The sequence below is a fragment of the Orcinus orca genome, chromosome X (genome assembly GCF_937001465.1).
Source record: "Orcinus orca chromosome X, mOrcOrc1.1, whole genome shotgun sequence".
NCBI classification, from domain to species: Eukaryota; Metazoa; Chordata; class Mammalia; order Artiodactyla; family Delphinidae; genus Orcinus; species Orcinus orca.
The window spans coordinates 115313812-115457990 of NC_064580.1; the positions used below are offsets into that span (position 1 = coordinate 115313812).

General features: G+C 43.7%; 1 protein-coding gene across 1 annotated transcript; it reads right to left on the reverse strand.

The window, feature by feature from the left end:
- Nucleotides 1-7401: 7401 nt before the first annotated feature.
- GPC4 (glypican 4) lies at nt 7402-116524 on the reverse strand. Its single transcript, XM_004285473.3, has 9 exons — nt 115792-116524; nt 44282-44440; nt 29692-30083; nt 17061-17226; nt 11766-11896; nt 11526-11672; nt 10797-10933; nt 9960-10135; nt 7402-9858 (listed from the first exon to the last, which is right to left on the reverse strand). Exons 1-9 carry the CDS (start codon nt 115949-115951, stop codon nt 9656-9658), a joined length of 1671 nt encoding a protein of 556 aa, XP_004285521.1. The 5' UTR covers nt 115952-116524; the 3' UTR covers nt 7402-9655.
- Nucleotides 116525-144179: the final 27655 nt, after the last annotated feature.

The following is a 144179-nucleotide window of genomic DNA, read 5'->3' on the forward strand; positions in this document are numbered from 1 at the left end:
TCGGCAGAAAACGCTTTCTAATATTTAGAGCTCCCTAGAGATAACATGGCTTGTTAAGTGGTGAGATCCCTGCCACTGGAGGTGTTCAAGCAGTGTTTGGGCAACCACTTGGCAGGACTACTGTAGAGGACAACCAATCACTAAAGATTCAAGATTGACCTGGATGTCCTTGAAGAGACCGTGGGAATTGAGTTGAGCTGGTATGTCCAGAAGGTGATGAATTTCTTTCTTTGTAGCTCTACATTCTGGAATCCCTGAAGCTCAATGAAGCTGTCTATCCCCGCCAAAGTTGCTGATGCCTAATGCACTTCCCCACCCCAGATGCAGCAAGAGTGCCCTATAGGCCTACTGGTGTTGCCCTCTGGTAGTGCACAGGTGTAGTCAACCCAGTTGTTCACCTACCCAATAGATGTTCCTCCCTTCTTCCTTGCCGATCATCCCCTAATTTATTCAGGGTAGTGTTCATCCCCCTCCCTGTAGCCACGTCTTTCAGGTAAAACTGGCCTCCGACCAGGGCATGAATCTCGGTTAGCCTTCATACTCAACAGCTCAGGGCATGTGAGCTGATTCTAGGCAATGAGAGGTGAGGGGATGTCTGCTGGACGAGGGTATTAGCTCTTCAAAGGAGACTTGAGAATAAAAAAAGAGTCTCATTGCTACCAGCAGGAAGTTGCGTGTGAAGATGTATTATTACTACAACTGTGACAGCTATCTTTTTTTTTTCAGCTTTATTGAAGTTTTACAACCATCTTTCAACCATGAGCAAAGCTATCCAACATGCTGAAGTTGGCAAAGTTGAAAGATGGAAAGGCTCTGGATCCTTCATAATGACGTTGAGACGCAACCATCCCTGGAGCTTCCCTACATCGCGGCGTCTTGTTATGTGAGATGATAAATCCCTTGTTGTTTAAATCATTTTGAGTTGGATTTATCCTAACTTGTAGCCACGAGCGTCTTAACTAATACCACAATCTTCGATCGGATCTCGTCCTCTCAATGTCTTATAGAGATGTGGCGAAACCACTCTTTTAATCCATGTGGTCTGGGCCAGAAGATTACAGGAAAGACAGACAAGGGGATTACTCAGAATCACCCGTTCACTCCAATAATGGTCTTCCAAGACCACTTTGGATTCTTTGGGGAGATACAGATGGGAATTTGATCCTGGGAAACACTTCTGCATAGCTTTCTCCTTTCTCCCTGGCAACTCTGGAATCAGAGGAGCCGGTGCAGCTTCCTTATGTGACCCGGAGAGAAAAACCTTTCTTTACAAAGCAGATGGCAACTCCCCAGGAACTCAGAGTCTGGCGGGAAATGTGGGAGAATGGTGGAGAGAGGTGGGGTGGGGATGGGTGGTCAAGAGGCTGAAGAGGTGCTCTCCTGAGTGTCCTGCTTGCCTGCCTCCTGGGTAAAAGGCTTAGTGTGTGGAATTCTCCTCTAGGGGCTCTGGTAGAGAAGAGTAGAAAGAGGTGTATTTTAGGGATGGAGAACAGTGAAAGGTCAGGGTGGAGGGGTAAAGGGACCCTTTGGAGCTTCTCCTGTTTTGAACCCTCAAATCAGAATATGTCATCATTAGAGAGTTAGAATATTTTCTTGCCAGCAAGAAGCAGGTTTCACACTCCCATCTGCTCATTTTCTAGAAAACCTCACTCTTTGATGTAAATGCAGCTTTCCTGCTATCACTCGGCAATAGTCGGTGTCCAGGCTAGCTCCATTCTAAATGTGGACAGTTCCCAGACCGCAGAGAGGGCGCCAAGAGGGCAGATGGGGCCACGATATTAGAGTCCCTGCAGCTGGAGCTCCTTCCTGTCCAGGCCCCAACCTGTTTCCCAGCTCCTGAAGTCTAAAAGAGAAAAGCCCAGCAAGAAGTCAAGCTTTGCAGTTTTCAAACTGTGATCACCCAAGGGGCAAAACGACATAAGCCACCTGGGACGGCAGGAGGCAAGCAGGCAGGGATTCTCCTTAACCCGATGGTTATTTGGCCCGTTCATCCCTCAAGCTGGCCGTCTAATGCTTGCAGAGGTTTCCCCACTCCCTTGCAATCCCGAGGTCCCTGCAGGACGGTGTCTGGGGAACCAGACTCCAAGGATCCTTCTCTGTGTTTCTCTGCAGAGCCAGGAGGCCAGAGCAGAAGGGTGTGGCCTAAGATGCCTTGGAGCTCTGGAGGGCCTGTGTGGGCAGAGGCATGCAGGTGAGCTGGAAGCAGTGCCCAAAGAAATGGAGATGTGTGCGTGTGCATGGCTGGCATGCAAGGGTGTGATGGGCTGGGAGGCCAGGAGGAGCGCTTTTAATGTGTCTGACTGCATTCTGAGTCTGGACGTCCAAAAAGTACTCCTTGGGTGGAACTGGGTTGTCTTCACCAGTAAGTTCCAAGTCAAGATCGTCTGGGAGAGGCTAGAGTGTACGGGGCTATGAAGGGAGCTGAGCCTTTAGGCTGTAGAGTAGTGTTGAGCACGTTGTCAAGCCCAAGGACGACCCCATACTTAGTTCATCTTCTTTATACACCCTGGGCATCAGGTCAAAACCTATTCAATTATTTGCGTTAGCTTGTGCCCCCCTTGAATTTTCAATTCCCTTGCCTGGCTTTTGAGAGCTTCGTATTGACCCCCCGCCCCCGCTTCCCTAGTCCCATACTAGCAAACGCATCGCCTCTGCGTTTTACGCACATTTCCTTTCTGCCGCCTCACTACGCATACCTATCACACTACCATCCCCAGACCAGTTAGTCCCACGTCCCCGTTTCTCCCCAGTGGCTTCCTGACGATGAGGACCCCATCTGACTTACATGCTCCTCCCTCGTCCTCCCATCCTCCCGTGCAGAAACCAAGGCCAGACGTGTCATAGATCAGATTACTGCCCCAAATCCCATGTGATGTTGGAGGCCCACGTATCCAGAGCCATTAGAGACCTCTGCTCACCAATAGCTGGCCTCTCTAGGTAGTTCATCTTTGGAGTCTGTTTCAATATGACAAGGACGTGCAAATTCGTTTGCTTGTACATTTCTCCAAATGGGAACTTAGCAGACAAATCACACAATGTGAGGCACAAAAGGATCCAGCCAGCCCTGACTTGTGTGGAGGCCAGTGGCCCAAGGGGCAAGTTGCAGAACACCAGTCCCTCACAGCAACCTCGGACGCTGCCTTCCTCCCCCATACCGCTCTGATCCACCTCTTGGATCCAGGGATTTCTTTCATCATCAGCGTACAGCATCTCTGGTTTATCCAGTTACATAACTCACTACTCATTGAGTAAGGGAAGAAACCCTCTTTGTTCAAAATGGACCATTTACACATTCTAAGAAGGCAGTTGGCTAAACTTTAGTTATAGAAATTCACCCTTCCCACAACTCCCGATTCTAGAGGTGTGATTCTCCTCAGACTAGTGAGGCCAACACTTGCCTTTCATTTGGAGGCATAGTCCTCAGTCCCTGCCGATCTTAAATTACGTCTCTCTGGACCTTGTAACAAGGTCTGAATACCTCTAGTCAAGGACCTTGCAAATTTTTCTAGCACATACTGTCTGATGGGCATGCTAGGACATATGTTCAGGAAACAACCAACAAAAGCTCCAGGGTTCTCTCCCCTCTGCCCCCTTGTCCAAGGCAGGAAATGGCAAGTCAAACTCTCTTGACCCTAAAGCACACATTTTGTCTTCAGATGTTGTCCTTTCTAAGATGAACTGAGACCAGCCCAGCAGGAGGAACCTATTGTTACACTCCCCAGGCTAGAGCAGCTCCTGTTATCTCGGATCTTTGTGTCCAATCTGATCCAGGTGTAACTTTCAAGGTGGAATCTTGTCAAGGGCTCTTTAAGAAGCCCAGATACTATTCACTGGGCCCCATTTATCCCATCTGTCCTCACAAAGCTCCGGCTGATTAAGCAGGTGTGAATGTTCCCAATGTAAACCATGGTATTCTTCTCAACAGATCAAGGCAGCTGTCCGGGCACCCCCAGAGCCCATTCACACAGGGTCACGTGAGGCTGTCCTGCAGAGGACAGACAGGTTCACTTGACTTAATCCCAGTTCTTCAAGAACCAGCAAGTAGAGACCACATGGTCCCTTGCACTATCATCCGAGCTCTTTCTGTTTTGAAATCGGGCCCAGCAAAGAGCCACTGCCACTGCGGTTAGAAAACCTCGGCATCATCAAGATTTGTCTCCAGGTGGTCCTGGACTCCTTGCCCTGAACTCGGGTCAGCCAAGTCAACCAGTGTCTGCCATGACCCTTACCCTGGCCCTTCCACAGGACCAGGACAGCTCTACGTGCAGCAAGCCTGACAAGCCCCGTCCCCCTTCCTGATGATTCAGGGAGGTGGAATAAGGGGAAGAGGGTAATCAGAGGAAAAATACCACTTGAGATAAACAGGCTTTTGTGGCAGACCAACCTCGGTTCCAGACCTGGTTCTTGCATTTCTTACCTGTCACCCCTTGGACAAGTTACCCAGCTTCTTCCAGTCATTTGACACATCTGCAAAATGGAGGGATTTCTACTCTGCCGGATCGTGTGAGATCATTGCCGTGGCCCAGCTTTTGTGCCAGGCACACAGGTTCATCCCACCTCGCTGCTCAGTCGAGAGGTTACAGGTGAATTTACGGCAAGGAACTACTTTCCCTTTTACAGTAAACAAGCCCAAATAACTGTTCCTTGCTGCTGCCAGAGCTCGTTCCAAAGTACTCAGAACTCCAACAGAATAACAACAATTTTTCCTTACACTTGAGAGACATGAGAGCAGGGGCACTAAAGACCTTGAAAGGCAAATGTAGTGAAAGAGGATTGAGATCCTACTGCATGTTCAGAAAATCACCCACTGACCATGATTATTTCTTTCTGGCCAACCTGGCACCAACTGCCCATGCCGTGAGCCACCAAGAACAGTGGGTTACAGGCAGCTTGAGGCTGTCAATGGTGATGCAGAAATGCAAATCCCAGGCAGTGGTAAATCTAAGAAGTTCTATCTGGAATGCATTTTACATGTGCATGTGTGTATATATTTTTTTCTTGGCAGGAGACTTACCTTCCAAATTATGTTTCCCTTAGGCTATTATTAAAATAGTGTGCATTTCCCAAACACACACCACTACCAGCAGGGCAGCCCATAAGTGACTGGGATAGTCTAACTGGGTAGAGTCTAACTGGGATTAAGTGTTTGAAAATACACAAATACACCTCTGTGTGTAGATATGATTGTGTGTATACACACACAAACACACAGGACTTCCAACTCTGTCTGCTAAGAAACACAAGTGCAGAGAACTTTGATCAAAGTCCGTAAGACCTTTAGAAAAGCATGTTGGGTCAACACACATGTGCTGTTTTTTCAATTCTTTAACCACACCTGTCACCTTTCATCAGCTTTAACCTGACAGGATTGACACATGAAAACCTTATTCTTTACAATGATCCCGTATTATTTTTTCAGAATTCCCAACATTTAAATGTCAAAAGTAGAGTAAAATGGGCATTTAATTCCGCACATGGACACTCATGCTGAGAAATGGATTTCTGTAGTTTTTACTGATTAATTCCGAATTTAGAAATCACTTCAAACATTGATGAGTAAAACTTTAATCTTACATGAAAACTGAATGTGGACATTTGCATATCCTAATGATTCCTCTACCGCCGGACGGATAAATCACGCAGTAACCCAGACGATCTAGTTACACATTTTCCTAACACTCTCACCTCCATCCTGTGTGGCAGCTGATGGTGCTTCCAGGCATTTGGGCGTGAGGAAACATTAAGAGTACTTCATTCTATTAAATATGAGTCGATTCCAGAGCACATTTCATTTCTGAACCATTTCCAAGCATTGAGAGTGGTATTAATGTGCTGTGTTCTAAGAGGATCTTCCCAATCGCTTTTGCCAATGTCTTCTTCACTGGTGATGATATGGAAATAAAGCGCCAAAAATGAAGCTTAATGAACCACAGGCAGCATCCTAATTGTGCACTCCAGAATGATAGCACTACAACGCCCAACTGCTCCTCGTCAATTCCATGTTTGTTTCTTGAAAAATAACCTAAATTAATCTGGGCCAAAATGCAGTAAAAATCCCAACTGTGGTAGCATGGAGAAGCCATGCCTTTAGAACAGGAATCCATTATCTTTAAGGACCCCTCTTCCTCCTCTCAATACTTTTTAAAGTTAATCTAAAAAATATGAGATGATTGGGTATAATATGCTACCTTTCATGTAAAGAGGCAAAAAAGAAAAATCTATTCATATTTGCTTCTATTTGTATAAAGGAACTTCAATTAATAAGTTTATCTAATGTGTGGGAGGTAACTGGGCAGATGGATGCAGGAACAGGACAGAAACTTGCGCTTTGCACCTTTATAGTACGTGTTTTGGTTTTTAAACCCTGTCTATATATTACCTACGTAAAAACTAAATTAGACAAATAAATATTATATGGCATTTGCCTTACTGATGGACTCAAAACTCCTATGTTACCAGGTTATCTTTCAGGTATTTTGCACATATATAAAAAGGATTTTTACAAGAAAATAATAAGGAGTTTAAAAGTGGAAACTGAACTTTTAAAGTATAATGTATCACGGAATGCCGAATTATATTTTTCCCACTAAGCTTTAAGTTGGAAGAAACTTCTCAGTGCTTTTTTATTTCAAAAAAGAAAGTTGTATTTGGTAGTCTGGTATTTGCTTGAGAGTGAGTGCACACACACACGCACACACACACACACACACACACACACACAGAGGCTTCCTGTAGTAGTTATTAACATACTACCTTTTAGCTATGCAAATGGACATAGTCTGCCAACACAAAAGGGCAAGTAGAATTTTGTGTAGCACCATCTATACCTATTTTTATTCTGGTTCTGTCATCACATATGATACATTTTACTTCAAAAATTTAACTGTTAATTTTCGTAAAAAATTACCCGCAAACTGTTAGGTTTCTAACACTCAGGAACTAAAGTTCAAAAATTTAAGTCAATTGTTTGTATGGTTTTATCAAAATCATAGGTGCTAATTACTGACTTTTTGAAATAAAGTACAAATCTAAGTGTCGTAAAATGTTGTTTCTTAAGGTACAGATGAGAAATGACTTTGTAAAGCACGAACCCTTCACGTGCTATTAACTGAGGCTTTGGAAAAGTAAGGTCTCCTCACAAAGCTTTTTTCCTACCTCATATGCTAAACTCTTAGGTTTTAAAATATTCAACTTGCCTTTATTCCTGTTTTGGGGAGGGTGTGGGGGTGTGAGCCTGCCAGCTGGTTAGAAGCCAAGAGTTATCCAGTCAGACCTGAGTGGAAAAGTCTAGGATTTGTTTATTTCATATTCAAGTTCAAAAGCAAGAGACAATTTAAATAACAACAGAGTAACAGGAAAAAAAATGCAAAGAAAGAAAACAAATCAGTTAGACTCCAGAAGAACCTTCAAGAATATTTAATTCGGAAAATGTTATTGGTTTCGAGAACTTGACTGAAAGAAAACAGCTGGGCAGAGTTCAAGGTTTTAAATTAAAAAACAATCTAACAAAGTCTATGGGGATAACTCTTTGAGCCACATTTTGGAGACCAGATTCATTTCTACCAAGTAAAAATAATAGCAGTCTAAGCTAAAAAGGAAATTCCTCACAACTGAGGTAGTTACTAAGTATCAGCACATTTTCCAAGTTCTCACAAGGCAGCTTAGCTATTTACAATCAATTTTTCCTCATACATAAATGGAGCGCCTTTTCAATTTTATGTCTTCTGTGATTTGTTTAAAAAATAAAAGAACAAAACACTTATACACACCAGCCAGAATATGCCTATTTTATTAACATCATGCTTTAATAAATAACTGGCTACTTCTAATAAAATTAAGCCTCTGTTGACAACAGCCCCCAATATTCCATTTTGTCCATTCTACAGAATTTGGTGTAAAAAGTTGAAGGAAATGTAGACCCTGAGCTATCAAGTAATTATGTTTCAATATAAAAATAGAGAATTACTCTTACAACTGAAGATTAAACAATAACACAAACAACCTCTCTGTGGGTTTCAGCTTCCGTGGAATTGGTTGGGATCTTAATGGCTGTCTAAAGCAGGAAGAGACTTGCAGAGCGTGATTCTTTCTGAAGACTTCTGGGAACTCTTTTTAACGTGGTTTTGTTACGTTCTCATAGTTTTATGGGCTGTCATTTGGTAAGGACTCAAGGAAAGAAAGGGCGCCAAAGGGGCCAAGGCAGTGCTTACTTACTCTTTGGCCTGGGACAAGAGATAATGGCCTTTGCCCGTTCACCTGAGCGGCTAAAGGTCATCACTAAGATGTGGTCTTCTCAGCTCTACCTACTCCGACTCCTTCCCCGCCCCCCGCCAAATCCTGACAACACATGAAAAACAATCTGGACGTTCAGATCTCCCCAAGTGGGCTGCTTGCCTGATAGGGTAGCACACAGCTGTGAACCATGCATGGCAAGACCCTTGCCTTTCCGATCAGACGGGGCTGGGAGAGAAAAAGACTCAAATAAGACACCTTAAATCTCTTTTAAAAAAAAAAAACAACCCTGGGATCCAAAAACAAACACAAATACACCTGCTCGGACGAAAACTTTGCTTGAGTGTTGATAGTTACTCCCTGAGCCCAGGCTGTACCCCAGTTCTGGCTAGCCCCCAGACAGCTCCCTCTGTATGACCGGGGTTGAAATCTGCAACAAGAAGGACCAAATGAGATTGTTGGGATATCAATTCAAGGAGGGTCAAGTGTGGACACGAAGACCAGCAAACGGTGGGCGTGCTCACTTGCCTGGATAAAAAAACCAAACCAAACCAAACCCACCCCCAAACTAAGTGTGAACAGGTGATAACTACGATACCCTGCATGCCTTATATCTTTCGAGGGAGAATGCAACAGGAATCTTCTAGATGGACTACACTTTAAGTATAAGCGGCTTCAAGAAATGGACCTGTGATCTTAGTTTATACAATCCAACTCAACCAAAATGGGTAGTCTGCAGTCTCTTCCAGTCACCAGCTATAAATGAAGTATAACCTTCTTCTTGTATTGATGTTTGAATACAACCTGACAAGTGACTCAGAAGCCCCCTTGCGCCTTCACATTCTGTCCTAACTTAATAAACATTTTTAAAATGACCTCCTCTTCTCTCCAGATAAGGCAACTAAAAACAACAGGGATAAATGGCAATTTTACTGCTTGTTGGGCTTTTTCTTTTAATAAGGTAACATGATAAATAAAACCTGCTTCTGTACAGCTATTTAATATTTCAGAGATACGTACATGTTACATGCCAAGAAAGGACCCTGGTTTTCTTGTAAGAAACAAGGTGAGACCGTATTGAAGAAGAAAAAAAAAAAACCCACAAACAAACATAACAAAAACAAAAGAAAACAAACAAACAGAGTGATAAAAATCACAAATGCACAACTAACTACAGTTCTGTACCTACACTGTTAGCCACATTTAACATGATTCTGAGGAATCAGGACCGACCTTACGTACAAATCCCCTTTTCCCGCAAAACTGAATGAAAAAACAAAGTCAGCATCTTTTAAACCAGTGGCCACATAGTAAAAACTGTACATTGTTGTCCATTCATTTAAAAAGCAAAGTCACTAGGATGGTATAAAAGTGATAACCGGTGCCTTTTTGATGATGAACACTTCTTCTCTAAGGTTGAGAATTATCTCCATTCTCCCTGCATAACCAGGGACAAGATGCAGAAGACAGTGAGGAGGTAGGGCTGGGCCCCAGTGGGGACCCCAGCGCTGCTGGCTTTATCGCTGACGCTCTTCCCAGAGTGGTCAGTTGCGTTATACTCAAACTCCGAAGGGCACTGCTGATACTCACATCCGCTTCCACTTCCTTCTCCACTGCTCTCATCACCTATTTTTGAAAAAAAAAAAACAATGGAATAGAGATTTCACTCTGCTGCTTCTCATCACAAGGTATATAACAATTTGTCCTTTAGAAGCACAAATGCTTACTGATATCAAAGAAGTCCACATCATTCCCATTATAAGCATTCTTCATTTTACTGGTCATAACTCGAAGAGCCATGATTTGACGAAGGATCAGTATGTCCGGTTTGCTGGTGTCAACCTGGACCTCCGGATTATTGCCCTGGTTGGCTAATCCGTTTCCTGTCACTGCAAACAGGTACCTGCAATGAGGAATGACCCCATTCACATGATCAGTAAAACAAAAAGTTACAGAAGACAGTCAAAGATTCCTGCCTAGGTTCTAGCATTTTCCACGGAGTGCAATGAAATGCAAGTGCTTGCCTTTCGAATAACTTGAATCTCTCCTTTTCCTGGGTATACATTATGTTTCTCCAATCTGACTGTGACCTTTTTGAAAACTACCCATTTCGTGGAGGTTGGTGGGTCAGAGTGAAGTGGGTACTTGTCTAACTTACTGAGTATGTAGGGGAGGGACACAGAGCATCGTCAAGTAAGAGAATGAGACCCTTGGAGAACTGGTACTTTATGAGGCCAGGCAGTCGAGCACAGGACCACAGGTATAAAACATTAAAAATAATGACACTATTAAAACCGCTCAATCCCTCATTGCAGCTGTAACACCAGCTTATAACCACTGTCACAAACCTTTGACCCAGAACTCTTTGCAAGTAGCTGGGGGCCTTCCTGACACTTCTACAGCAGAGCCAATTCCTAAGAATGTCTAGAAGCCTTCCATGTTGTTGCCACCTACTTGTGAAATGCTTCATGCTGCCTCGACTAAACAACTGAGCAAACCTTCTCTGAAAGGTCTCCGGGCATCCAGGAAGGGAGAGATTGCACACCCGTTCGATGGAGGCTAACCTGCTTTTGCCTTTTCCATTCCAGCAGTCATCCTCATTGCCGTTTCCTGCAGCCATCCTCTCATCGTTGCAGACGTTACTAGGAAGAGAGGACCAGAACTTCTTGGCCTGCTTCAGTTTCTCCTTGACATCAGTAACCTCATTAAGAGAGAGAGAAAAAGAGACCTCTGTAAAACCCCAAAACCACCTACACATGTGCCCTTTTCATCACTGTAAAGTGTCTTCAGAGTCTCTCCGTAGTCAGAGGAGAAAAATGCAGATCACACCGATATGTAAAATGTATAAAATCACCCAAAGGATTAACAGGTGAAATAGAAGCTCTGTGAAAACAATGTTGCCTAGTGCCTAGATCCACCGTCCATTCTCGCTCTCCATTAGAACCGCCATCTGAGGCCCACCGGGTCTCACACCCCGGAGATACACTGATACGACACAGTCTCTTCTCGCGGGCTTTTATAACTCAGGATCCAACCTATGTGTTACCCACACTGTGAAACAAAAGGCAGGTGTTCAGATATGCCTCGGCACACCCCATTTGTTAGCCTACGGATGAAATTTCTGAGCTAGGGAATCAAAGAGGCAGATTCACTGACATCCCTGTGCAAAGTTGCTGGAAAACTTTCACTTGAAAAGACCCAACAGTTGGAAGCGTCCCAAATAAAGATGCATTTGGAGCAAATGTTTTCAGTTCTTTGTCATTAAACACGGCCATTCCTGCCAAAGTGCTCACCAGTCGGTCCAAACTAGTGCCAGCTGCTGTGGTTGGGCGCTCCTCGGGGTGAAAGGGTCTGAAGCGGGCACTGAAGGCACTTTCAGAGATGGAACGGGAAATCCGACCAGCTGGGAGAGGCTTAGGGGGTCCACATCCCTGGAAAACCTGTATTGGCATAAGTGTGGTCACGTGATGGAAGTGACATCGCAGGCTGGAGCGGGCCCCGTCCTCTCCTCTCCAGGACCCGGCCTTCCTTACCTTCTGAGACACCTGCACGCTGTTCTCCTGCATGTTCATAATAGCATCCGAAATCTTCACATCGATGGGATCCATGACCGATTCAATGTTGAAAGGACCCTCTAACCTCTCGGCCACCATCAGCATAGCATCTAACATGAGGTTTGGGGCAGAACAATACAGCATACAAAGGAAATCATTAGCTTGGCCTTGAGTGATCAGTCTGATTACTTTACTGTCTTTGATTCCCTTGGGTGGGGTGGGGGGGGGTGCTGGGGGGGAGGGGGAGGCATGATCATCATTAATTCATGCTTTTAGATCTATTTCTATGACACAGAACTTCATTCAGTCAGTATGTACCACTAGCTCTCTAGAGTGTGAAGTGACCAGACGAAGGCTTTATTCCACAGCAAGGAAACCCAATCGGGAACCTTCTAACACACTGATTATTCATCCCTCCATGTGTCAGTGGCTGTCGTTGTACGGCTCTGAGCTAGCTCCCAGCTGACAAACCTAAGGCTGGAAGCAGAATAACATTCCCGTTCTCCCAGAGACCTCCACGGATCTTCTCATTGCATGTTCCATTTACAAGAGTCAAAAACATAAATCAGTTCGAATCCTGGCATATCAATTCTTTTCTTTCATTTTTTAAATGAAACCCTTTCAGATCCTTGAGTGCGCAGTTAGAAAATACAAATGAAAGTGCTCCTAGGAACTCTAATGACCTTTCAAATAATGACATTTTGAGAAATGCAATTTTTGTATTAAGATAAACTTCCCATTTCAAATACAAGGGCCTTGAGTTATTTTAAAGCAAAAACATGTACCTTTTTTTTTTGTTTTGTTTTGTGGTACGTGGGCCTCTCCCGTTGCGGAGCACAGGCTCCGGACGCGCAGGCTCAGCGGCCATGGCTCATGGGCCCAGCCTCTCCGTGGCATGTGGGATCCTCCCGGACCGGGGCACGAACCCGCGTCCCCTGCATCGGCAGGCGGACTCTCAACCACTGCGCCACCAGGGAAGCCCTGTACCTCTTTTTATTCAAATGAAAAGACAACCCAAGACAGGGCACAAAATCCATGTGTTCACAATACGAGTCTTCACTAATTACTCTGGAAATCACTTTTTCATTTTGGAGGAGTCTAGAATTTTTTAGGACACATTGAATCTCTTAAATGAAAAGCACTGTATGGGTTTTCTTGTCATCCATGGTTCTTGGGATTATGCGATTTAGTATTTTTCCCTGATACTTATTGTGTAAAATTAGAAGAAATTGGAAAGGTAATCTCCAAATGAGAAAAAGGATGCCTCATTCATGACACGCAGTGAACTTTTAAACTTGTTCTTTCCCCTTAAAGGAGAGTTAGGCTCACATTCTCCACAGCCTTCAGGTAGTCCAAGGACAGCTGCCAGAAAGAAGGGCGAGTTTCTAGAAGATGGTGTGTCTCTCTCAAAGCGCAGGCCACAGCTGAACTTCTACCCGAGCTCGCTGATGGAAAGGAGTTCTGGCATCAGCAGATCAGTGAACCCAAATCTGGTCAGCGACCTTTCACCTTCCCCCGAGAACAAATGCAACCCAACATTTTAAAGCACGGGCTCATTTCTTTCAACTACAGTTCCGATGTCACAAACCACGAATAGATGTCCGTGCAATGCAATATTTTTGAACGTCATAACAAATGAAGTTTCAGGTTGCATTGTGGCAAGCGCCAATAAACTGACACTTCCAACCTCTAAGGAAAGGCTGCCAGCATGAATATACCATTGTGCTCCAGGAGAGGAAAAATGCGTTTGATGTGCTAGCAAAAGGGGACTTTTGTAAACAAGTGGCGCACAACCTAAACGTGTTCATCACTGTCGAAGCATCAGGGCTGCCACGTCCAGAGAGCACATGCCTTCAGAGCCGAGAAGGAGTTGCTGGCTCCAGAGAAAAATATTATGAAGGGACAGACCATAAACATCTCAAACACAGAGGTTTCAACAGGAAGGAAACGGCGCACCTCATCACTACTTATTCCCCTAGTGGCAAGGAAAGGCCAGATCGTGAACGTGTTCACGTGTTTGTGAAAGGGAACATAAACCCCAATTCTTCTGGCTGTTTGGTGTCTTTGTCAACTCCAGGCCTGCCGGCTGTGCACAAGGCCCTGGGAAGGGAGAGGGGCCGGGCCCTTGTCGCGCCGCTGCCATGGCGTTGCGTGTCCCCGAGACTGAAGAATGCGAGTGAGGCTGTGGTCCGCCTGGAGGCTGCAACCCGGGAGCCAAAGCCGCCCCTCAGCCCCAGGGCAAGTCCTGCCTGGCTATCCACGGGGCGCCTCCATAGAAGCGGACGGCCCTGATGAGAAGCCCCAAGAGGAGTCCCACGATGGCTGGTCCGGTGTTGTTGCTTCTGATGGATCTAGGCTGCAGGTCTCCCTTTGCGGGGTATCTGACCGGCTCCTGCCTCTTGCCAGGAACTGGCTGACGTCCCAGCCGGCAATCCCGACCCCCTCATACTAAATTCCCAGTGGCAGCAAACATGGGACGTTCATAAGGGTGGCTAGGAGCCAGATGAATGTTACCACGACGGCAGTATGCGACGGACAGCAAGTTGCACCTACCCGTAATTTATGATTTCCCAGAAACTGACTTTCGTGGTGGTGGTGGTGGTGGGAGTATTTTTCAAAAAGAAGGTTTCCTGTAACCAACCTCTTACGAAGCCAAGTCCAAGGTGTTTTGACTATTCGGATCCACCTTGATAAAGCTGGACGACAGTTTAATAGGTACAGTTCAAGAGAGGGACACGAGGGCTCGGCAGCAAGAAGGCAGAGTTGGAAAACTCATCCTTAGTCTCTTCAAAGGGTCTAGTCCAACTGCAGGAGTTTAGTGCTCAGGACACGCCCCCCGCCACCCGGGCAACAAAGCAGCCCCTTCTCACTAGGGAAAGCGATTCCTCTTGCACTGTGCCGCCTATAATCAGAAACCCAATCTTCAGCCTCGCGACCCGACTGGATGAACAAAAGGCAGTTTCCCGACTTAACCCCAACATCTGATGTAAAGAAGTGGGGAAAAAATCCCTTGCCCATTCATTAACTGCAGTCATTTTAAGGGGGGGGGGGGAAATTCCTTGCAAAGAAAAAAAAAAAGAACTTATGGTAAAGGTATGTAAATTGGGACTGAATTCTATAACCACAGAGCAAATTAAACCCTTGTGAAAATCCACGAAAAAGCACTGGAGATTAACAATGTCTATTACTCCTGGCCTTTTATATCAGCTTATTAGAAATAAATAATAAAACACCCATTAAAAATGAAGCTTAGATATAATTATATTCCTCCTCCCTCCAGAAAGCATCACTTAAAATTAACTGAAGAAGATTGATTCTGAAATCCTACCAATTTCCACTTGGGTTGAATTTTTGTTCCATCAAAGATAACAAATGTAATTTGTAAAACACACAGCGAGAATAGTGGCAGCAAGGGAAGTCCTCCTTGATTTTGAGTACCTGGTTGAAGACGTTAATTAAGCAAGCTAGAGTATGGTTTTAATACGGACCTGCAGACTCTTGGAAAAAATATGTAGAAGAATTTGTATTTTAAGACGAGTTTCTGAGTTATAGTTTCTGTCAGACACATTAGAAGAACAGAATAGTGTACCTCATTCCTGATGTGTCTGTAGAAAAGTTACCCAAACTAGATCATTGTCACCAGACACTGTTGCTACTGTATAGCAAACGCTACAGCTCTGCCCAGAGAGCTAGTGCATTAGATGTTACAGGGGAAAGCGAAAAGGCAAACCATCTTGTTGTTTAAAAATGAATTTAGCAAAAGTGAGCTGCAAACTTGACATTTGGGGTGGCGGTGAGAGTGGGATTAAAAAAGAGAGGAAGAAAGAACTTTTCAACTTTAGATCTAGAAATGCCATGGGCTTTTATTTCCATGGGAAATATTTTCCAGCAACAATTTCTCCCATGGCTTCTTTCTGGGCATGATGGGCCATTTGTGCGTGTGTGTGTTGACTGGTCTTATGCCTTCCCTTTCATGGGATTCGGCTTTTCTGTGTGTGGAAGATTTTTTCAGGTCTTCTAGCTTTGAGCTATTTAGGCTACAATTGTGCCGAAGCGTTTGATATTCACATCTTTTTTTTTCCCTTGTGTCAGTGTTCTCAAGAATCTGTTGGAGCCAATTTATTGATGCACTTTCAGAGTTAATATGGTAATCAGCTCTCATGCAGACTAAACAGCATTCCCCGGCTCCAATCCCCGCATTCCCCTCCCCCAAAAAACCCTCAGCAAATTGCGTACATGTTCCCATGATGTGGACAAGTAAGTGAAAAATAGGTGCTTACAAAGACACTCAAATTCTACAATTACGTAAATGTGGCTGGGTATGGGAGAAAAACCTGAGTTTGTTTTGGGGTGCTGATAGTATGTGGGTGAAGCCCCACCACCACTAGCAGCTTCAACAACTGCGACTAACATTCCGGGATTCCCATATGCATTAAGCAGGCATCGAGGGAGTCGATGACTGGATATTTCAATCATCCATAATTTGTCCCTTCCCACATAATTAACATTCTTAGAAACAGGCCACTTTACTTCCATTGGTGTCTGGGTTCCCAGTAATGGTTTTCTAAGTTTGAGGTGTAGATGAGAACACTGACCTCTAAAATTATCAGGACAAAAGTCCTTCCATTCTCACCAGAGCAGTCTGTGATTGTTAAATCTCTACAGAAACATAACCCTTACATTTCCACAATCAGATTGCACCTGATACAAATACCCAATGGGTATCTGGCCGTTTGCAGAAGATTTGGTTGCAATGTAACAGATATAACATTTGAAAAGCCGCTTTCACAGCTCAGTGATGGCTGTACTCCAGCATTTACATGCATACCAGCCTATGATGCAGAACTAAAACTGACCTTTAGGGGGAAAATGTCAAAAAATCACTTTCTTGTTATTAAAAGTTGGTATTCGCTGCGTCTAATGTCTGTCTAATGTCTTCGGAAATGCCACCATTAGTTCAAGGGAACATTTACCTGTAGAGTGGTGTGAACTTTGAGTACAGTTAGAACTCTGGCAAACACTACATAACGAACAGAAATTTCATCGCTGACAATTAAAACATTCCTTAGGGAATTCCCTGGCGGTCCGGTGGTTAGGACTCTGTGCTTTCATTGCCAGGGCCTGCGTTCAATCCCTGGTCGGGGAACTAAGATCCCGCAAGCCACGTGGCGTGGCCAAAAACAAAATTTTTTTAATTAAAAAATAAATAAAACATTCCTTGTGGCAGAAGCTTAGCAATCAATAGCAACAGAAATACATTAATCGCCTGCTCACCTATGAAATTGTTCCACTCGAAATCAAGATCCCCTTGGTTGGCCAAACAACCTCTCATGATGTTGGAGCAGTAGTTGTAACAGGGTTTCACAGTCACGAGACCTTGGCAGTGGGAGCAGTAGATCATCTTCAACAGGGCATGGGTACACTGGGCTGTGGGGTTTACCTAATTGGGAGAAGAAAAAGACAACGGTGGGGCAAAGATAGACACAGCAATTGCAAGTCTATCAAGTTGACTTTGAAGGCTTGGCCATGAACTTCCCTTAAGAATGAGTCGTGATGGGTCACATTTAGCAGGCCTGGCTTGCTTCTTGAAGAGCAAAATTAGATAAAGAAAAGGGGTATGCTGGGAAGAAGGTGGAGGTAGGGATGAACACTGAATTACCTTAAACAACAAAGTTGCATATCACACACAGACTCAACTACTCGCACTCATTTTAAACGGCTCAACGATTTCAAAGTCCTTTTACGAATAAATTTCCAGGATCACCGTAAGACGCAGTAGTAGAGGTGGTCTTTACCTGCCCGCCATCCATGGCCAGCTGTGGCCTCTCCCATCACCGTGTTTGCCTTCCCAGACTGGAACTCAAGCACATCTTCTCTTCAGACACATCGACTACAAGACTGCCCTTTCACACGTAAGCCCCCAGTCGTTTAGAAGGGTACCTCGTGTGTACTCCCTTCTGTGCCAATAGCTGCACAGAAGACAAAATTAATGTATCCTACAGGGAAGAATGTGAATAAATTTGAACCTGGGGTTCTGTGAAGGCCGTCCAAGGCTTGGGGGCAGTATAGCATAGAGTGCTCAGGGAACACTTGATGAAGAGGTGGGACTTCAGTTAAATTCTGAAGAAGGGGTTGGATTTATTTATTTATTTTTAAAATTTTTATTGAAGTAGAGTTGGTTTACAATGTTGTGTTTAATTTCTGCTGTACAGCAAAGTGACTCATATTTATATTCTTTTTCCTATTCTTTTCCATTATGATTTATCACAGGACATTGACTATAGTTCCCTGTGCTGCACAATAGGATCCTATTGCTTATCCATCCTACATATAATAGTTTGCATCCACTAATCAGAAGGGGTTGGATTTCAATGATCAAATGAAGGGAGAACATCGCAGTTAGGAAGAATGAAATGAACAAAAGCATACATGGTACTGAGCAGACCGTGGAATCTTAGAACGGGGTTGAGGAATTATGGGAAATAAGGTTGGCTGAGTACAGGAAGGGCTGTGTATGTGACCGGACAGTAAAGGGGATTGAAAACCAGGCAGAAATCAAGACACCATATGGCAGGACACAGGGAGCTACTGAAAGTTCATGAGCAAAGGAAGAGGCAAGGATGAAGGTGGCACCAAAGACGGATTGGGCTAGGCGTCCTCTATAGAGAAATGAGACTTGGTTTCATCTTTCTTCAATTGTTTGGCCTTTCAATTGCACTTCTATAGGGTGCAATTGTCTTGGGCATAGAAGAGCCGATCCCATCCTGTCACTCATTTCCATCAATGCTTAGAAAGGATCATGGCCAGGATCACAAGCTGGCAGCTCCCCAAGAGTTCCTGTGTTGTCATTCTCTCTGCGCCACCCTCCCCTTTTGGAGTCAATATCAGAGGATTAGTGCATTCCTCTCTATCAGTACCAACCAGCTCTGCAAACAGAGACTTCTGAAAGCAGATACCACCGCAGGGAACAGATGCTGGGATGCAGGGCAGTCCAGCAGTGCACTTCACCTGCTCTGGAGCGTAACTTTGGATACCACTTATCAACAGTAGCCTTAGGGACAGGAATGGGAGATTAGCACCATCAGAAGAAAAACTTCACACTGTTAGGCTCCTATCTGATGTACACACACACACCCTCTTATCTCAAACAGAACTCTAGCCTAAAAGGGGGAGGTACATCCAACAGGACGGTAGTTGTATACACCGAAGTCAGGGTTCCCTGCGAACAATTAGGACTTTTCCACAGTTTTAACCAGTGCCAAATGTTTTCCTAGGCAGTAAATTAGTCCTTTTAACTATGTATTAACGTACAGTAAAATCTTGGCTAAACAATGCCCTGGAGGAATAGCCAATCTGGATAGCTAGGTTTCCTGGACAGCAACAAGAGCATGCCTTTAAAGTCACAGAGAGTTAGGACTTTGATACTTTCCCACCCCCTCACTGGACAGAGGAACAAACAGGCCTGGAGAGAGGAGGTGGCCAGACATTCATAGAAGTTGGAAGGGGCCCTAGAGATCACGGAGTACAGCTCTCACATTTGAGGGATGAGAAGACCAAAGCCAAAGAGAATAACTGACTTGTGGGCAGCCACCTCACTGCATATGACTCCAGCACTGCACCTTAGCCAACACTGAAACGATTTCCCACATATATCATGTGTCCCTGCCTCTTTAAACTGAATTTATGAAACTCGAATCTTAAGCATCGGTAGTTTTCTGCTTTATCTTAAAAAAAGCAGAGGTTCCACATTGGTGAGATTGCCAAAAATGGCTGGATTCTGGAGAGGTAAAGAGTTATTATGAAAATGCCTGTGAAAACCAGGTTAGCGCATGGCATTTTTTTATTATGATGCTTATCAGGAAACAATGACTCGTGCGAGAAAACAATGTAAAAAGTTAACATGTCAACAAGCAGTTACTGAGCACCTACTATGTGCCAGGGATTATTCTGGAATGCATTTGTGATTAGGTAGCAAGGCAAGTAGGAATTTCTAGACTATGGGACCTGTCCTAGAAAACACAAAGAAATTTCCAAATGGTGTAGACCTTTTGGAAATAAGCAAAAATTTTAAGCTCCACAATTGTGCTCGAGAAACACTTTTGGCCAAAGAAGTCCTTTCCCTTTCTTTCTCTTTTTTAACTCTACGATGGGGTTCACTACATCCTTGGTTCAACTGTAAGTCAAATCATTTATGCAGTAGGCCTTACAGGAGTATCCTAAAATAGGTTGCTGGAGCCTCAAGTTTTAAAAGAGAGACCAAACCAAATGACACAGTAGAGTTTTATTAAAGGAAGATCATGAAGCTGGGTTTGGCGGAGTTTTTCCATTTCATTCTTTGGCTAAGTACGGGCTCATGTTCTGCACATGATTTGTTGTGTAACTACTAAAAATGATCACAAGGAACTCAGCAATAACATGCTATGGAAACACTAAATAATACCAGAACCGGGGAAGTTATAAGAAAACTGGGATGAGAAAGGACATATGAAATACCAAAGTTAGAGAAAATCTGTCTTTCGTCTCACAACCACTGATCAGACTACCATGCAGTGTTTTTTACATGAAGGGAATTCAGAACCTGGGAAATAAACCCCTTGTGTGGGATAAAGTAGAAAGACAAAGGCTTTTAAAACAGTCATGAGAACTAAAGAAATAGAGGTCCCCTGCAATGCTCACTCCCCCAGAAGAAGTGATGAGACTACCCCCCAGGTCTTGGGTCCCCATTCTCACTGACCTGACCAAGTTCAGGATGGTGAACACAGAGTACTAAGGCCCAGCTCTCCTTTCTGACTCTGGACTACCCCAGTGGGCAAACAAAATGGCTGTCTCTCTTTTGGAATCGTCTATGGCCTCTCGGTAAAGAGCAATGTAGGTTGGTCAACAAGCCAAAGGAATACTATTGCACTGGGAAGAAAAAGCCTAATAGTATACAGTACTTCAATTTAAATTCTCCTGTGGAGTTTCTGGTAAAATCTAGCATCTCCTTGATCCAGTGATGGCTCTCGCCGTCATGTCATGATATACCAGGCCCTCAAGGGTACTCCATTACAAGCTCTCAACGGTCTCTCCACCATGCCAGGGGCAAACCTTTCACCCGAAAGCAGATATAATAGTAGACGAAGTCATACTGTGTTCTGGGGATTTAATAATTTTGAATATAAATTCAACTTCACTCACATTCTACTCCCTTGTAACACTCAAAATCAATCACTTCTCTCAAGTCCCCAAATAACTTAGTTACTGAAATAATTTATACCAGAAGACCCAAGACTCAGTGGTAGATCATGCCACATGGGGATTAACAAAATGGGCAACCATATTCTAAGATCTTGCTTTAATCCTCACTTACGTACTGATTCTCTATGGCATGCCGTGCCACTTAAAATGATCAATCTGATTATTCCTTTGGGTCACAGGTCTTGACTAATGTTTGATATGTTTTCCTTTTATTTAGAAGGGTCTGTTGAGCCCAGATGTGACTTCCAGAATCCTTGGGGCTGGGGGAGGAGTCGGGTAGGGGTTAATTATGGTTGCTTTTATAAAAGTCAGATTTTTCGGACCCCACTTAGCAATTCAAAAGTTATTTCTCAAAATGATATTTAGAAAAAACAAGAAAAGGAAAACTGTACACACTTCCCTTCCTCCTTTGAACCACTGACATAAAGAATGGGTTAATGGTCTCAGACAGAAAATGCTTACTCAGATTCTATGGTTTCATGATCATGAAGGTCATGATGTTAATACTGAAGAGAAAAATATTCTGTTCGATGTCAGAATTAATTTTCTACTGATAGCTTTTATTGGACTTTATTGCTTTATATGATATGGAGTACTTACTATGTGCCAGGCTCCGTTCTAAGTACTTTATATGTATTAAATCATTTAAGCTTCAAAATAATCATAGGAGATGAGTAGTATTATTTTGTTTCACAGATGAGGAAACAGAGGCCTAAAGAGATTAAGGGACAAACACAACATCTTCCAGTAGATGGCCAAGATTTGAAATAGGGCAGTTTTGTCCTAGAGCAGGTACACTCAATTTCCTTGATGTATATCTTTTGAGTGCCAGACTATCGGAACCTTACGGGCAGCACATGGGGCTGGTCCTCCTGCATAGCTCGCAGATCTAACATAGGGTATCCACACACAGTGAATACCTCAGCTCTGGGGTTGGATATTTTCTAGTGAGAATTTGCAGGTTTCAAATTTATTGACCAAATGAATCAGTTTTTATGTTGATGGGCAAGTTAGGATGCAACTGTTCTACATGGAACGATATCTGACTGGACAACTATGGATGAGATGACAGATTTTTAAATAATTTTTAATAATAATTTTAATAATTTTTAATAATGACTTATGCACTCAGTAGCCACAACTACTGAGCCTGTGTGCCACAAGTACTGAAACCCATGCTACAGGGATGAGAAAAAAAATATTCACCAGAGGTAGACACAAAGAACTCAAAAGCTCAAGTAAACACTGCTGGACACGAAGAGAAAAGAGGTTACTGGAACAAAACAGGAAACTATATATTTTGCCAAAGCTTTAACAGTTTGAAAAACTTGCAGCTAAATGTAGCAGAGATGATCAATTTCTACTAGAACGTGGCATATTATTTATATAAGGGAAAAGTTTTGACATTAATTACAGAAGAATGAGATGGCTTGATTTGTTTACTTTGGGGGACCAGTATGATAGAAAGGGAACATCGTCTGGACTCGATATTCCTTTATTAACTCAAATCAAAATCAATCTGAGTTATTGAGCATAATGACAATACATTAATAGTCAACTTCCAAGCCTTATGAAATCCTTCAAGACTGACTAAGGTGTTTCTAAATGGCAAGGTAACAAAGAAGTTAGATCTTAGGAGCTAGTCTATGTTTCATGGTAAAAGTCAGTGGAGGGGGAGGGGTCCTCATTTCCTTTTTAACTTATTAAGACTCTTTTAAAAATACTCATTCCTGCGTTCCTCAGGGTATACATTTAACGTGACATCTGCACTCCATTTCTGCTATAAAATGCCTTTGCAGAAAAGTCCTTTTCTCTGCAAAGACTCTCCTAATATAGATTGGGACTTTCTACCAAATAACCTGCATTTTCCAAACACCACATTAAAAACTACTGCAAGCCGCCTGAAAAAAGAGAAATCCTGGAACAGACCTCTTCACACAGCCTGGATCTCATTTCAGTAATTCAGAATGAGCCTTCAGCCACATTACACAGTGATGGCAGTCAACATGCGGCACTCAAGTTACAAACACATTTCCTTCTAGTTTCTTCCAGTTCCTAACATACATTCACTACAACATTTTTCCCCTGCACTGCCAATAGTACCAAACAAACAGAAAGGGTCTAGATTTTTGTCTGTTCTTGGTAACATAAGCACCCAACAAAAATAACAGGAAATCGTTCCCCAAATTATGGTCAAAGAAAGAGATAGGGGGACTATCAAAGAAAGAGATAGGGGACTTCCCTGGTGGTGCAGTGGTTAAGAATCCACCTGCCAATGCAGGGGACACAGGTTCGATCCCTGGTCTGGGAAGATCCCACATGCCTCAGAGCAACTAAGCCCGTGCACCACAACTACTGAGGCTGTGCTCTAGAGCCTGTGAGCCACAGCTACTGAGCCTGTGTGCCACAACTACTGAAACCCATGCGCCTAGAGCCCGTGCTCTTCAACAAGAGAGGCCACCGCTCGCCGCAACCGGAGAAAGCCTGCGCACAGCAATGAAGACGCAACACAGCCAGAAATAAAGAAAATTTTAAAAAGAAAAAAAAAAGAAAAAGATAGGGAACCCAAACATGCTGTGAGATGTGAAGGGTTTATTCAACAACTTCCCAACTCGGTTTGATTTCAATACACAAACGTGCTAAGAAAGAAGGTGGAGATTCTCCTATGTCCCTGATAATAGGATTTTAAACACATAACAAAAGATATAAAATAAGCTAGGATTCATTCAGGAATATTTGGAGCCACACTGTAGCTGAAACTGCATAAATGCTTGAAAATAAGTCTTGTGTTTTAAATTAGACTCAGTTATGATAAGTTGAAGCATCATTGTATCCGCCCCCTTGTAGAGGGCTCTATTATTGTTTTGAGAGTATTCAGTCCTTGACATTTCCCACAGCCCTACCTTCCCCATGTCTCCACCCCTGTATGTATTATAGTGTATAGAATATATATATATACATATATATATATATATATATATATATATCCCACCTTTCTCTTTGCAATTCTAGTCTTTAAGGTTGTGTGTGAAAAAGAATATTAAATGTTGAATACATATCTACACTTAAAAGCTTTTTGTATTGCTCATTTTTAAAAATAGACATAATGATTTGGGGAAATGGTAAGCTAATTTGTGTAGTACTCTTGTAGGTGTCGGGGCATTGCGAATAGACAACAATGAAGGGGGATCAATGGAAATCGTTTTCAAGGCAGGACAGTCATTTAGACATCACAAGGCTAAGGCACCGATTTCTAATTACAGTCCCCGGAGTTTGGGGTTGGGGTATAGACACAGCCCCATTATGTCAGTGTTAATTGAAACCATGAGAATGCAACTCTCTTTGGCATAGGAGCTATTAATTTTCACGGTGCATGTAACCACTTGTGCATTTTTGAAAGACCACAACAGACTTCACCCTTCCAGGCAAAACTGCTGCTGCTAGCAGGTAAATAAGAAATGTATCATGAACCATGACAAGTAAAGATGGAATAAGTAATACAAAGATGTGTAGCACCAGGGTATTCGTGAACCATCTGTTCCTAATTAAAGGGACTTTTCTGAAGTTTGAATTGCAAAGCTCAATGGAGTAAGCTGAAATCACTGGATGTCTGCGCCCAGAAAAACTGAAGCAAGGCAAGCATACTTCAAGTAAGAAGCGAGTTTCTCCTGAAGTCAGTTAAGCTTGCTGGTGCTAATAGCCTTTAAAAGGTTTAGTGATAATCAAATCATTGCTCAGCAAATAACAGCAACCCTTTTGTTGCAAAAGTAAACTGGAGAAGCAGGGCATCTGCTCATGAAAAGAAAGTGTGAACATCTCTGAGTTAAGTATGCATAACTAGTCCCAAGACCACAATGGTTTTCCTAGTTGACTTTAAAGCCTTCTTTGTAGATGAAGTGGGTGAGGTTCTCCACCCTGAAGGGTCTTTTTCAGGCCCAAGGTAATTAATTCTACTGGACACCAAAAGAAGGAATGTATTTCTTGGGCTGCTCCAGTTCCACCTGTCAACTACATTTGGACAACAGTTCCTACATGAAAAAACATTGCTTGGGTCCCCACACTGTTAGAGCTTACTAATTTTTCTCAATCAAATGTAGATTATTTTCAACATGTTCAATTTGAAATATGCTTTTCATAGCCAGATCATTTACTGTCTTCCCCATACCACTATATCTTAAATTAAAATCTCTGTTGAGCTGGTACTCATACTCCAAAAACGAATGTAATGAATATTTTTTCAAATGTGCAAGTATTCCTTTCCAGCCTTCTAAAAAGAAACATTACCCTGATGATAGATTTTTACATAATTTGTGCTTTGGCATCTTTAGAAACTGATTTGGTGCTTGAGTGTCTTATTATTATGTAATTTAGATATAACTCAACCTAGTGGAAGGGTTTGATTTCAAGTCAGTCCTTAAGTCAAGAAGATGCTCAGTGGTAAAGCAAAACATTATTTTTTAAAGTTATCAATTACAAACACAACATTTAAAATAGTCATATTTCTCCAAAAAAGATATACAGATGGCCAATAGGCACATGAAAAGATGCTCAACATCACTAATTATTAGAGAAATGCAAATCAAAACTACAATGAGGCATCACCTCACACAAGTCAGAATGGTCATCATTAGAAAGTCTACAAATAAAAAATGCTGGAGGGGGTGTGGAGAAAAGGGAACCCTCCTACACTGTTGGTGGGAATGTAAATTAGTGCAGCCACTATGGAAAACAGTATGGAGGTTCGTCAAAAAAAAAAAAAACAACCTAAAAATAGTTACCATATGATCCAAAAATCTCACTCCTGGGCATATATCCAGAAAAACATTCTAATTCAAAAAGATACAGGCACCCCAATGTTCATAGCAGCACTATTTACAATAGCCGGGACATGGAAGCAACCTAAATGTCCATCAACAGACAAATGGCTTAAGAACATGTGGTACGTATATACAATGGAACACTACACAGCCATAAAAAGAGAATGAAATAATGCCATTTAGAGCAACATGGATGGACCTAGAGATTATCATATTAAGTCAAGTATGTCAGACAGAGAAAGACAAATACCATATGATAGCACTTTTATATGTAATCTAAAAGATGACACAAATGAACTTATTTACAAAGCAGAAACAGACTCACAGACATAGAAAACAAAATTATGGTTACCAAAGGGGAACGGGGTGGGGGAGGGATAAATTAGGGGTTTGGGATTAAAAGATACACACTACTATATGTAATATAGATAAATAACAAGGTCCTACTGTAGAGCACAGGGAACTATATTCAAATCCTGTGATAAACCATAATGGAAAAGAATATGAAAAACTGTGTGTGTGGGTGTGTGTAACGAGAAACTGTACACGAGAAACTAACACAACATTGTAAATCAGCTATAATAAAAAAATTTAAGTCATAACAGTATTTTCCACTAAACAATTGGCAAGTAATGTTTTACTGAAAGTAAATTGAGCCCTACAGCTTGTATTCATTGTATTCTCATATAACGATGCAAACAACTCTTAGGCAGACATGAGAATACAATGAATATAGAATAGGGATCAATTCTCCAAAAATTTAGGGTCATATTTGGAAATTAACTTTCTCAAACAACTTGACAAAACTAAGGTACACAGAAATTTCTTTCTTGCTTTAAAAAAATTCATACCAGGGCTTCCCTGGTGACGCAGTGGTTGAGAGTCCGCCTGCCGATGCAGGGGACACGGGTTTGTGCCCCGGTCCGCGAAGATCCCACATGCCGCGGAGCGGCTGGGCCCGTGAGCCATGGCCACTGAGCCTGCGCATCCGGAGCCTGTGCTCCGCAACGGGAGAGGCCACAACAGTGAGAGGCCCACGTACCGCAAAAAAAAAAAAAAAAAAAAAATTCATACCAAAAGCAACATTGGAAATTGTGATTATTTCCTTATGGGTCACATACTCTTTATTGCACAGGTAAGTAAGGGTGAACAGTCAATCTTATTGATTTCCCACCAATCTTATTGGTGGTGAACCAATCTTATTGGTTCTCAGTTAATTCTGGGAACCATGTCAAGAAGAATGCGATACTGGGAAGCCTCGAGTGTTTATTTACCCTGGGAGGTGGCATAACGTGGACTAGACTTCTAGCCCTCAATCTTTTAACCTGCTTCCTTGGTTCGACCACCACCTTCCCCCTCAAGTTAGGGGTTCTGGAATCTCAGTTCTCTATAAAGGGGCCCCAACGGGGCTAAGGGAGGCTAACACCGTGGCAGGCTTGTGTCAGCCTGGTCCTTTTTCCCAGGAATCAACTCAGAGGGGGGATGGTTAATGTAAAGAAACCACTTTCAGACACTTGCAAAGCATGTTCTAGTCCTTGCTTTTCTCTTTGGCACACACATGCACACGCACATAGACGTTCAAAACCACACGGCACGCATGGACTCCCCTGGTGGCGCAGCAGTTAAGAATCCGCCTGCCAATGCAGGGGACGTGGGTTTGATCCCTGGTCCGGGAAGATCCCACATGCCACGGAGCAACGAAGCCCGTGCACCACAACTACTGAGCCTGCACTCTACAGCCTGCGAGCCACAACTGCTGAACCAGTGCGCCGCAACTACTGAAGCCTGTGCACCTAGAGCTTGTGCTCCGCAACAAAGAAGCCACCGCAATGAGAAGCCCGTGCACTGCAACGAACAGTAGCCCCCGCTCGCCGCAACTAGAGAAAGCCCGCGCGCATTAGCGAAGTCCCAATGCAGCTCCCCCGCCCCCGCCACCAAAAAAAGAAAAAGCAGCACCTTTCTGCCTATTCAGCTTAGGATAAATGCGAGGAATTGCTGAAGGAGGGCAGATGTGTTAGGGGAACTACAATGTGATTAACTTTGATCTGGATTAACTGTGCATTGTTTAGGGACTCTGACACGAGCATCTCCAAGATTAATAATGGTTGCAGAGGTGGGGGCAGCAGTTCAGGATTCCGACTATTCCTTTAATTATACCCATCACCTCCCTACTTGCTCCCACCCACCCCTCATATGCCCCAACAATTTTTTTTTGTTTTATTTTTTTGCAATTTATGATGAAAATATCAGGAGGAAAAGGAGTGAACAAAAACGTACTGTAATGAATTGTTTCCTGATGGCTTATGGCTGGGAAATGGGAACACACACACACAACTGTAATAATGGAATGCAACCAACAAACTAATACTAACATCTCCCAGTGAGACAGCCAATAAGCACCTAATTTTTAAAATACACAATTCTTTATCTTCACTCTGGTAAATGTAAGATTCCTCGCTAGGGGGACCATGAATCCTGGTCTGCCCATGTTATCTGGGCATAATTGTTTTTAAGCACCTCCTGGTTTGGACAATAAATTATATGGCTACTCTAAATCTGAATGAACTCTCTAAGAAGCCACTGGATTTATATTTTACTGTTAGCATCACTGTCTAGTTTGTATTTTGACCAGTCCTCCAGTCCTCAAAACAACCAAATGGGCTAAAATTTGGCTTTTCCTTTGAGGGCCTAAAGGTAACAGCACTGAGATCAGTCCTGCAAAGATAACTTTGCTCCAGAATATTCTATTTCTTCACTGGCGTTGAGTCACAGAGGGGAGAGGTGCAAAGGCCTTCAAAAGGTTTTCAAATTTCATCTTTTTTGGGGGGTGGGGGGAGTGAAGGGGCCATAGAATCTTTTCCCCCTTGAAATCATGTTCAAAACCCTACTACATACAACTGAGGAAAGCAAAGCTTCCCTGGTGCAGCCAGGAGAGAAAGGCACAGATGCAGAGTCTCGTCCACTAGAAGAACCCTGTGTCTCCCTTATCTCTCCTCAAGGAGGCCCTGGAGGTACCTCCTTAGCTGGCTCCAAAGAACAGTCTGAAAAATACTGGTCTGGTCCAATTCCTCTAATTTACAAATGAGGAAAATGTGGCTCATTTCATTTGCTTTCTCCTGCTAGTACAATTCCATTCTCTTTCCTGGTAATTCTATAAACAAAGCCATTAAGTCAAGAGCAGGTGGTCCACATTAATGGTCATAGAAAGGTCTGTCTTCTAAAGGGCTCTGAGTATACCTTATAACAAGGAAACGTATAGTAATGGATGTGAAATTCTTTTCTAGACTGTAACTAGCAGGCTCAAACATAGTCACTCAAAACAACCAAATGTGGAGTCTATCTGTGTATGTTTCTTTCTCTGAAGGAGAAGCAGAATAAGAGCTGAAAAGAATATGGAGGTATTAAATCCATTTTTTCAAAGTTTTTTTGGGCTTCACAGCATGTGGGATCTTAGTTCCAGGACCAGGAATCAAACCCTTACCCCCTGCAGTGGAAGCATAGAGTCTTAACCACTGGATGGCCAGGGTAGTCCCTAAATCCATTTTTAAAATTAAGGTTCCAAAGTGAACACGTATCCTGCTTCTAAGAATAGTTACCAAAGAAACCACAGGAAAGAATGATGTTGATACGTGAAGATGTTCATCGCTGTATTGTTTATAGCCACATGATGCACATGTATCAGGACGAAGTGTAGGAGAGAAGAGGGGAGAGAAGATGAGAAAAGAACAGAAGAAAAAGACGATTGCTATTGAGACGATGGAATTCTACTGACTTATTTTTCCACATCTCCCAAACTTTCTTTTAATGTGAAACAAAAGAAAACAATAACACAGAATGCAAACGGCGCTTACCACCAAGACTTTGCTCACTACATCTCTTGCAACTGCTAAGCCCTGAGCAAAAGTGCGGGCTGCTACAAATGCACGAGTGACCTGGAGCTTCAGTTTCCGAGGGACATCTCCAAAGGGCTTCAGCTGCTCCGTGTACTTGCTCACGCACTCCAGATAGTCGTCTGTGAAGTGGTACTGGGAGTTCACTAGGCGGAACATCCGCTCCAGGAGGCGGGCCCAGAAGTCATTCAGCATTTCTTCCAGGTTCACATTTCCTGCCACATAGTAGCGCTTCAACTCTTCGAAGAGATCTTTAAATAGCTCGGAATTTTGCATGTACAAGTGACCATATGTCTTCACAAACATGTCATTCAGGGATTTCTCCGCATTTTCAAGTAGTTCTTTGAAGAATTCTAAAAACAAAACCAAAAAAGAAAGGAAAAAAGAAAGAGTTCTCAGTAATTCAATAACAGAGTGCCTGCTTTTCAGGTAAATCTGAAAACTGGAAAAAAAATCCTGAAATTAAATTGGAAAACATGCTTGTATATAAGGTGGATTTCTTTGGGGGGATTTGGCATCTCTGATCGTTTGTCAATGAAAGGAAACCTGTGTCACAAAGTCACGTGTGTCTATGTCTAAGAGGGAAAAAACTTTAAACGGACAACTTCTCAGGACTCCCTCCCTCCCTCCTTTTTCTTATTTAGTCACAAGGTAAATAAAGAACTGGATAAAAATGGATACATAAAGTCTAAAACATGAGGTTTCCTAGAACTTTTTACTATAAGAATCTAAACCAGGGCTTCCCTAGTGGCGCAGTGGTTGAGAGTCCGCCTGCCGATGCAGGGGACACGGGTTCGTGCCCCGGTCCGGGAAGATCCCACGTGCCGCGGAGCGGCTGGGTCCGTGAGCCATGGCCGCTGAGCCTGCGCATCCGGAGCCTGTGCTCCGCAGCGGGAGAGGCCACAACGGTGAGAGGCCCCCGTACAGAAAAAAAAAAAAAAAAAGAATCTAAACCAAAGTGGATAATGCCTCCTCATTGTAACCTGACACCAGGACAGGTGTTTTCAAGACATGCTGTTTACTTAGACATGATTATTTTTTCCTTTTCTCCTCCTTATATCTACATGTCATATAAGAAAACTGCCTGGGAAATGCTTGAGGCCAAGAAACAGAATGAAACAGCACACATAAGCAGGAAAAGAGCTTCTCAGGTGTTCCCTGTGACACTAGTATAAACTGGGATATCCAAGGTGACCTCGGGTTGCTAAAGGATTCATACAGTAAAACCATGAGATTAAGATAACATGGAAAAATAACTGGGAAAAAAAAGAATACCTGTGTTTTTTGGGTTTTTTTCAGATTTACTTTTTGGGCACCGCATACCCACACAGCCTAAATGTTAAAGACTTTAATCTCTTAAATACAAATGTCAAATTAATTTCTCCTGAAGCTTTTCTCAGGGAGTTCCCTGAAGAGAGGAGCTAACAGTCTATCTGCAACATTAATCATTCTTAAAGACTCTATGTCTGGTATAACAATAAACACCTCATGGTATCAAGTTTATAAGCAGGAAATGTAATAAATACCAAAGTAAAATATAAGGACCACATCAAGAAAGAAGCTGCCTCCAAGTGAACATGGAACAGAAAGGAAAAGAAGACAACTCCTTCAAAGCCAGAACATTAAGTGATCTTCTCAAAATGCAATAGCGCTACAAAACCATTCTCTACCGTTTGCCTTTTATTTCCTGGGTTTTCTTCAGCGAGAGAAAGGGAAATCCCCATTACAACTGCACAGCCTGGCATTTTTACCAAAGTTCTCTCCCTGGAAGGAGGCCAGAAAGTACATAAGGAGCTAGGGGAATGATAATGAAAAGAGTTACTCAAATCAGGTAGCCGGGAAGGCCTCCGATTCTCTCCAAACCCCAAGTGGTTCTCAAGTGCGCTTCCATGGGCACACACCATCACCACTGGGACACAAGTTCTTGGACCCCACCTTAAACCTACTGGATCAGAAACTCTGGAGGGTGGGACCCAGCCATCTGGCACTCTGCTATACCCCAAACTTTGAGAAGCAAGACTCTAGCCAATGAAACTTCTCCCATTTTGCCTCTCACTAGCAATCAGCACCAACCTGGCAACTGTGCTGAACGTGGAGCATTCAGGGTAAGGGTAATGTTTTAATTGGAGGAAAATATATTTCCAATAAATTGGGTTTAAAATTTTGTTGCATTCTTGGGTGTCATTTCTTAAAGAGGTTTTGGGGATGAATTTTCTTGTGTGGAAGTATCTCTCAACTAAGAGTCGAGATGCAGGCAGCACTTTTCTAGACTTCAAAGTTGTGGAATCTTAGGGCGAGAAAAGACCTTAAATGTCATCTGGTCCACTTCCCGTACCGTCCTTGAATCACTAGCGTCCTTGCCAAGTGGTGCTGGCTTTCACATACTGGAAAAATAAAGCCTGGTTATTGAGATCAGCATGGAAGCCTTGTGTCAATCCAGTGCTACTAATATTTCACCATCCAAAAGAGCACATTCCAAAGGCAACCATAGGTCCTTCCTTAGATTGGATTTTTACTATATTGCTCATAAAATTGGCACACATCATTTAGTGTAGAAACAGGATGTTGAGAATTATTTGACTTGTGCTTTCATGACTCATTAAATAAGTAATTCTGAATACTCACTTGCATTTCTAATGAATGCTGGTTTTAAGGGTTGGGGCAGAGTGGCATGTCGAGCTCAGTTTTAACTGAAAAACACTATGAAATGTCACTATTTTTTTAGGCTTAAAAGTGTTCCAGGTCAAAGAAACGCTAAGACACTGAACATTTTATGGAAAAAATAAAACATTCTTAGAGATCCTCATTCAGGTCAACAGCCTATGGGTCGGTGTAGTTATATATAATACAGCTACTTCAAAGTACAAGAGCAATGATCCAACGAAGAACAGGACTGATTCTAACCCAGCATGCCCTCTGTCCAATACCACAATGGACATTACTTTATTTCCTGGGACTCAAATTCTGCTAGGAAGGTTGTGTGTGTGTGTGTGTGTGTGTGCGTGTGATGTTAGCTTATATTTTCAGAGTTTAGTTTGGTGCTGTATACATATTAAACTCTAATTCATTTAATCATTCAGAAAATTGATTTCCTTTCCTTCACATTTTAAAAGATTCTTTAGTGTGGCCGTATAAGTTGCAAATATAATTCCACTGAGTGGATTATATATAGAAATTCTACAAAACTGATATAAGGAGTTAAAATCTGCTAATTTGATCTCTCCAAATAGCTATGTAATTTGACAACTATGTACTAAGTGGTTGGTATGGGCTCAAATCAAAGCACACAGCTTTGCCATGCATCTTAACCTTCCTGCCCAAAGAGACTGTAATGAAAATTTCTAGAAAGATGAATTTTCTCCATCCAATTCACCTTTACTATACCTGCCACGTTCCACGCATGGTTTCATGGAGGCACCAGAGACTTTTAAACTATCTATAAAATCCTTAATCTTTCATTTCATACAGCAAAGTTTTTTTTTTAATATTCATCTATTTCACCTGCAAAGTCAACAGAACAAAAGTCAAGCGAACCAAAAGACCCAAACTCATTTCTCCTTAGACGTGTCCTTACTGGTCCTGGTAAATGGGACTATTCTACCTATGCTTTTTGTCTCAAAGAGATCTTTTAAGGATGGCAGACATAATTTAAATTCTAAAATCCATACCAATTAGGTACAATATCAAAGCGTAATAATTTGCTGTAAGAAAAAAGGGGGAAAAAACTTTTACATCTATTTCTCCTATCAAACTAGCCGCTCTCATATGTTCTTGTAGATTCCTTAACCTCCCCACCTCCCCACCTTTCTTCCCACATTTCCTTCTACAATGGGGGATAGAACACAAATTAGACATTCAGGACCTGGTCCCCAGCCACCAAGAGCAACTTCATTCATCGCTGCAAAGCTCATCTCCACTTTCCCCCCCATTATTTAGAACTCAGAATCAGATCTTAAATGCTGAAGAAAAACTGTGCAGGTCTGAGACAACGAGCAATCATCCCATTGTAAACATTATGCCTGAAGCCAATTATAAGACACTTGGTGGCTAAGAGAGAACCAGCCAGGACCAGTGTAAACCAGAGTTCCACCAGGATCAGAAGCTGACTTGACTGGAATTCAGATCTCCCTTGCAGCAAATGCTTGTATTCATGAAAAATGCTGCTCAGAGAGTCTGAAAGGAGAGTGAGAGAGGAGACAGTTTATAAGCATTTTAAATATGGTGTCTGTGAGCAGGGTTTATTTCTCCTTCAATTTTCAGTTTGGGGGCTTAAGGATTTATGTTCCAAGGATGAAGCAACTGCTACGCCTAGGGCTCATGAATGACCACAACATAGGAATGGAAATAAACACTTTAATGTGCTAGGATCTAAAGCAGTACGACACAGTAGGAAAAGCATGGGCCCTCTCATTTATGAGCTGTGTGACCTTGACGGGACAGAAGATCTAAACTCTCTGAGCCTCTGTTGCTGCTTCTTCCATAAAATGGGGCTATTACTGCTCACCTCATATGGATAATGGCTAGCACACCATAGCTGCTCAGTGAGTGGACACTATTCATAATATGTGAAGTAATGTTACTGTCACCTTCAGAGTTTCTTTATATCTACAATTATTGAAAAAGAAAAAAAACCTTTCAAGGCTGGTTTTTATCTTTCTTGGCAGAGTCAAATATTAGCCATCTGGGGGGAATAGAAATTAAGCCAAAGCTGCTGGAGAATGGTTAAGAAGACCCAAGGCCTTATAAAACTGGGAACAATTCAGCCAAAGGAAATGCTTAATGGCTCTAGCTTCCAATTCTGTGAAACATCCCAGACACCTACGAGGGTGGAGCAACTCCTGAGGGAAAAACGCGGGATGAAGAGATCCAGGGAAGAGATTTTACATGATATTACAACACAGAGTATCATGCACAGCACGCGTATATACAAAAAGATCGAGGCAAAGAATCAGGGAAAGGAAAACGGAGAATTAAGCGGCAGGTCAATGCCCCACCCTCCCCATGTATATTTCATCTGCATCGTACCAGAAGCACCTCAATGCAACGGTTGAGCTAGGAGACTGGGAGATTGGGAGTGTTTTCCGGCTCTAACATCTGATTATTCTTAATGTCAGTAGTACCAATTTAACATGGGAAAAACTACTAGAGAGAAAAGGCAAAACCTTTCCATATAAAAGTTTTCTATGTAAATATCCTGTCTTTTACAAAAAGAAGAACATCACGTACTTCTGGAACTTCTATCCCCCCGCCACTTGTCTTGCATCAAATAAACATTCAAAATTCTTGAAACAGGTCAAAAGACCCTCAGTTCTGCTATTAAATGCCATTAGCTACTCCTTTATAAACAATCGATTGGCTATTGATTAATGTGCTAGGATGCATTCTAGAATTAACCTGTGATCTGAAGAGACTGAAAGCCCTTTCTATTCAATCCATTTGCTTGGTGCTATAAATTACCCCCTTGTATTTATATTACTAGGAAGCTGCCTTTTACATATAAGGATTAATTTCCTCTTTAATGTAAAGGCTGTATTTCACAGCCCTGGTGTGGCGTGCAAACAGTAAGTTACCACATCCACAAAATTCCTAAGAAAGAAGTCTCCTGGTACATGCTACAAATCATACTTCTCACACTGTTAAGAAAACTCAGAGTTATAGCCATCCATTCTTTCACCCAAGATCGAGTACTTGATGAAGAACAGCTAACATAAGCACCTACAAATGGAAGGGGGGAAAAAAGGAAATTAAGCAAGCATTCTACTGACTGAAACCAAAGACTATCTCCTCCTCTGTCTTGCTTTTTTGGTCAAGTCTGTGTTAAGTTTCTAACAGGCACTTTCCTCAGGAGTGCCTGCTAGGGAGGGCACGGTGTACTAAAAGCAGGGGTACTTGACTAACAATCAACAGCTGTAGCTCAACAATGGTCTTCTCCTAGGAGGAGAAGGCCATTGCCAGCTGAGGCCCTTATTAGGGGCTGTTAGCATATGAAAGGGGGCTGGAGGACCCTGCCACTGTAGGAGCAGCCCTTTCTTCCCAAGGTTACTTTTAGTAGTTAATGCATTTTGAATGCTAATTCTCTCTCCGGGCTAACTTGGCCAGGGACACACAGTCAGTACGGTAAGGTCCCTTCCCCTGGACCACATTCCATTTCTAGCAATGGTACTCCCAGCACCAGCTAGCCAAGTCTCTAGCACAGCCGGATTCCTTCTCACTGAGAAGGGCCCATGAGGGCATGTTTAAGAAAGCTCTGAGGGGACTTTCCTGGTGGTCCAGTGGTTCAGACTCCACGCTTCCACCTCAGGGGGCATGGGTTCTATCCCTAATCTGGGAACTAAGATCCCATATGCTGCGTGGTCAGCCAAAAAAACAGAAGAAGAAGAAAAGAATGCTCCAAGGCTGAAGCAGTGTTCCAAGTGCTCCATATACTAACCTCCACGTGGACCTATTATATGACCTCATACACAAACCTCATAATACAGTCTATCTGCTCATGATCTAATATCAAGAGAAAACTCAGGACGCGAAATAGCACAATCGGCGATGATTCCGATTTGTATGTATGTATATACGTTGTCTAACTGACCAAAGAAAGACGAGGTGCGTACAGTGGTGTTGGATGGGTGTTAGGGAATCGGCGTGGTTTTTTTCAATGTTTCTCAATTTAGTTCACCCCAATTTTGCAGCGACACAATAGGAAAAGTAATCTAATAGGAAAAGTAATCTATCTCATGCTTTCAAAAATGACTTATTTCCCTTTATTCTATTCATCCGACTTAAATGCTGGAGCCTTCGACACATTTTTTTCTGCTTCTTCCAAACTGTCTACAGTGAGCACTGTAATACTGAAAAAAGAAACCCAAACATGGCAAAACACCACCAAAGCAGTTTCCATTTTTCGTTTAAAAATGCCGTTTTTTTCCTATAAAGTATTCCTTTCAAATTGCAGCAATTTGAAAAATATGGCAAGGTATGAAGAAAACAAAAATTCCCATAATCCCACCATTAAGAGAACAACAATGGTTTATTGAATTTCTTTCCTGCTTTTTCTATGAATGAAGGTATGTATTGTCACATGGTTGAGGTCATCCTGTATTTATACCCTGTTCTCATGGAACACTGTATGGTTAGCAGTTCCGATGAGATTAAAAAGCCTTCAGAAACATCAGTTTTAACAACTGCATACTATGACACCATACGAACAGATCATAATGTAATCATTATGGGACATTTAGGATAATTTCCTATTTTTCATTATTACAAGTAATACTGTGATGAACATTCTTGTACATAAATCTGTACGCAGATCTTTCTTTCCCTGAGATCAAAACCTAGAAGTACAGTTACTGAGTCAAAGGGTATGAATAAAGCTATTGGAAACCTCTGATAACACTGCCAAACTGACCTCCAGAAAAGGTATGCCCATGTAGCATTCCCTGCTCCAGTCTTCTCTATTGTGAAGAGCTTCAGATTCTTGAGGGAATGGGGGGAGGGGGAGGGGGAGGGGGAGGGGAGGGAGAGAAAGAGAGAGAGAGAGAGAGACCACGTGCTTTGCGCGCAATAGAGATGGGCCAGGACAATGAACAAGAAAGGCCTGACTGGCTTGGGAATTCTCTCAGTCAGAGTCACTGCTAGATCAAATAAGCCCTTTTCTTTGCTGGGACAGACAGACGCATGGAAAAAGGGTGAGCAGAGATGATCAACAAGGCTCTCAACTCCCAGGCTCAAAGTACAATGAACCAAAAAATAGATAAAAGCAATTCGGCTGAAGCTCTTCTGTGTATTTATTTACTCGCCTCCAAACAGATCGGCTGCTTCTTGCTGACACCACGCCTTCTTTAAGAAGCCACAGCTAATAGCAGAGGCCCAAAGAGAGTGTGCTCAGGGCTCCCTGGAAGCTGCGCAAGCATTTTCAATGAGACGGCCAATGCTAGAGCCACAACTGGCCACACCTGAGATAACAACTCAAAACGCAGAAAACCTTTGTCAACACAGAAAAGTGTGTGTTTTATCTGAGCTCTTGATTTGATTCCAGTAAGCTGGCAGCGGCCCCTTCTCATCGCGTTTCACAGAGATTATCAAAGAATTAGCAAAATTACCCAGTGTTTTAGTCTCTTTTGCATGGAAAGAAAAAAAAAAAGAAGGAAAATAGAATTGTAAAGCACAGAGTAGCAGTGCTTTCCAACCAAATCAAACACCCATAGTATGATCTGGAAGGAACACTGCGTTTGCAGGAAGGTCAGAGGCCTCATGTCTTTTTCTGTACTTTCGTGGCTACGCATCCTGATTGCCGCACTGTAGCAGAGGTTTAAAAAAGCAACAGATTTTAAAAAGACATCTTAATGAATGAAATCTGACGTAAGGATTAAAAAACAACTGTATGTTGTATGTACGTCACACATTTCTATGACACATTTATCTTGAGGATGTCGAAGACTTAAACTAAAGACCCGGGAGGTCTGTACGAAGTCAGTATGGCCGTGCAAAGGACAATAAGAAAACCGTGCAGTTGAAAAATACTTGCAGTCAGGGGTCAGGAAAATTCCAAAAACTTCAGCTTAGCCAAAAGCCATGAAGCTTAGTTGGCTATATTGGTCTTTCATGGGCATGGGAATTCAAATGCCTTCAACTTGCTGCGTCTCCGACACTGCTGAGCCTACTGGCCTAATGAGGTAATGGCCAGGATGAACCATGGAAAACTTTTAGTCACTGATTAAAACAGAAATTTGGCTCAATATGAAGAGTGGCCACCCTTTCCCCTAAGCTCTCCAGCCCCCTTGTTTTCTATCATTTCACAAAGGCAGGACATGAAGCACTCTTCAGATAGATGGGACAATTATTTCTTTTATGTGCGTTTTAAGCTAATTCAGAACATTTCTACTATTATTCGAGTTAACAAGCTTCAGGCTCATGGGAGGGTTTTCAAAGACCCAGTGAAAGTAGCGGAGGGTTAAGAAATGATAGGAGGAAAATAGAGGGGACCATGCAGACGCCTAATTAACATCTTGTAAGACCTTTCACTGAAGCAGCTGGTCTAGTCACATGTTGAGAAGATTCACAGAATTTGTAGAATTGAAAGGGTCTTTAGAGAGCATCCAGCTCAACCCCTTGATTTTATGGATGGGAAAACTGAGACCAGTTAATTGCCCCAGGTCACAGTGGGTTCACAGCAGAAACAGGCTGACAACCGGGAGGGCTCTGCCTCCTGGGCAAAGTTGCTACATTTGCTCCTACAATGGCAAATGAAAGTAGTATTCCCAATGCGCTAGCATCAGACAACGTCACTATTTTCTGAAAATTTCTTTTACACCATGCAAAAACACCTAGCAAATAATTTGATTCGGGGAGTTTGCAAGCAATAATCTATCTTTGTAGTTGTTAACATCATTTTTACTATGTAATTCTGAAATATATTTAACATGGCAGCTCTAATCTTAATCTATTTGGGTTGTTTGATTTCGCTCTGATTCTTTGAAAAACAACTAGTCTCTCACAAAATGCGACATTTGGGGGCGGGTTTTTATGTTGTGGTCCCCAAACACGGATTATGCCGCACTTCTATTATTTCTATTCCTTTTGCCAAGCAATTCTTTCAAAGTCCCCTGAACGGAGGATCTGATTAGCATATTCATGAGACAACCGATTCAGCTATGTTAATTAGCAGTTCTACTTCAAAAAAAAGAAAAATTCCCAAAACTGGCCAACAGGGGGAGCAGCTAGCTCTGTCATTAAAGTTTTCTGACTCTATGTCTCTAGCCCAGGATAGTCGATTTCTGATATTGAATATTCTAAGTCAAAGATTAGATGAAGAAGATTAACGTGTAAGAAAATAAAGAGGTGAGTCCTTAAACTCAGAGGCGCAGGTTTAAAATATGGGAAATCTGAGAACTGGGAGGGGGGGAGGTGCTGCCTAAGGAAGTTCTTCTGTACTTCAGCCAGGTCTGCAAACACACACACGTGCACAGAGTTTACAACTTCAAAACTGGTTTATACACTGTATAGTCTCTTTAGAGGTACAAACAATAGAAAATTACATGTGTAGAACAAAAAAGGACCTTAGAGATAAGTGGACTGACTCCAAAATGCCAACGCTAGCGCTCACACTGACCAGAGCTCATGGAGGCAGAATGATAATGGGATGCTTTCTGGTAAAAGAAGGCTAATTCCCTAAAAGCCTCGAAACCTTATTTTTATTTGAAAGTTTATTTAAAAAAAAAAAAAAAAACCTTGTTCCTGCCTTAGAAAGAAGTGGTATCTCATAAACATGACTGAAGTTTTGATGACAGATGAAGTTGCCTGAGCTCAGGATCACCACTTCAACGTTATACCGTAGGGCCTCCCTGGTGACGCAGTGGTTGAGAGTCCGCCTGCCGATGCAGGGGACACGGGTTCGTGCCCCGGTCTGGGGAGATCCCATATGCCGCGGAGCGGCTGGGCCCGGGAGCCATGGCCGCTGAGCCTGCGCGTCCGGAGCCTGTGCTCCGCAACGGGAGAGGCCACAGTGGTGAGAGGCCCGCGTACCGCAAAAAAAAAAAAAAAGTTATACTGTAAGCTTGGAGATGGCAAAAGATGCTCCTCTGAAGTACTTTGACCTCCTATGTTCCCACGTGTCCTTTGCTATTTCCTCAGTACTTATCCCCAGCCTTCCTTATGCCACCTTGCTGCCCCATTTTGGTTCTCCAGTCGCCATCTTGTTACTCTGCCAAACTTCCTCCCTTCCGTTCACATCAGTAACCCAGGGTTTGACTTTTATAAAAACTTAGACAATTCTTTCACCAAAGCACTCTACTCTTGAATTTCTAAGAGTCACCATAGCCCCTACACAATTTCACTCAACATCGTCTTTAGGCCTTGTGGACTATTGGCAGGTCATAATTGCCAACCTTAGAAATGGACTTGAGGGTATGGGGAGGGGGAAGGGTAAGCTGTGACAAAGCGAGAGAGGCATGGACATATATACACTACCAAATGTAAAATAGATAGCTCGTGGGAAGCAGCCGCATAGCACAGGGAGATCAGCTCCGTGCTTTGTGACCGCCTGGAGGGGTGGGATAGGGAGGGTGGGAGGGAGGGAGACGCAAGAGGGAAGAGATATAGGAACATATGTATATGTATAACTGATTCGCTTTGTTGTAAAGCAGAAACTAACACACCATTGTGAAGCGATTATACTCCAATAAAGATGTAAAAAAAAATCAATCAATAAATGCAGCACCCACTTGAGGATTACGGTTTGCTGGATACCAATCAACTGAGATTTCACCATATAAAAGCAGTTAATTGTCTCAGAAAGCCTAGCTTGGAGGAAATATGCAAAGTATCCCAGCTCTGTTCTGATCTCCAGGCCAAACACATTGAGGCTACAACTCCTTCAAAAAAATTTAAATCTATGCTCCCTACCTTTATTGTCTGTGCCATAGTCTAATTTGAAGTCAGAAGAAACAAACTGGGGTTTCATCATCATTTTTCATGGGCAGTTTTGAAACTGATAAAGAAACAGCGTTAAACACATTTATTGGAGGTGAAGGCTGGTAGGGAAGGGCAAGAGAAACTTTTTCTGTCCTTTTTTTTCCTCCCTCTCTCGGTACGCGGGCCTCTCACTGTTGTGGCCTCTCCCGTTGCAGAGCACAGGCTCCGGACGCGCAGGCTCAGCGGCCATGGCTCACGGGCCCAGCCACTCCGCGGCATGTGGGATCTTCCCGGACCGGGGCACGAACCCGTGTCCCCTGCATCGGCAGGCAGACTCTCAACCACTGCGCCACCAGGGAAGCCCCCCCCGTTTTTTAATTTTATTTTTTGGCTGCACTGGGTCTTCTTTGCTGCACGCGGGCTTTCTCTAGTTGTGGCGATTGGGGGCTACTCTTGGTTGTGGTGTGCGGGCTTCTCATTGCAGTGGCTTCTCTTGCAGCGGAGCACGGGCTCTAGGCGCACGGGCTTCAGTAGCTGTGGCGCACGGGCTCAGTTGCTCCGCAGCATGTGCGATCTTCCCGGACCAGGGCTCGAACCCGTGTCCCCCTGCATTGGCAGGCAGGTTCTTAAGCACTGCAACAACAGGGAAGCCCCTTTCTGTCCTTTTTTAAAAAAACATGTTAATACTTACTGATAAAATTTCTCTGTGTGGCTTTTTAAAAAGTACACACTGGAATCACATGAGTAATGCTATAAAACCATGGGGAGTGAGAAGGGGAAAGAATAGTGAAACTACCAGGCCCACTGGGAAGAGAAATCACTAAATGTCTGTGCACTCCACACCTGGAGGAGACACGTCTAAGAAGAAATGGGGTGATTTGGAGGCAGTGACCTTGGAAGTTGGAAACTGCCTCATCTCCACTGTATCTTGCTACTGACACGCTAGCCATTTCTAAAGAGCAGGAATTTTCCCTTCTAAGTCCCATTATTAAACCCCCAAGTGGTAAATTTTTAAATATCAGCATCTCAAGTTTTCAAAGATGACTGTCTGATTATCTCTCTAAGTTTTCTCCTCAAAGGAAAAAGAATTGCTTCAGTTACTGTCTTGAATGAGAAACGCCATAGTCAAGAGAATACCATTCTTTTCAATAATCATACTGATAACTTAGTGACCAAGAGACAGAGGTGGTCTAAGATGTCTTTTGCCAATAACACTCATCTTCATGTGGTGTTAACATACTTAACAGCCTGTGCATTGGGGATTATAGAATAATAAACAGGATATATGGATACATAAATTATTTCCATCCATCCAGGGAAAGGAGATAAAGACTAAACACAACTCCACATACAAAGCATTGGGGGAAATGGGCACAATAAATGGTACACTACCTGGAAAATTTTAGTTCAACTACATTACAAATTAAATATGCTTTTGTCGGGGCTACCCTGGTGGCACAGTGGTTAAGAATCCGCCTGCCAATGCAGGGGACACGGGTTCGATCCCTGGTCCGGGAAGATCCCACATGCCGCGGAGCAACTAAGCCCGCATGCCACAACTACTGAGCCTGCACTCTAGAGCCCGCGAGCCACAACTACTGAGCCCACGTGCCACAACTACTGAAGCCCGTGCGCCTAGAGCCCATGTTCCACAACAAGAGAAGCCACTGCAAGAAGCCCGTGCACAGCAACAAAGAGTAGGTAGCCTCCTCTCGCCGCAAGCAGAGAAAAGCCCGCGCGCAGCAACGAAGACCCAACGCAGCCAAAAATAAAATAATAAAAATAAATAAATTTATAAAAAACATATATATATAAATATGCTTTTGTCGTCCAGCCTGGGAACCGACTAACACTTATTAAATCAGTTATCAGTTTCAAATAACGAATCTCAAAGGCAACATTTGAAATACAACCTGTTCTTTAGCTGGGAGCTGCCTTATCAGCTAGATCAAATCTAATTTAATCCCACTTCTCACCATGGTAATGAGTCCTTTGCAGAAATGCTCAAAGACATTTCACGTCTCAAAAATTTGCCTTGTACTTCTTCACCACAGAATGTCAGGAAAAGCATGCTTCAAAGGTACTATGTAATTAGAATGGCCTTTACAACAGGTACAAAGGAAATCATTCCTATTAAAATTAAATCTACTTCATAACGACCTGCAAACTGAGTGAACAGCACCAGAGAAAGGAATCCTGAGGTCTTTGGACCCCATACTTTCATTTTGAAAGTCTGTCATCTATTATATTGCTTCAGATACGATTGAAGTGCCTCTCTTCTGGCTCAGATTGTCTATTTCTTCACTCTGAAAAGAAAGTGTGCATGTGAAAATCTGTGTTTGGCACAGGGGACTGAAATAGGTTTTCTTGTGGCTCTAACGTGGATTGACCAAAGCTTCAGCTAAAATGAGGCCAGGAATGGTGCTGAACTTAATGAAGACTGGAGCCCAGGAGCTACCTCTGGGTCACTGCCGCGTGGTCACTGCTGCACGAGCATTAATCCTGTGTTCTACAGGGCTTCTAGGAATTCTAGTTGGCTTTGAGGGATCCATTTTGAAATTTAATTTGAAGTCCAGCATCTGCAGAATCTCTGTGGTTATTTTGACTAAGTTTTCAGATGCCTGCTTTTTATTAGGAAGATTTTTCTTTAGTGACTTGTGTCAACAACACTATTGTGTGTTCACCCAAGAAAATAAATGAAAGCATTTAAATTAAACTACTTTAATCTCTTTTTTGGCTCCTTGTGACCATATTTCCATAATGGCTACCATACCGTACAGATTCTAGTGTATCTGGAAGGATTCTACAATAAAGCTGTAAGGCTAACTTGCCCCTGGGGTCCAGCCAGGAGAGCCTCTTGGGAGAAAACTTGAACACTGAGAGAAGAAAGGCACTTGGGAAAAGCAACTGTACGAACTTCACTGGCAGCTCGTAGATCTGACTTGACTAAAAGGTGTAAGATGAATTCAAGGGAGTTCCCTGGCGGTCCAGTGGTTAGGACTCAGCGCTTTCACTGCTGTGGCCCAGGTTCAATCTCTGGTCAGGGAACTAAGATCCTGCTAGCCGCATGGCAAAAAGAAAAAAAAAGAATTCAAGAACAAAGCAAATATCTACACTTAACGTAGACCAAAGTTCCAATACATACCATCAAACTTCTTGTAACGGGACGCAAAGACAGCTTGCAAATGATTGCACTGCTCACTGACCACGCTTTTGAAATCATCCTTACTTTGCAGGCTGTACTTCTCCTCCATCTCTTGGGAGCAGCAGGTATAACCCTGGGGACAAATCTTCAAATGATCACCTGGAAGATAAAAGGTAGGACAATCAATCTCCATCATCATTCATCAAGTCCAAAACGGAAGAGTCTGATTTAGGTGCACACGCTTGGCTTCATTTCTCTCCGTGATGTTCCTGCAAAGGCCCGGGCATTACGCGTTATCTAAAAAGTTTCATTATACTGAAAATATTGATTTCCCTCTCGGAAAAATAAGATAACGAAGCCATCTCCAAAAGGCAAAAGAACTTTCCAATCAGGAAGATTGTTATACAGGAAACATCGGTGTGGCCAGTAAGGAGAGTGTCATTCAATATGAACGGAAGGCTCGCATGAACTCCTCGAGATTCTATGCTTCCTACTGTGCAAGTCATGCCAATGAGACAGTTGTTCTAGCTTTGAGAGTTTACACCGCAAGAGAGGGTACCGCTAATGAAGAATGATTTGTAAAATACGTGACGACAACCAAAAGCTGAGCAAATAGATAAGCAATTGATGTGGCGAACAAAGCGAAGGGCTGAGTGCATTTCAGCCAAGAGGAAGGAACGGAGTGCACGCTGGGATTCGAGTCGATGGTAAGTCACAAAGGGGGACGTTAAATGATTCTTGGTTTTAAGATTTTCTTGTCCAGCATCTTCTGTACAGATGTTAGACACTATAACATTGACCTTTGTTATCGTGTGCGGTGTAGCCACTTGTCCAAATACAGATGAATGGCTTCCAGTAAATGTCGCCTTTAGGTAGCCCTAAGGGCCAAGAAAATGTCAAGGACATGCAGACCATCTGCCTCCCCTACACCAACGGCATTCTGTTTGTGGTTTGGACCTGAGAGTTTGGAGAGCTTCTGCCCTGTTCCTCCTCTGTCAAAGACCAAAAATTGGGCTTTGAACAGACCACGCCTCTCCCTCATAATGACCAAGAGATACGGCGTCACTCAAAACTAACCCCACCAGGTACTATCACGTTAGTCACACCAATACAATACCAATTCACCTTCACTGTTCCTTCTATCATTGCAGTTCATGTTCCATGACAGACAAAAGGGGTCTGAAAAGACCTAAGGTCTCAGGAACTCAGGAAGGCGTATACCGAAGACATATGAACCTATCAATGGTAAGCGTGTATAATAAATCAAGGGAGGAGGAATGAAGAGCAAAATCTTTTTAACAACACTAATCATGGACATGGACTGGGCCAGGAGCCGACGGCCATCGCTGCTTCTTGGCTGTGGGCGCTTACAGGAAATAAGCCTTCACTTCGGACAGATACCAAAGTAGTTTTGCGGAGGGGGTGGATTTCAAATAACATGGTGTTGGCAATTTATTTGACGAACACTAGTACCGTCAACTGCACAGATGCAAATAATTACATAATCAGATATATTCCTGATCGTTCTTCCTTCCTGGCAATTCAAAAGTAGGGAGAGTGTTATTGCCAGACAAAAATGGATACGTAGCATTAAAGGACTTTTAAAGAAGGGGAGAAGGGAAACATTCTTCAAATAACTTCCTCATCCAGAAACTGCTCAATGCTTCATTTGGCATTTTTGAAACCCTTGGTCAACCGATAATTCTAACAAAGGCGGTGGGGCTGGGGGGAGGCACAGGGAAGAATGTGAAGGAGTTTAGAGCTGTGAGGTTGCCGAACACCTTAGATCTCATTAGTGGAAGAAGCTTAGTTTTCTGGAAACACCTTGTTACAACCAAAACCAGAACTTCCTCTTGACTGGATTAACACGTTCACAACAGGCCTTTGGTACTGGGACACCTAATGAACAAAGAGATATCCAGGTGTCTCCTGGTTTCAGGGTTGAGGATCTCCCCAAACACAATCTTAATACATAAAGTAATACAAAGGACCCCCAACTAGTACAGTACTTGACATAGCTGTATTAAAGAGTCCATATCACTCTCACACACCACGAAGAAAATTAACTGAAATGCTCACAATGAGAACTTAGGACATACAGAACTAGGTACATGAATTATAATAAGAGAGCAGCTACTTTTTTAAGATTTTCACAGGCTAAAATTAATCACAGGCTGGTTTTCAAGCCCCTGCAAAGATTCGATTGTGGTAATGCACTGAATTTCCAAGGCAAAACAGTTCAGAGTCTGGAAGCGAATCTATATTCACCTAATCTTAACATGGTTCACACATACAATAAACGAAAGGGTCATTCGTTGGATCTTATCAAAATAGGCATCTATGACCAAGGAAAAAAGCACCCTTCTTTGCACCTCCAATGCACATACGCACAGACACACACACAGAACCTAAAGCCAGAAAATTCGAAGAGACAAAAGGAAAGAATACTTTTCTACATATAAGAAGGTGCTAGATGTTGAGAGTTTAAAATTTGGGCACTGAACAAACACCCTTCAAAAATGGGTCACAGCAATTAAAGTTTTACTGGTGACCGACTGAACTAGCCAGCAGCTAAACAAAAGGCCCGTGCACTCCACCCACCACCTACCCACCAGGGGCCCTCAGCAGGACCTTCGGGAGACCTGCTGATATCTGAACACTGAAGCACATTTATTTGTTTTGGCAAAAACTAAGGAAAAAGAGTCCACTTCCATGTTACAGATAAGATCTTTACAGGAAGACTCTGTCTAATGGTAAAGGCTTGCCTTGTGGAAAGGGTGACAACGGGGTAGATACCTGGGTACTGTTTCTGCTGGCAAAGTCATCTTCCCCTGAATGCAAACAAGCCACACCAACGGGCCACTTTTGCCCATTTGAGCCTTGCAGACACCACGTATTCTGTGTTTCTAAAAAGCATTCCTTGAAAATGTAATCTGGCATTCTTGCCAAAGGCCCTGTCCAAGACACACTTATGAATTAAATCCCAAGCCACACATGGGCCAGTGGGGATTCAGTGCCATAACCAGTTTCCGCTGATGAGAAGTTACTAGGAAGGAAAAGGGGACAAGTGCATCTGAAAATGAAACTACAGCTCTGCACTGTACTAAGAACTGGAGCAACTCATTTGATTTTTAAAACCTGAATATTTCTACTGTAACACCAAAAATGATTTCTATGATTAACAGCCAGGGCATACGTATCAATGGAAAGACATTCCATTTTGCCTGTTGGAGACTGCTTCTAAAATGCTGTGTCTGAATGAGACATGCTTTTTTTTCTCTGCAGATCACCTCTCAACCTGGTGATCCTGTATACTTCTTATTTAAGAAGGATGTCACAATTTGTTCTTTAGGCTGAAAGCGTTGAGCACAGGGACGACAGGATCCAATGTGGGACAGGAAGATGACAGCCACTGCAGGGGAAGAGGTGAGCTCATGCATTTAAAAAAGGGGGGCGGGGTGGCCCTAGAGGATTCTGATACATACCCTACCTGAAGAATTCTAGTTTGAAAGGCTGAAGCATTAGAGCCACAGAAGAACCGGGAATCGAAGTTCATCCAATGGTTTGAGTCAACAGTGGGTTATGATCTACAACCATCATTTGCCTCCTCTATTTCGCTAACTCAACCTCCTGCTTCCGGGACCTTCCGTGTTCTTCTCCATGGCCCTCTTCCGTCTGCTTTCCACTCTCTTTTCACTCTGCTCATCCTGTTCTCTCTCACCACACTCCACCTCTTCTAACTGCACATAATGTGAAACCGAAGGACTTTTTTGTTTGTTATACTTGTTGAGAGTTCCCTGTTCTTAGTTTTAAAAGCAGGTGAATTGAAGGCTTTATGGATTTCTAAGAAAGCACCTAAATTAAGTTGCTTTTTGTACATGGCCCTCGATTAGGGTTTTTCTTTGTGGGTCAGTGGCCCTCAAAAGAAAAAAGGTCCCTTAGCCTTGTCCTCGGAGGCTTGGATGAGAGTCAATGAAGCGTGCTTTTAAAGCTTAACTCTGTGGCATTAAAAACAAAAAAATCACTCGAAAGAGCCAAACTTTTTTCAGTCACACCAGCTCTGTGTAATTTCCCTTTAGTCTTAATATCAATACCTTCGGTTTTCAAAGCTGAACAAAGACAATCACAATAAATTACTACTCAATCCTGCTGAGTGTGTGGATTGGTTCCTTTTTTTTTTTTGAAGCACTTCAACTCAATAGTTAAAGAAGCAGGCATTGACTATGAGGAATCTAGTCCATCCTTTAACAGGGCTCTGCGGCGGGCAATCTGTAGAACTGTGCTTTCTCATTTTATTTCATTTCTTCCTCTCACCAAAGGCTGGCTGTGATGTACAGATGGGGTGCAGATAATGTCCATTTATTTCCAGTTACTCATAACCCACCTGCCCATAGAAAATGTTATAAATGGTGGTTACATTCTCAGGCCAGCCTATTTACTATCAACGTAACTACTTCTAACTGTAACTTCATTTTTTTTTCAGCTTAGTTTCATATTTTATTGAAGATGCATTTAAAATAACATCCAGATTCATGTCTTTTTTACATAACAGGACATTTTCTGTCACTGTCATGTAAAAGACGAGTAAAGGGACATTATTAACGTATTTTATAATAAGATGCTCCCTGATACACCACTATACCCAATATATTTTTCAGTAATATTTCCACATTTTACGTTTATTAAAGCATACATGTACTTTGGTTTTTTATACAGCAGGTTCTTATTAATTATCCATTTTATACATATTAGTGTATATATGTCAATCCCAATCTCCCAATTTATCTGTAACTTCATTTTGAAGTCCAAGTAGAAGCCAAGAGAATGTCTCTCAGATTCTCACACATTTTGGGGGAGATGATGATAGAGGAAGACTTGTAGTTACCACTAGAGTGTCAGCTTTCTATACCTGTAGGATATAAAGTAAATGTCTTCAGGATTACTCCTCCAGAGTCCTAAATGGAGGAAACAGCAGCCAGAAAGTTTTATGGGACAATGCAGAAAACCCAGGCATGCCTGCACCAGCACGATTTGGACAGCAAACATTCTCCGTAGCCCAACTCATTTTACCAAAAATGCAACCAAATGCCTTTGGTAAAGAAGAGACACACAAACTGCACCCTAAGGGTGGGGGCTGCAGTGAGGGACATTTTAGAATAACAGACTGGAAAGCGCTTAGGAAAACTGCCAATGTAAGAGATTCGATTTTGCGATGGCCTTTCATACAGAAAGGGATTTGGAGAAAACTTAGCTCCTTTTTTGTGTGTGTTTTTTAAAATTTTATTTTCTTGAAGTAGAGTTGATTTACAATGTTGTGTTTAGTTTCTGCTGTACAGCAGTGACTCAGTTTATATATATAATATATATATACACACACACACACACACACACACACACACACATATATATATTTTTTCATATTCTTTTCCATTATGGTTTATCACAGGATATTGAATATATAGTTCCCTGTGCTATAGAGTAGGACCTTGTTGTTTATCCATTCTATATATATAATAGTTTGCATCTGCTAATCCCAAACTCCCAATCCTTCCTTCCCCCTTGGCAACCACAAGTTTGTTCTCCACATCTGTGAGTCTGTTTTTGTTTCACAAATAGGTTCATTTGTGTCATCTTTTAGATTCTACGTATAAGTGATATCATATGATATTTATCCTTCTCTTTCTTACTTTACTTCGCTTAGTATGATAATCTCTAGGCCCATCCATGTTTGCTGCAAATGGCATTATTTCATTCTTTTTAATGGCTGAGTAACAGTCCATTATCTATATCCACCACATCTTCTTAAGCCAGTCGTCTGTTGATGGACACTTGAATTTCTTCCATGTCTTGTCTATTGTAAATAGTGCTGCAATGAACACTGCGGTGCAGGTATCTTTTTGAATTAGAGTTTTCGTCTTTTTCTGGATATATGCCCAGGTGTGGGATTGCTGGATCACATGGAAACTCTATTTTTAGTTCTTTGAGGCACCTCCATACTGTTTGCCATAGTGGCTGCACCAATTTACATTCCCACCAATAGTGCAGGAGAGTTTCCTTTTCTCCACACCATCTCCAGCATTTATTATTTGTAGACTTTTTAATGATGGCCATTCTGACTGGTATGAGGTGGTACCTCGTTGTAGTTTTCATTTGCATTTCTCTAATAATTAGATATGATGAGCAGCTTTTCATGTGCCTGCTGGCCATCTGTATGTCTTCTTAGGAGAAATGTCTATTTAGGTCTTCTGCCTATTTTTAATTGGGTTGTTTGGTTTTGTTATTAAATTGTAGGACCTGTTTTTATATTTTGGAAATTAAGCCTTTGTTGGTTGCATCATTTGCAAATATTATCTCCCAGTCTTTTCATCCTGTTTATGGTTTCCTTTGCTGTGCAAAAGCTTTTAAGTGTCATTAGGCTCCATTTGTTTATTTTTGCTTTTATTTCTGTTGCCGTGGGAGACTGACCTAAGAAAACATTGGTACGATTTATGTCAGACAATGTTTTGCTGTTCTCTTCTAGGAGTTTTATGGTGTCTCATCATTTTGAGTTTATTTTTGTGTATGGTGTGAGGCTGTGTTCTAGCTTTGATTTGCATGTGGTTGTCCAACTTTCCCAACACCACTTGCTGAAGAGAATGTATTTTCCCCATTGTGTATTCTTGCTTCCTTTGTCGAAGATTAATTGTCCATAGGTGTGTGGGTTTATTTCTGGGCTCTCTAGTCTGTTCCATTGATCTGCATGTCTGTTTTTGTGCCAACACCATGCTGTTTTGATTACCGTAGCTTTGTAGTATTGTTTAAAGTCTGGTAGGGTTATGCCTCCAGCTTTGTTCTTTTTCCTCAGGATTGCTTTGGCAATTCTGGGTCTTTTATGGTTCCATATAAGTTTTAGGATTATTTGTTCTAGTTCTATGGAGAATGTCATGGGTAATTTGATAGGGATTGCATTAAATCTGTAGATTGCTTTGGATATATGGCCATTTTAACAATATAATTCTTCCAATCCAAGAGCATGGGACATCTTTCTATTTCTTTGAATCATCTTCGATGCGTTTATTAATGTTTTGTAGTTCTGAGCATATAATTCTTTTACCTCCTTGGTGAAGTTTATGGATACTTAGCTCTTGACAAGGGGTTTTAAAGAAGTGAATTTAAAAAGATTTCAAATACTTGATACTATCTGTGTCTTTTATTCTGTAGGTCTAATGGTAGTCTGGGGAGAAGAAGACTGATCTGGGGAGCAAGAAATATGGGTTTGAGTCCCAGCTCTACATGATTCACTGTAGGCTCTTAAAGAAGCCCTTTGTAAAGAAGGAAGCATTATGAATACAGTGCAATTACAAAACCAAGACAAAAATGAAGAGCATCTATTGTACTGATAAGCTACTGAATGAAGTTCTCCAGAAAGAGACTTTTCTGATGACTTGTACTAGGAGAGGCAGAGGGGCCAGGAGAGCAGCACCTTCTTTCTTCCAGCTACTTCAGGGAAATTTCTTATTGGAGGCAGAATTTAGGAGAATAAAGATAGCCAGAAAAGACAGCATTATCAATTAGGAGTTCAGTGGCATGCATAAGTGATGGGGAACTGATGACAAGTAAGTACAGACATTTATTTAAAGGGCCTTCAAAAGAAAAGCCTTGGGAGCCTAAGGAGACATGATGACGAGACATAATGTGGTACCCTGGCTGGGATCCTGGAACAGAAAAAGACATTAGGGGAAAATGAAGGAAATCACACAAAAACTTACATGCAAATGTTCACAGCAGCATTATTCAAAATAGCCAAATGTCCAACAATGGATGGATAAACAAAATGAGGTGTATCTGAACAATGAAATGTTATTCAGCCATAAGAAGGAATGAACTTCTGAAACGTGTTCCAACATGGTGAAATCTGGAAAATACTATGTTAAGTAAGGAGCCACTCACAAAAAGTCCACATATTGTATGATACCATTTACATGAAATGTCCAGCCTTGGTCAATCTATAGAGACAGAAGGTGGATTAGTGGGTGCCTGGGGCTGAGAGGGGAGGGTGGTGGGCAGGGGGATGGGAAGTAAGGGAGGGGTTACAGCTAAAAGGTATGAGCTTTCTTTCTGGGATAATGAAACTGTTCTAAAATTGATTTTGGTGATAAATGCACAATTCTGTGAGTATATTAAAAGCCACTGTATACTTTAAATGGGTGACTTGTTTGGGATATGAATCATACGTCAATGAAACTGTTAGTAAAAAAAAAAGCTAAGGAAATCGGAATAAGATATAGACTTTAGTTAACAATAATGCATCAATATTGGTTTATCAATTGTGACAATGTACCACAGAAATGTAAGGTGTTAATAATAGGGGAAACTGGGTTTGGGGTATAGGAAACCTCTGGGCTATCCTCGCAAATTCTGTAAATCTAACCCTTCTAAGGTAAATTTTCTTTTTTCTTTTTTTTTAAAAAGCAAGCTTTGGATTTCCCTGGTGGCGCAGTGGTTAAGAATCCGCCTGCCAATGCAGGGGACATGGGTTCAAGCCCTGGTCCGGGAAGATCCCACATGCCCCGGAGCAACTAAGCCCGTGTGCCACACTACTGAGCCTGCGCTCTAGAGCCCACGAGCCACAACTTCTGAGCCCGCGAGCCACAACTACTGAAGCCCGAGTGCCTAGAGCCCGTACTCTGCAACGAGAAGCCACCACAATGAGAAGACCCTGCTGGCCGCAACTAGAGAAAGCCCACGCAGCAACGAAGAACCAACGCAGACAAAAAAAAAAAAAAAAAAATTAAACTTAAAAAAAAAAAAGCAAGCTTCAGTTTTCAAAGTAAAAAGGATCAATACGTTGGGGGGGGGGGCTTTCATCAGTATTACATCAAACACTTGATGTAATTCTAATATTGGGAGCAACATCAAACTATTACTTGCTGCAGTAATTTTCCTAATCCCTCGATTGCTACTTTACTCTTTTCCTAATTTTTATTTGTTCTTAAGGTAAAACAATTCCTTGCCGTTGGTCTAAAGAGTTACCAAAATAGTTTCTGTTCACTTTCTAGATCTAAATTCATGTAGCCACAAAATGAGCTAAAATGCAGGTTGCTGTATAACTCCATCCCCTCCAAGCTATCTAAGAACCCCAGGAGGAATATACAATGCTCTGCTTCATGGGAACAAAGAAAGAAAATCTCTAAAGGTTTTTAATAATCCCAGGGGGATGAGGGAATGTATACATTAATCCATCCTTCCTCCCTTGCAAAACAGCAGTGAAATGACTGCATGTAATGTGCTATGCACATCCAAAGCCTGAAGCCTTTTGACCTAAACCGTAATAATAAAGCACATAAATTACAGTCATTATGGAGATGTATGATTTGAGATCACCTACCAATCAGTAGGGGAAATGCAGCCAGTTAGCATTTTGCAAAACCTTTCCGAAATACAGCTCTGGAGGGCTTTGCTACTGATTATTTTTAGGTCCACTAATCCTGCAAGGTAGGCTAGAAGGCCAATCAGAAACACATACATTTCAAAAATCAGTTCTATTATATTTTCCTAAGAATACTTCGTTTAAGTGTAGTTGGAAGAGTTAGGGCTGCTACTTTCAAACCCCACACTTCATTTCAGTGAGCTTGCAACAGCTTTAAAATCCACCTGAGATGGAAATCAAGCAGGGCTTTTTATTGCTTTATACTGATAAGCAAATTATGAACCAAAGTTTTTATCTGACAATCTTCAATCTCCATTTTAACTGTACCAAAGGTTCACTGAAGAAAGGCACATCAACCAAACTGAGTGAATGACCTGAAATGCATACTCTGACCTTATGTTACCATCACTTTAGAGCACGTAGAGCAACTGCATCTATTCTGCACATTTCCAACCACTTCGTCCAGGTCCAAGACTCAACAGGAATAATAATACTGGCGATTAACCCAAATCTCTTCAACAATTCTGAGGATCCAGTAAATACTACCTAAGCTAATAAAAGGCTCCCGGAAATGTGTTGGTGACTTGGGGGCGGGGGCCCCCGACAGGGGCAAGCAGGAAAAGAAGGAGCTCTGTTACTTGTTTTACAAATAATGAAGATCTTTCCTGTCAGTGATTCAGGTGCACATACCTGGAGTAGCATCATTTGAGTTTACTAGTTTACGATCTCCATTGAGCTCGTCATTTAACAGAATGCCCGAGTCCAAATACGCCTGTTTCAAATTCAGCTACAAATAAAATGTAGCCTAGAGAGGAAACACCACTGGCTAGGACATTTTTTTTCTTTGGTGCCCAACGGTACTTCTTTCTGGAACCTATGTACCCAAGCCAAGCGTCCTAATTACTGGTAGAGCGAGGCCTCGTGAGGGCCATCTCTAAGACAGTGAAGAGACCAGGCTCAGAGGGTCACGGGGATTCCTGGGATGGGAGGGATGCTGGCTCCCAGCATCTTGTCCTTTCTCTGCACCCCTAGCGTACACTCTTACAATGATCCCGTGAGCAGTCTCCTGCGGGCAACCACATCAGACCTCAGAGAAAGTGCAGGAGGAAGGCATCCTCAGAAAAACACTGGAGACACTCCTGTCCCCCTCTCCCAGGGGTCTGACGGAACACCAGACTTCCAACAGGGAGCGATTTTCCTGATTATCTCCTAATCATCTCTAAAGAAACCCCGAGGAGCCCCATTCTAAGATAACCTGCCACAGCCATTTAGGTTTCACAGCAAGATTGGAAAGGGTCAACAGCTGGGTACCAAGTCTATTCCAAGTGTAGGAGAAAATGCAGTAGGTGGGTGGGGAGGCGCTAATACAAACATTAATTAATGCCTTTCGTTTTATATGCGTGTCACGGGTCGTGGGGGTCATGAACATTTTTAACATTGTTTTCTCTTTTTTTATGCCTTTTTTCAGCTTGGGTAACTAGAAAAATAAAAACCCTCCTTAACTTCTCTTTACTCCCCCTTTCATGACATACCTAAAATTCCTCCCTCCAGAATACAGTGTGAGAATAGGTTTTTAATAAATCTACTTTCTAGGAAAAATATACCTAAATAACAACATAGTCATTCATTAGGAATTCTCCCACAGATATTTTTCCAAATGGCTACTTAGAATGCCTTTACCCTAAGTGATAACAAAGTTCACTGCCTCACGTAAAGAAAAATGATTCTCTAACAACAGATTTCAAGCCACATGAACCATTCTTTAAAATTCTAGCCAGGTATCAATGAAATGGCGAAGGGGAAAGAGAAGTTACTTTTTCAAAGTCTGTACTTAATTAAAACCCACTTGCACAAAATTCTTGTTAAAGGTCACAGTAAGTTACAGCTGACTCTTAATACAGATTTGCATTTAAGGACTCTTAATTTAATTAGTCTCCCTTCCCATGCACATGGGCCACAGTTGAACAGGGGTTAATTTTTATAGCATGAGATAAAAGTGTTATGCAACCTTAGCGCAGGCAGATGGAGGAAAGGCAGAGCCCTCATTTTGCAAGGCTGAGTTTCCCCAACCCTCAAAAAAGCTCCTCTTCACCATTATCTAGTATCCTAACACTTGGGCCTGCCACCCTTGGGGCAGACACCCTAGAATTCAGTCCCATTTTTGTTGCCAAAAGTAAAGTTTTCAACGTACATTTCCTCTTTTAGGCCATTTACAAGAGTTTCAAGCAAAATTTGTCTCCATCTTAATTTTGGAGAGAATGCCACTGTTAATGTGGCTATACAGAGGCTTGACTTATTTATCGCTAACCCTTTGCTTCCTGCCTCAAAGCCAATCATAGTATTGGATGAAATAGCCCCACAATTCTGTGGTGATGCCAGTTATTTTAAGTTTCCTTGGCTTGCTGTGCAATCCCACGAAGAGCTTTTTGAAAGCCCAGATAGATCACATTCACTGGTTTCCCTCTGTCCACATATGCTTTAGTCCCTTGAAAAACACAAGGTCATTAATCAAGCACAGATTCCACTTATAGAAATGATGTTGCCCTTCCTAGAAGATTAAGTTTGCTTAACTTTCCAGTGTTCCCATTCTCTATTATACATTCTACCTGCTTGCCTTTATAAGTGAGGCATCCCAGGTCTGACTGGCATTTATTTTAATGGCCATCTCCCTATTTATTCTAATGACCGTCTCCTTGGCGCCATTCAATTCCCCAATCTCACCTTTCAGAATCTCTCCTTTAGGATCAGACCTGTTGATTAATTACATTTGATTTGTTCATGAGGATTAAAAAATTGAGTACATTTACTACTTCAACCATTCCACCTCAAGAGATTATCTGCAAATGGAACCCAGTCCTAAAATTTTCTCCAACTCTGTATCAAAGTATTGGTTCACTTCTCCCAAACTAACCTTTGGCCCAATTTGACAACACACAAAAAATTGTTGGTGCTTAATGCAGTATTTACCCAGTGCCTCTTACGTGCTACATGCCATTCCTCGGTGCAGAAAAGGCAAAAGGCTTGGTCTCCACCCTCTTGAAAATTACAAGATGAACAGAAGTGGATTTTATTGTTGCTCTATAGGCTTCTTCTCTCTCCCTCTTAATGTATATTCTGAATCACGCCACTCCTCCACCCTCCCCCGACCAAAGATCTCTGAGGTCTTCTGATCTCATCTAGAAACAACTCAAGTTCGAAAGACAGGAGAGGGGACACTATCCCAGGCAAATCCACCCAGCCCATGCTTCTTACACTGGGGGCATCAACAGATGTGCCTTAGGAGGTGCCTTTGGACAAATGGGAGAGATTCATCTACTCAAATATAATCTATACGTTGCCAGATATGCCGTGGCCATTTTTTGAGTCATCCAAAACTAACAGAAGGTACTAGCTTGGACTGAAAGCAAAATCTTGCAATGAGCAAATTCCTTGGGCATCTAGTTCCACTGCCTTTCTTGGTCAATAAAGCAAAATCCACAAAGGAAAAACTTCACACAAATGCTTTACTTATTTGGCTTGACAAATCAGGTCACTGAACACGCAAATTAATTTAAAAATGCCATCTCTCAGACGATGTTCATGCTTCAATTTTTTAAACGTCTCTAGATCTAAATCTGGTCCCTTGATGATGAGCTTGCCGAACCTTATATTCCAATAGTCAATAAATCACTGGCGTGACACCCCATCCAAGTCCTGCAGCTGAGGTCAGAGGAGAGGAGCTTCTATGCCCTCAAGTGACTGACAAACCAAACAGCAAAGGAATTGAGAGACTTCATAATTCCTCTCTACCATGCTAGGAATAATCCCTGTTTGTTCTGGGCTCTGAAACTGATGAAAAGGTACTTAGGGCTTCCCTGGTGGCGCAGCGGTTGAGAGTCCGCCTGCCGATGCAGGGGACACGGGTTCGTGCCCCGGTCCGGGAGAATCCCACATGCCGCGGAGCGGCTGGGTCCGTGAGCCATGGACGCTAAGCCTGCGCGTCCGGAGCCTGTGCTCCGCAACGGGAGAGGCCCGCGTACCACAAAAAAAAAAAAAAAAAAAGGTACTTAAAGTTAAATGTAAGGTATCAATTAGGAAATTCTTCGGCTGGGCTGTCACGCCAGCCATCTACCATTTTCGTCTGGTTTAAGTATCACAGAGAAGGTAAAAATAAGGGCAGATCTTGGGCACTAAACAGATTAATGTGATTACTTATTTATGACACACAAAAAAATTTACTTCGTTACAGAAGAAGATGGAAAAGTGATTGACCTTGCCAACAAGTGACGAGGAAAAGAGAGAAACCAGTCGTTCGCTCTGCATTCAAGCCCCCACTGGCCTATTCAATTCCTGACCATCCTCAGATATAGGCTGGCCAGATCAGAGTCCTCTTAGTCACCCCAGAGCCACAGAGATAGATATGAATGTTCCAGAAAGCAACTAGTGCATCAGAGGTACCCTGGCCCTGTTTCCTGCAGAACCGTCAGAAAACTAAGAATAAAGGGGTTGCGTGTTCCCGTGTTTTGCTTTGGGTGGGGATGAAAGGAGAGAGGCCATTCTGCTTTGAGCCTCGAAGAAGACAGGAAGGTTGCTGCCATAGGGCTGACGCTGGAATCACTATAGAATGGTGTCTGTCACAGGACCTAAGAGAAGTACCAGAGCATCAGAGTCTGGCCAGGAGATAGTCTGGAGGCCTCATGTTCACAAATTCCAAACATCAGACAGCTTTCAAAGGCCTGGAGCAATGGGAGAGTAAGTACCTGTTTCATTATTTCAATATCCAATTGCTTTCCATAAATCTTTTGGGTCATGGGCCAACTACTCGTAAAGCAACTGATTTGGTCAAATATCTGATCCCAAAGAAGTTCCAATTACTCCTCCAGTCTGGGAATGTGAGTCTGCATCAAGACCCATCAGCTAATTTAGGATGAGCAACAACCATGGGGGATGGGGAGGTTCAGGCTGCAGGGGTAGGGGAGGGAGAGAGAAAGAACTGAAGAGAAATGGGCCCAGGGGAAGGGAAAGAAAAGGAAGCTGGTATGAGACCCAGGGCCAAGTAGTGGCAGGGCCACCTAAAGCTGATGCTAGTGGCAATCTGGCACCAGGGCCTCAAGTTCACGGTAACTCCCATCAAGCAGAGGGACACGTTTTTCTATCCAGTTTCCACTACACAGAGCCTGCAGATGGCACACAGCATTGCTACTGCAATTATTGACTATAATTATTGTGAAAAGTCTTTGATGTGAGAGCAAAAATTATTAAAATGGCCCTTCTTAGAAAAGAAGGGCAGTAAATACAGCCTCCTTTGGAAAATTCAAGGACCCAATTTCATACCAGGACTTTTTGCCAGAAAAGAATAAGTCACTTTAATATACTTGTTTTCGGCTCCTCTCCTTGAAGACGTTTTATCCTATGTGAAAAATGAATAATGGTATGTGGTTTAGGATGTATTTTAAGAATATACTTAAAGGTACTTCAAAGGAAAGTAAAAACTAAAGTAACTTTCTCCTTGCAGACACACACATCTATATTTTGCACAAGCTCCTAGTCTTTCCAGATCCCACAGTAACCCACGAGAGGCAATTTTTTAAACTGTCTTGGAGGATGAGAACAAACAACAAGCGACATTAAATGTCTGTCTTGTTTTAAAAATAACACTGGGCGGTGCTGTGCTTACCTGTTTGAATTAGTAAACATTTTATTGTACTTCAATGAGCATTGGTAACTAGAAATATGAAAGAACGGAGAATAGCTTACTTTGTCCTCTTTGCCTTTCATAGGATCATAAACCGTGCAAGGTCACATTTTTAAAAAACATCTACCTAATCTTATGTTTTAACTCTGAGCCAAGGTGGCATGATCCCAAATAAGAGCCAATGTTACAGAAGCATATGCATTACCATGGTGAAAGATTTTCAATCACATTCTGGAATCAGTTTCAATGTAGTAGGGAAAGGCCATTCCAAAAGCTGAATGTCCAGCATTATAAGCCCCGGTTTTTGCAAATGAACAGCTTAAGTTAGAATGAGTTCGACCGGGTGATCTGAAAAAAATACTTATGTTTTTGCCCATGGGCGTTTCTGGGTTGAATATATTACAATGGATACAGCCCAATACAAAAAGACCAACTAATCATATCGAAGTTTAACCCTACTATGGTATGATAAATTCAATCATAGAATATGATTCTGAGACCATAATTAAGTAAGCTTGGAAAAGAACCACAGCTCAATCTCAAGTTTCATAAACATACACGCCAAGAGGTGCTCAGTGACACAAGTCTGACTTTCTGGGTTTCCATTTGGCCTGATGACTGAGTGGGTATGGGTAAACGGTGGGTATCCTCTTATAAAAAGGCATTGTTCCATTATTGTGAGATGAACCTCTGTGCTACCATGATCTGTGGCCGCAAATGTAAACAGAAATTACCTAAGGGATTATTACAAAATGAGCCTATGGAAAAAAAATAAGGAGCCTATGTTTTAAAAAAAAAAAACATGATGCATTATTGGCTAAAACTCTTATAATAGTGTTGACAAATGTGGTAGCCCGGGAATAGCATACAGAACTCAAGCTTCTTTTCATCTCACAGTGAACAGCAACTTGGAACAGGCTCTGAATGAACCTAGAGCTTCAGCTTATTTTATTCAGCATCTCCAAGGTTCCTCAGTCAGACCAGTTCATTACAAAACAAATGAATAAAGTCACAACAAGCAGGAAACTCAAACAAAGGAAACTGAAAAGCTTCCTACACACAGTACTTGCTCTGAGTCTTTGAGGCAGGAAGGCACCATGTTATACGGAAGGAATCAAGGCTTTGGAGTTACACAGACCTGAGTTTGCACTGAATTCTGTCGCTTACTAATTGTGCAACTTTGGGTTGATCTCTTTACTTCTAGACCACTTCTTTTGTAGAACAGGGACAAAAACAGAACCTACTTCATAGATTCGTTGAAAGCGTTATCGTTGAAAGCATTAAACTATATAAGTGTCAAACTATATATAATATATATACAATATAAGCATTAAACTATATAGGGCCTCATTCAATAGTAGCTATTATTATAAATATTGACATCAAAAGATGCTATACAGACATCTCTCTGTATCCACAGGTTCCACATCTGTGGATTCGACCAACCGTGAATAGAAAATATGTATTTTTTTTTAATTCTAGGGACTTCCCTGGTGGTCCAGTAGTTAAGACTCCGTGCTCCCAATGCAGGGGGCCCAGGTTCAATCCCTGGTCAGATCCCACATGCCGCAACTAAAAAAAAGATCCCGCATGCCGCAACTAAGACCCAGAGCAGCCAAATAAATAAATTAGGTAAGTATTTTAAAAAATAAATAAAATAAAATTCCAGAAAAGTCCCAAAAGGCAAAACTTGAATTTGTCATGTACCAGCAACCACTTACATAACATTTACATTGTATGAGGTATTATGAGTAATCTAGAGATGATTTAAAGCACATGGAACGACGTACTAGGTCATAAGGGACTTGAGCATCTATGGATTTTGGTATCCCTGGGGGGGCGGGGTCCTGGAACCAACCCCCCACCCCAATCCCGAGGAATGGCTGTATATTCCTCAGAAGGGAGGTCCTTTCTATGCTTCAGGGTTCAGCTATATTTAATCAAGGGAAGAGTGTTGTTTTCCTGTTGTGATTATTACTACTATTATTAGTAGTCTTAAGAAGCATTGCTTCTAAAAATTACAGAAATAACCAGCAATTTAGCTTTATTTAGCCCAAACACAAAACTGTCCCTTGGTAAAACTTCAGGCTATAGCAATATCACTTTGGGATTACAGACTAGAGGATCTTTTCTTTAAGTTTTGAAGTGGCTCTGTTATAAAGTTGGAGATTAACAAAAAAAATAATAAAGGTTGATTCATATGAAGTTGCCATTATTTCAGGTCAAAAGGGTGAAATATCAACAATTTCACATAGCCCAGCCTAATATTTTGAGGAATCAACTTTGCATCAACATCCAAGTATTTCTACAAATAAACTATGAATCATTTGCATTCTAGAACTCCTGCACTCATGAATACAAAAGACTGAAATAAGACACTCCTATTTACTTACTTAAATATGCAACTTACTTTTTAAAAAAATACATGTGCCTGGAGTACATACTATGTTAACTGCACTATCCTGACAAATGATCAGTTCTTAATAGCCAATCACTTTGTTGAAAGAACACTCTGCTCTATAAAATAAAGGTGGATGATTCAGAAATTTAGAGTATCTAAGGATAAATGTGTATCAAATAAAAACAAACAAAAACACTGACCCCCAGATGAAGGGAGTTTGTTCCCTATCACATCAAAGAAAGGGAGAACAAAGATGGAAATGACAGCTGCCCTGCACAATTGTGATGCATTTAAGTGCTGATTTTTTGATGTTGCTGATGAGAGTATATCGACCTCAGAGCATCTGTCAGTTTATCATCTGATCACCTCCTTTTATTCTCTTTATTTCTTTAATATTTCTGTCAAATAGGTCTTTCTCTACTAGGTTTTAGACTGGGGCCATACATTTCCCTGCATTTCCCCTTCACAATTGTGCATATAATTTACAGACATGAGTGAGAAAAGGAAAACTCATCAACATAGTACTCACCTGCCAGGATGTGAAGGCAGGGTTTGGAAAGATGAAAAGTGCTTCCTGAACAAATGTTTCCATAGGGTGGGGGTGTGCAGGGAGGGAGGGGAGGACGGGGGCCTGAGATACCCTGGCCTTGGTCCTGAGTAGTATATAGAAGTTAGTTAGGCACCGAGGAACTGGATAAACAGTGTGTAGTGGGGATCCCAGCACTATGAAATTCAACAACGCCATGGGAGAGGAAAAGAAAAGTTCAGAATTACATGGCCCATTTTAGAGTAAGAAGCTATGACAAAACCAGGCATTACTGAGGGAGAGAAAAAAAGGGTTCAAAAAGTAAACAACAAGAAAGATGCCTGGAGACTGGCTTGAAAATACGGGGTTGGGAGGGGCGACCTTTCCTTATTGTTACTTCAGAGTAAGTGCTCCCAAGCACTTAGATTTTGAGGAGAGGGCTGGAGAGAGAGAGAAGAGAACCTTCATCATGGCTCAAAGGCCAGAGTAAAAAGAAGTAAAGGTATCATCGATGAAATAAAAAGCTAGTCCCAGACTGGGTACGGAGAAAAGCCCCAAAGGCAGAGAAGGTTAGACACAAAATAAAAATTAGGCAGGAGCCACTTGCAGGAGATCGCAAAGCCAACAGAGTAAGAGGGGAAGCCATTTAGAGCATCCGAGGACCCACTTAATCACAGTCACAGGCTAAAAAGGAGATGCTCAAGAGACTGAATGAACTCTTTGTCTTGGAAAGAGATTCGCATTCCCAAACCAGAACACTGAACTCAGCAGGTCAGAGGTACTAGATCAAATAGCGGTAAACACGATGCTCTGCATCTAATCACAAACCAGGAGTAGATAAATCACTGGGACCAGATGGTATCCACCAGCCAGTTCTGAAGTCACTCAAGGGTGAAATTGTTTTGGCCAACATGTGTCGGCCGTCATTACAAACAGCCACTGTGCCCAAGAGATTGGTGCTTGTCAACGCGATTCCTATTCATAAGAAGGGTTCCAGAGGGGACCCTGGGAAGTAGAAACCAGTAAGACTCATTTCCATATCAAGTAGGCCGGCCAACTTTACAATAAAGGTGAAATCAGTGCATATTTACAAAAATAAAGCCTGGGAGGAGACAGAACACCAAATATTTTGGCAAAGGAGAAAAATCCCGTTCATCTAATAAGCTAGAGCTTGTGGGGTTGGTGAGGCAAGGAGAATATGCATTTGAATAAAGGGGACCCTGAATATACAAGTTACGGAGGGTGCTAAAAACATAACAGAAAGCATTACCATGCACCTGTACTCCTGTGTACTGGCACTGAACCTTAAAAGATACAAAGGAGATAAGTAAAATTCCGAAGTTAGATAAAAAGAAGTTAAGGGAGTTGGAGGAGACGAAGGAAAATAAATTAAGGTTTGGTGTGGAAAGATGGGAATATTACTTTTTTTAATTACACGTATGGAGAGGTTTTAAAAGTATTTTTTATGGACTACCGATATAGTACACTCATTCAGTAAACAACCCTAGAAGCATAGCAATCGCTCACACATTGCCTCAACCTCTGAGACAACCCAATGAGCAAGGGAAGTTGAGGTTTAACAACAACAAAAAGAGGAAAACAGAAACAGTCAAAGTCTGTGAAATTTACTGCAGAATATTGGAGCCACCCTCTGGGATGCCGCCTTTATTTTGCACACAAATATTCCAGTTGCATATTTGACCAACTCTGTTGTCTGATTTGTAGACCTTCAGTTCTGCCCTGGGTGAAAAACGACAAAGAGTGAACCCAAATCAAGGACAGCTCAAGTGACAGCTGAAAACGGAGGCAGAAGCAACACAGGCAGAACCTTCTAGGGCCATTTAGCTTAGGGGCAAATAGCTCCTCATACTTCAAAAACCCCTAAGGACATTACTGCGTTAGAGTATCATTTATTATATGATTTCCCTGCTGACCCTGGGTCTTCTTTAATTAGTTATGGTTTTATCGTTCTGTTTAATTAGGCAGGAGAATAAATATTTCAGAAATATTTTCACTGAGATGTTTAGAACATCTTTAAAAGTTTGTTTGATGTGTAAAAGAACAGTTATCTAGAAAAATCTGTTACTCCAAATATTTCCTTTTCAGATGAAGCAAGACAACTAACACATAATATTTGACTGCCACAAGTGTAAGGTCAACAGTTGTCCGAGGTTACAACTCAAGAGCTTCACAAAAGTTCTAGATGTATTCAGAGAGAGATCAATGGAGTGATTTATTAACGAAAACTGGTTTGTTTTGTATACATTTAGATCCTTAGATTTTGTTCCAAAAAAGAACATTCTTTGTCCTTCCACCTGAGTGTGGTGTCCTTGCCAGAGACACAACTGACCAGAGAGCTGACCCAGGTCATGATGCTGTTTTTTCTTTCAAAAGGCTTCAAACAGCTGATTCATATTACCAAAAATGTTAATCCTAAAAGATTTAAAAGAAAAAAGTTAAGTAAACATGAAAATAAATTTATTTCTCAGAATGGGCTTGTTTATTTCTACAAACACATATTTTCCTACTTGGGAAGAGAGACTCTGCTGTCTGCACTTCAGACCATTCTTAATTTCTCTCAAGACAACTAGGTCTTAGTGAAGGAAACAGATCTGAAACATCCAAGAAGAAAGCAAAAATAAGATGCTTAAGGAGAGCCATTTCTCAAACCATATGCCTTAGAATAAGCCACTGCGCACGCCAGAAGAACACCATAGCTGTCTGAAGTGCTCCAGGGAAATAAAATGTTAGAAAGCCTGGGTAATATCAAAGGCCAAAATAACCAAAGTTTCTGGAACACCAAATTGCATAAATTCTATCATTCATTCATTTTAGAGTACCCCAATGCAAAAATTGCTCATCTCTCACAAAAGAGAACAAGTGACAAGGCAGGACGCTCAGTAAGGAAAAGACCCCCCCAAACAAATTACATATGATAATGGAAACAAAAACCTTGAAGGAAAAGGACAGAGAAGGCAAGAAGCAGGAGAAAACAGTAGCTCACTATTTCTCATTCTAAAAGTGCCAGTGTACCAAATGTTACCTGCCACATCTGCACCCTATGTGTAACATAAACACAATACAAGTTAGAACGGTTTTACAATTTTAAATGGACCCGATCTGGAGACTGAACTTTGATATAAAACCATCATGGCTCCCAGTGTCATAGGGCATTTCATAAATGGACATGTGTGTGGTCATAGATGGTGCTTAGCACTGATATTCAGAGATCACTTCTTTAGAACAAGGCCCTCTTAACATTTCCTACTTCTTTAGCAGGATCAGACACTAAAAGCACCAGACTGATGCCTTGCTAAAGAAGGGATGAAAAGCTTACACACTGCCAGCATTTCTGGGGGAAACGAACAAACATCCTCTGTGAGGGATGTCCTGAAAACAGCCCTCTGTGATGGCTCACACAATATTTCCGGAAAACCTACACAACGATGACTTTTCACTAAAAGCTTGTAAACTCCTTGCTTCCTCTCAGAGCGATGATGAATGGGTGCTGCGGTGGATCTGGACCCCCTCCACCTCCCACCCATTGCAGAGCTGTCTCCCACCACAAAGAACAGGTAAGTCAGGTCAGGCGAGCCAGGCTATGGGCAGAAGGGGAGGGCAGGGCAGAGACGATGTTACTTTTGGTAAAACAAATGGTGGTGATGGATTTCGGTTCTGACAGAAAGCTGAGGCATGAGGAGAGCTGGGATTTCCATGGCAGAGAGGCCAAAGGGTGCCTGGGTAAATCATTGTCAAGGCCCGGCCTGGATCAGTAATAGGAATTAACCCCACATGCATTCCCTCACCCAACAGTCTGAGAAATCAGATTTGTTTTTTAAACATATAGCTCTGCTATAGACTGAATGTTTGTATACCTCCACCCCCCAAACTCATATGTTGAAACCTAATCCCCATTGTCATGGTATCCGGAGGTGGAGCCTTTGGTCATGAGGGTGGAGCCCTCGTGAATGGGATTAGGGACCTTACAAAAGATACCCCAGAGGCTCCCACCAGACACTGACTCTGCTGGCACCTTGATCTTGGACTTCACAGCCTCCAGAACTGTTAGAAATAAATTGCTGTTAAGTCACCCAATCTATGATATTTTTGTTATAGCAGCCCAAAGTGACTAAGCAAGCTCCTTTTCTTCCCCCCTTCCCCAGATACCCTCAATCCTTTTATTATGAAAAGGATACGCTATTTTTCCCACGGCTCAACTCCCAACATCACCCTTCATTCTCTGGGGATGGAGAACAGTGAAATAAGGTTGCACGTAAGTAAATGCCATCAAAGTTTCCAACTACTAAGAACTGGAAGGGACTTATGATCTTGAGATCACATTTCCTCAGTCTATAGAATGGGAAATGAAGTTCCCTGCAAATGTGGATGAACTTGTCCAAGGTGGGACAGTATCAGCTTATTTGGTTAGGGCTAGAACCCTGGTCTCCTGTGGTCCAGCTTGTAATTCTTCCATCCCATCAGTCAGGTGAACCCCGACATTAGCCATTTGAGAACTGGACATCGGAAACGATGCTAACATGCTGCTTTCCACTCCCACCCTGCAACTTCTAAAAACCCTAATATAATTCACATACCATACACTTTGCCCACTTAAAGTGTACAATACAGTGGGTTTTCGTATGTTTAGAGTTTTGCAACCATCACCACTATCTAATTCCAAAACATTTTCCTCACCCCCAAAAGCAATTTCATACATATTAGTAGTCACCATCATTCTCTCCCCTCCAACTGCACACACACATCAGCCCAAGGCAACCAGTAATCTACTGTCTGGTTCTATGGATTTGTCTCTTCTGGACATTTCATATAAAAGGAATCATACAATATATAGTCTCTCTGTACTGGCTTTTCTCACAAACCATAAAGTTTTCAAGGTTCATCTGTGTTGTAGCATGTATCGCTGCTTCATTCTTCTTTGTGGCTGTATAATATTTCATTGTATGGCTATACCTTAGGGGTATACCTCAGAAATATTGCAGGTTTGGTTCCAGACCACCACAATGAAGTGAATATCACAACAAAGCAAGTCACGTGAATTTTCTGCTTTCCTGGTGCATACAAATGTTATGTTTACACTATACTATGCCTTAATTTTACATGCCTTCTTTAGTACGGACCTTAATTTTAAAACACTTTATTATTAAAAATGCCAAAACAATTACGATAGTAACGCCAAAGACCACTGATCACAGATCACCATCACAAATATAATGAAAGTCTGAAATATAGTGAGAATTACCAAAATGTGACTGAGACATGAACATGCAGGATTGCCACAAACCTTCAATTTGTTTAACAAAACAAAACAAAACCACGCAATATCTGTGAAGTGCAATAAAGTGAAGCACAATAAAACGATGTAGACCTGTACTTTGTTTATCCATTCATCTGTTGATGGACACTTAGGTTGTTTCCACCTTGTGACAACTGTGGATAATGTTGTGACAAACATACTTACATTATTTATTATAGTATCAGATTTTTATTTTGATACTGGATACAAACATTAATAGGAAACCAGTTTTACAGCACTAAAATCTCAGTAATCCCCAAATTTACAGTTTTGTTTTTCTTTTTTCTGCCCAAAGGGTTTCAATTCTCTTAGGTATGTACCTAGGAGTGGAATTACTCAGTCAGGCCAAAAAGTATGTTGAATGCCATCCATAGACGTTTTACAGTTAAGAATCTCATCTGAAATGACCTCGCATACAAGCTTAACACAAGTTATTGGTCTCCACAAGCTCCTCTGGCCACCAGAAAACAACAACGCCATTTAAATTGGGAGTGATGGCCAAAACAAAACAAACTCGAAAACATGGGTTTTAATCCCTCAACTAAGAAAACACTTAAATATAGTCACTACTTCCTGTTTTCATCCTGAAATTTAGCCAGGGCATTCAGAACTTCAAATACACACACACACAACTGTAAAACTGGAATGAAATAGTAAATAAGAATCAGATAACTTTAATAACTCTCATGTGAATTACATCTTTCAGAAATAGTAAAAGGAAAACATAATCAACTTTCCAGGTCAGAACACAACAAATTATCCCAAAGATATCCAGATATGAATGCTGTTGAAAATCTAAGAATAGCCACTGTTTCTAACACAGCTGAAAACTCACTCAGTAAGAAATTTAAGACAGTCTCATTCTCTAACAAGAGATCCTACTAATGCAAACATTATCAATTCATTTTAGGAGAATGGCTTGGGTGGGTAAAATGTCATTCTTGTCAAAGATGGTGGGAGGCCACAATTGGCCAGTCACAGAGCTTGTTGATTTATTTTCTTCTGAAAATTCTTTTTGTTCATTACTCAGGCTGCCGGGCAGAGCATTCTCCCTGATGACAGCTGCAGAATTTTAGCCCCAAAGCCAAATAAGTAATTTTTTACAACCTCCCCCAATTTGTTTTTAATGTTTCATTCTATTTCAACTATAGTTTTGGTGGCTGCCTGTAGACACCCCCTGTGGTTTCCACCTAATTTTTAAAACTTGTGCTTTTTCATCCCAATTTCATTAGTCTTTCACCACTACCATGCTTGCTCTACCTATATCTCCACCAGTTTTCTGTCTCTAGTCACTCAAGTATTGTGCCAGGTGATGAGGATAAAAAATGATCACACTCTCTGCCCTAAAGGAGCTCGGGGTCTAGTATGCATTATTCCACCAACCCACCCCTACCCATTTCCATTCCATCCCAGTTATGACAACATCCTACCAAGCTTCCATGTCAAACCATCTATTTGAGAGCCTGCTGGATTTGAGATCTGTTCCCAGAAGACCCTCTGACTTACTGCTCTACCATACTCAAATTATTCCATTTTTATTCTGATGCTGAATACCAACATTGACAGGGAAATCTCTTCAAGAACAAGAAAGTCTGAAGAATTTCCAGCCCCATTTCATAAACGAAAGTCAGAATGATTTTATTGTCTGAGGTCTTCCAAACCTACAGGCTGTGATTTTTCTCATTTATTTTTTGTTAGAAAAGGAAACAACCCTGTTAAAACCTGCAAACATGCACTATTTTCTGCATTACTCATCTTTCCTAAATACTTGCAGCTGTTTCACATGCTTTTCTCTGCAAAAAGACGGAGCAACATCCTGTACTAGATGTTAGGTTAGAGGGCACACGTTTTAGACAGTAAGATCAGAAATGGCAAATGATTGGCTGATAAAATGTTAATAAGCAATCCCTCAAGAGCTGGACAGCAAGGATATAATACTATAGTAGGACATTTATCAGTCCAAGTGTTTACATGCCATCAGAACGGCCTTCTCAAGTCCTTATCAGCTTCATGCATTTCAGGTCAAAAGAATGTAATGAAGGCATAGATCACGTATGCACTGAGATGACTCAAGTTTAAAAGCATTTCAGATCATAACATCAAGTTCCAAGACCAAAGCTCCAAATGTTATCATTACATGAAGGCGCACACACGTGTTTTCAATGGTTCAGTTCAGTGGTTCTCAACCTGTGGGTCTTAGCGATATTGCCAAACATCTATGGATTTACAGGTCTGCCAAGTACTTTCTGCACACTGAATACTGCCCCACTTACAGAACGCACTATGGTTTTCTCAGACTACAAAAGGTTGGGATCCACTGCAGCCTACCCTGAGCACTACTGCGCGTCCCTCAGAGAACACAGCCAGTGAGCTGGTGCACCAGAGACAAATGATCAAAATGATTTAGGAAAGGATGGTGAACCATTCTCACTCTGTACTCAGCAAAAAATGGTCACCATGGATGACACCAAACCAATATTCTGTTAAGCCCAAAGAGAGAGAGAGAGAGAGTACCACAGTATCATTTAAAGAGCAATGATGAAGGACTTCCCTGGTGGCGCAGTGGTTAAGAACCCGCCTGCCAATGCAGGGGACATGGGTTTGAGCCCTGGTCCAGGAAGATCCCACATGCCACGGAGCAACTAAACCCATGTGCCACAACTACTGAACCTGCGCTCTAGAGCCCACGAGCCACAACTACTGAGCCCAAGTGCCACAACTACTAACGCCCGCGCACCTAGAGCCCGTGCTCCACAACAAGAGAAGCCACGCAATGAGAAGCCCACACACTGCAACGAAGAGTAGCCCCTGCTCGCTGCAACTAGAGGAAGCCTGGGTGCAGCAACGAAGACCCAATGCAGCCATAGATAGATAGATGGATAGATAGATAGATAGATAGATAGGTTGATTGATTTTTTAAAAGAGCAATGATGAAGAAGATAAGAAGCCTTGGTCCTCAAACTGACTCTGCCACAAGCCAGCTTGGTGATGTGGGTCAAGTATGACAGGTGATGTGACACCTCTCTGGGTGTCAGTGACCTCATCTGTTAAATGACTTCTGACCCCCGCTCTAGCTCCAACATTCATAGGAGCTCTAAGATCTTACTATGCTCCCATGATTCTGTTCCTCAGGGGCACCCAGGGACCTCCTGTGGAGGGCAGAGCTAAGGAGCACTGGCCCCCCGAATGAGCTCCTAGACTGGGTGCTCCTCTAGCAGCCAATGGTTTCTTTTATTCACCTGAGCGTCCTCAGAGCTGCAGTACCTGGTTGAGTTGTTCTCAGTAAATACTTGGATGAATAGGAAGGCTGGAAAGGGCCTTCAGACCAAACCTCTCATTTCTTAGTCAACGGAGGTCCTTAGAGGTTCTTAGGAAGATCGGATCATTTCGGATTCCTTCTGCAGTGTACTTTCTCTTCCCCAACCCTGCCTCTCTGTGTTCAACGGCAACTTCTACATTCTACATTTAGTAGCAGGCCAAATAGAGTAGCTGTATTTTTGTAAGTTATGAGACTACAGTTACGTCTACCTCTGTGGGATGGTCCAGTTGGTACGTTCCAGTGTATGAATGCCAAAAGCTGGCAACCAGCAGAGTTTTCGGTCCATTACGTCTGCAAGGCTGGAGGCCTGCCAAGGCTAATGGGGGGACATTTCTACAGAAATAAACGGACTTTGCAGACTTATCCTTTGGAAATCAATTTTAAACTTATACCACCGACAAACAGAATATGATTCTGATTCTATCAAAGGGTAAAGGACTGAAAAGCAGCAATGAATTAAACGGTAATAAACTAAAGCGAAACATTCTTCCCATGGCCACTGCCAGCCTAACCTACTCCCAGTGCCAGCCTAGCACGACAGAGGTAAGTCCCTAGGACCAACTTCATAAATTGTATCCAAGCAAAGTACTTAACCTTTGGGGGTCTCAGTTTCCCCTGTACGCTAGCCCCAAGTCTAATGTACTATGGTCTTTCTCTATTTAATTTTTCATTTAAAAGAATCCAAGAAAAATCACTTGCAATTGATTAAGGTAAGAAAATCCTAAGAAATAAGTGTTCTAATCACCACTGAAACTGAAAGTCAGCAAGATTAACATAACTTGTTCCCATGACCATAAAGGTGCACACGTGAAGCTCTCTGACAATGAACTCCAAGGGCACAGGGCTCCATGGAAAGCAGGCGGAGGTGGTCCGAGTCTGGCCTTATGAGCTAAGGTACTTTCAAAACATGGGGAGCCATGTGTTCTATCCTTGCTACTTTGCCCTATTCCCTCTGTCATGGTCTCTCTGAGCCAGATGGCGAAAAGAAGCACTTCCCAACTGCTCCAAGGTAATCCAGTTTTCTCAACTGAGATATTCTCCTGGTAAGTAACATGTAACTGCCCTATCCACTGTTGCCCAAATAACTCAGTTTTCTTATCATCAGCCAGGGATGGACTGGGACCCGATCCTGGCCCAATTTAAAGCTTCCCCAGAGGGGCCTGCCACTCATGGCTCCAGTTTAAAACACTGCCCTGGAAAAGGAGTTGACCCACCCTAGTGCCCCAGAACTAAAAATAGTCCTGCAGGCCTGTGGGCGGGCCAGTTCCAGGCCTTCTTACCTCCTGCTACACTTAGGTTGCACATTCCTGTCCGGGAACTCTATGCATTCTGAATCTCATCCTGCTCGGGGCAAGGGTTAGAGCTGAAGGCGCTTGTCAAGCCCTCCGTGACCTCTCCTGTTTTAGCAAGCGAGACACAAGGGTGGGTGAGTGAATGTGTCTCCTGTAAGCAAGCAATTCACTCCTTTAACCCCAGAAGAGTATTTCCGTAGCTTTGTTAAGCCTGGAAAAGTAGAAAAGGGACCTAAAGCACAGAGGGATTAAGTGACTTATCCAAGGTCATCCCATATAGCCTGGGAATCAATCACCCTGCTCCAGGTCCACTAAACCACGTCATAATAATAAACACATAAATCTGATTCGAAAACACCTCTTCTGCACTATTTGGACATTTCTATCCAACTTGGGTATTATGGTGTTCCCTAGGCTGGGGAGATTTGATCACCAGGCACAAAACCATAATTCATAGTTTCGCCCTATAGCACTGTAAGCAGTTTAAAAAATGCACAAATAAAACAGTAAAGCGCGCTTCTTGGCTGCTCTTTGTTGTTCCCTGGAAAGAGGTTCACAAAAGAAAAGATTGTCTTTATCGGTGATTTCAAAAACACAAACACTGGCAGGCCCTGGAGGAAGGCAGTTGCATATACTGCATCCAACTCTCAGGCAGAAGCCTGTGGAGGGAAGCAGATACTCGAGAGCCCACAAAACTCCTCCCAGCGCGTGCGAGTCGTGAGCCCCCACTCTTACTGTGCCTGCGTGCGCAGCCAGGGTCAGGAGAGGTGCTGTTCATAATGGGGGCCCTGGAGTGCCATCGGAATAGGCCGCAATTCTATTCTAAGTGATTCTTTTTAGACACCGTCTAGATGGCTTTCTTGCGTCTTTGAAAAGTGCTCTTCCAACATACACAGAACCTGCTCCTCCAGGACATCAACCTGCTGCTAACTTAGGCTAACTCACATCTAGCAAATATTTGCAAGTTCACGTACCCATTTTTTTGGAGCAAGACTCTTTTAAATCATATTTAATTATCGAGTTCTTTTTGTGAATATACCGATTCCTGTCCTTAGGGTGACCGTAAATTACAGTCCACCCCAGGACACGTTTGAGAGTGAAAAGAGGCGGTATTAACAATTATGCTGGGACGACAGGTTGAGAACCTGGACTGTGCTGGGCAAACTGGAACAATGAACCCCTCCCTCACCTATAATATTTCAAGTAAAGTATCTATTTGCTGAGATTTTCAAATAAAAGGGTAAAATAAAATGCATAGTGGTTCAAGTCCATGCCATCTATCTTCCAACTGTGAATCATCTTGAAACCGTACTGGAGATGAAATGGATATGCTATTATTTTTCCTGGCAGCGTATGAAGTCTTAATTTAATCCCAATTATCTGCATGGCCAATCGAGGCCCTTCGATAACGACGCAGGCCTCCCTGAACAAGACACCCCGGGGCCGGCAAGGGAGCATATTTTACAGAACTCCCAAAGTCCAAGCTGAAAACACCGCCTTCTTTCCCTCCTCCACACCAAGGTCTAAGGGGATGTTTTCATTTCACAAAAGCTCTGTTAATAAAATTAATCACCTTTCGACGTCTTTTGTACTCTCATGACTTACCATCTAAAAGACTGTGGATTCACTTAGAGCTTCACGCTCAATATTTTTAAGAGCATGGTAATTTTATCATCTAAGAAAATACTGACATTACTTCAATATAAAGGGATACAAGGATGACACATCTTTAGACTTTGACCTGGCTTCTTGATTTTGTTCATATATCCAAGTGTAAATCCTACTTATACATAAACGTATACATGCAACACGTCATAAAATACAGTACAGACGGTCCCTGACTTAACAAAGGTTCAACTTATGATTTTTCGACTTTAGGAAAGTGCGAAAGTGATTCACAATCAATAGAAACCGCACTTCGAATTTTGAATGTCAATCTTTTCCTGGGCTATAGGGGTATGTGGTAGGAGACTCTGGTGATGCTGGGGCAGCGACAGCCACGCATTCACGAGGAAAAACCATCGATAAATTTACAACCATTCTGTACCCAAACGACCATTCTGTTTTCCACCTTCAGGGCAGTATTCAATAAATTACATGAGGGCTTCCCTGGTGGCGCAGTGGTTGAGAGTCCGCCTGCAGATGCAGGGGACACGGGTTCGTGCCCCGGTCCGGGAAGATCCCACATGCCGCGGAGCGGCTGGGCCCGTGAGCCATGGCCGCTGAGCCTGTGCGTCCGGAGCCTGTGCTCCGCAATGGGAGAGGCCGCAACAGTGAGAGGCCCGCGTACCGCAAAATAAATAAATAAATTACACGAGATTTTTAACACTTTATCATAAGATAGGCTTTGTGTTAGATGACTTTGCCCAGCTGTAAGCTAATGTAAGTGTTCGGAGCAAGTTTAAGGTAGGCTAGGCTAAGCTATGATGCTCTGTAGGTTAGGTGCATTAAATGCATTTTTGACTTACTGTAAGTTGAGGAAGAGCTGTACCTTTTTGATATGCAAAACCAGGACATTTTTATCCTACTTATAATTAAGTAATTTTATATAAAACCACATCCTTTTATCTCCCCCCAAAGCAGGACATACAATGGATTTAATCTTTATTACTGCTATATGTTTGCTTTCAGTCCTGTTACTACATTCCTTCATGTTATAAAGTGCTCTATAAAAACTAGCATATCAGTCAAGTTTGCCTTCTCTGAGAAAGGTTATGATCCTTTCATACCCTGGCGGGCCTCTGACCCTAGTTCCTGTTTTTCTTATATTTCTGTGAAGCTATAGCTCTCACAGAACCATTGTCACTTATATGAGATAACCAGAGTCTGTCTTAAATGATATTAAACTTGTACACATTAGACAGTGTGAGCTAAGCAAATAAACCTAATATATTATGATGCACTTGATAAAGAATGACATGAAACCTAGTCAAGAACGTCAAAATATTTTTCAAATCCTTCGTTTGCACAGTGAGTTATAATGCAGTCACTCAACCCATGGTACTAGTCTCTTCAAAATGAATTTAAATTGAATTAAACACCCCAGTATTTACAAAGCTTTCCTTCCAGGACACATAATTCTTTCTGAATATGATATGAACATTGAAATGAGGAATTCTCGAATGGCAAGTAACTAGTTAGAGGTACAGTACTGAGCATTTAATTATCCTAAGGCACTGGGGGAAGACAGAGGTCAAGAATTAGGCTTTAAATAAATCATTTTCATCAGAAAATTGTTTAGTGACCTATGAAACAGTCAACCAAGGAATCTGGACTCAAGCACTCACAGCCCAGCTGTGACTAATATTACTATTAACAACCCACCATTCAAGAGGCAGATCAAAATAATTAACACTCGACTTGATAAAAAAAAAAAGAGGCCAAATTACTCCCATATGATTGCTTTTAAAATAAGCAAGTTATGTCAACTAGTTGATTACTTAGTTAAAAATGAAAGCTGACAAGGTGGATTGAGCGGAGGTGGGAGGTCAGGGCTCTCAAGCCAGTACATATGAAAATAAAATTTCAAAGTTAAGTGTCTTCTTACCAAACGCTTTAAAACAAAAACAGAAGAGCGCTTCAAAACCCACCCACATCGCTCCCAAAATAAGTGCTTTTGCCCTGAGAATACGGGACATGCAATCTGAGGTTTTTGTTCACCTCAGCGGCAGCCACAGCAGCAAAATCTGTCCCCCAAATTTTCTGGTAAAGTCAACAATCTGTTTTGTCTTTTACTGTCAACCCAAAACCAACCATGGGTGGAAGGGAGGGAGGAAGAAGCTATTTTGCAAGAGCTGGTTAAGAGTTCCAGGTTGGTTTATTTGATGGAGAAAAGCATTTTTCTGGAGAACCACTTGACATAAAGAAGCAAACAAGCAGACGTGGATCACTGGGAAACCTCATCATTTGGACTCATCTGCCTCAATTCATAGTCCCTATACCTAAGTTCTTCAGGGATTTTTGACGACTGGAGATTCCTATTTTCATACCTTCGTTGTTCCAGGGGGACAGTTCCATCATCTCTACTTTTCGACCTGGATCAAATTTCCAGTCTTACCCAAGAGATGCTTTAAATGCTCCAGCTGTAATAAGCCATTTTTTCCTCTTTGGATGTTATTCAGCCGCCAGAAGCCACTTAGAGATTTTACTAATTTCCCTGCCAAGGACTGAAAGACCACTAGCTCTATAACTATTTAAGACCTAGTCCTACATTCAGAAAAATTCCATAGAATTGCTAACCAAAAGAGATGTTCTTTTAAGACTGTAGCTCTTGGGGGGGGCGGGGAGCTCGAAGTAAAAAGGAAGTTTCAATTACCTTGTGAAGTGAAGCAGAAACATCAAGTGAGATCCAAGCAAACTTTATTAGCTATGACAAGCAGTCCTGAATGCTTTTGTTTCATGAGTGCCCTGAAACCTTTCCTAAAATATTTGAAAAATTCATCAAGCTGTTGTGGCTTCCTAATTTACTGCTCTGTGTATGTGTGTGTGTGTGTGTGTACACATATATGAAACCAGTCTTCAAGTAAGTTCCCCTTCAGTGTGTTTTATGAGCATCGCTTTTCTTAAAGTCCTAAGCCTTCTTCCTGTTCAAATATAAACATAATTGGAAACTATGGCAAATTTTAAAACTATTAATTAAAAGTCTACTTTTTTCTTGACTTCTAGGCCTAAATGAGACAGGGCAGAACTACAAATCGCTAAGAAGCAACTCATACTCAGTGATAGTGATATTTTTAAGGCAAATACACAGTCCGTTGAAACACGGTGTTCGTTATTTTAAATTACTTTTAGTTTCAGGACTAAAAACTCACATACACACAATATGTGTGTACATATTACTACCAACTCTTTTGCTTTACTCAAATCACTTTGTCTTTTGGGGGAAGTGTCAGTAGCCTCCCTTCCCCAATGCTGAAACATGCTCAGGTTTTGGAATCTAAACAAACTCATCAAAGAAAAGCCTGCAGCTAGGGCTTCCCTGGTGGTGCAGTGGTTGAGAATCCGTCTGCCAATGCAGGGGACAGGGGTTCGAGCCCTGGTCCAGGAAGATCCCACGTGCCGCGGAACAATTAAGCCTGTGTGCCACAACTACTGAGCCCGCACTCTGGAGCCCGTGAGCCACAACTACTGAAGCCCTCGCGCCTAGAGCCCGTGCTCCGCAACAAGTGAAGCCACGACAATGAGAAGCCCGCGCACTGAAACGAAGAGTAGCCCCCGCTCGCCGCAACTAGAGAAAGCCTGCGCACAGGAACGAAGACCCAACACAGTCAAAAATAAAAACAAATTAATTAATTAATGTTTTAAAAAGCCTGCAGCTATCATTTCTAAATATAAATAAAGCTATCTTTATACACGAAGCTTGTCCTTAATGGACATAGGATTTCTTTCACAGAAAAAAAAAAAACATGCTTGAGTTGATTTCTCTTTTTCCAAACTGATCAATATAAATCTAACAAACCTTAGGCCATTATATGAGTTACAAGGTTTCCAACAGAGCGAGGCAATTCACAGAAACCGAGGCCCCAAGGTAAGTAATTTACTTTCCAGGACATTCTAAAAGTCATTCTAAAATTGAGCCCAAAGGGCTACAGGTAATTTCATAGCAATGAGTGTGGCCCCCTATCCCAACACCAAGCGGCTCCACCCAGACCCTGGCTCAACAGCTGAAGGAGGCTCCATGAAGCCCAAATTTTGCTTTTCAACTCCAGAATGTTTTTTTGTTTTGTAAGGAGGCCCCAAGGGTATAAATTAAGGGTAATCATAACATGCGGGTGTTCATTTTCTAGAATGAAATCTCCTGACCCACTCCCAAGCTTAACCCTCGGGACCCCTCTCTCCAGAGTCATCTAACCCTACGTGTAAAGATCCCCCCCAGCCAGTCAGCTTCAGGACTACTGACAACTACTCTTAGATGTTCACGGAGAAAACACCATTAAATGCAGTTTCTGGTTCAATATGAACACCTACTTACTAGTTCCTTCAGAATTCTTTCCGTTTCTTCCATTTTCTGGAAATGATTAAAAATCGAGACACATGGTATAAAGGGGAATGTGTCACACACACACACTCGCTCGCTCACTCACACACACACACACACACACACACACACCACTCCAAAAAAACCAAATTATAACATTTTCCTAAATGCCAAAATATAGTAAAAGATTTTTATCCCCCTGCCATATGTTAGAGAAAAACAGCTGTGGTCTCCATTTACTGATAAACACTATCCCTTCATCTTTCCTGAGGAAGATGGAATTATTTCAAAATTCTGGTTGCTGACGATTGTATCTACAAAGTTGTAGATACTTTGCATCTCTGAAAATATTCTTCTGACCCACTCTTCTACCATCTACTTAGAAGCTTCACAATTGACTTGAGGACATGGGGAGGGGGAAGGGTAAGCTGGGACGATGTGAGAGAGTGGCATGGACATATATACACCACCAAATGTAAAACAGATAGCTAGTGGGAAGCAGCTGCATAGCACAGGGAGATCAGCTCAGTGCTTTGTGGCCACCTAGAGGGGAGGGATAGGGAGGGTGGGAGGGAGACGCAAGAGGGAGGAGATATGGGGACATATGTATATGTATAACTGATTCACTTTGTTATAAAGCAGAAACTAACACACCATTGTAAAGCAATTATACTCCAATAAAGATCTATTAAAAATAAAATAATAAAAGCTTCTCAAGCAATACAGATCCTAATTCTAGGAAAGCCAGTCATTACCTTCAAGGTCACAGACAGCCAGATAGGCATCACTTATTTTCCTAACGCGGAATTTGTCTTCTGGACTGTTAAAAAGTCCTTAGTAAGAATGAACAAACAATTTCTTTAAAAAGGCTTTATTCCTAGCAGTATCATGGCTAAATGGGGCCTGAGGGTGGGAGCGCCAACATCCAAAGCTTAACACAAAGCCAAGTTTTCACTGATGGGGTTAACGTTGTTACTAATAGGTTACTGTGCCCGGTGGGGACAGTGGTCTTGGAGGGAAAGTTGTGGCAGCTCGGAAAAGAGGATCCTCTCAAATTCCCTCCCCTTTGCTTCCCAATTCCTTTTCCACTCGTCCATGGTCCACCTGCCTTGACAATGAGAAAGTAGCATGAAATGCTCATTCCCCAACCCCTACCCCACGCCTCAGAGGTTAAGCTCAACTAATTCTCGTAACTGCCAAACGGGAAGTTTTGCCAAGGCCTTTGATAAGGTCTCTGGTACAAATTAAGAGCATTTGAGGCGTTTGCTTAAGAGCAAGCACATGTCTTTGGAACTGCTGCATTCCTGCTTATCACATTTTGAAAGTTGCTGGGACAGTTGAGATAGCAAGCTTTGCAAGTTCAAAGCAATTTTCAATATTGCGCTCCTTAGTGTGTGGCTTTTAATATCCTATTGCGGACAACATTAAAACCAAACGACCCTACAGGTTTCACTTTGGAATCTTCACTGATACCAGAGGGATGTGAATACGTGCTGAGCTTCAAAATGCCCTGAACTCCTGGAGTCTCCCCATTAACGTTTTATTGACACTTTCTCAACTTTGACACCAAGCCCGCTGTTCCGGCAATCAGAGATATCTCAGATAGAATGTCTCACTCCCACTTGTTTTCTGACTGCACGACAGGCATGTCCTCAATGGCAAGTAAAAGCATTCCTTACCAGATGCTCATCCTCATATAAATGAGAAAAACGCTAAAAAGAACCAAAGCAGCTACCTGGAGTACTCATGTCTATAGCATTAGTCCTACTACGTCCTCTAAACCGTCTCCTTTTTTCCCCTGAAAATAAACAGAGCATCATGTTGTTTTCTCCTCGATAGGGACCCAACTCACAAGAAACAAAAGGTTGAGAGGAAAGCATGTCTCATTAATACACAAAATGAGATACATCCCGAATTTGTTCTGACAACAGCTTTACATGCTATTTTTAAAATGATTCCATAGTTGGGTTATTTAAAGAAAACACACACGTACACAACAGCATAAATGAACTCAGTTAACAGTGACAGGTATGTCTCAAAATGCTAGCGTAATTTAATCTTCATTAATATCAGTGCGTAAGCTCACTCATTCAGTGAATACTGAGCATCTCCTATGCCACAGGCAGGCACTGGGCTCAGAGCTGGAGTTTCACAGTCCCTGCCTTGAGCAGGCTTCCAGTCTTGGGCTTTTCTATCACCAAGGTTCAAGGGGCATCTGACAAACAACGAGGCTGCAGGAAGTCAGACATCAGAAAGGGAGTTCAACACAGAGGCTCTCCAAGGTCCTATCCCGGAACCTGTAGAATAGGAATTGGAGTGCAGGGCACACTCATCTCCAAGCTTACTGGACTAAAGAAGTTAGTGATATGTCAAGCTAGTGAGGAAAAATGGGCAAAACTCAGGAAGGCCACTGTCAAGGTGGGGAAGCGAGCAGCCACACGGCTCCTCTTATCACAGGGAAGGGACCATACACTGGGCCCTCAGGATGCCATTCTGTACACAGAAAACAGATTTGTGGTTGCCTAGGACTGAGGCGGGGTGGGGGGGGATAAGGGGAGACTGACTGCTAGAGGGGTTTCTTTGTGGGAGGGAGACAAAAATGTTCTAAAATAGACTGTTAAGTGATGGTTGCACAACTCTGTGACTATATTACAAACCACTGAATTGTACACCTTAACACGGTAAGTTTCATAGCATGCCTTATAGAGCTGGGGGAGGGGGGAAATACTCCAGTCCATGAGAGACCAAAACCAACACTCCCCCCGCAGCAACCAAAGGAAAAAGGAAGGCCTACTCTTTATACAAACCAAAGGGTAACTCACTTGTGCCTGGAATATCGTCTGCTATTCTAAAACACATGAACACTACCAAGAGACTTTCTGCAGAAGGGCAACAATAACAATAAAATGAAAGGGACAGGAAGGGAGAAGGCCAGTGGGAGAAACAGACAACCGGTGGAAGGTGGGTGGAGGAAAGAAAAGAGAGATGTGCAAAGTCACAAAGAGCATGGCCAGGGTGAGCCGAGACCTTCTTTGATTATAGAAACCTTTAAAATGTATCCAATAGGGAGAGTGGGGGAAAGGGCAAAAGCAACCTATATCCAGTCTGTTACACATGTTGAGAGGAAGCGAGGCTGACTCGGTCTGACTCTATGACCTTGAGAACAAATCAGTGACCCTTCTTGGGCTTCCACTTCCAGTCTTCAAACGCAATGTGATTCCTAATTATGCTCAAATCCTCTCCCATTAATCAAGCAGAGCCCTTAAAGAACCAGGAGCTCCTTGTAGCAGGGCTATCGTATTCCATCTGAGCTCACAATACAGAAACTGACTAAGAAAGTCATTCAGCAGGTATGTGGATGACATAGAAATGGACCAACATTTCACAGCAGATATTGAAAACCCATCCATAGGGTTTAAGACCTTGGCAAAACCTTTGACAAAACCTTGTTGGTTTAGGCTGTGAAAACTCCCCAGGAACCTTCAGGTTTGTTACGAGATTGTTGCAGCCTATTAGGAGACTGTGTATTTTTTTGCTGCCCAGTTGGCCAGTATAGTCTAAAACAAGAAATATAAACACTTCCACTTTCACATACTGCACAATAAAGCAACTTCAAAGTTTCGGACCATTTCAGACCTCCATTTGTAAATATCAGCTAGCATGCATGACAAAGTAGCTCACAGGATTAATACAATCATGGAAATTCTGCCAACATTTGTATATTGTGGGATTACAGAAACCGAACCAAGCACCCCGGTATGTGTATATGTAGTCATCTACAGCTTTTTGATTTGTTAATGTGTCCTCCAGGAAATAATTCTAATGGAAGCAGCTCACAGTTAAGTTCTCCCCAAGATACCAAAAGAAACATGGTAACAAGACAGATAGAGGCACTTATCGTATATACCAAAGGGCAGTGTACAGAAAATGGAAAAAATCTGTCTCTTTTAATAATCAGATTCTCAAAAAACAATTTATTCATAGTCATGGAATAAATAGCCTTTTTTTAAAAGCTAAAAGCCATTGACATAAAAGAAAGTTTAATACGAAACCACTTTACAACCGAGGCAATTTCCATTTCTTAACAATATTAAACTGGGGAAAGTACAAGCAGTTACACATTCTGGAAAATGGCCCACTTGTACTTGGGAATACCATAGCCTTTGGCCGTTTAGCTGTCCAGTTCTCAAGTTCTGTTCAGGGGAGCAAAGCCTCCCTTCTTTCTTTTTCCCTCCAAGGCAGTGAAAAGCAGACTTTTTTTTTTTTTTTTAAAGAATGAGAAATGCTAACCCAGGAAAACAAGCACAGGCTCTAACTGGTCCAACCATTAAAAACAAGCGCCTAGATTTGAACTTTCCTTCTTATTGTCCATTTCAACGGTCCTTACCATATTTTATTGGTCCAGATACTGGTCTAATCCCCTCCATAGCTGCGGAATCACAAAAGTACACGAGGGGATTATGCTGTAGGGTTTGCAACAGTAAAACCCCGTTTAAGGAAAGGAGAGAAGAATGTCACTTGAAATAAGACAGAGAGAAATGGCCCCTCTTCAAATTTCCCAGCACAGCTTTGAGAGCTGTCCTATAGCCAAGTCTCCCCGGGGTTCTCCTAATCCTCGGCAGCCACTGAAGAGAGCCAGGATGAAACTTTTTTCTGAACAAAGAGAACTGAAAAGGGCCAAGTCTCAAAGTCACAGGTTCCCAGCTCGCCACTGGCTCGAAGCCAAGAAGCAGCCCACGTGCTCAGGCTGGCAGTCCCACAGCTGATGGGCAGACAGCAGGCTGGAGAGGGGTGGGCGAGCAGGCAGGGAGAAGCTGCACATCAGAGCCCAGGCCCCTTCCTGCTGCCCACGACCACCCCCTCCCCTGCCCCGGGCAACAGGGCTGCACGCTCCGGGCCCCGGTCCTTGCCAATGGCATTTCACACTTGCCAGCCTCCTGGCAAGGATATCCCCATATCTGCCACGATGGCCCAGGCATGCGCTCGGCCACAGAGCGTGCGTGTGCGGCTTCGGCTGGCAAAGGCATCCCTACCCCCATGATGGAATCCAGCACAGATACCCTCACAGAAGCAGACACCAGCGCTGAACAGTCTCTCAGTAACAAATCACTCAGCGGGTCGATAGCCCAGGGTGTTCCCAGCCGTAAAACACGATCAGTCCACGCAGGACACCGGCTTATGGAAAGGAGGTGCAGAGACGGCAGGAAAGCACTCTGTGAACCTAAACCTTTAACCATATTGCCTCGCTAGGCACTTTACACACTCGGTTTACAGCCTGCCCATTGGACTCGAGAGCATGTTCTCTGGACATGATCCTCAGTCCCTTTATGTGTTTGCTTTGAGTCTGTCTCCTCAAATACTGGGGGGAGGGAGGCTGTCTTTGCTCTTGTGTGCCCCTCAAGTGGGACATCGTCCCATGCCTGGAGCCTGCAAGTTGGAACACAGACAAGGGCTTGACTCTCTGGAGGGCCTTCAGCCTGAGAGCAACTGGACCAGCGCAGCAGCTCGGCGTTTTGTTCTGCTTTCTTTTCACTCACAGATCCCTGTCTTTTAGGCTCCTGCCTTCCATCCCATCCCAGCTTTTTCCTCCGTTGCTCTAGAAAAGCTGCTGGTTCCTTTGCTAGCATGAGCACCTACCTCCAAGTTCCTGGGTATGGGAGGCATTAGGCAAAGAGAGAGGAAAACATATCCAAGGGAGCTAATCTACACCAGGACTCCTCCAACTGTGGGATCATGACCTCCAAAGAAACCGGAGAGAATTTCAAGGGGGTCAGAGACCCTGGAGCCCAGAGCCCAAGACCTCCCAACATCTGTTGTCAGTGAAGGGCAGAGCAGCCTTTTTAATACAATTTCCTCTCCCACATCAGCACCAATATTCTTTTTCTAGCCCTTAGGTCTCTACCCAACGCCCCCTGCCACATGACCTCATCTCCCATTACTATCCGAATTATTGCCTCATTATGCTGTCCTGTATCGCTCACTGCCCTCGGCAGCAGGGTTGAACTAAGAATTCAAATTGCAAGAGGAATTCCACCTACTTCCTGTCTTCACTGTCCCATCATGAACACCATCTATCAGTTGGATCTTCAAAAACTATGTTATGATGCTAATATTAATAGTTACCAACATGCAATGACCACTGGTTATGTGTCAGACACCATGCCAAGCACTATATTATCTATATTAGCCCCTTTGATCTTCACAACTCTATGAGGTAGGTATAACCTATTATTTTACCATCTTTTACACATATGAACCCTGCAGCAGAAGTCACTAAGGAACTTGTCCAAGGTCAGAGCTAATAAGCAGCAGTAAGACTCTAGAGCCGACATTGATTTTTAACGCTTTAGTGACATACAATATTCACCCATTTAAAGTACACCACACAGGGACTTCCCCGGCGGTCCAGTGGTTAGGACTCTGCACTCTCACTGCCAGGGGCCTGGATTCAATCCCTGGTTGGGGAACTAAGATCCTACAAGCCGCGCGGTGTGGCCAAAAAGAAAAAAAAAAAGAACTGTATACCACACGATAGTTTTTAGTATAGTTAGTGCACCGTCACCACAGCCAATATTAGAACATTTTCATGACCCCTAAAAAGAAACTCCATACCATAGTTATCACTGCCTAAGTCCTAGGCAGTCACTGACCCGACTATCTATAGATTTGCCTATTCTGGATATTTCCTAGAATTGGAATCATACAGTATTTGGTTCTAGAGCCTACCCACTTCACCACTACCTGACGCTGAGGAAGAGGAGATGGCCACTGACAAATTGCAAACACCTGTTCTTTCCCCCAAGCCAAAGTCGTATTACCACCAACTTCCCCTCGAAACACGAGACATGCTGAAACGTGCTTCTGTTGTTGGCTGGAGGAGAGACTTGGCAGGGGGCTGCTGGAGCCTTTGCGGAGTTATTAGGAGACGGTATGGCCTAAGAAAATGAGCACAGCCTCTGGTGTCAGAAAGACCTGCGTTCGCCTCACACCTGCTGATGGCGGTGTGAAATAGTGCAGCCACCGTGGAAGACAGTTTGGCACCTCCTAAAAAGACGAAACACAGGGCTTCCCTGGTGGCGCAGTGGTTGAGAGTCCGCCTGCCGATGCAGGGGACACAGGTTCGTGTCCCGGTCCGGGAAGATCCCACATGCCGCGGAGCGGCTGGGCCCGTGAGCCATGGCCGCTGAGCCTGTGCGTGCGGAGCCTGTGCTCCGCAACGGGAGAGGCCACAACAGTGAGAGGCCCACGTACCGCAAAAAAAAAAAAAAAAATGAAACACAGAATTACCATATGTCCCGGCAACTCCACTCCTAGGCATATACTCAAGAAAACTGAAACAGGTGTTGCAGGCAAAAACGTGTACATGAATGTTCATAGTAGCACTACTGAAATAGCCAAAAGGTAGAAACAACCCACAGGCCATCCATCAAATGAGGAATGGACTAAAAACGTGGTATGTCCATACAATGGACTATTATTCGGCCATAAAAAGAATAAAATGCCAATAGATGCAACCATGGGGATAAACCATGCTAAGTAAAAGAAGCCAGGCACAATAGGTCCAATACTGTATGATTCCATTTATATGAAATACCAGAATAGGCAAGATGCTTACAGACAGAAAGCAGATTAATGATTGCCGGGGGGGGGGGGGGCAGCAGATGAAGAATGGTGGCTTAACAGGTACAGGATTTTACTTTTGACATGAAAATATTCTAGAATTAGAGTGCTGGCTGTTAAACAATATTATGGAATGTACTAAATGCCACTGAACTGTACACTTTAAAATGGTTAAAATAGGGAATTCCCTGATGGTCCAGTGGTTAGAACTCCACGCTTTCACTGCTGAGGGGCACGGGTTTGATCCGTGCTTGGCGAACTAAGATCCCACAAGCCATGCGGTACAGCCAAAAAAAATAAAGAAAAGGGTTAAAGTGGTAGATTTTCTATGTGAAATCTACCACAATGAAAAAAAATAAGAGTTAAAAAAAGAAAGTCTTGGGTTCAAATTGCATGCTGCTTGATCCTGTGCAAGAGACTTAGATAAGTCTCAGTTCCCTTAAGTGGAAAATGGGGGAGGGGGGAGTAATTTTACAATGTTTTGCAAGAATGAAAGGAGGTGACACACAAAAATCAGTGCTGAAACAGTGGCGTTTCCATAGATAAGAGAGTGGTCCTAAATAGGAAATAGTAACAGAGAAATATGGGGCTCCAGGAAAACTAGATGGCTTTGACCCGGAGATGGGACAGTTCTGAGTTTTCTTCACAAAACCTTAACCTTTTTACAATGTCAGCTCCTAATTCCAAGGACCCATTCTCAATCAAGCACAGCAGCCCCATAAATTTGATGTAGCTCCCAGATAGCAAGAAGTTTTAAGGCTAAGGATCTATCTGTCTCAGCCAATCTACAGAAAAACCCAAAGGTTCCCAAGAATAATAGAGCCAAAGCATGCTTAGTGAGGGGAATTATAGGAAATAATACACACAGAGCAGAGCATCTGTATTTTGTGGAGAATCCCTCCCTCCAAAGTGAAAATAATGCATTTGTTCTCCAGAACAGAAGGGCAGCATCTTGCTGCTGTTGTTAGAGCACTTGTCTATATACTTATATGCAATGTGAATGTCTATATTTGAAAATAAGTTCCTCTCTAAGGTGGTGTTTTCCCTTTGAAAATGAGGTTTTGACATGATTGAAAGTTTCCCTAGTAAAAGATGGTTTCTTTAATCCATCAGGGGAAAAGTGCACAGAAAAGAGACACAACTGAATCCAGTCCTCTTACGATCCATGCCAGAGACTGGAAAGAAGACCAGAGTCTAATATGCTTTTAATTACTCTAGGACGACAGTCCATTTGAGGGCTCAAATATACAGCCAGCCTTAGTTAGACCAGCTCCAGGGAAGCCTTCTTGCCACTCATTGCTGGCCAATGCCTCATCCACACCAGCAATCATGAGTAAGCCAGAGGTCTTAACACAGCATTCTCCCATCAATATAAAACCAGAAGTCACTCTTCGCATGCTAACCGGCCCTCCCAGGCAGCACAAGAGGCCCCTTGTGGAGGGACTGACTGGTGATGAGAGCCCTGGTCAGTGGACCCTCAAGAGGAGCACTTCTGGGCAGCACAGACAAAGGAGGTCACATGTGAGCAGCTACTACCCACGGCCACTCAAGAAATCAACAAAGGATATTAACTATAGTCCACTTGGCTACAATGCTTATTTTGAAAATGTAAATTTCTTCCAATGCCATTGATAAATTAGGAAGCAATTTGGGCATAATTGTGAATTTCACAGCTCACTTGTGGTTCCCTCACTGGTGATTTCATCTTCAAGAAACACTAGGTAGAAGCAGAGGACTCCAACCAGCTGAAACAAACCAAGTAGGAATCTACACATAAACACACAAACATCCACCAGCTCTGTCAGTTCACCTGTTGAGTCACACCCATTCACATTTATTAACTTCCCATCTGACTTCAGATAACATCCTTCTACCACTTCACCAGGACTCATAGTCTGCAACCCTTCTGACCACCCCCCACCCCCGTGACCACAAGCAAACTTCAGGTGTTCTTTAACGGAAAGTGTCGTATTTATTGTAGTTTTTATATATTTCTTAACCATTTTAGCATGTGCAAAAGTAGGCTATTGTTTTTCTTAGGTTTCCTGCTTTTAAAATGTGCCACTGGTGAAGTTTTTTTTTTTTTAATTGTTGGACCCTAACCCCAATATTCCCAATAAGCCCTGTGGTTTCACTGCATGATTTTACATAGCAGAGTGACTTTTAGGAATGAATACGTTGTGTTATAGCAGAACTAACTGGATTTTCTGACATGGTTTATACATTCAATAGGTTAATTGGCAGCTGCACACTTAATTGATCACTAATTTTACCTGCCCTCTCACCAGAGTCATGTTCATAAAAGTGAATCCTTCAGCAAGCCCGGGGGAACATACACCAAGCATTATCTGCCTTAAACCCTACATATCTTAGGTGAGATATGTAACCAAAATTAAACTGTCTAGCTGCCAGTTAGACGAGAACAAATGAACATCTGTCATAGGATGAGAAAATATTAATAAGAAAATGAACAACCTGATTAAAACCATGAGGCAAAGACCTGAGTAGGCATCTCACCAAAGATACACAGATGGCAAAAAAAGCATTTGAAAAAATGTTCCACATCATCACTAGAGAATTGCAAATTAAAACAATAATGAGATACCACTACACACCTATTAGAATGGCTAAAATCCAAAACACTGACAACGCCAAATGCTGGTGAGGCTGTGGAACAACAGGAACTCTCATTCATTGCTGGGGGGGAATGCAAAATGGTACAGCCACTCTGGAAGGCAGTTTGGAAGTTCCTTACAAAACTAAACATACTCATTTATCCAAAGGAGCTGAAAAGTATATCCACTCAAAAACCTGCACACAGATGTTTATAGATTTATTCATAATTACCAAAATCTGGAAGCAGCCAATATATCCTTCAGTAGGTGAATGGATAAATAAACTGTGGTACATCCAGACAATGAAATATTACTCAGTGCTAAAAAGAAATGAGCTATCAAGCCATGAACAGACATGAAGGAAACTTAAATGCATGTTACTAACTGAAAGAAGCCAATCTGAAAAGACTACATACTGTCTGATGCCAACTATAGGACACTCTGGAAAAGGCAAAACTACGGAAACAGTAGAAAGATCAGTGGTGGCCAGGGGTTGGGGGCAGGGAGAGAGGGAAGGATGAACAGGCAGAGCACAGAGGATTTTTCAGGCAGTGACACTATTCTGTGTGATACTGTAATGGTGCATACATGTCATTATACATTTGTCAAAAACCCACAGAATGTGTCACACTAAGAGAGAATCCTAATGTAAAGGGTGGACTCTGGGTGATAACGTAGGGTCACTGATGTAACTCTGTAGGCTCAGACTGTAACAGATGCACCACTCTGGTGCAGGATGTTTATAGCAGGGGAGGCTGTGCATGTGGGGAGGCGCAGGGTACATGGGAACTCTTTGTACTTTCTGCTCAAATTTGCTGTGAACCTAAAAGTGCTCTAAAAAATAAAGTCCATTAAAAAATATTAAGAGTTGCTCTTACAGTTAAAAAGCCCTTTCAAAAACATTTATCCTTATTATTGTGATAATGCAACGTGAAAAGTTTCTTCAGAGAACTAAAATTGCACAAAGAATTGCACTTTAATGTGTCCATAGGAACCCACTACCCAGAGCAAATGGCCATGCACAAAATAAAAAAGCCCTAACTAATTGTGACAACTTTGACTCCTTTATGAAAAGAAGCCATACAATCTTTTTCTTTTTTCCTGGAAGGAATCGTGCTATCTGTTCTTTAAAAGTTAATAAGTCTCAAGGATCTCTGTCAAACAAAGCCACGTCCTTCAGCTGAAGCTGGGAGCAGGGCCATACATACGATGTTGTTAAATCTGCAGTGAATTAAACTCATTTCTTAAAAACCCACACACACACACACCCCGGACCTCAAAGCTCAAACTTTGAAAGGGGAAAGTGAGAAGAGATGAGAGGAACTTTAGGGTTGCTATAAATGTCTCAGTCTTCGGTTTGAAAGGTTACATAAGGATGCACAATTACCTGAGTAGGAGGGAGAGCCCAGGCCAAAAGCAGACTCGGGGCCTTGTCTTTGGCACATGTAAAGCGTTTCCGGAAGGCTTCAGAAGGCTTCAGACGTTGGGCTACGTGTACAAGCAGGAACCTCGAAAGGTCCCAGGTCAGACATCACTCCCCAAGGGTGTCAGCAAAGACCTTCAGAGTAACCAGGAACCCTAAGAAGCTACCAGCACAGATGTCACATCTCAGGCACATGCATACAGCCCTGACACCCCCCCGCCCAGCAAATCTCTTACTAGCCAGCATTCCCTTTTCTGACCTGCCGCCCACTCCCCACAGAACAGGAAGGGTATCTGGACCCAGCTTGAAAACTAAGGCCTGCCCTCTCTAGTCTGTAACGCCCTGCTGGGAGGCACTGCCCTTCAGGATCCCCTCAGCAGCCCTTTTGAACTCAAGAGGGGACTCAGATCAGGACCAAAGAACCCTAAGCCAGGACTCATAATGAATGCACATCTGTTGGCATAAAAATATCAAAATGTATCTCAGTACAGGTAACTGATGACTCCAAGAGCCTAGTACTACTTCCTTACCAAGTCCCTGCACCTTTCCAACTTGTGAGTAAATAAAGAAAATGTATTTAGGGGTAACACAGCCTCTGCCTCACAGGAACGTGTCCTTTTTGACTTTGTAGTAGAGCATTTCGTTCAAGGACGCGGTGTTGCTCGCAAACAGGGTGACCTGCAGTGGCATTTACAAATCAATTTTTATGGGGTGGCAGGTTGGGGAAAAGGAGTCTAAAAATGTTTGTAATCGAGGTGGTCTTCGAAGAAACGTCAGAAACACTAAAAAATTCTGTTGTTAAACATCAGGAACAGTCAAAAGATTGGGCTCTTTGGTTTTGATTTTTACTTGAAAGTACCTATGTATAACCAGAACAGAAGTAGCTGTCTTAATAATGCCGCCTCACGTGGTTCATACGGCTCTTGAAGCATCTTCCCATATATTACTTTCTTTTGTCAAAGGTAGTATCCTGTTTTACAGTCAGAAAAACTGAGGCTCGGTTTCTGATCAGAAAAATGAAGAAATAAAATCCTCTTCCAAGATGCTTGTGAAGTTGATATATCGATAAGATTCCTTGAAGCTTATCCCAGAATAGGCCCTCTGTACTAGTTACAATACAGGTCATCTAACTGCTGAGCTCCTTTTGCTGTTCCCACCTACATCCCAAAAAGCAAGGGAGCCAAAACTCATGTTTGATTTGTGGATGGCTTACCTATGTGTATGTGCTATTAAGCTAACGCTAAAATTAAGGGACATTCCTAAACTACTGATAATAGTAGTTTGGCAGAGGGATAGGACTGGAGTTTCAGCTTTGCTGAGGGTACTGATGCTGGTTCTTTATGCAGCTTTTTGATACAGGGGCCTCGTGGCTGTGAAATAGCATTAAGGGCACCGGCGTCCATTTTATTTGGTTTGGGGAGGTATTTTTGTTCTTTGGGATTTTTTTGTTTGGTTTGGTTTGGTTTAGTTTTGTTTTTAAATCTAAGCAGTTCCTTCAGAGGACTCTACCAGGGACACAAATGGAATTGGAAAACGTTTAAACAAAGAATACATATTTGCTTGTTTAAATGAAAATTACTTCTAGGCACATTAATCAAGAAACTTTATCTGGAAAAGTAATTGGGCAAAGCGCCAGGGCCCTTAATTCTAACACATCGTGTTTCAGAGAGAATGAAAAGGACATGATTTTATTCCCTTTCAAAGAACAGCAATAAAGAACGCTGATGGTCCTGTATTACACATGATATGCAGCTCTTAATGACGTGAATGGAAATGAGAGGCAGGTGCACATGCTCAGAGCCTAAAGAACAACCTGAGAAGTGGCTGTTAAGTCAGAGATCTGTCTATTCAGATCCCCCCTTGCCTCCCTTGTTTTAAGGACCAGCTCAATAACTAGCAGAGTTGTGAAAGCATTAATAGTCCTAATTCACTCTGGCACACTTAAAGTAAAAGTACCTATTCTCTGAGTACAAAGGACTCCCCCCCACCCCCCGCCTCCAGTTTCTAGTCCGTTTAGTTTATGTTGAGATGAGAGCTCCTTTTATGCAGAATTTGATTTTAGAATTTGATTTTAGAAAAAAACTCACACCCAGTGCTTCTGGACCCCAAGCTAATTATGGCCATTAGAGACCAGATTCTGTGGGAAGACTTGAGGGGGACAGCAGCCAGAAGCCTTCAGTCCCTCGCTCTGAGGGGTCCATCACGCAACCCAGCCCATTGGAGGTAGCAGATGTTGGGATCTGCAGCCCATGAAGAAGGATACCTGTGCTATGGGCCAATGGGCCGTTCAAATCCTCACTGTGACTGCTGATCAGCTGTGTCCTGACAGGAGCCTGTTTTCACAGATGTCCACTAAATCTTACTTGGCCATAACACACCGGCCTCAGTTCACAAGGGCAAAGTGGCTTTATGGGAGAAGGCGTCCGGTTATCCTTGGGGTGAGCCGAGAGCCTCTCCTTTGGTCTCCCAGTATTTTCTGTTATTGTAGTCATGCGGCATGAAAACAGCAGTGGGTTTCAATTACATGCTGCGAATAACTGTCCCGAAGCATTTTGTAGTGATATTAATTCCTTGTTATTTATAGTTGTCTGCCAGAGTAGAAACAGCAGAGAATTGGAAGCATTTCTGGGGAGTAAAGGTTAATTTTTGAACATTTTAAATAAATAAATAAATAAGCCAGCCAGCAAGCACAGAAGACTAAATGAGATTTCCAACTTGTTAGTGAACTATAGCTTATTGGTTTAAAATATTATTTCTCAAATTCTTTCCTGAAAGGTTTAGGAATAATTATATAGCACTTAAAGGACAGGCCTTGCTAGATAAACCTAGTAAGTCTATAATTTGTACTAGAGGCAGGGTTTCCTGTAAATGAGAGCTGGATTTAATTTTATCATCATACTTCGAAAGGTTTGTTGATAATTAATCACATGATATGTAGGACCTGTGAGGTTGCAGCCCTTCATTTTCCTAACTCTCAGTGCAGTGCTGATGGTTGAATCAAAGGGCTTAAATACTTGAATTCCCCCAGTAAGTTCTTCAATTTCTAACTCTGAACACCCATTTACACTCAGCGTAATAAATTATCCCTAGCTATATTATTTTCACACTGGACTCAAGAACTAGATAATTAGAAGTTGTTTTCTCCAACACCACTGTGTGGTCTAAAAGCCTTATTCTTCCTGAAACAATTCTTCTGCTAGGCTTTTCTACAGCTGAGTAGACGGCATCGAATCTTTTCAATAGATGCACATATTTGTAGCTAAAAGCACTCTATCAACTCTGGGCATAACAAGCTAGGTGGCAGGCTGGAACGTGCACTTATCCAGAAGTACAAGTGGGCAGAAGTCCTTATTTTGGAGGCTTCACAGTAAAAAGAAGACCCTTCCTGTACCTGGCTGGCAGCGACTGGTCTTAACCCTCCGTGTTTTTAGTCCACTTGATGTTGAGGGAAGTGTGTGCTTCAAAGACTAACACGCCTGCTGTTGTTAGATCAAAGCACCACGCCAACGACGACACTTTGGAAAGGGCTTTTGGGAATGTATGCCCTTTTTTTTTCATGGGCAAAAGTTGAGTGTTTTTCAAATCAAGCTAATAAACACTTATGGAGCTCCTGTACTGTGTTGCGAGGCATGATGGGGGATTATAGAGCTGAGCAAGACATCAGGATGCCTGACTTCAAGGAGCTTCCAAACCTGGAGAGGTAATAAAACCAATAGCCAATTTTAATAGGAGATGAGGATTATCTCCTTGAGGACTGAGACACGATCTGTCTTTTTATATCCCTAGTAACTGCCACTTAGTTGGGCACATAGAAGATGTTGTATAAATGCTTACAGAATAAGTGAATGAATAGTTCATTCTAATTCTAATGTGCATTCATTCGTCCATCTATTCCTTCCTAGCAAAATGCTAGGGGCAAGAAGGGGAGATGTTCAACCATGGGTATCAGAGAAAATGAATGCAAAGGTTTGTGAGAGACGCAGAATATTCAATGGGCAGAAGTAGGTAGGGGCAAGTTTAGGCAGAAGGAAGAACATGTGTGCCACGGTTGGTGGGGAGGGGACCTGACAGTCCTGCTGTTCTTGGCGAATGAGTAGTCTGGCTTCTTTTACTTGGCAAGGTTTATCCGCCTGGATTGTGGGTTATGTACTGCTATTGGCCTCATGGCCAGAGAGACTATTCTGAACGTAATGATGAATCATTTCACTTCTGCTGTCTCATGCAGGAGCCACTGAAAGAAAATTCAGAAAAAGGAAGCCTATTGGGATGTTAATGCCTTGCCGAGGAACTTTCTGGAGGGTTGGCTTGACTGAAGTTCCCACTCTGGGACTACGTCCTGAGTCACAGGGAGCAAGCAGCGTGTCTGTAGCTTTTCAGAAGCTCGAGTGCAACATTCCGGGCACCAGGCAGACAAGCGAATCCTAAACATACACACACTGGCCCGGGCAGCACCCTACTTCAAGCAGAGAGGCCCGCCCGGGCCGGGTTTAGAATCCAAGCCACGGCTCCTTAGCCTAGCTCTTCACTCCCAACCACTTTTCTGATCCTTTACAAAACGAGGCATCTTCTGATGCATGTCTAGCCATCTGGCTACACCTTGGGATACACACTGAGTCCCCGGCCCCTTCCCGGTCTCAGTGCCTCCGCACCTCCTCTCATCCACCTACTGTGACTAATTAGCTTAGAGAAGAAATGTGCTTATTAACTACACTAATGTCTAGCCTGAGACAAACAGGGATAGAGTGACACATGGCCTATCTGGAACCTAAAAATAAGCCCCAAAAAGCTCTGATCAACCAAAGTCCACGGGCTGGGGTCATAGGCGAGGCCCTCCCAGCAGCTTCTCTCCACTTATTGGCACAGAGTTCTGGTAAGCCTAATGCTACGGTTTCTAAGAACACAAGGGAAGCAGCCAAGAAGGGGGGACAGGAGTTGCTAAAAGCCGGCATGCTGACAGCGATACAGAATGACAGCTGACAGCGAGGAAGGAGACAAAAACCATTCAGAAAGCTCAGTTACCCAGAACTGCTCATTTCAAGGTTTTATTGTATTCGAGAATACATATGCAATGAGGAAAGGGCTTTCCTTCTATTCCTCTCATCTTTCCAGATCATCTCATCAGCTCTCAACACATTTGCAGTGAAATACAGAATATCAGAGCTGGAAAGGATCTTAGTGATAATCTAGTGCAACGCCCTCCTTTAATGAACACCAGGAACCAGGCCCTGATATGATGACTTACTGAATGCCCATCACCCCCGCTGGTCAGGGGCCGAGCAGGGAGCAGAACCCAGGCTTCCTGACTCACAGGCCATCCAAGGAAGGCTCTCTCCTGCCTGCCAGTGATATGTTTCCGTGCTTATGTTACAGCTTGTGTCTGCTTACGGGAAAAACCAAACCGAACCAAATCAAACAAATCAGCTTAAAGTCGAATGTAAATATTCTAATCAAACGGCATAGTGAAGTAGCTTAGAACTTCTGAAAAGGTCAGCAAAAGGAATTAAGAGCTATGCATATTGTCAAGTTTCTCGAAACCCCTCCCTAAAAAAACTTTAATTATTATTTGCTGTTACTGCTAGCATCTGCCTTCACTTAGGACACTGAGCCACTTTCTTTAATATCAAGGCTCTCTAATTTACAGTGAATTTCCTAAAACCCCATGCAAGAAGCATCCCCCTTCATGGCAGACGGAAAGCTTTCCCTGCCTCAGCAGATGGCCCTCTTTCCAAGAGGCCTTTGTTACCACAGTGTTCTAGTACAAAAGACAATGTGGACCGATTTCTGCTCCCTGCTTTCACCGTTACTGATCACTCAGTTTCCTCCCCAAGAGGCCACTTGGAAGCCAGGATTGGGCTTGAGCAAGAAAAGAGGGTCTGGAAAAGAGCCTCCTGGATCCCCAATCCTTTCAGTTATGTATTGTCTTAGCTTCACTTGTTTTACTGGTTAATTCTTTAGACCCGTTTAAACCTTACATCTTGTTCTTAATTATTAACAGGGCTTAATCTGTTAAATGTACTGTAGTCGACAACACCAAAAAAAATTGTCCCCGAACCTAGGGAGGCGATGGGAATCAGAAAACACTCTCCTACCTCTCTTCCAACCACCTGGAATATTCTTGTATAATGCTGGGCTGTGCAAATGAAACAAGCTGTAACCTGAATTGAAGGCTCAGGAGACAGAAACTGGAATGATGAAAAGTCAGCGGTAGAATGGGATGGGGAGAGAGGGCAGTCTGGTACCGGAGAGAAGATGTAAAGGGATACATATGTATTCTAACTCTTAGGACATCATAAAGGCCCATTAACCCTAGAACTGACAATCTCAGGAAGCTACCAATAACCAAAGGTTAAAAGACCTGGGGAGTTGCTTCAGTTATAACAAAGAAGCACTAACTTATCCAGCAGGCAGTCGACAGTCAATTTGCCATCCCCAGGAGTGGTATAAACTAACGCAAGCACGGCTAAAAGCAACTCAGGACTATTGGAAGATATCCCTGAACACCGGGGTCGCTGAGACCAACGGAGATAGCACGCTGGCCCGGCCTCTGGGGCTGATCCAAAGCTACAGCTCCCCCAAATAAAGACACCTAGCTTTTGAATGACTTATCACTACTGTTCACCATCACCAGAAATTAATCTACACAGTTGCATCCTCTCCAGATTCTAATTCTGCTCCCAGTAAAAGGCAAAGACCCCGAAACGGTCCTAAAAAGGGTACAGCTGTCTTCCAACTGGAGGCCTTGTCGGCAACTCCTCTCTCAAGGCCCCGTTGAGGAGAAAGAGCACAATAATCACTCGCCCTGTGTCAGAAAGCCCCAGAAGCAGCAGCTAACCTCTCTCCTCTCTCTGCACTGAGATGCCCCTCCTCCTTTGCCCCACCCTGTAAGCACCTCTTTCACCAGCCACCTGTCAAAATAAAGCAAGCCACGGATCTTTCAAAAACTGACACTGGAAAGAAGCCGTTGGACGATTTCTTTCCAGGACCTGTTGAAAGATAAAAGATGAAGCGGACAATTTAAAAGGCGAGACTGTACCCTCCCGTCCACAAAGCTGAAAGCAGACAAACCGTGGAAGTCAATGACAGAGGAAACGCCCTTTGACCAGAGACAGACACTAGGCATAGCAAAGTTATTTTCCATAGAGAATAAGAAGCTGAATTAAGCCATTTCACTACTAATAGTCATAAAATCTTCTCATTGTCAAAAACTGGGAGAGGAGTGAGAAGGAGGGTTATTACAAGCCCCTCCTTTGAGAAAAAATGACACTGCTTTCTAGGAAGTTCTGTTTAGATGACAAATGTTTTTAGGAAGGGTTTCGTTTGGGGTTTTCCCCTTTGTTTTGTTTTAAGTGGGACACACAGACATGTGGGAAACCCTCCTCCAATCAAAGGGCAGAAGAACCAGAGAAAAAGGCATTGCCCTGCAAGCAGCTAATTCATACTCGCCTTCAGGTTTAATCCCCCCTCCCACCAACCAACATTTGAGCTGTTTCTGGGATTATTGCTGAACTAGGTTTTTAGGGACCAAAGTACATGTAGGTTCCTGGCAAGAGCTGAGAGAGGGTGCATCTGGGAAATGCTGGAAAAAACAACTGAACTCTTAGAGCTGACCAGGTCCCTGGGTTAAACCTCAGATTTCCTCTCCTCTCTCTTCCCTGCACACCTGAACAGAGGAGGCTGGAGTGTGCCGCCAGCACGCTTGAGGCACCAGGGGAACGTTTCCTTTTTTTTTTTTTTTTAAGCTTTCTGAAATTTAAAAAAAAAACAGATTTACATAAAATTTAACTTAAGGAAGTTCTTCAACAGAAGCCACACACATAGGGATGAAGATGATCACCGTTGTGCTCAATGTAAAACCCAACACACACATCTACAAACCACCAGAAATAACTAAACAGCCGTATGGGGTACGTAAAGTAGATTCTGGTACATCAACTTCCAGGACTACCATACAGTTATTAGAAAATTTGAATTCGATAGAACTACAGAAGCATTTTTCATGTTATGTTAAAAATAGCAGATACAGGAGAAATTGGATGAAGGTGGTCAAAAGGTACAAATGTCCAGTTATAAGATAAATAAGTACTAGGGATGTAATGTACAGCATGATCAATAGAATTAACACTGCTGTATGTTATATATGAAAGTTGTTAAAAGAGGAAATCCTAAGAGTTCTCGTCACAAGAAAAAAATTTTTCTATTTTTTTAATTTTCTATCTATACAAGACGATGAATGTTCAACTAAACTTGTGATAATCACTTCATGGTATATGTAAATCACATCATTATGCTGTATGCCAACTATATCTCAATCAAACTGGAAAAATAGCAGATACACCAAGTACTATAATTTAAGCCACATAGAAACGTGTACATGTGACTAGGGATTGGGCTGTGATGTGCAAAGGATATAAAAGTTACTCATTATTATTACTGTTATATCACCTTTTCAATTGGAAAATAGGTAACCTACCATAAACAGCAATCTCTGGAGGCCAAATGACACTCTAACAATTCTGAGTGCCAGGTACAAAGTCCTGAGAGCAGAGTTAGGACAGGGAGAAGAAAAATGGCTGAAGAATCAAAGATGCTGTCCAGCTCCCCAAAATGGTTTCAATCCCTAGATCTAAAGTGGCTTCAGCCCACAGGCTCTCACTTCCCCTGGTATGTAACTCTTTCTGGTTTTCTGGACATTGCAGGTGGCTGTACTTGCTGATATCATGGGGTTGTTACAGGAGAGCTCTGACTCAGAGACCAAGAGATATGAATTCATACACAAAAAGGAAGCAGTTACCCAGAAAGGTAGAAGAGGTGAATTCTTTAGACTGAAGATAATACCATGGATCTGAAAGCCAGACTGAATTTCTCAAATGTTGTTTCTTGGGGTTTTTATGGGAGATCAGTACAATAAATGACATCATATTGATGACACTGATTATTACACTGTTTGATGTCTTTTACGTAAAACCCTATATAATAAATTCGTTCCAGGTTTAGTAACAACAAGAAAGTGTCCTGCCTGAAGAACTGTCAGGTTTCTTTTTCTCAGATAAATGCTACCTGGAAAGCCTACTGGCATAGCCCATTCACTGGCATAAGCCTTGCTTTTACAATTCCTCATTCCCTTCTCCTTCCATCGTGTCTTTTTATTTTCTGTTTATATAAAATGGGTTACTCTACATAATGCTTTCCAAACAGACCCATAATGAGTGCTCAGTACATACTATCTATTGTAACTAAAATAATGATGATCACTATGATTGTAGGAATCTTACTGAATATGGATTAAATAATCTTAAGTAGGTAGGGTTTATATTACAGTTAAATTTTTAAAACCTTGGAAGAAAATGACATGACTTCTCAAAGTTTCAGGCCCTGCCAGATTTTTAAAAATTAAAGACATATGGTTGAAGAACCGGTCACCAGCACCCTCGCTCTTGAACAGACCAACAGGTTTCCATTAATAAAGCAATTAGAGGGCTAATGAAATCACGTTAGCCTCTTCTTGTTGTTTTTTTTTTTAATATTTATTTATATGGCTGCGCTGAGTCTTGGTTGCGGCATGCAGGATCTTTGGTTATGGCATGCGGGAACTAGTTCCCCGACCATGTATTGGACCTGGGCCCCCTGCATTGGGAGTGCTGAAGGCCCAGCCACTGGACCACCAGGGAAGTCCCTCTTGGTTGTTTTTTTAAAATGGAAAAAATGTATCAATATTGACTGATTAAACAAAACAAATATTAGGAAAGGAAGAGAAGAGAAAGGAGATGAGAAAGGCCTGGTCAAGGTTACAATAAATCGTTTAGAAAAGAACAAAAGCACAAAAGTCAACTACTTCAGTGGACAGAATTCAATACAACCAAGAAACGTACTGAAGTGATGTGGTATTTGAAGAAATCTCCAACATTTTACATTTATCTGGAGTAAAATGTCCTGCTATTCTTCCTGGGGTTTTGTTTTGTTTTGTTATTTTGGCTGTGCCACACAGCATGTGGGATCTGTTCCCCCACCAGGAATCAAACCCGTGCCCCCTGCAGTGGAAGCTTGGAGTCCTAACCACTGGATGGCCAAGGAAGTACCTATTCTTCCTTTTTTTTCCTTTTTAATATTCCCTCCAATTAAGAGGGAGTAACTCCTTTTTTAACATAAGTTCATTCATTCATTCATTTTTGGCTGCACTGGGTCTTCGTTGATGTGTGTGGGCTTTCTCTAGTTGTGGTAAGTGGGGGCTACTCGTTGCGGTGGCAACATACGGGCGCTAGGCGCGCGGGCTCGTTGCAAAGCACAGGCTCTAGGCGCGCAGGCTTCAGTAGTTGTGGCACGCGGGCTCAGTAGTTGTGGTGCACGGGCTTAGTTGCTCCGCAGCATGTGGGATCTTCCCGGACCAGGGATCAAACCCGTGTCCCCTGCATTAGCAGCGGATTCTCAACCACTGTGCCACCAGGGAAGCCCTATTCTTCCTTTTTTAAATTAAGGATCAAAATTGTCCTTCATTTCCAAGAATGACTATACAAGTGAAATACTTTAAGGACATTTTAATGGTCCCTTGGAAGCTGTCTGCAGTTGGGGTTCTGCTTTCTTCCACAAGAGCGTACACTACTAAATATACACTATTATGAAAATTTAAGGTTTGATCACACATCAAGTAACTTGAAAATGGTGAAAAATTCCTTTACAACCAATTTTTAAGAAAAACACTTAATACTGAGGCAATTCGTATTTGGCAAAATACAGGATCTAAATCTTACATTTCTTAAGTGTCACCCCAGGAAGCCACAAAGCATTGGCATAACACTCCGGCATATAGCACAGATTCAAAGACATTTCTGAAATTAATAACTGCGCCAATGCAGTCATTTCCCTTTATTCTTAGTGATCAGCTTGCATTCCTCTCACATGAAAAACACATCTCAATTTTTCGGGTTGTTTTTCCCTTCTGAAAACTCTGAGGATACAACAGCTGCTGGGACTTCAAGAAGGAAAACATATCCTGCCCTAACAGCAGAACTGCCATTAGTTGCTCATGTTGCTATGGTCAATTACAGAAATGCCTTCTATAAATTTGACTAATTGGAGGGAATATGAGTTGAATTATACAATATTTTAAAGAAACACAGATTTATCACTTTTAAACCCAAAGTGACTTCCCACTCTCCCACCATAGTAACTTAGAGACCCTACTTCAATAAACAGAGAGATACTTGTAATTAACACAATGGTTTCAATTAAAATGGCTGTTCCTGAGGTGTTCGGAGATCCTGGCTTCCCCTATGCAGGTGTCAAACATCTCCTAAGATCTTATTTACACCATTCATTTGCCTAGGAAACCCTTTTATTACAGATCCAGCAGAGATAAACAAGCTTAGCCTCAGCCTCCATTATCCCAGAATCTCACTGTATTTTACTTCATTCTTGAGCTTAGGAGCAACGAAGAAAATCTCTGGGCTCTAAGAGAAACACTAACAGGTTATTGGAAAAAATGCTCCATGCTGTGTCTGTTTTAAAAATAAAACCAGAGACAATTAATCACTTCTCCCTAAACTTAAAGCTATGTTTAGATAGCTAAGGACTGGTTTGTCCCAGCATGAACCCACACATCTTAGTCCAAACCATGAGTACTTCATAGCATATGGACCATTTGCTTGATTGGACAACAAGAAACAAAATGCTTGTTTCTATTTTTAATCAGGCAACTTATCCTTATATATTGATAGTGCCAGCCTATTGTATTTAAAATAGGGCATATGCCAAAATCTTCATATTTAAATCCATATATAAAATAGGGAACACCTTAATCTGCATATCTACGCAAGACTTGGCCCTTGCATACAAACATACGCACCCATTTACTACAGATACAGCCAGTTCACTACGTTAAATCAAGAGCTTGGGGCTTCAGCCTTCAACACTGCAATACAGACTGTCCTTGCTGTAAAAGGAGGGGGTCTGGATTAGAAGATGGTGAAAACCACTGGTTTGTAACCGGGAAACACTGGGAATACTGGGATCTCATGACTACTTGTGCACTGGTAGGTAAAACTGTCAAGCACGCAAGGTGGTGCCTATACATAATTCAGCCTCAGGGTTCCTCATTAGAGCTTGGAATTTCCGAACATACTAACAAAAATAAGGCCCTACTTTTATCCAGAGTACTCATCTAAAATTCTGAAAACCATCAATCCTATTTCAATTTAAAAATATATATATAATAAAATTCTGAAATACACTCCTTCTTGAAATGGGGACAACCCTGTTCTGAGGGGCTCAATGTACGGCAGGGAATGCTCCTTCCCATCCTGTTCCGATGATAACTGCTAGAACACTTATCACGTGGGCTGCATTCCCTTACAATCCTATCTCCCTGGCCAGCCTCTGCACTCATCCGCACAGCCAGGGTCCCCCTGTCTTGGAGACCTGCACACTTGGTTGCCATTCATAAAGGCTTGGAGAGGGAAGGAATCCTGCTACCAACTGGCAAGAGCATCTGGCCCATTTCTGCTGACCCAGAATTCTACTGGAATAGTCACTGAGGGGCCGGAGGGCTTCATGCTGAGCCACTCACTGGTCAAAAAAACTAGCATTTCAATTATTAGAGAAATGCAAATCAAAAACAACGAGGTACCACCGCACACCAGGCAGAATGGCCATCATTTAAAAGTCTACAAATAATAAATGCTGGAGAGGATGGAGAAAAGGGAACCCTCTTGCACTGTTGGTGGGAATGTAAATTAGTGCAGCCACTAAGGAAAACAGTACAGAGGTTCCTTAAACTAAAAACAGAGTTACCATATGATCCTGCAATCCCACTCCTGGGCATATACCCAGACAAAAGTATAATTTGAAAAGATACACGCTATGTAAATGTTCATAGCAGCACCATTTACAATAGCCAAGACATGGAAACAACCTAAATGTCCCTCGACAAATGAATGGATAAAGAAGATGTGGTGTACATGCATACATATATGTATATATACACACACGTGTATATATAATACACATATGTATGTATACATATGTATATACACAGAATATTAGTCAACCATTAAAAAGAATGAAATAATGCCATTTGCAGCAAACATGGGTGGACCTAGAGATTATCATACTAAGTGAAGTAAGTAGAGAGAGACAAATACCACATGATATCACTTACATGTGGAATCTAAAATACGACACAAATGAACATACCTACGAATCAAAAACAGTCTCACAGATATAGAGAACAGACTTGTGGTTGCCAAGGGGGAGGGGTGGGGGAGGGAAGGATTGGGAGTTTGGGATTAGCAGATGCAAACTATTATATACAGGATAGATAAACAACAAGGTCCTACTGTACAGCACAGGGCACTATATTCAGTATCCTGTGATAAACCATAATGGAAAAGAATATGAAAAAGAATATATATGTATAACTGAATCACTTTGCTGCAAAGTAGAAATTAAACACAACATTGTAAATCAACTATACTTCAATAAAATATTTTCTAAAAACTAGCATTTCTGTGGTCTCTGTGGGGCTAAGAGTGGACGCTGACCTTTCACAGAAACCTGGAGGCTTCAGTACTCATGGTACCTGGTGGTTCCTCCACGGAGCACCCCGAGAACAGAAGACAACCGTGCAAAGGTGACACAAGAGTTCACCGTGCACTTTCTGGTGCCCACGTAAGCCCCATCTCTAAAATGATGGCCAAGAGATAAAACCAGAGAAGAGTGCTCCGTGTAAGCCTCGCTAACTTAGGCCCATCTCCCCTGTGCTGTTCCAAGTACTCCGGCCTTCGCCTCAGGACCCACTGGCAGCAACAGACCCTGCCATTCAAGTTGCAGGGGCGGTGGTTGTGATGGTGGAAAACGCACATCTCCTAGGAAGTGAGAAAAGCCCCACGGGCCTAAATGGGGGGTCGAAAGTTCCAGCACACTGTGCTCCACTCCGGTCATGTGCAGTATGCACTCAAGACTACTTCTCCTTCAAAGCAGTTATCAGAACTGTCACTAAATACTGATTTGGAGAACTACCAAGTCAATACGTGTCTCGCCGTTTAGACCGTGACGCCATGCATGCGAAGCCTGTGTCCTCTTTGGTCGCTGCCTCACCCTCAGTGCCCCATCAATTCAGAGGTACTCGAAAGTAGTTGCTGAATGAACCTTCGGCCTAGGCACCCTCCTTCTACAGATGGAGGGTCAGATGTGTAGCCTCACACTCACAAGTAGGATGCTCTTAGTCAGGAAAAAGCTTTCGGACGGTTAAGAGCACGCTACTTGCCAGGAGGAATCGCTCATGCATTCATTCAAGAAACATCCGAGTGCAAGCAACACACTAGACACTAGGTGTAGGGCAGTGAGTAAAAGAGGCAAAGTCCCTGCCCTTAGGTCAGATTGTGAGAACTGAACAAAGCAGTGGGGGAGAGGGACAAAGTGTCTGTGCGAGGCATTCTAGCTTACACAGAGGTCAGGAAAGGCTCCTCCATGAAAGGGATAGGTAAGCAAAGCCCAGAACCCTGTGAGGGAGCCAGCCCTGCTGAGGAAGACAGACCAGTATATGGGGGAAAATGATAAAAAGCGCAGGCTGGCATGGGAGGGGGCCAGAGGCAGACCCTGTAAGGCCTCCTAAGCTTCTGGCTTTCGGTCTGGGTGGCAATGGGAGTCACTGGAGCACTTTGAGCACAAGTGATAAGGTCAGAGTGAGGTTTAACAGAATAGGATCACGCTGGCTAATGTGCTGGGAACACACTGGTGGGGAAGAGGCTGGAGCAGGAGCAAGAGCCAGAGCAGAGAGACTCGTCAGAGGCAGCTGTGATCATCCAGGGAAGAGGTGATGGGAGATGAGATCAGGACAGTAGTTACCGAGGTGGTAGAGAAGAGGACAGATTCTTGGATCCATATTGAAAGCAGAGCTCAAAGGCAGAGATTCTGAGAGAGCATCTAAACAGAAACATTGCCCACCCAGTCACCTAAACCTTTGTTCTGATCCCAAGAAAACGAACAGTCTCTTATCTTGGAAGGTTCTGATTTCTTCATTTGCCCTCCAACCTGAAAGACGCAAGACCATCTTCTCCCATCGCCACACTGCTTAATGATCAACCCACCTCCCACCAGTAAAGCCTTCTTCCCAGAATGAATCCAGGCTTGTGGGACCTGAAGAGGCAGGGGAAAAAGAAAGTTACTTCCAAACTGGGGATAAACAAGGCAGAATATTAACCAACCAGCCAGCTGGGGGCAGTTAGTTAGGATTCGGTCTAAAGTGAACCCACTGCACTCCTCCCCTTAAAAAAAAAAATTCTCCCCATAAAAACAAAAAACGATTCCTCATCATAGCCTCTGACATCCTAGTCAGAGAGTGATTTTTAAGGACTATTTCTGAAGTACACCAGTGAAAAGTTGTCTTGCGTTGCTTTTTAAAATCTTAGCATGGGGAAATATTCCATAATTAAGGCAATTTTAACAATAGTAGATAATAATTTGACTATAAATTGTAAGGAATGCAATGACTGCTTATTCTGGCACCAAAGAAGCAGGACTTTCTGTGAAGTGACTGCCAAGAAAAATGATACTCCCACTCAGGCTGGACCATTGCAAGTAGTAACTGTTAACCACATGCTTCACACTGCAGTTTGCAAGGACACAGTTCTTTGTTTTCATCTCTAACCAAACACCAGACTGAAAACTCAACGGAGACAAACCCGGCTGGTGGAATAGAAACAATAACTGAAGGGAAAATTTTTTTCTGCGGCTTGATGCTTGCTGGGATGCCGACGTCAAGGGTTTGGAGAACTAAGGAAACCTCTGCAGTCCAAAAGAAACCACTTCCCAGTCTGCTCCTGTAGACAGAAGCCCAACATCAAGAAAGAAGCCAGGCTTAAAGCGGCTTGCGAAAGACAACGGACAAAGTAGCTGGGAGGAGAAAGGACTGGCATGAAAAGATGGCTGGGATGAAGTGGGGACCAGGTGACCTTGAGCTAGACTAGACAAAGAGGGCAACCCTGTCTGGGGCCCAACCTGAACTGCCTGGGGAAGGGGAGGGACGCGAACACCTGGCTGAGAGTCTATAGCAAGGAACAGGAGCAAAGGCTATTTTTTCTAGAAGCACCTCTGCAGGTACAGCAGAGTTCCTGTTAATGTCTGGAACAGACAATGTAAGAAGCAGCAACCATTTGTCTACCAGGATTAAAACAAACCACATGAAATACTTAGCTCCCACCTCTGAGCAAGCTGAGAAATAACACTACATTCTAAGTAAAAAAAAAAAAAAAGATTCTCTTTCTCACTTAGGCATCTAGGACTAAACGTATTCGAAATTTTAAAATAAATAGCTAAAAATAAGTTAATTGAATTAAAAGGGATGGATGAATAGAAATATTCATTCCCAGAATGAATACAAAAGTCACAAATCATGCTTGAACTTCTTTGTGAACCACAAACATTTCTCTAACACCTACCATGTGCCTGGCAGTGTGATAAAAGCTGGAGCTACATGGCCGTGACCGGGCAGCAACAGCTTCTTTTCCTTTAAAGGTTCCAACAGCCACCTCATCAGAGACAAGGACCCTCAAATGTGTCCTCATTCTTAATACAGTACTCCCGTCCTTAACTTCTAGTGTTTCTTTAAATATGATTATCCATTTACTTAGTTTGGTAAATGTATAAAAGGGAAACCAATATTCACATATTTAAACCTATCACCTCTAACTCAAAACCAACTCTTGCCTTTAGTGGCTTCAGGTCAGCATGTCAGTTTCCCAAGCTGAGCACAGCAGGTGGTAACAGCAGTATCTGACATTCTATGGGGATTAGAAGACAAGGTGCAGAGGAACAAAATCACCAACCAAAAGCTCTGAAGTGAGTAAACCACTGAATTAGTAATACTCAGTGGTATTAATATTAATATTAAAATACTTTTTTTTCCAGAAAAGGACAAAGTGACACACAGAATTTACTCCTCATTGACCCAGCACTGTTGGGAAACTAGGTGCTCTAAAAAGGTAATGTGCTTTCAAGAGCAATTTTTTGTATTTAGAAGATGCCCACTCTTTCTAAAATATACTTTCTGGGAATTCCCTGGCGGTCCAGTGGTTAAGACTCTGCGCTTTCACTGTTGAGGGCCCAGGTTCAATCCCTGGTGGGGGAACTAAGATCCCACAAGCTACATGGTGCAGAAAAAGAAAAAAAAAACCTTTGGAACTTTTAAATCAGAATATACAATTATTTAATACTGCCCTGAGGGACTTCCCTGGCGGTCCAGTGGTTGCCTGCCTCCAAACCCATCCCTTCCTCTGATGGGTCCACAACCCAACCAGCACTACATGCTACTCCTAATCAGGTAAGGAGTAGCAAGTAGTGCTGGGAAGCCAGGTAACCTAAACTTTTTATCTTCCCACATTTAAACCCTATCTACCTAATTTGAATGTAAGTGCCTCAAAAAAGCTTGATTCTGGTTTTAAAGGAACTCTTTGAATCCCCAGCACCTAGCATTCTGCTCTTGATAGAAGAGCTATTCAATCAGTGATTGCGGGGCTTCCCTGGTGGCGCAGTGGTTGGGGGTCCGCCTGCCGATGCAGGGGACACAGGTTTGTGCCCCCGTCCGGGAGGATCCCACATGCCGCGGAGCGGCTGGGCCCGTGAGCCATGGCCGCTGAGCCTGCGCATCCGGAGCCTGTGCTCCACAACTGGAGAGACCACAACAGTGAGAGGCCCGCGTACCGGAAAAAAAAAAAAATCAATGATTGCGGATGACAAATTTCTGAAGGCCTTTTCTCCAAGTAGAATGCATTGGCTTTATGACAGCTGTTTCCATCATTTAGCTTTTCTGCTTACTTCCACATTCCCAGCTGTGTTCTGGATGGTTGTGCCGACCAGAAGCCTAGGGATTTACTGTACTTCTATTTCTTGATAAGATACTTGAAGAGAATAAACACATGGCAAAGAGGACATTAAAGTAAGGGATAAAGAGATTTCTTTTATTTTACCAATAAAGAGAGGGGAAGAAGTATCACCTAGCACACTGACAATCAATAAACAACAGCAAGGCTGGATTCCTGTCTAATTCTCTCCAAAGTACTCTCAATGTCCTAGTCTTATTTCTCCACCCTCAGCAAAGCATCACTGGTTATGGCATATACTTGCGTCTTGATTAAAAAATATTTTTCCCAAGTTTAACAGATGTTCCTGGACTTCCCTGGTGGCGCAGTGGTTAAGAATCCTCCTGCCAATGCAGGGGACACGGGTTTGAGCCCTGGTCCGGGAAGATCCCACATGCTGCGGACCAACTAAGCCCATGCGCCACGCCACAACTACTGAGCCTGCGCTCTAGAGCCCACGAGCCACAACTGCTGAAGCCCGCGTGCCTAGAGACCGTGCTCCGCAACAAGAGAAGCCACTGCAATGAGAAGACCGTGCCCCGCAACTGAAGAGTAGTCTCCGCTCGCTGCAACTAGAGAAAGCCCGCGAGCAGCAACGAAGACCTAACACAGCCAAAAATAAATAAATAAAACAAATAAATTTTTTAAATAAATAAATAAATAAACCAGACGTTCCTCTTAAATCCAAGTTAGCCAAAATTGAAACAAGCATGCACTGGGTCTAAATCAAAGCTCTCTTCTGAGATAACACTTTGTGATGAATTTCATTGGAAAATTCAGAATCACAGAATCTCACAGATGGAAGGGAACTCACAGATCATCTAGGGTACTGGTTCTCAACCATGGCCGCTCATTAGAGCCACTGAGGAGCTTTTAAAAAGTTACCAAGACCTAGCCCCACTGCCAGAAAGTATGATTTAATTGGTCTGGGGTGATGCCCAGGCACTAGTGGATTTTAAAAGCTCTCCAAGGGCTTCCCTGGTGGCGCAGTGGTTAAGAATCCACCTGCCAATGCAGGGGACATGGGTTCAATCCCTGGTCCGGGAAGATCCCACGTGCCGCAGAGCAACTAAACCCATGCCCCACAACTACTGAAGCCCATGTGCCTAGAGCCCGTGCTCCGCAACAAGAGAAGCCACCGCAATGAGAAGCCCGTGCACCGCAATGAAGAATAGCACCGGCTCATCTCAACTAAGCCCGCACACAGCAACGAAGACCCAACACAGCCAAAAATAAATAAATAAATAAATTTATTTTTTTAAAAAAAAAGCTCTCCAGGTGCTTTAAAGCGTTGCCAGGGTTGAGAATCACTGATGTAATCCAGTATTCTAACAACCCCACTCCCATTTTTCAAATCGAGGAGAAAGAACCTCACCAAAGGTATCAGACAACTGATTTGTCACAGAGCTAGGCTAGAACTGCTCTTTTCAAGAAACCATGGCCTTTCCATGTAAACTACTCCACCTAGGACAGTGGGGTTTCTTCCCTCTTCCCCCGCCCTTCCTCCATTATTTCCTCTTTTCAATAACCCAATGTCCTCACCTATCCCAAAGTAAATGCATTTTCTGAATATACTCCATCTTGGAATCCCATTGCATAATTCTTGACAATCTAAACTAGGTCTGTTTCCCTGTATCCACCCACTTGCTTCTTTCAAAGATCTCTGGGAGGTTAATCAGGCATGGCTGCCCCTTAAAGAAGCCATATTGCTTTTCCTCTAAGAGGCTGGACTCAGCCCACCCTTTTCACCATTATCATCACATGGGCCCTTTTTCAAATCCCTGGCAAGGCTCACCTCTGATTCTTTCAGCTCACTTAATTTCTAGTTTGTACCTGCCCTGCCATACCTCGTGGACTTCCCTCTTCTGCTGGCTTAAACTTTCCATTTTGTGAAAGATGCCTTTTTCCCTGAAGCACCTCTTTCACTCTGCCAGTTAGTCATGCCGGGTTCTTTTTTTCTTCCCGCAAGCAGCTGGTCTTTTTGATGTCTGGCACACATTTATCTGGGCTTCCAATAAGATGTTTTTACATAGTTTCCAGGCTTCCTGGAGGTTACTGACTTTTTTTTTAACTCTTCCATTCAATTTTTTTCCTAGTTTCTAACATTTGTTAGAGTTTCTTTTTCAAACGTTGAATACCTGGTTGATGGAGCTCTTTGATTTTTCTCTCCCACCAGATTGCTGAATTAAATGCATCAGAACTTAAATATATTTCAAATTACCTCCAAGATGGAATTGCTTCATGAATTTTCTGCACTTTCATGTTCTCTATAGTAAGCAACAGATGTTTAGCCAAGTGGAATTGAAAATGCTAGTTTTTACCTGTTCGTATTTTCGTGTCTGCTTTTTTTTTGGCCACACCACACGGCTTGTGGGTTCTTAGTTCCCCGACCAGGGCGTAGGAGGTGAAAGCGCGGAGCCCTAACTACTGGACCGCCAGGGAATTCCCCGCTTATATAAAATATTGATATCCTTAAGCCTGTGTTCTTCACCTTGGTAAAGACAACAAATTTAAGATTTTATTTTTTTAAAGGTAATTGACGTGCATCAGACAGCTCTATATGCTGGATCTAAGGTGTTAAATTACTCTTCTCCATTTGTTCTAAATTGCCTCATCACAAGTCTCAACTGTTTGTTTCTTAAAAGAAGTATATCTCAAGGCGGAAAGAAAAACAGAATTCCGAATGCTTCTGAAAAATGCCTATGACACTCGGTTATTAATGAAGTGGTGAAGATGAGTACACTCCCAAAAGAATAAAAACATTCTCCAAGTTATAACAACATTTCTAGGAGACTTACTCTAAATTTATTTCACTTCAGAATGTTTAGACCCAAAAGCTTCCCAGGAGAGCAAGAGACCATGGGATGATGACCTATCACCAAGGCAGTATAATCCCATGATAGCACCGGTGTCCTGCCAGACAAGGCGATACAATTATCTGTCATCCCCCTCCCTGTTTAACAAATACTGCACCGCACTCGCGCACATGGTACCATTGGGCACACAAAATGCCAGGAGCTGCCATCTGTCCTCAGGTTACTTACAGTTGAGGCAAGAAGACACACGTGTGCCTGCACACACGATGAACTAGGAAACAAGACAGCTGTGTGCAAAGACCATGGATCCGATGTAACAGACAAGAGGCAGTTAAGAACTATTTAAAACAGCCTCCCAACAGCTCTCCCTGCCTTCCCCTTGCCTCACCAACCCTGAACTCTGCAGTGCCACTAGTTATCTTCCTGAAACAGCCTGACTAACGAAATTCCCCTCCTCAGAAGCTATCGTGGGCTCCCCATGACCCAGGAAATACAATTTACAGTCCTTCTACTGTTAACATTAGATTGTCTCTGTCTGGGTACAACACTTTGCCTGCAAAGGACACGACTGGATCTCTCTACTAGAGCATCAGCATAGTGCTGTGATGATGGTCTTTTACCAGTTAGTTGCTGGTCCTCTCATAGCTTATGTTTCTAAGACCAGCCCCCTATGGGAGTTGGGAAGGTACTTTCTTATTATCTGTACAACACAGCATAGACTATACTTTGGGTCAGATAAGACCTAGGGTTCAAATCCCACCTCCAACATTAACTAGCTGTAAGACTGCGAATAGATTTCTAAATCCCTCTGAATCTGTTTGTCTGTAAAATGGGGATGATGAATATAATCATCATTCTGATTTTACATGGTTGCTGTGGACTTTAAATGAGACGATCTTGTGTAGGACCAGGCCCAGGGAAAGCACTTAATAGCCACCAGCTCTTTTCATCTTTTCATTGAAGCCAAAATGCATTTTTGGTGAACATATATGGCAACCACCTCAGGGCTAAAACAGATGTTACTGGGGAGCCACAGACCCCTTTCCCAACTGACTTAGATAATCACTGATGTTTCCCTTGCTGAGACAACAAAAAACCTTCCTTTTTCATTCCTCGGTCTACTCTCCAGCTAATCCTGAAATTGCGTGCAACCCAACGTGAGTCAAACAAAAAAGGAAAATAGTAATTATGCTGAATCAAACATTTTATATTTGTATGTTCTAACTAGAGATTGAGCTGCATAAGCCAGAACTTTTACCAAGTTCTTTTTTGAGCATGTCCAGGAGATAGTCCCTGTACTACTTGGGACAATTTCTATACTGACAGGTGAGAAAAATCACAAGTTCTCTGCAAAATCCAACTCATCTACTTAAAGTAGGTAAGAGGGAATACAATTCTTAAAGACATATGCTGTGTGTCTTACATGGAATAATCAACGCAGTATCAGAAAGTATTCCTGGGGCTTCCCTGGTGGCGCAGTGGTTGAGAGTCCACCTGCCTGCCGATGCAGGGGACGCGGGTTCGTGCCCCGGTCCGGGAGGATCCCGCATGCCGCGGAGTGGCTGGGCCCGTGAGCCATGGCCGCTGAGCCTGCGCGTCCGGAGCCTGTGCTCCGCAACGAGAGAGGCCACAGCAGTGAGAGGCCCCGCAAAAAAAAAAAAAAAGAAGAAAAAGAAAAAAAAAAAGAAAGTATTCCTACTTCTCCAGCACATGTTTTCCCATGTAATCCTAACATAGCTTATGTGATTCCCTCAGAGGTACACATGTGAGCATGCGTGCACACTCACAGGTGCACTGGTCATGAGCGTAAATGGGAACAGGAAAATAAAAACTCCCAAATCACACCTGTGATGCAAAGTTTTCCTTGGTATCATTCGATGTCACTGTGGAAGGGACCTTTGGCAAGGTGAAGTAGGTTTCTAACCAACTGCCTCACTCTTCAAGACAATTACAAGCAAAGATTAGATTAGTAATTAATGCCAATTGTTGCATATCCTTTATCCTGTTCTTATGGAAGGAGGTGCAATGAGAATGGTAAGATTTTACAATTCCTTGTTATAAATACTATTTTTTTTTTTTTTTTTTTTACTATTGAACTACCATTAGTAAGTTAATATCCTAGTCCCAAATCCCTTCTCCCTTGAACTCCCCGGGTACTCCTTTCTCCTCATCTGTACCACTCATATGGTCCTTATCGCACACCATGTTGTATTCCAATCGTGTGTGTGCAAGGCTTATCTCCCTATTACCTGGGAAGGTCCTGGTGGCAGAGGCCCTCCCGTCCTTCTTGCTGCCCCCATGATGCTAAGCACAGAATATCGCACACAGTAGGTGCTCCAAAAGATATGCCCATTGAAGCTGAACAAAAACCCATCCTTTGTGTTAAAGATCCCTTTTGATCATGGCATCTGGGCTACACATTATTTGGTTAAGTTCAGGGGTCAAGTGGATAGGCAATGCAGGACCTAGGTCGGAGCCCTGTCAGCATGCTGTACTCCCCGACACCCTTGTGAGCACATCAAATTATCTTAATTATAATCTAAAAAGACTGAAACGTTCCTTAAGAATGTGGAGTATTCTCAAAACCTCTTCAAACCTCTAGAAGGCAAGTGCAAGGCCATCAAGAATCAAACCTTAAACTTGGGGCTAGGCACCCAGACACTGTGACCCTTTGCCTGGAAAACAATCCTGGACTTTTTGCACTTAAGAAAACATACGCACACACCCCCAACCAAAGAAAGTGCCTGGCAACTAATTCATTCCAGTCGCTACGTTGACTATGCTCTCCCAAATGACCAAAATTATCTGAGTGGAGCCCAGGGAAGACAACGACAATGTATGCAGCTGGAGAGGCCAGGGTGATGGTAAAGATTACCCCGTTTCTATACTGGCCGTCTAAAGGTATTTACTTGGGTCTGTCTGTGTTGTGACAGTGTCCTAGACTCAAATGAATGCCTCTAACACTCCACATTTTTGAGCCATTCAGTCATGCATTTTTGTTATTGTTGAAAGTGGTGCGAAATTGCACTGCATGAGCTAAAGTCCTTGGTGGTCTTCCAAGGATTCCAGCTAAAAAGGCACTTCCTTTGTTCCTCGGGAGAATGCAGTCCAGTAGGTCATTCAAAAGGGGAAATAAAAGCAGCAGCCCTGGGAGGGAGATGAAGGACAAGACAAAAAGAATAAAATGTTTTGGGTGTGAGCACATTAGCTTCCATTTCCTGCTGCTGGTCACTAATAACGCTCTTATCTTTAGGGGGAATATGTCCAGAGAAATATTTATGCAAAAACATTCCTCAGGTGTTTTCTGGGGACCATGACAATCAAAGGGAACACCTAGCACTGTCCTTGGGCACCCTTCAAACTTCATTTTTCCTGAGATGCTGGCGGGGGAAGATGTCCTGCCCTTGCAAGCCTGCACAGAACACAGCTGGAGAAAGTGGGGAGGACAATTTCACAGCCCACTCCCCGAACGCCTCCAGTCCACCTCAAAGGCACATATTGTTTTGCATGAGCAGAAGATGAAAACTTGTCACGTTCCCATTAAGTGCATCGCTGCATCTATCCCTTCAAAATGTGGGAATGACAACTGTAACCTTCACGCCAATCATCTCCACTGGGCCCCGGGCCCAAACCGTGCAGGGCACAAAGACCCCAGGTCTGACCTGTGGAGCCCCCAAGCTTCAGTGGCTACTGGCTCAACTTTACTTTTTCGAGCGGGGCGGAAGGGAGAGGGGAAAGAAAGAGGGCTTCTTAGGGCTCTACAACCAATAAAATCGTGCCGCTGTGAAGACAGACGTGAGCTCCCCAAAAAACAAGCAGCTCAAGGGCAAACAGTCTCTCATCAGTAACGTGCGAGGTACTTGATAACTCCCAAGGTGCGTGGGGTCCTAGGCTGCTCCAACCATTTCTTAGGTTCTATTTCTAGATAGATGCCGGTCACACAAGAAAAGTGCCCAGCAACTTCCCTCAACTTCCTTTGTAATTTTTATGTAATTGATGACCGCACTTAATCTCCAAGGTTATTAATAGCCCTTCCCAAAAAATGACCCCCAAGTCTTCCTAAGCCTTTGGAAGCGCCTGGTTGAAATTACAGTATTTCCTTTGCTGGCTGCCGGCCCCCTGCCCGCCCCACCCGGGTGACCAACACCGCGAGGCAAAGGCGCGCTCTGCTCACTTCCATGAAAGGTTTGGAATGGAGGCTTGGCCCCCGGGGCTCGAATCGCTCACTTCTCCGTTAGGTTAAGCTGGCCATCAGCCAGCTAGATTCGTGGCTCTTTCCGAACCCTCGGGGCGAAGAGGCTACCTGCGCGGCCGCTGGCCCCAGCGCGGCCCGCGGGACTGCGCGCAACAGTTGGCCTCTGCGAATGAGTGCCACCCAGAGGGGATCGGCCCGGCCACCGCCGCCAGCCTGGCGAGGAGGGGCGAAGGGCACCCGCCGCAAAGCTGCCTCCCCAGCGCTGCAAGAAGGGCTTTCACAAACACCCCACGCACCCCCAGCGCCGAAAGCCGGTGAACTTTTTCACAGGCTAAGCGGTCTCTATTTGCATAACCATCTCCCAACTGAGATTCAGGCTCCCAGTAATCAGTCCTTTCAAAGATTTGTAATTTAAAGTGCAATTAACCCTTAAAATGAGGTGAGAAATAAAGAAAAGGGGGGAAAATACCCTTCTCGTCCAACACGTTCCGGAAAGCAGGAGAGTCCCCAAAAGTCAGGGTTTGGAGGAGTGGAGAGTCGTTTGCTTTTTAAAGGCCACTTCTAAAGCCGCTGTAGCTACTAAAACTCCTAATCCGTGTCAGCGGTGGAAGAGAGGCGGGGAGTGGGTTTTTAAAGAACATCAATGAAACATCAAGTTCCACGTTTTGCGCCCCCCGGAACCTGGCAACCTCCACCCTACCCGACCTCTCGTCACCCACACAACAAAGCGGGGAGCCCAGTAAGGAGTTCAACCCGGAAAAGGCGAGGGAGCCGGTGACACGCACTTTGCGGGCCAGAGTCCTCTGGGGCTTCCTGGGACCAGGGAGACCGCGGGAGGGGGGGGGGGAAGGAAGCTGAGCGCGGGAGTGCCGCCGGGTAACTCGGCGGCGCCCCTCCGCCTGCTGCGCACCCGGGGCCCCGGCGTCCGCAGCGAACGCTCTGCGTCGGGGCTCGCTCCGGCGCGCCTGCCCATTTCTCCGTCTCGGCTACCTGCGTCCGGCGCGAGGGGCGGCGGGGCGAGGGGGCTTCTGCGGCCCCTTCTCCCGTCTCTGCGCTCGCCTCCCGGGGGCTCCCACCTACCGTTGATCTCGTGCGTGGGGGCATCGTTCTTGTCGAAGCCTTTGGACACGTAGAGACGTCGCACTTCGGAGCAACTTTTCGACTTGAGCTCGGCAGCCAGCAGCGCGGCGCTGAGCGCGGCCAGGGTGCAGAGCAGCGCGGGCAAGACGAACCGTGCCATGGTGCCGGCCGGGGCGGACGCGCTCCCACCTTCGGGGCGGGACGGAAAGTGGCGGGCGGGCGCGGAGTCGGGGGCTCGCGAGCGGAGTCTGAGGGCGAGGGGAGTTGGAGGAGGAGGAGGAGAGCAGGAGGAGGAGACGCGGGGCGAAAAGTGCAGCTGGGCCTCGCGCGTCAGGCAACGGTCCCCGGTGCCAGGCGCCCAGCCCGGGGAGGAGGAGGAGGGCGTGGAGGCGGTGCGCGGCCCAGGGGAGCGGAGGCGCGGGCCGGTGACCTCCCGGCTCCGCGGGGGCAGCGATCGGGGCGGGCTGGCCGGAGGCGGGACAGGGGCGCGGGGAAGGAGGGGAAGGTGGCAGGCGCCGCGGGGGCCGAGGAGGGCGTGAGGGGCGGCGGCGGGCGCTCGCGGCGCGCGGCTCGGGCTGCCCGGCGCTGGTCCGCCCTGCTAGCTCGGCTCGGCTCTGCTCGCTCTGCCCTCGGCCGCACGGCTGTGCCCTCTTCAGCTCTGCCGCTGATTGACTGGCCGGCGTGCGCGGCGACGCTCGACAAACTTGGCCCAGCGGGCGGCACTCAGGGGGAGGGGGCGGGCGGCGGGGGGGCCGGAGACGGGCGGGAGCAAGCAGGGCCGGGACGGGAGAAAACCTGGAAGCGGGGTTGGATCCGGAGCGTCCAAATCCACTTCCTAGGGGGCCCGCACCGGGCGCGCAACGCGCCCTCGCGCGACACGCCCCGCGGGACTCCTCCCTCCTTCCCTCCTCCCGGGAGGCGGGGAGCCTGCCCGCCGCCCCCAACCCGGGGAGGACAGGCTGACTTCTCCGGGGTGAAGGGCCCAAGTCCCAGGGGACCGAGAGGCTGGGGACTTGAAACCCACGTCCGAGTCCTAGGCCTTCTGCGCGCGGCCACCTGACCCGCTGCCCGCGGGCCAAAGCCGGACGGAGCCCTCCGGCCTCGATACCTAACCACCAGCACCCCTCCGCCGCTGCTACAGCCCCGCAGCCTGGAGGACGCCCGTAACCGCCCAGCTCTTGGGATAGGAGTGGAAAGCGCTGGCATTAATCTCATTGTTTGAAGCGGGCACCAGAGGGACTTGGGACTCCGAGCTGGCCCTAGAGCCTCACCTGGCCTCCTCAGACCTGCTTTCCGTCAGACGGTGCTCATGGAGCACCGACCTGTTCGGAAACCTGGCAGGCATTCTCAGCGCCCCCCAGCCCCCAGTCTGGTTCTGCTACAGGTCTAATCAAACCCTGAAGCGGGAGAACCGCTGCCCTGCCAACCGCAGAGCAAATTCAGGGTTGACCTTGGAAACCTTCTGGCCCAAACCCTCCTTCTTCACGAAGGGAAACTGGGGCCCAGAGAAGAGAAGCGACTTGCTGATAGCATGTAGCTGGCGCGGGGAGGGGGGGTGTCCAGAACCCGGGACTTGACTCCCAGGTCACATGGAATAAAGGTAGCCCAGGAACCCCCTTCCCCTCTGCCCTTAAGCCTCCTAACAGAGTCTCACACCTCTCTGGGTCCCTGTCTCCACTTAGCCACCTGAAAACTGAAATGGGTGAGTCTTCCCACCTTCTAAGCTTTGTCACATTCCATTAATGAGTGTTTTTGAAGCTTCTAGGGCTCCTTTAATGAAGGGAACTGTGCAGATTGAGAACTTGTCATTACGGTTGTTATTGTTACAATCTGCTGTAAGAGGCTAGGGTGAGAAGCGCCTCAGACACCTCGGGAGTGTGCTGGGAACTGGGCAGATAAAAGGGGCTGGAACTTATTATTTGGCTAGACTCTCAATTCCCATAAAACTACATAGGGTGAAGATATGAACCATCATTACAATTATCACCCTCATGGGGTTTGTTGAGACTTCCTCCACTGTTGTTTGCGAACCTCGTTGACACGGTTGGCTGTGAGGAGCTGTAGAAAGTAGCTAGCTGTTGTTTTGAAAGCCCACTGCAGACTCTTCTACATTTTATTAACTCTTGGAGATCATCAGCAGAAACAGACTGTGACCCATCTATAAGTGGAACTTAAATTTCCAGTTTCGGTGGGTTGGCATAACATTTAACTCTGCAGCTAGGAGAGGAGTCTTTCTAAATAAGCAAACTCAACTACAGATGAATTTCCTGCCATTTTCGAGGGACTTTCAAATGGTCCAGGTTTTCCTTAAACGGATAACCGTCAGGTCCTCAAGGCATTGCTAGGGCTTAGCCCAGAGCACTTTTAACTTTCATTGATTGATGCATTTACTCAAAGATGTTCTTTACCAAAAAGAATAGATCTGAGATGCAACCAACATTAATAATAAAATGAAACCCAGCCACTGTAAGCGAGAAAAAGATACTCCCAAACTATGAAGCCCAAATCAGAGAAAGCTTCCTTTCATACCAAGTCCAGGGGGAACTCATTCCTTGCCCCCCAGTTTACTCGGCTCTTCCTGTTCGTGTATTATTAACCAAAACTTAAGCCTTTTCCACCAGAAACAGTAACCTCTGGCTAGAAACGGATCTGGACAAGTCTGAACTTTACCACGCAAGCCAGGAACCCCAAGCCCTGCTCAGAGGCGGCTCCCACTTCAAAGCCTCCTTTCATGTAAATACAAACAGGGTGAACAACTGGCAATCTATGAAACAAATACCATCCAGCTTCCCTTTTCTGATGGCCCGAAGCTCCCCCTTCCCTCCCCCCACTCCCATTCCAGTTTTCCTGTGCTCCTTAGTAGAGGTGTATCTACTCTGTAAGTTCTCTGAATGCCAAAAAATGGATTGGGGTCTGCAGGTAGAGTGCAAGAAACAACAACTTCCCAGGATGATTAACCTTCATATAGCCCTTTTGGGGGGCTTTTTAAAAACTGTGATAAAATACATTAACAGGGAATTCCCTGGTGGTCCAGTGGTTAGCACTCACGCTTTCACTTCCAGGGTCTGGATTCGATCCCTGGTCAGGGAAATAGGATCTCGCAAGCTGCCCAGTGCGGTCAAAAAAAAAAAAAGTACAATTTGGTGGCATTTAGTACATTCACCATGGTGCACAACCATCACCGCTATCTAGTTCCAGAATATTTGCAGCATCTCAAAAGAAAACACATTAAGTCCATTCCCTTCTCTCCCCAACCCCTGGCAACCACTAATCTGCTTTCTGTCTCTATAGATTTGCCAATTCTGGACATTTCATATAAAAGGAATCATGTCGCATGTGGCCTTTTGCATCTCGCTTCCTTCACTTAGCATCATGTTTTTAAGACCTATCCATGTGGTGGCATGTGTCAGCACTTCCATTTTATGGCTGAATAGTATTCCATTTTATGGACACACCACTTTTGGTCATATAGTACTTTAGAGTTTGCAAAGTGCTTCCAGGCACACTCCCATACTGATTTTTAAAATAGATCAGCAGGGACTTCCCTGGTGGTCCAGCGGTTAAGACTCCGTGTTTCCAATGCAGGGGGTGCGGGTTTGATCCCTGGTCAGGGAACTAGGATCCCACATGACATGCGGCGTGGCCAAAAATTAATAATAATAATAAATCAACAAACTGAGTCTCACTGAAGTTATGTGGCTTGTCCACAGCCACAGAGCTCTTGAGTGGCTGAACCAAGACTGAAAAAAATGTAAGGCCTTTGACTGAATCCCATATGAGTGTCCCTATTTCAGATTAATAAATGTTTATTGAGCACCTACTACGTGCCAGATGCTGCCCAGCCCTAGAGAGAGGGGAGATATACAAGCCGAAAGGAGTTCACGGTTTACTGTATTTGTGGTACAGTTGGTCTTCCCAGGTGAGGCATTTCTCCTGATGCAGCACTGGGGTATGTTCGCTGGTGGGCAGAGGGAACAAAGTATGTACCCACTGCTGCTGTCCTTAAGAATTAGTTGAGTTAGGTCCATTCTCTCAGCTTTGGGGGCCCTTCTCTTGGCCTGCTGGGAAACTGCTTTGGTTGCCAAATAGGCGGACAAAGAGTAGGATGTGGCTTCCTCCCTTAGGATAGGTCTTGTGGGCCTCTAGTCTCTCCCCCTACCATACCCAGCCCTCCCACAGCCATCAGAGTGAGCCTTTGACATCACTTGAACAATGTCCCTCCCCTGCTTAACCCTGCCCCTCTCCCCCATGGTACCCTATTGCTTTCCAGGTCAATTGCCAAGTCATTCAGCAGCTCTGGATCTTTGCTATCGGGCCATAGTCTACATTACCAAGTTTCTCACTGGGCCTCCCCAACCCTGTATCATTCTCCATCATGCCTGCATCCTCACCCTGCCCCTGCTGGGAATACCTTTTCATTCCCCTCCATTCTTTGGACAAGTCCTTCATACTCATCCATCAAAACTCAGCTGAGATAGTACCTCTTCTTGGAAAGCCTTCATAGATCCCCCCAAGCAGAGCTAATGGCTCCTGCTTCTAGGCCTCCAGAGCACTGTCTTTATAAAATGACTACCACATTTGTGCCTTAGCAGAGGTCCTGATTTCTCTGAGGATTCCTCGACCCCCAGCCTCCAAAAGGCTTTTTAGGCTTTTTGTGTAAATGCCTGTTGCCTGCAAGGGTACAGGTTCACCTGATGGGCAGTATCCCAGGGGAAAACAAAGACCTAGAATTGTATCTGAAATCTCCTGATTTGGGGGGGGTTTTTTTGGCCAGGCAGCACAGCTTGCAGGATCTCTGTTCCCCAACCAGGGATTGAACCCGAGCCACTGCAGTGAAAGCAGCAAATCCTAACCGCTAGACCACCAGGGAACTCCCTGAAATCGCCTGGTGTTTAAATTAGTTACTACTTCAGAACTCTTAAAAGCTTCCTGGACAAACTCAGCCTGTCTTCAGCCTAGATCTCACCAAGTAACTTTCCTCCCTCGCTGCACACCTCTCCTTTTCAAGCAACCAAGCAAGTAGTGTCTTCTTACCACTTCCTGTGAACAAAAGTTGGTTCTGCGAAGGCCCTAGAAACTTGAAAGACCAGAGGCCTTTGAGGAGCTGGCATCTTGCCTGGGGAGGTAAGATCCATATCTACATGGAGAAAGACACTGGCGAAGAAAGCAGAAGGCAATGCACGTCCCTCAGGACACTCATCCCAATTTGCTGTTTGTTTCATGGTGGCCCCTCTCCTCTTGGTCCCTCTGGAAATTTACAGAAGTACCAGTAATTGAAGGATCAGCCACTTTGAAGAAGTTGATGTGTGTGGTCTGTTCCTGTCTCCTTACTCCTGACCTCCCTTCAGTATTCTTTCTCTAGTGCCTGAAGCTTGCCTTACTTTTCCTTCTCTCTCAGAGAGCTCATCTGTGTTTACAGCTTTAATCACCAACTCCAGGTACCTAGCCACCATACTTTCCTGTTTGTGTCAGGGTTGCCCCCAGTTTTCCCCAGGCCATAGGTGCCACACTCCCTCTCTCTGTATTAAAAACTTGGACTGAGTCTTCCTTTCCACTCAACAGCCATCAACCTTTGTCCAAGTTCTATTACCTTTTGTCTGGACTGTAGAGCCAACAGATCTCCAACTTCTCCCTCCATCCATCCACCCAGGGGCTGTCACAGAGTCAATCTTCCAATAACATGATTTCCAAGTGTCACACTCTTTGGTGAAAAAAGAATTCCATAGGAAGACAGTCTCACAATAATAACACATTTGTTTAGTGCGGCAGAGTTTAGGTATTGCTTCCACATGTATTATCTGTGAAGCATGTATTATTTTCCATAACTTACGGGTGAGGAAACTGGCTCAGAGTCTTAAATTGAGGTCCTCTGAGTCCAAGTTCAATGATGTAGTCACTTCTCACTATGTTCCAAGCCCAGAATATGCCCAGGAAAACTTCGAGGACAGTGCAAGGCTGATGTGTAAAGGAGTGGAGAAGGTAGGTCTCCTTTTGGACCATGAAGGATGGGGAAGAATCACTAGGCAGCGAGGATTGGGGATTATGAGGCCAGTGAAGACACCATCTTGACCAAGTACAGGTTCATCCGGGTGACTATCATGACATACGGTGCCGGATAAGGGGGACACATTACCCTGGGAGGACGGTGCCATCTTGATCCCATCAACATTGAAGATTTATAAGCGGAGAGTGAAAAGATACAAGTAGTGCATTCGAAAGAATGAAGTGAGGAGGCATAGGACGGACTGAAAAGAGGCAAGTTAGGCCATGGCAGCCTTCTCAGCCAAGTGATAAAGTCCCAACGATTCCTTATCCGGGGATTCTTTATGAAGAGCAGAAAATAAATACAAGACATGGGCTTCCCTGGTGGCGCAGTGGTTGAGAGTCCGCCTGCCGATGCAGGGGACACGGGTTCGTGCCCTGGTCCGGGAAGATCCCACATGCCGCGGAGTGGCTGGGCCCGGGAGCCATGGCTGCTGAGCCTGCGCTTCCGGAGCCTGTGCTCCGCAAAGGGAGAAGTCACAACAGTGAGAGGCCCGCGTACCGCAAAAAAAAAAAAAAAGAAAAAGAAAAAGAAAATAAATACAAGACAGACAGAAGAAAGGTAGTGTTGCCCAGTGAAAGAGGCGAGGCTATAGGGTCAGGCAGACCAAGAACTGAATCCTGGTTCTGCTACTTCCTGTCTGTGTGTCCCTAGATAAGTAACTTACCCTCCCTGAGCCTCCCTTTTCTCATGTGTCATGCCTACCCTGTGAAGATTACAAGAGAAAACATATGAAAAGCATTCCTCTTGGCCTGGAGCATGTCAAATTCCTTTATGTGCCCTCAGCACCAAGCATGGAGGAGAAAATATCTACTCATTGAAATAATCGGAAAGCACTTACCATACAGCCTGGTACAAAGCATCCATTTTTCTATCCATTCACTCATTCCTTCATTCAACACATATTTAGAAGATCAGTACTCTTTCAGGCTTTGGGAATATATTCATGAATAAAACAATGTCTCTTCTCTCATGGAGCCTAAAATTTGGGGCTCAATCAATATGAGCCAATACTATTGTTATTATGGTTATTATAAATTCCTTCTACTTCACAGTTTGTGCAGATCCAGCCCTGTCAGCATTGAATGCTATTTAGCGGGATAATAAATTGGTCTGATAATTTTGTATTGGGATACATGAATTACCTCTGTATTGGTCCATAATTAGCATTGAATTATACAAGTTGTAGAGCAGAGAGGGATCTGAGTTACTTTCATACAGTATGGCTCTGTCACTACAGGGAAGGTGTTTCTTATTATCCCCATTTTCCTGATGAGATAACTGAGGCCCAGAGAGTAACGTGGACATTTTTATGCAATAATCACATATCTACTGGTATTGATATTTTCTCATACTTTATTACTGGGGCAAAAGTTTCATGAAGTGTGTAGTTTGTAAAAAGTCCGACTCGTGTCTCATGCTTGTAGGAGAACAAAAACCAAAGGTGGTATGGGAAGAGATCTTTTTTTTTTTTTTTTTGCAGGGAAGAGATCTTTTGTCTCTGGTCTTGGTCTTCTGTACACCTAAGCTCTTATTTATAGTCTAATTTATAGAGAGGATTTCTAATTAATGGGAAAAACAAACCACTTTTCAGTGGGTACACTTCCATGTGATGGCAAAACTCTAGCTGTTGGCTGTAATTTGCCTTACAGCTTTAGATATAAAATGTGTATTTCAATATAATTGGGAGAGAGTTCCTTCTGTAATTTACCCAGTGGACATAAATGGTTCATTGATGGAAAGAAAATTATTTCTTCATATCCTTCTGATTAAATAAAAGTACTAAGTGTTTGGCATTTAGGTTGTGAAGGCGCTTCTGGAACATTCATTTTTCAAAATTGTTTATGTAACTCTTCCACATCTCGCCTAGCTGATGAGAAAATCGCACAGGCAAAAAGGTAGCATGGAGGCAGGAAACCGAGCATGGTCTGAGTAGAGGCTACTAGAATGGGCGATCTGGAAGGGACCTTGGCATTTGTCTAGTCAGTCCACCTGAAACCTGACCTTTCCTTTTTTGTTTGAAATTTCAAGCCAGGGAAAGACTGTCAGAGGCAAAACATGGGTTCTGTCTAGAACAGTGGCCATATTAATGGTGTTTGTTTAACCTGGCTGCTTCTACCCAGGATTTTACCTGAGAACGCAGGCTCCTAGGTATCGGGCACACTGTGGCTCAAGGTGGCGAAGGACACCCAGGGACACATGGCACTGCCTAGTGCATTTTATATTTATTCTCTGCTTTGTTTAGATAAACAGACAAGCCGTCTGGAGGCAGCTTCACACTTGCAGGGCTCCAAGAAGCTGAAGGGCGCCCTCCCCAACACTGGCCCTGAACATTTTGAAACCAGTTCCTCTGTGAGCATCAGGATACTGAGCTACCGCAGAACCAAGCCCCCTTTAGAAAGCACCAGAATGTTTTAAAGGAAGTTCTTAATGAAGTGCCAATTTAGCCCTTTTCTTTTATTTATTTATTTTTTCCCCCGTCTTCTCCTCCTCTTCTTTTTCTTCTTTTTCCCTAGCTCCATCATCCCTGCTTTTATGTGAAGAGACAATGTGCATTTTTAAGAAGACCCAGCAGGGAGCAGGCCTTATTATTCCAAAGAGATACCACAGATAAAAAGAACTGAAGAGAGTCAGGGTCAGACATAGTTTGACATTGTCATTTTCTAACCAGTGATGGGTAATGTCTACAGAACGGCTGCTCTTGCTGCCGCTCGAACAATAACACATTCAAATGAGCAAGGAAACCATTAAACCTGGACACACATTCCGGGCCTCTCGCGGAATCCAGGCTCCACACGCAGCACAGGGGTTTGGCCTTGCCCATGTCCCTCTCTGCTGACATACACGAGTTTCCCTTACCCAGACTGACTTTCCAGAATTCGAACTGCCATTTTCTTAATTTTCCGAGTACACAGCATGCACGTGGCTTGGGGGGAAGGGGGAGGATGCACACGAGTTGGCAGAAATGAGAAAGAGGCTCTTCCCCACTCTTCCACTTCCACCACCTCTAAGAGAACCCTGACTGCTCTGCCCTGACTTCTCAGGGGCAAGGTAAGGAGGCAGCCACAAAATGCATCAAGAGAAATTTGTTTTCATAAGTCAAATTTCCGATTTAAATGCTCTCATGTCTCTGACACCTAACTTTATTTCTTTTGAAGTATAGATTCGTGTCAGGTTGTCCACCTTTAATAAATATGTACAAATGATATGATTTTTAAAATTTGCTGGTGTTAGGCAATATTTATGAAAAAAGGAATTCAAGAAAACCTTCTGGGGTGTTAGAATGTTCTATATCTTGTAACCACCTCGTGGTGATTACATGAGTGTGTACATATGTAAAAATTCATCAGTCTATACATTGCAGATTCATGCACTTTATGTATGCTATACAAAAGAAGGGGATACAAGAAAGCACAACTATAATTTTTTTCGGTAGAAGGGTTGAGGGGTGTGTGTGTGTGTGTGTGTGTGTGTCTACACATAAAATTTGGAAACTTTTCTGTATTTTACAGTAAAAACGTGGGATTTTTACAGTCTCGAAAACAATAAACATATATATATTTATTGAAGTGTAGTTAATTCACAATGTGTTAGTTTCAGGTGTACAGCAAAGTGATTCAGTTATACATATATATATGTATGTGTATATATATATATATATATTCTTTTTCAGATTCTTTTCCATTCTATTCCATACAGGATATTGAATATAGTTCCCTGTGCTATACAGTAGGTCCTTGCTGGTTATCTATTTTATATATAGTAGTTTGTATCTGCTAATCCCAAACTCCTAATTTATCCCTTCCCCCCCTTTCCTGTTTGGTAAGTTTGAATAAACATATATAAATTTTTTTTTCTTTTTCTTTTTTTTTTGCGGTACGCAGGCCTCTCACTGTTGTGGCCTCTCCCATTGCGGATCACAGGCTCCAGATGCGCAGGCTCAGCGGCCATGGCTCACGGGCCCAGCCGCTCCGCGGCACATGGGATCTTCCCAGACCGGGGCACGAACCCGTGTCCCCTGCATCAGCAGGCGGACTCTCAACCACTGCGCCACCAGGGAAGCCCTGAATAAACATATATTTTTAAAATGAGCATCACTGTCCTGGTGAAGAGAAGCTCTCATTTTCCTTACTTGCTTTTTTCTTTCCTCTCTAATGCTCCCAGTCTGTTAGTTACATTATACCTCGGCTCACTTAAACAAAAGTCTTCTTTCTTCTTGCATTATTCTCAAGCATTTACCAAGCAGCTACTCTGGAAATCTCACACCTCAGGGCTCTCAGGTGGGCATGTGTGTGGGTGATGATTAGAATGCAATGCTGAGTTATCTAGGCAAAGCCTGCCCAGGATGCTCAAAAGCTGACAAGCTGGAAAAATGAATGAACCAAGTCCTGGAGGGAGATCTGAGGATGAAGAATAAGTGACTGTTATAGACACAAGCATCCCAGGGCTGAAATGGTGGCATTACCAACTATAGCGCTGAAAGTGGAAAACCAGGTAGAAACTACATAAGTGAAAACTTGGTTGGAAACTAGGGAGAAAGTCAACCGTACAAGCTACAGGGAGACTTCCCTGGTGGTCCGGTGGTAAGGAATCCGCATTCCAATGCAGGGGATGCGGGTTGGATCCCTAGTCAGGGACTAACTCTGGAACCCACGCACCACAACTACAGAGCCCACACATGACAACTACAGAGCCCACGCACCCTGGAGCCTGTGCGCCACAGCTAGAGAAGAGAGAACCCACATGTCACAACTAGAGAAGAGAAAACCCTCACGCCACAACTAGACAGAAGCCTGCGAGCCGCAACGAAAGATCCCGCGTGCCGCAACTAAGGCCCAATGCAGCCAAAATAAAATAAAATAAAATAAAGAGTACAAGCTACAAATTCTATTGAGGAGCATAGTCTATCTTTAATAGTCAGGGGAACCTGAGTTCCTGGCTGTCCAACTGCTTCAAGGTAATAGGGTGCGACAGTCACATCCCCTGAGCTGAATACTGTTAGATGTTGCACTTTTAAGGTCCAATACTCAATTTGGCTCCTTTGTTGTTTCTTTCAGGCTGGTGGAAGAGGTTGCTGCCCTACCCTTGATAACAGCTACTATTTATTGATTTCTTCTCATCTATACACCTTCCCTCAAAATATTATTTACCACCTTTTGAGCACCTGCTATATGTTATTTAATCTTTGTGGCAACTCCATGAGGTAGGGTCTGAATCCCCATTTTACAGGAAACTGAGGCTCAGGGAGATTAAATCACTTGCCTGAGGGCACCCAGATGACCAGTAGCAGAGCTGAGAACTGTGCCTGATTCTGATACTAAAGCCCTGCTCTTGACTGCCAGGCTGGTCTTATAACACTCTTTGTGTCCCAGTGAGACCTCGTGGGACGCTGGGGCAGCCAGCAATCAGATACGGCCTAGACCTATGAGCTAAGATGCTGACACGCTTTTTTTCCTTCTTTTTTTTTTTTAATTGACTTGGAATTCACATAACATAAAATTAACCATCTTAAAGTGAACAATTGCATGGCATTTCGTGCATTCACAGGGTTGTACAACGACCACCTCTAATTATGTCCAAACCTTTTCACCACCCCAAAAAGAAACTCTATACCCATTAAGTAATAACTCCTCCTTTCCTCCTTCCTCTCTCTATTAGTCTTCCTATTCTGGACATTTCATATAAGTGGTATCATACAATATTGGTCCTTTTGTCTGGCTCATTTCATTTGGCATAATTTTTTTTGAGGTTCATGCATACTATAGCATGTATCAGTACTTCATTCCTTTTTCTGGCTGAATAACATTCCATTATATACAATATACACATTTTGTTTATCCATTTATCAGTTGATGGACATTTGGGTGGTTTCCATTTTTTGCATGCCCAGGAATTTATCCTAAGGAAATAACCAAGGAGATGCATAAAGAAATCGTTATAAGTATATTCATTGTGTATATATACTGCAATTTGTTAATCCATTCATCCTCTGCTATGAACATGCATGTACGTGTATTTGAGTACCAGTTTCCAATTCTTTTGGGTATTGACATACTTTCTTTATCATGGATTGTGTCCAGGTATTATAAGAGAAGTTTCTAGCCTGCTGTCCTTTGTGGCACAGTAGTTGAGTAGTCTGTATTTGGCAGATTGTGGAGAACGGTATAGTAAGACGCCATTGGGCCATGAATCTGGAGGCCTCTGATGAGTCCTAACTTCGCCACTTCCCACTTTCTTGACTTCAATTTTCTCATCTCTGATATTTGGGCTCTGGAGTTCCTTCCAGGTCTGACGCTGATCTTGCCCCAGACAAGATCCTGACCCTCAAGAAATTTACAATTTTACTTGGCAAACAAGGCATGTCCCCCAGAGACAATTGGTGACCCACCACCGCACATGTGAAACACCAGGAATTAGTCTTTTGGGTGTTGGGAGAAAGGAGTTTTTCTCTGCATCTACCTTCTCTACTCTACATGAAGAAGCCCTTTTTGATGATTTTCAAATTTTTTACCGCAGCTGCTGCTGCTCCTGCCAGTAAGTTAAACAGCAGTGAAAACAGAAATGTTATAAAGGTTGAAGTGCTAAGCTGTCATCATGCCCAATTCTGCCTGCACAAAGCTAGCCCTTTACTAGGAAATGAGGAGCAGCTGGCCAGAGTCCTCCCCCAACCTGGGGAAGGCTGCTTCCCTAAACGGCAGGAAAAGCAGCAAAATCTCTAACTCCACCCCAGACCCCTGAGGAAACATGGCTCTCCCACCTGCATTGCAGCCTCTCTGCCCATTCCGTGAAGAAACAGCTACAGACTGCACCGTGGCCTCGCCATTCCTTGCCCTGTCACTTCTTTCAACTCCATGTTAAATGTTACTTGACAATTGGATAAATTCACATTTCAAAGAATGCACTGGACAACGTGCAGCAGGGGCCCATTAAAACACTGCTTTGGGGGCTTCCCTGGTGGCGCAGTGGTTGAGAGTCCACCTGCCGATGCAGGGGACGCGGGTTCCTGCCCCGTTCCGGGAGGATCCCACACGCCGCGGAGCGGCTGGGCCCGTGAGCCATGGCCGCTGAGACTGCACGTCCGGAGCCTGTGCTCCGCGACGGGAGAGGCCACGACACTGAGAAGCCCGCGTACCGCAAAAAAAAAAACAAACCACTGCTTTGGTATATACCAAAATATACTCATTTTCACAGATTTAAATACTTCTCAGCTCTCTCCAAAGGACTGCATGACAGATGGTTTCAAAGTGAGTCACATTTACAAACAGCAGACAAAAATATTATTTAGCAGATTCTCGAAGAGCTCTTCTGAGCCTTCCAGAACCCGTCTTTTCCCATGGGTTCTTTTATTTCTAATTTGTGGAGGCCCAAAGAAAAAAAATCTCTCTACTTCCTAGCAACCTCCATGTGTATTTCCTGGTCTTGTACAATATAAGAACTGAAAGAAGTTCTAGCGCTATGGAGTTGGCTCCTGTGTTATTTTTGAAAATACTACCTTGGCCTGAAAAATATGAATTATTGGCCCATCACAAACACTGAGCCAAAGGCCGGGGTGGGGGAGAGGAGAGGTTGTGCAAATAAGAGAAGAATGAAGTGATAGAGGAATTGTCACAAGAGTTATGAGTCATGTACGCAGCCACTGGGTAATTACACTTTGATGAAAGCCATCAAAATAGGGACCATGCCCTGGACAACTCCTTTGCTTTTCAAGTTTTGAAAAAAGTCACGTATCAAGTACATATTATGAAGAGGGCATAAGCCACAGCCCCAGCCTGGCCTCCGGGAGCGTCCACTTTTAGTGGGGACCGAACTGTTAACTCACAAAGCAGGCAGCATGTGTTAGATCCAGATAGCCGGTGGTCCTCATGGTCAGAGGAGGGGTCAGATGGCTGGGCCTTCTGGGGCTGGGTCCAGGCAAGGGGTGTTATCCACACCAGAGAGACCCCAAAGAGGTAGGAGGAAGGCGGAGGGTGTGTCAGATGAACAGAATACCTTGAACAAAGGCCTAGAGGATGAGGAACCTCTGGGGATGAGCAGAGAGAGGAGTGTGGAGGACGTTGGAGCCTGGGGGGAGAGTGGGGCAAGTGAGCTAAACCCATGGGGCTGGCAGCCTGGAGCCCAGAGTGGCTGGGAGGAAAGGATGCTCTGCAATGTCAGTGCAACCCATCAGGTTATGCTGTCACTGTACCAATGAGGACTGTCTTCTTTCTCTTACTGCTAGCTTTACCCTGAAAACCAATGGTATTTACACTGTCTCTAACGTGTATTGACAAGGAGAAGGAGAAAAAGCCTGAGCAAAGCAACAATATAGATCTCGCCTGCTTTCTGATTAACAGCACAATTGTGGGCTGCTGGAGCAAAGCCATCCTACAAGGAGTTGGTGCATTTTCATCGCTTACAGTGAAATTTTCCTGTTTATTCCTCCCACTCATGTTCTAGAATTTTATTTATAACACTTTTTGGCCTGCTCTTTAAAGTGTGTGTGCGTGCCTCTGTGTGTGAGAGACTGACTGGGAAACTGAAGTACTCTATTGGGCTTTGCGCTTCTGAAAAGCAGGCCCCACATGCGTTCCAAGTATTATAATTATGACCCATTACGCATAAGGAGGAACAATATAGATGGTGCCCCGCTGTCCTGGCCACACCATCCTGCGTAGCTGCCTCCTGGGCTCATATCCATCCATTCCGTCCCAGGAAGGCTGCCTGTTCCCCAGGGCCCTGGTCCGGGACCAGACCACCCAGACAGGTGGCTACAGGTGTCCAGAGAGAGGCCACCAGCCCAGCTGGGCACCTGGCACAGAGATGAACCAGCCTGACAGGCAGGAAGTGCTTGCCAGACCCACCAGGGAGGAGTGGGCCTCCTTGCCCTTGTTTGTGGCTAGTGGTAGTGGCTGCAGGGGGCAGAGGGACTGGCGGAAGGGCGGGCCTGGCCCACACTGAGGCCCCAGTGAGCCCCGGCGTCTTTCCTGGGACAGGCCTGCCTTTTCAGCCCCGCCCAAGCCTGGACAATCAATCACTTGCCTTTCAGCGGGGTGAGGCTCAGAGATGGGCAATCCCTCTGGCTGCAGTTCAGGGCTGGGGGCTCTTCCTCGGGCCCACAGGGAGGTAGAGGGCAGCTCAGCACTTTGCCTGGGGCTGGGTGGATGCAATTGAGTTTTTTCCTCTATTGTCTCATTGTCTGGGTTAACTCATTCATTGATAGAGGGCAACATGATGTAGAGGGAAGAATCCTAGATTTGGAATTAGGTAAACTTGTGTCTGAAGCCTTGCTCTGCCATTTTGCTCATATGTGATCTCAGGAAAGATATTTAACCTTTCTAGTCTTCAGTTTCCTCATCTGAAAAATGGGCATAAGAATAGGGCATTCCTCAAAGAGTGGTTGTGAAGCTTGAACGCAATATACTGATGACAAATATTAGCTCCCTTCATTTTTTACGTCAATGTGCCATATCGATTTTTTTAATCCATTTTGAAAAACATGATCTATGTCAATTTCTGTTGATCTAAATATTACTTTAATCAATGTAACACTGCCTAGAGTTTTCGCCAGCATTTTGCTGTGGGGAGATGTGGCTGTGATGGCATGTTTTATAGTTGGATCTCATCTGTATGTTCAGAACTTTTTATTCCTTTGGTGTTTTTTTTCTGTGTCCTTTTTAGATTTATTTTTCACCGTCCTGCAGAAGAACTCCAGGTTGGACCCAGGCCTTCTTGTTTTTGCAGATCAATGTTTCTGAACAAATAAAATACTGATAGTACTGTTTTCATTTAACTTAATAATAATCCTTTCTATTGTATTAAATGAAATAACATATGTAAAGTGTCTGGCATAGGGTAGGTATTCAGTTATTAGCAGCTGCTATTATTATTATAAAGCAGGAGACAGTAGGGGAAGACACTCCAGAGGAAAGCTTTATCATTCCTCCCCTGGATGGAATGCTGAGATCCGAATGGATATACATGACATCAAAGGCCTATTCAGCCATCTCAGCAAGATATTGAAATACCCCCATCTGAAGTCAATGAAGTCCCCAGAGTTGTCAACTTGATCATTGAGCCTGAGACCAGAGAGAAAGAGGAGGCCGGCCAGCCTCAAGGTCTGTTTAATTCTTCCAAACAAAAGGTTAATGAGGAAGTGGAGAGGTCCTTCCTGGGGGGACACAAAGGCAGAGCCCTTCCCTCAAGGAACTTAGAATCTCCCCTTGGCTCACTCCCCTCCCTATTATACCCACTTGTGTGTTGTTTTGTAAGTGTCCTTAAGTCTTTTCTCAAGAGAGTTGCTAATTGGGCCTGTAAACCCATCGAAGACAAGGGCCCTGGCTTTTATTTCTTTTGTTTCCCCCTCCCTCTCCAGGCGACTAGAACAGTACTCAGCAAAGGGCAGAGAGGCTCAATAGAAGTTGCTGACTGTCTGACCTTGGGGACTTGGTCAACAGGCTAGTTAGAAGCCCAGCTTAAGTAGCGTTAAGTGGCATTAACTGGTGACCCCGGCCAGCTGGCTGGCTGGCTCAGACAGTGCAAAAGGAACCACAAAATGCAAACATGCCAAGGGCAGTTCGGTCCAGAAAGCCTGCCTGTGAGCAGATGGGGGTGTGGGAAGGTGGCACAGGGCGGTGGCTCAGTCATCTCCTTCAGGAGATTGGATATAATTACCTCTCCAACGTAGGCCCAGATTACCTTCTGTGGAATTGAGTCTCTGACAGCAAACTGCCTATTTTGTTTTAATTAAATTTTATTTATTTTAAAAATATTTTTGGCTGCACCGCACGGCATGCAGAATCTTAGTTCCCCAACCGGGGATCGAACCTGCACCCCCTACAGTGGAAGTGCGGAGTCTTAACCACTGGACCACCAGGGAAGTCCCCAAATTGCCTATTTTTTTAAAAAAATTATTTATTTATTTTTCCCTGCGTTGGGTCTTCGTTGCTGCGCGCGGGCTTTCTCTAGTTGCTGTAAGCAGGGGCTACTCTTCGGTGCCGTGTGCGGGCTTCTCATTGTGCTGGCTTCTCTTGTTGCAGAGCACGGGCTCCAGGCATGCGGGCTTCCGTAGTTGTGGCACACAGGCTCTAGAGCGCAGGCTCAGTAGTTGTGGCGCAGGGGCTTAGTTGCTCCGCGGCATGTGGGATCTTCCCGGACCAGGGCTCGAACCCCTGTCCCCTGCATTGGCAGGCGGATTCTTAACCACTGGGCTACCTAGGAAGTCCCCCTAAATTGCCTATTAAAAGTGCTAGAAGCCAAAGGGAGTGGGGAAGGGGAGGTGGGGGTGGGAGGATGGGGGTGTCTATTTTGAAAAGCCTGACCTTTTTGTTTGTTTGTTTTTTGTTTTTTTTTGCGGTACGGGGGCCTCTCACTGTTGTGGCCTCTCCTGTTGCAGAGCACAGGCTCCGGACGCGCAGGCTCAGCGGCCATGGCTCACGGGCCCAGCCGTTCCGCGGCACGTGGGATCTTCCCGGACCAGGGTACGAACCCGCGTCCCCTGCATCGGCAGGCGGACTCTCAACCACTGCGCCACCAGGGAAGCCCTAAGCCTGACCTTTTAAGGTATGTTTAATACTGTAAACATTTCTGGTCGCTACTACTCCCACCACAGTAAAGGGTTTTGTGTGACGTTTGCTTCTGTTGGCTAAGGAGTTATTGATCATATTAGCCAAAGCACAACGTTCTGGTTGATAACAGAAATTCAGGGGAGCCTTTTTGTTCTTGGGGGAGGGGGCAAAGGAGAGCATACCTGGAGTCAGGAAGGATTCCTAGTGGAACCACTGAGATACTATGTGACTTAGGAACTGTCATGTCTCCCTTTAGGAGCAATTTCCTTCCCACAAAGAATCATAAGGATGGAAAGGCATCTATCTAACCAACTGCATATCACTATAGCCAATGCCCAGCCAAATCTGAGAGTCAAGGAACAATGTTCCTAAGGCCTCTTGGTGGGAAGAGAGCAGGTTTAATCCATGTGGTTTCTGAGGGAGAAACTGGGGACAAAGGGTGGAAATTACAAGGATAAAGATTTCCATGCTATATAAGGAAGAGATTTCTAACACACTAGAGCTGTTAAAACCTAGATGGGTTGCCTGCTAAGGTAATGAGTTCTCCATGTGGGTAAGTGTTTAAGTTTCTGATTTAGTCCTCCTAACCAGGAATCCTGCTTCTCTGCCTAAATTTGCAAAACCAAAGCCCTAACCGCCCATAATTCAAAATGACTAAACATGAGATCCTGGCATCCTGACCTCAGTGGCTCTTAGGTCCAGGGCCAGTGCCAGTGCCAGCTTGTACAATGGGGATTTCTTCCCTTAGAAATCTAAGTAGGGTCCCCCAAGCCTTCTCCTGGAGGGGACGTGGCTCCAGACCAAGTACTTCCTGGGGTGAGTTGAGATGCTCCCGCTTTGACCCTCGGGGAGTTGGGCACTCCAGGTGTTGGGCCTTCCTTCTGTTATTGGGCTTCCCGGGTGCCAGGCAGGCCCTCTGGCTGTAGCATCCCACCTGTTTAGTCACTCTCCAAGGCAAGTACATTCTTCTGCTCCAACGAAGAGCTGCCACCAAGCAAACTTGGCAAGTAAATACAAGACGTTTACAAACTCCAAACCATTTTTCAGTAGTTTTTCAGTCCCCTAAAGGTACTCTAAGAGTAAAAACATGAAATTAGCATTCTTGACCTTTGACCCTACACAAATCATCATTCTCTGAAAGAGTGGCTGTTCACAAAGCAGAATTCAGCCATTCAGGCCTGATAGACTCAACCTGGAGGTGTGCACTTGGAGAGGCAGATTTAGAGCCTATATCTTTTTTTTTTTTTAATATTAGCTCTGCTAGACAGAACAAGATGACAATCAGGCCATAAGACACCCTTTAGGATCTGTGTAGCCTTCTTTTTATTTTTTTAAAATTAACTAATTAATTAATTAATTTTTTGGCTGTGTTGGGTCTTTGTTGCTGCGCCTGGGCTTTCTCTAATTGCAGCAAGTGGGGGCTACTCTTCCTTGCGGTGCATGGCCTTCTCATTGCGGTGGCTTCTCTTGCTGCAGAGCACGGACTCTAGGCACTGGGGCTTCCGTAGTTGTGGCTCACGGGCTCTAGAGCGCAGGCTCAGTAGTTGTGGCGCGCCGGCTTAGTTGGTCCGCGGCATGTGGAATCTTCCTGGACCAGGGCTCTAACCCATGTCCCCTGAATTGGCAGGCAGATTCTTAACCATTGCGCCACCAGGGAAGTCCTAGAGCCTGTATCTTGAATTCCATCTAAGTTTTAAGTGTATTCAGCCCTTAGATGAACATTCATTTTAAAGAAAGCATTCAAGACTTTGGAGTGCTACTTTCAATAATAATAATTTGGGGGGTGGGTATTAATTTATAATTTACAAAGGATTTCATTTCTTGGACTCAAAGGAGCAAAGACTCAGCACACCCCAGGGACATATGAGCTCAATGAATGTTAAGATCTCAAATGAAAACTCAGATGCCAGGGTCCCACTGGGGTGAAGGCAGGTCAGGTATTGTCACCCACCCGCAGTTTACAGATGAAGAAACTGAGACTTATAGACGTTCAGTGAGTTGTCTTCTGGCCTCATCTGTCAATCTTCAACTAAACAGGGCAAGCAGAAGCCATGAAAATGAACTGGCCCTGTGCTGTTCTGGGGAAGGCAAATCTGTTGCAGGGCAAGTGGTGCTTCGCTGCCATCCTTCATATTGCTTTGTACCCTGCCCCGTATCTAAGCTGCAGAGTTGTGGTTGTCCAGCAGGTTTGGGGTGTGAAACATCTTTTGCCCCCTTCAAATCTTTTTTCTTTTTAACATCTTTATTGGAGTATAATTGCTTTACAATGGTGTGTTAGTTTCTGCTTTATAACAAAGTGAATCAGTTATACATATACACATGTTCCCATTTCTCTTCCCTCCTGCTTCTCCCTCCCTGCCCCCTTCCAATCTTACCCTAGAGGTAAAGGAAAAGCTTTTCATTATTTTAGGGACTCAACAACCCAGACATTTCCCTGAGTTTCTTGGCTGTTTTTGTTAGATTTGAGAGTTTATTATTGTTAGATTCTCTTTGGTTTTTAAAAGTTTTTCAGGTTGTTTTTTTCTCTTCTTTTTCATCTTTCTTAAGTGGGGGGGGGGGTCGAAAGCTGGTAATGTCCCAACTTCTCTTGCTCTCTTTTAAATGAACCTGTCACCTAGCCCCTTGATTGTTGACTTCCTCTGTTGCTGTCTCGGAGCCCACTTCAATGCATTTTCATGAGTGGGTACAGAGACCCTAAGGGTCCCCTCCCAGCCACCATCACCTCCCTTCTGGCCCTTGAGGAGATCAAGAGCTTCTTTTCCATGAGTTCCTGTGAAGAGTAGCAGGGCGGAGCCCATCACCAACTTGGGCCCACCGTGTTCCAGGGCTGAGCCCTTTGAAGGAGAAGTAGGAGGGTGGCCACAATCACTCCTACTCTGCCCCCTATACTAAATGGGCAAGGAGAGGGGACAGCCATGGGACAACTGTCTTGGGGCGTAGCTGGAGACAGAGTCAAAGACAAGAATCAGTGGGGAATCTGCTGAGGAAATTCTTGCCAACGTGGGTGGCAGAGAGGATGTTGGAGCGTGAGGCCTTATCATTTGTTGAGGGCCTGCTAGGTGTTACTTATTCATTTCTAGGTGCTTTCTTATGTTATCTCATATAATCTTCCTAACAACCTCCTGAGATGAATGTTAATATCCCCTATTGTGTGCATGAAGAAACAGAGGCCGGCGGAGAAGGGCCGGCACCTGCCCAAGGCCACGCAGCTGCCTCTCCGGGTACTCCTGTGAGGCTGGCTTCAGGGCTCCTGTTTCCTGGGCTTTGCTGCAGCCTGCCAGCTGCGCCAAGACTACCTGACAGGGAAGAATAAATAGGCGATGGCAGGGGAGGCTTTTCCTTCCTGGGTTTCTGCAGTTTCCCGGCACAACCCTGAACCGGGGAAGGTCTGGAGTGGCTCTGCTCCTCTGATTGGTGCCTGTGGGCCTCTTCCTGTGTCGACTCCCCAGGTACCCCGGGAACACACAGTCTTTAGTGTGCCGGCTTCCCCCTTCCCCTCCCCCCCTTTCTACAAGCTGGAGCTCTTATCCTAGAATTCAACCCTCCCCGGAAGCAGGAATCTATGTGCTAATGTATTAATCCTCCTATTCAAAAGGTCGCTCCTTCCCTACTGTGGAGACCAGCAGCAGTCTATAACCCGCTGCATACTGTATTTCTGTCCTGGGGTGAGCCTTGTTCCAGCCTAATTATAGCACAAAGGGGAGTTTAGACGCACTCATGCAGTTGTTTAAATTTACTGGGAGCAAATGGGGCTAGGGGATTTGGAAAGTAGCAATAGGGTCCCGACTTCCAAGTTATGGAGACCCCGTGATGGCCAGGGCTCTTAGAGAAACTAAGAGGGCATAGAGCGAGTCGTGAATGTGTACCCTAGCTGGAGGGCTTCCCCCTAAGAGGCAGGAGCATGTGGGCAAATTACCCAACCTGGGGCCAGGACTGCCTCCTTAGAGGAATGTGGTCCTTCCTCCTGTGTGCCATGGGAGCCTTTAAAGAGGCGGCCTCCATTGTGGGAACCTTTCTTTCCTGTGTGGGAAAGAACTGGGCTCAGGTTTCAACCAGGCCATTCTGAGAAGGCCCGGAGGGAAGGGGATGGTGGGAACAGGCGACCAGGACCTTATTTCACAATGGTGGCAGGCATGGAGGAGAGGCAATGGTGGCCTCGCTATCTGGCTGGGGCTTCCCAAAGGACAGAGGCCAGATGTAGTAAAGGGCACTTGCTCCTACTTTGCTGAGCAAATGAAACAGAGGAGAAGATCTGGGAGAGGAGAAGTGCATCACATTTGGTCCCTCTCCTGCCTCGGTCCCTTTCAGCAGCTGCGGTATGACAGTACCAGGAGGAGGAAGAAGCCCTGGTCACTGGACTTGGGAAGCTGCTGAAAAGACTGGGAGTCAAGAGTCCGGGATCCAATCTCCTTCAGTCTCTGGCCCTGTGTCTCTCTTCATCTACATTCTAAGCAGGTTGGACTAGCTCATTGCTAGGGATCTTTCCAGCTCCAGTATTCCAGAATTTACCTCTGGAGGAGTGTTTCTAGAAGTTAAAAGGTAGGACAGAACATGAGTCTGGAACACAGAGAAGACCTTGCCACCTGGGGAGTCAAAACTGGGATACCGGGGCTTCCCTGGTGGCACAGTGATTGAGAGTCCGCCTGCCAATGCAGGGGACACGGGTTCGTGCCCCGGTCCGGGAAGATCCCACATGCCACAGAGCGGCTGGGCCCGTGAGCCATGGCCGTTGAGCCTGCGCGTCCGGAGCCTGTGCTCCGCAACGGGAGAGGCCACAACAGTGAGAGGCCCGCGTACCGCAAAAAAACAAAAAAAAAACAAAAAAAAAAACTGGGATGCCATGATGGTTGCTGCTTCCACAGTGAACAGCCTCGGCCCCTCTGCTCACCCCTCCGGAAGCACTCATGTGAGGCTATGGATAACCAGCCATGGCTGACCCCGGGGTCCCTGGGGTCCACTGCAGAGCCCATGGCTATTGCAGCCCTGCAAAGGCCTTCTGACTGCCAGAAGGCCCGAGGTCCTAATGAGCAAGCTGGGCAAAGTGGGAAAAACATGTACCAAAATGTATCAGTAGTTGTAACAATCCTAAGATCAGGAATAATGAATTTTTTCCCTTTTCAGGAAAGTGTTAATAGTAATTTTTCTAAAAATTGCTTTGTCACAGGAATTCCCTGGTGGTCCTGTGGTTAGGACTCAGCGCTTTCACTGCTGGGGCCCGGGTTCAATCCCTGGTCAGGGAACTAAGATCCCATAAGCTGTGTGGTGTGGCCAAAAATAATAATAATAATAACTGCTTTGTTAAAAGAAAGTTTGCCAGAGACAAACTGATCTTGATCTATAGGTGGCAAGGTGATTGGGACCTTCATTGGGCCTAGATTTACTTTGGAATTGTACTGTCCAATATGCTAACGCTAAGCGCTAGACAACCATAGCTATTTAAAAAGAAATTCATTGGAATTAAGAAAATTATTATTATTATTTTTTGTGGTACGTGGGCCTCTCACTGTTGTGGCCTCTCCCGCTGCGGAGCACAGGCTCTGGACGTGCAGGCTCAGTGGCCATGGCTCATGGGCCCAGCCGCTCCGTGGCATGTGGGATCCTCCCGGACCGGGACACGAACCCGACTCTCAACCACTGAGCCACCAGGGAAGCCCAAGAAAATTATTTTTTATTAAAAAAAAATTTATTTATTGGAGCATAGTTGATTTACAATGTTGTGTTAGTTTCTGCTGTACAGCAAAGTGAATCAGTTATACATATAAAGAAAAATTTTAAATTCAGTTCAGTTGCACTAGCTACAATTCAAGTGCCTAGCAGCCACTTGTGCTAGTGACTATCCTATTGGACAATGCAAATATAGAATATATCCATCATCTCAGAATGTTCTACTGGATACTGCTGCTTTGGAACATCTATGAAAAGAGATTTGCAAGTCAAAATCATATCAAATGTGTGTTAATCATACACTAGCCCTACTAAAGAGACCAAATGTCTTTAGAGCACCCACTTGGAATCCTTTGCTTATAGTAACCTGATTGTTTCACTTTATTTCCTTATATTCATTCAAAGAGGTGAACCCAATCTCTTTGGGCAACACTTTCTTACTGTTATTACACGATGGAAAGTAATAAAACCCTATTTCCTGAAAGCATGATCTTACCACTTTTAAGGTAGTAACTGACCTTGACTCATGGAAAGACCCAGTTTCCCCCATCTTTCTATAAGACAACCAGTCCATCTGAGAGGCTGCTGTTTGGCAGGATGGGTGAGGTCTCCTGGTAGATCTTGAAATATCTGATCGGATTTTAAAGTTAGTTCTTGCCCCTGCATCTTACTCACAGAAAACCAGGCCTTAGGAGTTTCCTGGTGGTCTAGTGGTTAGGATTCCGGGATTTCACTGCCATGGCCTGGGTTCAGGAAAAAAGAAAACCAAACTTTATAGTGGGGAGTGGAGTTGTGTGGCAGAGTGTAAATAGAGTGGAGGGCTGGGAAGTGGGGTGACGCAGGCAACAGTGACGTTTGACTATTATCCTAATGCTCCAGGAAGTAAAACTCCTCCTTATAAGGAGATTGGGAGGCCCCAGAAATGCTAGCCTTTCCCTCTGACTCCTCCCCCAACTAAGAGAGGACACCCTCACTGCACTCTTGCTGTGGTCTCACCCACTAAAACTCCTTAGGGCAGTTTAGACATCATTAAATGGGCCAAGCTACTCTGACCAGGCTCTGTGCTAGGCACCATGCACTCAGAAATGAGCAAGATCCGGTCCCCACCCTCAAAAATATCACACTTTTGCAGGGGACACAGACATCTAAGCAATGTGTTTCAACGCAGTGTTGCATGTGCTACATACAGACATACAGGGTGCTGTGTGAGCGCAGGAAAGGGAATGCTGCACTCTGAATGCAGAAATAGGGGGAGATTCCTGGAGATGACGCGAGAACTAAACAAAGGATGAGTAGAAGTTCACTCGCCGAGAATAGGGGAGAGTTGGGTGTTCAAGGGAGAAGCATTGAGGCATCTCAGAGTCTGGCCTTGGATGGCGGGGGAGCAGAGACTAACAGGATTTCGTTCCAGCCCAGGGCAGAGGTGGGGAGGAGATGGGGACACCTGGGTGTTGGAGTTGGCATGGTAGGCCACAGAAGACCCTATGAGGAGTTTGGACTTGATGACAATGGGAACACACTGGAAGGCATATTGGTGAGAATAGACTAGAGGCGGGTAGGTCTGCATGGAAAAAAACAGTAGAGTGTCAGAGACCCTGCTTCTACTCCCAAGATATTTATTGAAATCACTCACTCAAGGTCACTCAGCTTCCAACCAAGTTCTATCTGTACAGTACATTCCATCATCTCTGAAAATGTACCACAGGCAACAGCCTAGGAATGGGCCATAGGCTAATTTCCATTCATTCAGCTGGTTTATATGAATGACCCAAGGTACAAGGCACAGTGCTAAGCACTCTGGGAATATAGAGAAGAATAAGGAATGGCCACTGCCCTCAACTCTTCTGCTATTTGAATAATGTAGAATTCTATCAGAGGGTTTGGCTGTAATTTAAACAGTAGCAAATGTAACACTACTCTAAGACATGTAAACGTGTTTACAATGATAACAACTTCTAATAATCACTTTGGCAATATCAAAGCTTTTACCAGGAAATGATAGGGGTTTAGGCAGAAAGTTATTCTACCAAGACTAAAATATGGTATTTAGCTCTTCTGATCGGCCCAGAGAAGTGAGAATGTTACCAGAAGTCCAAGTTACCCAGTTCCTTACATGGCTTTGGGCATATGCCTTCTCTGCACACCAGTTTGTTCTTCTGGAAAATGAGGACAGATCTAACAGTGCTTCTATATCTGACAAGGCAATGCTAGAAAATGTACTATGAGGTCCCATGAACTATTTCAATATACACATATATATGCAAGACATTTCTTTTTATGTTTTTTTCTTAAAAAAATTTTTTTCCCCTTACTGTATGTCTCAGGAGGATTTGATTCTCTTTCCCCCTATGATTTCCAGAATGTTTCAAAACTCTTCAAATGAAAATATGCGAATCATGACTTGTGGGTAGCAAGTTAGGATTTGTGGGGACAGTTAGCGGGGAGGGCAAACTCTGAGATCTGCCAGCAGTTGTTTTCCCCTGTGATTCGAACGAAGGAAAAGATCATGTTATTTATACAGCATAAGGTTCCAGATTTTCAGGAATGAAACCTGAGCCCAGCATGTCAACATATTGGTCTGGTCTGTCTTGGAATCTACAGTAGATGGATTTCTTTGTGCTGGGAAACATTAGGAAGGTCAATATTCTTTTCTGATTTTTTTTCTTTTAAGAAAAGGGTTCGCTCTCACACTCTAAAGCGGTGGTATTAGATATCATCCAGATAATACACTCAATGGTCGTGCTGACTTCGGTTTCAAACATAAAGCCCCAGGGTGAACAGCTTTTCTGTATTCAGTTACATGTTCCTTACTTCACAGATAATGTTTTGCCACAAATACTCCCAGCCCAGGAGGAAATACAGAAGCGAACGATCAAATGAAATAAAAATAATAGTGATGTTAATAACAATAAGTCCCAAATTGCAAAGAACCCAGAGAGACATCAACCTGGGCTTCCCACTCAAGCAGGAGTTGCCCCAGAAAGGGGAACTTGATAGAAGCAGCAGGTTTGTTAGGGGAAACACTGACTGAAACCGACCGCCCTGGCCAGGCAAGGACAGTAACAATTTGCATGAGTTATTTTACGACAGGAGGTCCTGGTAAGGAACAGGGAACTAACAAGCCACCACCAACCAGAAGAATACGGGAAAGGTCAAAAGGAGAGAGGAGACGCCAGTCCACATGTCCTACCAACCTCCCAGAATCCTCCTTGCTGGAATCCATCTTGGCTGAGCGGCTGCACGCGCCACCAGAAAGGACCCTGAGTCAGAATGATTGGCCAGAGACAACCCAGAAACGAATCCCATCACCGTAACACCCGAGACTGCGAGCCACACGGCAGAGCAGTTCTCCTGGGTTCCCTCACCCTGCTGCTCTCCCCCGGGTGCCCCTTCCCAATAAAGTCTCCTGCTCTGTCAGCACGTGAGTCTCCTCGGACAATTCATTTCCGAGTGTTAGACAAGAGCCCACTCCTGGGCCCTGGAAGGGGTCCCCTTCCTGCGACAGATTGGGCAGAAGCCTCCGGGCAAAGGTGGGCGACAGCCCTGGGGGGAAGTGGAAAGAGCGCTGGGCTGAGGATCACAGGACTGGGCTTCAAGTCCTGTCCTCTTTCTGAAGAGCTCTGCAACAAGGTATAATCACTTCCCCTCCCAGACTCTGAGGTTTCTCATCTTCAAAAGAAAGGGGTTGACCTAGACCTAGAGGAAAGGGCACAGCTCTGGAGTCAGACAGCTGGAGGTCTGCCTCCTGGCTCGGCCACTGGCCGGTGTGTAACCTTGGACAGATATTCTCTGAGCCTCAGTTTCCTCCCCTGGAAAGTCAAGGACCATAATACCTTCCTGACTGAGCTATCCTGAGGATTAAAGGGATGCTGTTTTTAAAGTGTCTGGCACATAGTAGCCAGCACTCAGGAAACTTGAGTTCCTTTCCGGCTTCCTCTTTAAGTCCCTTCCAACCCTAAAACACTCTGGCTCCAATCCTGTTCCTTTGTCTCCTAAATCCAGTCCATGCCTTGGAGAAAGCCCTAATTCCCAATCACTGCGGGAGCACACACACCTGAATTGCTTCTTTCAGTTTTCCAAATGGCCACTAAAACTTTCTTCCTGGGAAGTATTTGCCCCAATTCACCGTCTCTTAAGAGCCTGGAGTCAGAGTTTTTTCTTCCCTGATACCCCTTAGAATTCCCTTCCCCTAGGCATGGGGAGGGGGGCGGGGAAGGGACAGGCCCAGAGCAGAGCTCCTCTCGGCCTCCCATTCCGGATCCTCCAGGTGTTTCATTGCAAGCCCAAGATTTAGCAAGTGTTTCCCATGGAGGAAGGGCACAGACCTGGCTCATCTTCCAGGCTCTAGCTTTGGGATTAGTGGATCCCAAAATAGGGTCCCTTGGGGGGGGTTGGTTTCTTGGTGGTTTCACCAACATGGCAAGGGTAGAGGGCTGTTTGTGGTGGTCCTTCTTTGGGAAGGGAACTTCTTGTTCTGAACTCCTAAATTCTAGGGAGGCTTCAGATATATATATTTATAAAAGTAACATATAATTTATATATATTTATAACAGTAATATAACCACATGACAGAACCTTTGAAAACTAGAGAAAAAGAAAATCCCTCCCTATTCATAATTACAACTCCTCAGCACAGACGCTGGTAGTACTTTGCTGTTTTTTAAAAACATTTTAAAGTCTTTCCCTATTTATTTCTATACACACACACACGCTTTGTTGTACCTTGCTTTTCACACTAAAAACTTTTCTAGGCAGATACTTCATAGTTATTATTTCAATAACTGTGCACTACACCTAGGGGATTCAGTGTCACTTATTTTAGTTTTCTTGTTGTTAGCCCTTTAGGTGGTTTCCAGTGTTTATTGTAACTAACACTACAATGAATATATATTAGTATAATGCCTTTTCACCCAAATTTCTTACTATTTCCTTAAAGTCATCTTCTAGAAATTGAAATATGGCGTTAATGAGTATGAACATGTTTATGGTTCCATAAATCTTGCCCACATGCTTTCCAAACGGTTGAACCAATATACACTGACCACGTGACAGTGTTTTTCATCACACCCTTCCCAGCACAGGCTATCAGCTTTTTTAAAAAAAATGTTGATTGTTTTTTTCAGGGTAACTATGCTTTG

Bases quoted from the DNA above. Each gene is read 5' to 3' on its own strand.
- GPC4 (XM_004285473.3), bottom strand. From the start codon at position 115,951: ATGGCACGGTTCGTCTTGCCCGCGCTGCTCTGCACCCTGGCCGCGCTC. The intron at 10,136-10,796 runs GTTAGCCTCCAT...TCCTCATTGCAG, and splicing joins AATGGAAAAGGCAAAAGCAG to GTACCTGTTTGCAGTGACAG. The intron at 9,859-9,959 runs GTAAGCATTTGT...TTTCAAAAATAG, and splicing joins TGTGGACTTCTTTGATATCA to GTGATGAGAGCAGTGGAGAA.